Source organism: Oncorhynchus masou, chromosome 28 (assembly GCF_036934945.1).
Source record: "Oncorhynchus masou masou isolate Uvic2021 chromosome 28, UVic_Omas_1.1, whole genome shotgun sequence".
Taxonomy (NCBI): Eukaryota; Metazoa; Chordata; class Actinopteri; order Salmoniformes; family Salmonidae; genus Oncorhynchus; species Oncorhynchus masou.
Window position 1 is genome coordinate 30,287,242 of NC_088239.1, and position 110,851 is coordinate 30,398,092.

The 110,851-nt window shown below is 42.8% G+C and overlaps 2 protein-coding genes across 5 annotated transcripts; both read left to right on the forward strand.

The window, feature by feature from the left end:
• The first annotated feature begins 208 nt into the window (after nt 1–208).
• Nucleotides 209–46,243, forward strand: ube3c (ubiquitin protein ligase E3C). Its single transcript, XM_064941882.1, has 24 exons — nt 209–327; nt 884–1,032; nt 1,325–1,378; nt 1,513–1,587; nt 1,782–1,928; nt 2,041–2,156; nt 3,257–3,414; nt 3,623–3,788; nt 6,143–6,363; nt 6,828–6,979; nt 7,530–7,720; nt 13,176–13,262; nt 13,561–13,724; nt 14,853–15,079; nt 17,510–17,614; nt 18,138–18,225; nt 19,718–19,815; nt 20,451–20,583; nt 26,104–26,351; nt 36,362–36,574; nt 38,402–38,590; nt 38,764–38,830; nt 39,344–39,474; nt 45,054–46,243. The coding sequence occupies exons 2-24, from the start codon at nt 964–966 to the stop codon at nt 45,222–45,224; spliced, it is 3,270 nt and encodes a 1,089-aa protein (XP_064797954.1). The 5' UTR covers nt 209–327; nt 884–963; the 3' UTR covers nt 45,225–46,243.
• Nucleotides 46,244–54,041: 7,798 nt separating this feature from the next.
• dnajb6b (DnaJ heat shock protein family (Hsp40) member B6b) lies at nt 54,042–88,394 on the forward strand. 4 transcript variants are annotated; one of them, XM_064941888.1, is made up of 8 exons: nt 54,042–54,243; nt 72,850–72,965; nt 78,619–78,728; nt 80,582–80,644; nt 81,033–81,143; nt 86,259–86,405; nt 86,760–86,901; nt 87,123–88,394. In XM_064941888.1, the coding sequence occupies exons 2-8, from the start codon at nt 72,901–72,903 to the stop codon at nt 87,226–87,228; spliced, it is 744 nt and encodes a 247-aa protein (XP_064797960.1). In that variant the 5' UTR covers nt 54,042–54,243; nt 72,850–72,900; the 3' UTR covers nt 87,229–88,394. The 4 variants fall into 4 exon arrangements, with proteins under 4 accessions (XP_064797960.1, XP_064797961.1, XP_064797958.1 ...); XM_064941889.1 differs by having other exon boundaries at nt 54,043–54,243; nt 86,256–86,384; XM_064941886.1 differs by having other exon boundaries at nt 54,045–54,243; nt 86,256–86,405.
• Nucleotides 88,395–110,851: the final 22,457 nt, after the last annotated feature.

Here is a 110,851-nt window from a genome sequence, read left to right on the forward strand (position 1 = left end):
TTGAATTCGTAGCAAATCCATTGAAAATCCACTCTGCTTCCTGTTGCTCCCGGGACCAAGGCACAATTGCACGAGCTGAAGAGGATCCAATGAGAGGATCAAGAATGCCAAACGGAGTTTTGTTGACATTGCATTCAGCTAATAGCATTTGAGCATTGAAATGAGCGTCCAATCGGATTTCATTATTCTGAAGAGGCGGATGTATTCGTTTATGTTGTGTTTCTGGAAAGAAGGGGAGAAGGAGAAAACAATACATGTTTGTTTAAGTTAGTATCGCACAAAAGGCTTATGTACTTTTTAATGTGTTGGTCATTTCATAAATCAAAGGTAATCAACATACAGTTTCTGCATTTTTTTTGTCCAAACTATGTATTGTGTTATAACAAAGATGTCTAAAGAGGATAGACATGATTAGCTAGATAGCTAACGTTAGTAGCTAGAAAGGCGACCTTCCCCCGTAAAGTTAGCCAGCTAACGTTTGCTAACTGGCTAGCTATAATGTCAAAAGAGTCATGTACATGTACGCACAAATAAAGTAACTTGGGTCTGTATGTCTGGTGTGATTGAATTTCTGAAGCAGTGGCAGACAGACCACCAACAGCGACGTAGACACAAGCTGCTGACTCATTAACGTTAGCTAACCTATCTAGCTAAGTTAGCTATTTTGGGGAATTGTAGCTACAGTAGCTAGGCAGTTCCACAACCAGTGAAAAGTATAAATTTTTTCACGTCTCTTCCACTAATATTGTCGATGTGGGAAGTGTAGCTAACAATTTCACGTGTCTAACTACACGTTGATAATTTAGCTAGTTAGTTCTGTATGGCGTCAAATTGTCAGACCGCCAGCCAGCAAATTAATGGCATGTTTTACATTCTTTTTCAGATTGCTGTAATACCCACTTTGTAAAGTCCTGAATTGAACCAAGTCAAGGATCTTTCATTGATGGTTCGAAAAATCTAACCATGAGCTTCAGCTTTGAGGGAGATTTCAAAACAAGACCCAAGGTGTCTCTTGGGGGAGCGAGTAAAAAGGTAAGACCACTATGAGATTGACCTTACCTTCTGTATAGAAATGGCTACTGTGCTATTTCTATAGCTAGCTCGCTTCTTCACTTAATTTTTCTACTAGTCGTGTCAAGCACAGGAGGTTGGTGGCACCTTAATTGGGGAGAATGGGTTTGTGGTAAAGACTGGAGCGGAATCAGTGGAATCGTATCAAACGCATTAGTGTCCAGGTATTTGATGCCATTCCATTTGCTCCGTTCCGCCCATTATTAGCAGCCTCCACTGGTGTCAAGCTATGTTAATATACTTTGGCTTTCAGGAGGAAAAAGCATCTCTCTTACACCGGACACAAGAGGAAAGGCGAAAAAGAGAGGTAGTCCTTTGTGTGAAACACACTTGTGATGTAAAATCGTCCTACATGAACTTTAAATACAAAGTTGGATTGTAAACCAAACATGATTTAATTTCACTGTGTATTTATTTACTCTGTTTTTCAACTTCAATAAGGATGAAAGACGAAGATTGAAGAACGCTATTGTCATTCAGTCCTATATACGAGGATACCATGACCGAAAACAGCAAGTATGTCTACTAACATGAACTAGCTCATTCTTGGGTGTCTATGCCTTACCCTACCACTCTCACTTATCTTGCCAGCAATCCCATTTCCACAGCCTCGTATTGCTGATGGCAATGTGGATAGATACTTCATTGTGTACACTATCAAGTGATCATCCCTATAACTGTCAATGAACTTTGACCCTGCTTTTTTCCAGTATGCCATCCAGAGGGGCAACTTTGACCGCTGTGTCTGCCAGGCACAGTCAGAAGGTGGACCGCCAATGTCCGACGCTGCCAGTCTCAGTCTCCTAACGAGGCAACTCCTTTTTTTCTACAGACAGAGTGAGGATTCACGGAGATTGGTGAGGACCAACATTTTTTGGAAGTGTTGTTACAACTAATTCAAAACTTGTGTAAAATGTGATGTCTTGCGTGTGGGAACCTGACGCAACATCTCTGTCTGTGTCTCTGTAGATATGGATTTGTCAGAACCTAGTGAAACACAATGGGCAGTTTTTGAAGCTGCTGGCAGGGCCCGAGAGACAGACGTGTGTGTTTCAGATCAAGAGGGTCCTGGGCTCCTGCTGCAGGTAATGGGGCTTACACCTATTCTTCAGGAATGCGTTCTGGGGGGAAGTTTCCCCTAGGTATAGATCTTGAATCAACTTCCCCTCCTCCAATGCTAACCTTAACCATTAGTGGGGAAGAAATGTTAAACTGACCCAATATCCAAGTATGGTATGGCTGTTGAACAAGTTGAGGGGACTAAATGACTTGGTGTTACCTTAGATTGTGAACTGTCATGGTCAAAACACATAGATTCAATGGTTGCAAGGATGCTGAGATATCTGTCCGTAATAAAGAGATGCGCCGCTTTTTTGACACCCCACTCCACAAAGCAAGTTCTGCAGTCTCTAGATTTATCTTATCTTGATTATTGTCCAGTCATATGGTCAAGCGCTGCAAAAGAAAGACCTAGTTAAGCTGCAGGTGACCCAGAATAGAGCGGCACGTCTTGCTCTTCATTGTAATCAGAGGGCTCATATTAATACTATAAATGACAGTCTTTCTTGGCTAAGAGCTGAGGAAAGACTGACTGCGTCACTTCTTGTTTTTATAAGAAACATGAATGTTACAGGAAATACCAAATGGTTTGCATATTCAAATTACAGACAGCACTGACCCACACTCTTACCCCACCAGACATGCCACCTGGGGTCTTTTCGAGTCCCCAGGTCCAGAACAAATTCAAGGAAATGTACAGTATTATACAGAGCCTAGAGTGCATGGAACTCCGTTCCATCTTATATATCGCAAGGGACCAGCAAACCTGCTTTCAAAAAACAAATAAAGCAACCCCTCATGGCACAACGCCTCTCCCCCATGTGACCTATTTGTTGTGTGTATGTACTGACATGTATGTGTATTTGATAGATGCGCACACACACACACTACATGTATTAGTTTTATGTATGCAAATTATAAAGTCTTATGTCTGTAATGTCTTTTTCATTATGTGTCAGACCCCAGTAAGACTAGCTGTTGCCATTGGCGTCGGCTGATGGGGATACTAATTAATCTAATCAAGATCAGCTTCTATGGGCAACTTCACCCTACCGCCATGAATGCATTGAACAATGAAATATGGGGTTATTACACCCCTATAACAGTGTTTCTCCATCTTTCCTAGACTTCTGCAGACCTGTAAGGATGACAGTTTGAATGTTGCCGTCCCCATGAGGATGCTGGAGATCTTTTCTTCAGAGAGAACATATCTTCCTGTCCTTGAAGACATGAATTGTGTAGCGTCGTTAATCGAGCAGATTTTGCACTATATGGTACAGAAAGGTAAGTGTCCTGATGGTTTCACTGCTGTTACAGTGCAAAATAAGTTTTTTGTTTGTTGTTAATGCTCACTTTCAAGCCCCATTGAATTTGACCTCTTGCATCTCTCTCTCTCTCTCTCTCTCTCTCTCTCTCTCTCTCAATCTCTCACTCACTCACTCACTCACTCACTCACTCACTCACTCACTCACTCACTCACTCACTCACACAGGATACTACAGGTCACTTTATATTCTAGTGAATCACAAGCTCCCTTCCAGTCTGGAGTACAGCGATGCTCCCTATGGTGCACACGCTATCCCCTTGGCAAGCACACTGCTGGAGCACACGCTGAAGCCCCTGCACTTTACCTACTCCTCCTGCAATACAGGCGCAAGGTATGTTGAGGTCTCCCCTAGGTACAGATCTAGGATCAGCTTCCCCTCTTCCAATCAATCCTAACCGTAATCATTAAGGCACGGACAGACCAGTAGGATTGCCGAGTGTCTCCCTACCGAGAGTACTTACCTCTGAACAGAGTACCGTCCCTGTACACTTTCAAACCGATTCTACATGTAGAAATGGGCGAAATTGACAGCTGTCAGTTGTCCACCGGCGGGTGGTCCCTGTAGCACACTGCGCCGAAGGCAAGCAGGAAAACAGCGAATGTGCGGCCCCTGACTACAGAACGACAATCGGTCTGGTGAGTTTTCTCTTTTATTGCGAAAAATGCTAAACTGACCCAAGATCAGCGTCTTTGGGTAACTTTACCCTACTCCAAGTATAACAGCAGGAGTAGCGTCTGTAAAACCACAACAGTCACACCAGAACAGTCAAACGCACACACAAATGAACTGAAGCTGAAGTTAACTAGAACACACACACACACACACACACACACACACACACACACACACACACACACACACACACACACACACACACACACACACACACACACACACACACACACACACACACACACACACACACAGAGTGTCCTGAAGTCTGACCCTCTCAAAGTTGAACCTTCAACATATGAAATCCCCCTCGCACACAAAGCATCCCTGCATCAGCGACTACTGAGCACGTGGGAAAGAGCAGAGCGAGGGGCTAGGAGCGGAATGCCTTTGTCTGTGGCGTATGCTGTTAAAATTGTCCAGTAAACCGATAATGTAAACTTGGGGCATTTGTTTGTCCTTCGAGTCGGCGGGGACACTGTAATTGATTCACCAACCTGTTTACAACGAGCAATAAAACTGACCCAGAGTCTGAGTACAGAATATCGACTATTTGCTCTCAATTATAAACATTCTTAATGACAAACGAGGGGGGAGGGCATTCTTTTCTTTTTGAAGAATAGCAGGGGACAGGGTGTGAGAAACTTGGGTACACACTCACTCCAACAGCTAATTATCTGACTGGGACCACCAGATGTGAGAGTTACTCGGGTCAAAACAGCTCTGTTTGACAAGACAATATTGGGGCACTCAGAGCTGAAACGAGACACCCACTCTATCAGTCAAACTCTATTGTCCTTGTTTGGGTAGCCTAATGAGTTTAAAGGATCACCTTTCTTTACAAACTGACTTTTGGCTCTGTACTGAAAGTGCTCAATCTTCAAGTTGACTGCTGACATTTGTATGGGATTGTATAAACAGTGTGAACATAATTTTCTGTTGTAAATACATTTTCATATTTTTGATATCTGACCTAGTATTTGAACACTGTGTTGTTGAGGAAGAGCTTGTAGATAATCATTTCGCTGTTGTGTCCTGTATACGGCTCATTCCATGAAATGAGTCCCTTTTGTGGCCATTTGATATTTTAAGTAGAAATGGAAAATTCAATACATTTTAAAAAAAGAAATAAAATAAAGACTTGTTAAAGTGCTCACCTTCTGTGACTTCTAGGAACCTACTTATCTTTCTGAAGATTGTTATTAATTCCATGTGATTAGTGATTCATTTTAAGGTAAAAAAAACAAACAACCTGTCTCATTTTAAGGTCAACCCTGTTACTTAAACTGAACCCTCGTTTTAAGATGATGAAACTATTCCTTCAAATTATTATATATATATATTTTTTTAAATCTTAAGAAATATTGAACATCTAATAGTCAAGTCATAGTGTTAGCAGTTGAGCTCGTTCTACTATTAATGGAAATGTTCTGGTCCTGAGCGAGTTGAGCGTAACACGACAACTCTGTTACTAATAGATAGACAGGCTAGAAATGTTTGAACAATTTAAACGTTTTTGTGAAGCTTGCATTCAATTGCTCCTTCCTGTTGCACACGATAAGCTTCCATTCCCCCCGTCACGAGAGGATTCATGGCTAATTTAAGGTGATATCGTCAACCCTGTTATGGTCAACCCTTTTCAACCCTTTCCATGTTCCGTGTGCTCTTTACACCAGAATGTTCAGTCTGCTCTTTACGACAGAACATTCAATCTGCTCTTTACAGCAGAATGTTCCAGGTGCTCTTTACGACAGAATGCTCCATGTGCTCTTTACGACAGAATGTAAAAATTAGGAGAAAATAAATAATCTAGACAGTTCATGTTTATTTATTTATTTATTAACATATTTGTAAATATTGATTTGTGATCAATTGGCTTAATCTAATGTCATTATCATGAGGTGAACATTTAAAACCAACTTTCCCATTCTACAATGTGGGGAATGTACACAGCTCTACTCCAGGCATTTGTGTAGTGACATTTCTCTCCCTCTCTCTCTTTGGTTCCACAGGCAGTTTGTGTTTGCGGCCTTCACTGAGGAGTTCACCTCTGTGCCTTTCACGGAGCAGATCTTTCATTTCTTTATTCCGGCGCTGTCCGATCCGCGCCTCCACTTCCCCTTCGAGGCCTTCCTGGGCTCCCTGCAGGCCACCGTAGTCTCCTCCGCAGCGGCACTGAAACGTGCGCCATGGCTCTTCTACTTTGTCCTCTCGGTCGGGGAGACCTGCCTGGGTAAGTGTCTGCGTCCAAAACGGTACTTCTATTCCCATAGGGCTCTGGTGAAATGTACTGCACTATGTAGATGTATATTTTTTTATTTAACCTTTATTTAACTAGGCAAGTCAGTTAAGAACAAATTCTTATTTACAATGACGGTCAAACCCGGACGACGCTGGGCCAGTTGTGTGCCGCCCTATGGGACTCCCAATCACGGCCGGATGTGATATAGCCCGGATTCGAACCAGGGACTGTGGTGACACCTCTTGCACTGAGATGCAGTGGCCTTAGACCGCTGTGCTACTCGGGAGCAACAATAGGGTGCCATTTGGGACACAAGCTTATTGTCCAGCATGTGAGGAATTGTACTCTCGTGTGCCAGCAGGCACATTGACACGTGGAGTTGGAGGGAATGGCCCTGAAAAAAAAAAAATCTATAGAGATAGGGAGAGGGGTTGTAATGTTGTCTGTGTGCGCAGGTTCATTGTCAGAGGAGGGCCTCCAGCTGTACCTGCGAGCTCTGCAGGCCCTCCTGCCTCTCCTCCCCGTGTCAGAGAGCACCAGCAGGCCGGAGGTCATCAGTGACTCTGAGGACGAGGAGGACACCAACACCCAGGCTCCGTCCACACAGGTTGCTAGCTCACACACACACACACACACACACACACACACACACACACACACACACACACACACACACACACACACACACACACACACACACACACACACACACACACACACACACACACACACACACACACACACACCACTAATGTGTTAATACAGGTAACACCAAAATTCAGGAATGGCACACTGCAGGTCACAGGTAATGCGTATCGTTCAGAATGCCCAGTTAATTTACAGGCAACGTTTTCCAATGAAAATGGCTTACATCTGACCACAGGTATTGCACACACTACAAGCAGACCATAGCCCTATCGACACTACCCCTAGGCACTTCACGATAAACACCCTGGGCCGTATTCATAAAGCGTGTAAGCGTAGGCGTGCTGATCTGGGATTAGGTCTGCCACTGGCCATACAATCTTATTAATTGATTGATTGAAATGGGAAAACTGATCCCAGATCCCGCTGACGCTTTATGAATTCAGGCCCAGCTATAGCCTACTTACTGCAACAACTCCCTCACCTATTGCGTGTGAACTCGATGGTTGCAGGACGACAGCTATCGGATATCGGTGCAGCTGATCACGGAGGAGTGCGTCCACAAGCTGGACACAAAGCAGCAGACGAACGCGCTGCTCAACCTGGTGTGGAGGGACTCGGCCAGCGAGGAGGTCTTCACCATGATGGCCTCCATCTGCCACACACTCATGGTGCAGCACCGCATGATGGTGCCCAAAGTCAGGTCCGTGTTCTACATCGGATCCAGTTACGTTATTTTTTGTCCCAAATGGTACCCTATTCCCTATCTAGTGCAAAATTATTGCACCATAAGGGGAATAGGGTGCCATTTGGGATTCACACACCTAAAGGTTGTTACATGTCTTTTCAGTGCTAGAATATCCGCTTATGTTTTGTTTGAATCCTACCCTGAAGTCGTTTTGAGAACCGTCCTCTCGCTGCGATTGTAGTGAATTTTTCCAATATTTTGTCTTTGTATATATTATTCCCCCGTTTTAATTGTCATTTTTAACTTCATCATGAAACTGGTGATGAATCAGCGTTTCCGTGTTGTTAGCAACTAATGTGAATAACGATGAAGAAGCTCAGCCGTTATTGGCGTATACAACCGGCGGAGGAAGCACTCGGGAGGTCAGGTAGGCTCTGAAGCTGTCACTCCTCGATTAGGGTAATGACTCCTGGGATGGCTGATTTTGGGTTGATTGCATTCGGGCAGGATGTGGATGTGAGAGGGGGAGATGGTCACTGTTGTGGCTGAACGAGGGGGCCACCTTCCTGGGCTTTACGGCACACCCTGCGTGGTCTCTCAACCCTTCTGGTTAATGATTAGTAGAGCCAATGGAAGACACTACCTGTCTGTAATGTGTGGGGATGAGAGAGTGAATGTGTATCCCAGCGTATTGTCATTACTGACGCGTTGCTTTCACCTTTACAGGGTGTTTAGGGCAAGAGAGTGCTATCTGGGTCGTATCAACTAGAAACCAAACGGAAGCAAACAGGCCAGAACGAGGAGGGACTATCTGAATTTGTCCAGTGAGAAAACCCAAGTTTTCGTTGCAAAACGTTCTAAATTACTAAAAAGGAATAGGACCCTGTCCGATCTCATGCGAAACCTGATTCAGACATCTTTCAAACTCGCACAAAACACAAAATCCCCCCCAAAACTCTACCAGAGAAGATGTGTTGATTTGCTTACCAAATCATTTCGTGGAATAGGCATAGAATCCTCCTCCCTAAGTATTTTCTATAATTTTTACAGCTTCCTTTGGTCCAAACGCTTTTACCATAAATCCTGCCTCTCGTCCTCCATCATTATCGGATATCTGTGCAAAATAATTAGCTCACTGAGGAAGATTAATTAGTGACCAAGTAGACGGGATAGCTTTACAAGAGGCTTAGGGGAGCAAATTGCATCCCAGGGCTGATTTACTGCGTTTGAAAAAGAGCTAGTCTGCCTAGCCGGCCCTCCTGCCTCCCGCCCGACGGCCAGCCCAGCGCAATGCCTCGAATAAATGTGTATCTTGTCAAAATGCTCTTACCTCCTTTCTTGCTTTCTTCTGTTCATAAGAGCTCGATTCAGGCCCTGTATGTTCTGTAAGATTTGAGATATAATCTTAAATTTAAGGCTTTTCAATTCAGGCCTGAATGTTCTGTAAGATTTTTAAAGAAAAAAAAAGATGTAACTTTTTTTTTTAGATTAGGTTTGTTTTTTGTTGCTATAATCTTTGTCTTTATGGTTGGTAGGCGAAATGGGTGTATTTTCACTTTTCACTGTTTAGTGTTAGGTATTTGGTGTAATTTTACTTTGATTGTTGTTTAGCCCCTGTGGTGGCACTCTGTCACTAACTGATGGTCCCTGCAACTGTAAGTGTTAGCAAGCCTCTGTCCTTCATTTGTTTTTGTGCGCTTGCTGTGATTGTGGAGTTTACATGAGATATTGACACTCGGGCAATGAGAACAAAGTCTTTCTGCCACTGGCACTGACTCACAGGCCCTTATGAATTAGGCCTAAGCTAGTTTTACATAAATAAAGCAGAATTTGAAGCAAATTACTACTTTAGCTCGATTCAATCCGTACTGTAGCGTGATTCGCTTAATTTCAGATTGGGCTGACATACAGTGCCTTGCGAAAGTATTCGGCCCCCTTGAACTTTGCGACCTTTTGCCACATTTCAGGCTTCAAACATAAAGATATAAAACTGTATTTTTTTGTGAAGAATCAACAACAAGTGGGACACAATCATGAAGTGGAACGACATTTATTGGATATTTCAAACATTTTTAACAAATCAAAAACTGAAAAATTGGGCGTGCAAAATTATTCAGCGCCTTTACTTTCAGTGCAGCAAACTCTCTCCAGACGTTCAGTGAGGATCTCTGAATGATCCAATGTTGACGTAAATGACTAATGATGATAAATACAATCCACCTGTGTGTAATCAAGTCTCCGTATAAATGCACTATGATAGTCTCAGAGGTCTGTTAAAAGCGCAGAGAGCATCATGAAGAACAAGGAACACACCAGGCAGGTCCGAGATACTGTTGTGAAGAAGTTTAAAGCCGGATTTGGATACAAAAAGATTTCCCAAGCTTTAAACATCCCAAGGAGCACTGTGCAAGCGATAATATTGAAATGGAAGGAGTATCAGACCACTGCAAATCTACCAAGACCTGGTCGTCCCTCTAAACTTTCAGCTCATACAAGGAGAAGACTGATCAGAAATGCAGCCAAGAGGCCCATGATCACTCTGGATGAACTGCAGAGATCTACAGCTGAGGTGGGAGACTCTGTCCATAGGACAACAATCAGTCGTATATTGCACAAATCTGGCCTTTATGGAAGAGTGTCAAGAAGAAAGCCATTTCTTAAAGATATCCATAAAAAGTGTCGTTTAAAGTTTGCCACAAGCCACCTGGGAGACACACCAAACATGTGGAAGAAGGTGCTCTGGTCAGATGAAACCAAAATTGAACTTTTTGGCAACAATGCAAAACGTTATGTTTGGCGTAAAAGCAACATAGCGCATCACCCTGAACACACCATACCCACTGTCAAATATGGTGGTGGCAGCATCATGGTTTGGGCCTGCTTTTCTTCAGCAGGGACAGGGAAGGTGGTTAAAATTGATGGGAAGATGGATGGAGCCAAATACAGGACCATTCTGGAAGAAAACCTGATGGAGTCTGCAAAAGACCTGAGACTGGGACGGAGATTTGTCTTCCAACAAGACAATGATCCAAAACATAAAGCAAAATCTACAATGGAATGGTTCAAAAATAAACATATCCAGGTGTTAGAATGGCCAAGTCAAAGTCCAGACCTGAATCCAATTGAGGATCTGTGGAAAGAACTGAAAACTGCTGTTCACAAATGCTCTCCATCCAATCTCACAGAGCTCGAGCTGTTTTGCAAGGAGGAATGGGAAAAAATTTCAGTCTCTCGATGTGCAAAACTGATAAGAGACATACCCCAAGCGACTAACAGCTGTAATCGCAGCAAAAGGTGGCGCTACAAAGTATTAACTTAAGGGGGCTGAATAATTTTGCACGCCCAATTTTTCAGTTTTTGATTTGTTAAAAATGTTTGAAATATCGAATAAATGTTGTTCCACTTCATGATTGTGTCCCACTTGTTGTTGATTCTTCACAAAAAAATACAGTTTTATATCTTTATGTTTGAAGCCTGAAATGTGGCAAAAGGTCACAAAGTTCAAGGGGGCCGAATACTTTCGCAAGGCACTGTATGTAGCGTTTGCCGTGAATGCATTCTCCACCAACGTGGGAACATTGCCTTAAAATGTATATTGCGCTGTAGCGCAGCTCTTCAGCTCTACGGATTGAATCGAGCCCTTCCTCTTTTGTTTTTCCTAGTTTTGTCTTTTTCTGCGAACATACGTACATTCTTGCATTATGTCAAAATAAAATAATCTGTGTTTTGTCCATCAAGGTCATTTCTATGGACACACACACACACACACACACACACACATGACCCCTTTTGATGCCTGTGACTTTGTGTATTAGTGCCTTCATTCCGTGATTGAAATGGAGCCCTGGTTTCTAGCAGGCTGTATATCAGGCTGTCAGTCAGCATTTTAGTGCTTTGTTTCCCATTTCAATCAAACACCCGGCCGCGCACTGTAAAGGCCCAGAGCACTATGCTATACCCGGCTCCCCTCCTCTCTTGTACTGACAGATGGGAGGGGCACGGCAGAAACTATTTCTCAAACATAGTAAGAGGTGTCACTCACCCCCCCCCCCACTCTGAAGGCTCATTTTAATTTTCAGATATCCTCCACTGCGCAATGGTGGCCGAGGTAATGTTTGTCCCAAATGGCACCCTATTCCCTTTGTAGTGCTCTACTTTTGACCAGAGCCCATAGGGAATAGGGTGACATTTGGGACGCACATTGAGAGATTGGAGGCCGACATCAACGTGTTTTCACGTGAGATTCCATCCACCTCCCGGTCTCCCTCTCTCTGTTCTGTCAATCCTTTACCTTTCATAATGTGAATAGAAGGCAATAGCTTGTTAAATGGCAGGCATCCTTATAGGTGACAATACCTTTGCCCCTTAGATAGAAGCCCATTATATGCAAGGAGCATTTATTTAGTTTTCAGCTTAATTACCGCATTAATGTTACCTGACATTAACGCTCGGTGTGAAGGACACACAATCTAGCCGGAGCGATTTAAAGGAGGGTACACACACTTTGAACAAAGAGCAGCTTCACACCCAGGTGCCGTAAGCCGTTTTAGTTCGACCGGCCGGCCGGGGTGTCGGGATGAGGGCCCAGTGGCTGCGTCTCAAATGGCACCCTGTTCCCTACATAGTGCACAACGTTTGACCAGGGCCCATCGGAGGCCGACAGGAGGGAATCGGTTGCCATTGGGACGCAGCCAGTGGCTCATTCCCTCTCTCCTTCCCTCCTCAGTGTTATCATGTAATTCAGGGGGGCGGCAGGGTAGCCTAGTGGTTAGAGCGTTGGACTAGTAACCAGAAGGTTGCGAGTTCAAACCCCCGAGCTGACAAGGTACAAATCTGTCGTTCTGCACTTGAACAGGCAGTTAACCCACTGTTCCCAGGCCGTCATTGAAAATAAGAATTTGTTCTTAACTGACTTGGTTAAATAAAGGTAAAAAAAAAAAGGGAGAGTATGGAACCATGCTTGCACTCTGGGGTCATTGTGAGGGCCATGCCCCCCCTTCTATTGTGTCCCCCCGTGGCCATTAAGTTAAATGGGGCTCCTCCAGGAAGCCAGAGGGCCTGTTTATGACCCTGGGCCGATCTCCTCCTTGCCAGCAACTAGTTTACTAATGGAAGGTGCCTCGCCTAAATAAAGCTTAATGGGTCGTTTAATCTTTTTTTCGTTACTGAGAAGGGAGAGACGGGAATAAAGAGGGAGAGGAAGGGCCAAGAAAGAAAATTCCTGCGGGATACGCTATGCTGCTGTTCAACGGCTTTTATTTGATATTTTTCCCTCTTTATGTGCGTCCTCTGGTTACTTGGGCAATGTTAACGATATCTGACTTAGAGGGCATCGAGGCAGAGAGCAATGTATATGTTCAGACGTACAAATTGTGTCAACTCTTTTGTCCCATGACTTTGAGACATGCATCTTTATAGATATTTTGTAAATGTTTGTTTACTTTCTGTCTTTCTATTTTGTCCCCTCCAGGCTTCTGTACAGTTTAGCGTTTAATGCACGTTTCCTGAGACATCTCTGGCACCTGATACAGTCCATGACCACCAAAATGATCACGGGGTGAGTTGATTTGAATGTCGGTCAGGGGCCCTATGTATCAAGCATCTCAGAGCAGGAGTGCTGATCTTTGATCAGGTCTCCTCCCCCTGTCCATGTAATCTTATTCAATGTGGTCTAAAAGGGCAAACTGATCCTAAATCAGAACTCCTGCTTTGAGACACTTGATATAAATATGCGACCCTGAACAAAGTGACGGTCCTCGAATGGTTCTCGGCGTCTGTAAGTCACCTCAACGTGCTTTTTTGACATAAATAAACAGGTCAATATAGTGAGTCTCTCTCTTCTTCTCTCCTCCCAGGTCCATGGTTCCGCTGTTGCAGGTCATTTCGCGGGGGTCTCCCATGTCCTTGGAAGACTCCAATCGCATCATTCCCCTCTTCTATCTCTTCAGTTCCCTCTTCAGCCACTCGCTCATCTCCGTGCACGACAGCGAGTTCTTTGGCTACCCTATGGAGGGCCATGGTAGGCCACTCCCTCAGTGTTTCCTCTAGGACTTTTTTGGGCCGTGGTGGCAAAGTTAGCGTGGTTGGGGGGCGAATGTGGGTCCAACAGCACCGTCTCCAACGTAATATTTTAGAGGCTCTCATCTTGGCCACAGAGACAACATTTTTCTGTTTTAAAGAGTTTTCTGTTATTCTACACATAGGGCAGAGTGAAAAACTTCAGCAATTCTACACATTTTGCCATGGCTTATGCCATGTTTTTATGCTATCTCAGTGACTCAAACATTATAACAAAATCAATGGGGGCCCTATGCTATGAATTATTTAAAATGTATTCTCCTGACTGTCTACTTTTTATTCTGGTGATTGTTTGGCCAGTTCTCAAAGATTATCTTGTTAAAAAATTTAATAAAAAGCTCCATTATCTTTGCTACATACTTTATATCTGGTTTTAATCGTTTAGGGTTTACTCTGAAAACATTTAAAAATCCCCCAAAATTATCATATTTTTGGAAGTGGCGGCAACAATTTACCAGTGGCGCCGCGCCGCTGCTAAATGAATATGGAGGAAACACTGCTTCCTACAAACTCTGGTCTCCAAGGTGGCATCCCAAATGGCAACGGATTCCCTATGCACTACTTCTGACCAGGGAATGTAGGGTGCCATTAAGGACGCAAGACCAAGTCTCAAAATCACCTGCCTCTTGTTTTGAATCGGTGTGATGCTGACATTTTGTTTTACTTTGAATTGAAATGTATCCAGATGAATAGTTTCACACATTCTTTACACTACACTGCACAACATCCTTCACCTTGCTTGATATTCAGTGGGTAAGATATGGAGGGCGATATTTTCTCCTTGCAAAGACAGCTATGCTGGCAACCTTCTGAATAACGGGAGCTCTGATACAGTACCTCACGATTGCGTTGCGTGTGGCGTGTGTATCACGTTGTTTACTAAATCCCTGGTTTAACTAGAGATCTTCCTCACGGAAATTGTCAAAGAAAAGTGTAAATTGCGCTGCAAAATGATCATTCCGCTTACAGTGCAGGTGTCTTGGCGATAGGAAAATGTTGCCTTGTACTGTGTTCAATGGCTGAGTAACAGTGAACAACCGTCCATTCCTTCTGTCCACCCCCTTCTCAGGCCACAGCAATACCACCATGATGCCGTTCACATTGTCCGAGCTGGTGAACCTGTCTCAGTTGCTGAGGGACGCGTGTCTGGGCATCATCAAGCTGGCCTACCCCGAGACCAAGACGGAGCACCGCGAGGAGTACATGGCCGCCTTCCGCAGCGTGGGGGTCAAAACCAACACAGAGGTGCAGCAGCGCATCCAGGCCGAGCAGAAACGCTGGGTTCAGCTCTTCAAGGTGATTACACCCCCCCAGCACCTATCGCCCTAGCATGATAATGGCCTCAAATCTGATTCAAAGCATGTAGAAACTGTGAGTGTAGCTTTAGTGTGTAACACCGGCACAACTCTTGTCTGCATGTTGTCCCCTGCCAAAGTCCGGAGTTCTGCCTCTCCTCCCTTCTCAGTCTCCCCTTACATATATTCAACTGTCTAAATATATACCAAATAAGGAAAATGGGATTTCATTCTAAAAAACAAAATGCTTCCCGAGTCCCAACTGGCGTCTGTCCTCACTCTGAGGCACCTGTAGCAGATTTTGAAAATGGTTGCATGTTGAATGTATCTTTTAAAGGGTCTTCTTTGACTTCTGTTGCTCTCATAGCAAACATAATTGTAAATAACAAAAATGTGTTTATCAGCAACCGTTGAAACTCAAATTGGGCCAGTTAGGAGAAACCGAGTATGCGTGGCTAGACTTGGCTGAGTGAGGACGTTCATTGGCTGTTTACTGAAAGGAAATGAGGCAGATGACAACATTAGGTTAATTATTTCTCTCTCCCTCGCTCACTCACTCTCACTCTCGTCCTTACCCCCCCCCCCTTCTATCCTTCTCCTCTCCCACTTACTTTCCCTGCAACAGTAATTAAGCAACTCTGGCTGCGAGTCTTTGAGAGAGGGACTCGAAAGTGAGCAACACTTTCTTTCAGCAGAGGTGGTGGCGGGGTACGAATGCGGCAAGAATTTCATAACAGTTCAAGGCGAGCAAACACCTCCGTCAGCTAAAATGACCCATTAAAGAAGTGGGAGAGCAGTGGAAATGCATTTTCCAAATTGAACGGGGGGGGTTGGGGGGCTGGATTTACAGTCACTTTAACGCCCGCTGACCCCGTAACACGCTAATGTTTGGTTCGAGTCATCAGCCGTCCTTCGCCCATCTTTTATCACCCCCATTGTCGAGCTATCTATTTAATTGAAAGAAGTTAATTGAATGAAAATGATCAACTAAGCTTATATTAATATTGCTAATGGAACTTCTCTTCTTGGCCATGTTTGGAGAGAGATGTCACCGCAGAGTTTGGGAAAGCCCATTAAGTCGTGCACTTAACCCGGTGTGCTAATTAAGGAATGCTTATTCATTCCTCCGAGTCGGGGGTAAGTCTCTCTCCTAACCCATCGCCGGCGGCGCGAACAGCGTTTTGCACTCCCCGTTATTACCGAGAATACCGACTCTGGTCGTCGCTGATGACGGCCCGAGATTGATTGCGTCCTGTATGGAAAAACGCTGTGCGTTTTTAAAAATAACACTTCCATTCAAACTATGTTGCCTGGTTATTGTATTGAAGATTGTTTCAGGGTAATTATGTGTCTGAATACTCCCAGCTAGTGCCGGTAATGACTGTGGAGTAGGATTTTGGAAATGATCAATATAGATGTGACAAGTTCAGTCGCTACAGTGGAGTCTTCTCTCCGCTAATCATCTGAAGTTGTGAACTCCACAAATATGACCTACACAGCTGACAAAAGTGATGATCAACTTCTATCTAACATTCCTATCCAAAGGCTGCACAGAGTAAGACATGGGATGGGATGCAAAATGGCATGTTTTCCACTGGACCGGACTGGACGGTACAAAAAAATGATTAGGACAGTACAAGACAGACCATATTTTTGTTATTAACAAGGACAGGAATGAATATTCACTCTTGTTTCACCCTCTACTGCACAGTAAGACAATGGCTATCGCAACAAGTCTCAACCCTGACCCTATCTCACAGAACAACGCGGAGTTACACTGGTCGTTACCACAGTTTATCTTTTGCCCTCAGTCCCGCGGCTGATGTCAGCAGACTGGACAGACTAGCCCATAATTAACCCCGGTGCTGGATGTGGAGGGACGACCCCCCCCCACCATTTCTCTTTTATACTATCGTTAAATACCACACTAATGGCTCAGCTCGCAAATTGCTTTTTTAAGAGAAAGCATCTTATTGTCGAGCCTCCACCCAAATAAATTTGTTTGTTAACAAATTAAAGGATGTATGCTTTAAAATGACGTCCGTATATCACGCATCGTTAACTTTTTGTACTTTTACGTCATTTAAGCAGACGCTCTTATCCAGAACGACATAAAGTAGCGAGTGCATACATTTTTCGTACTGCTCCCCCATGGGGAATCAAACCCACAACCCTGGCGTTGCAAGTACCATGCTTCACTGACCGAGCCCCACAGGACCTGAAAATGACAAAATGGTGCAAATGACATCTTTATCACTTGTGTGACGTTTGGTGTCATGCAATTTGTTTGACTTACGTATTACAGCCGAAACCGTTTAAGCCATTTAAAAAAATGTGTTTTTATATTCTACGAAGAGAGTGAGTGGCATGTTCTCTTAAGAGTCCAGTGTGTGACTTTTATTTGGATTGTTTATTGTTCTGCGTTTCACAGGTGATCACTAACTTGGTGAAGATGGTGAAGGCTCGTGACATCAGACGTCCCTTCTGTCCGGCAGGTCATTGGCTCTCTGAAGAGGTCAACATCAGAGCAGATAAGGTAACCGTGCTCTCAGCCCTTAGATTGTTACCCTTAATGAGGTTATCAGGCAAATCATTCATCTGGTTTACTCAATAACGCTTCACTAACACTTCCTTTTATCAATCCACCGTTATGACTGCATACAGTGGTCAGGAACACAACTTCGAGCTCTTGGCATTACATGTAATTAGAGTTGATAAACAACTTTGTGACATCTACGGCGGCGATGCACGCTATGTTTTCACGAACTGTGCCACTGACCTGCCTTTTGAGGAGTATCTGCATAAATGTACATGGATACATTACGATCACTTTATTGTTCCGTGTACATGGGGCATTCAGTTTGTGAGGCCAGCATACAAAATACACTACAACAATACACCGTAATACATGCAATGCACACTGTAAATACTGGAAAGTGAGCATTAAACATAGTCCCTGTGGCATACTGTTAGGCCATTGTGTTAGACCCACGTTATTTCCTATGTAGGATGTTGTTAGCACAGTCACGCTGACTGGAGCCCTGCTCTTCCCTCTCCAGGTGACCCAGCTGTACGTCCCCTCGGCCAGACACGTGTGGAGGACGCGGAGGATGGGACGCATCGGGCCCCTGCAGTCCACACTGGATGGTACGACACAATATAGATCCCACAAGAAAAAGTAGTCCCAGTTAGGTTTGTTCACGATACCAGTATCACGATAACACAATTTTCCATGTAAAAAAAAAGGAAACAGGAAGCAGACTTAACTCTATGATAATTGGAACTAGTGAGACAACCCTAGTTCCTTCTATACGTGAACCGACCACTTACTGTCGTCACAGATTTTAGAAGTGCAATGGAACACCCTAGTTGCCGCACCATAATTGGGGTACAGGGAACACTGTGCCATCTCTGGTAAATTAAGCTCTTAGGTCAGCTCAGGTGTAATCTCAGGTATGTTATTTTCCTTCGATTCACTCCCGATGCCTTAGCAGCGAGACAACCAAGATCATATGTTGTTTAATTTAGAGCTGCATCAAAGGGCCTCCGGCAGCGGGCAGGTGTGAAAACAAACGGATAACAATGCGTGTATGATCTGCCTAATGCCACTCCAGCCAGCCCCGATACAGGATCAATTAAATTAGCCTGAGAGTCCTGATGAGCTCAGACACATCTGGCTGTATGTTTGTCTTCCCTTTTTTCATTTCCTTAAATGGACAGGCCCTCGGGTGATGAATGGCTAACGTATTGACCACCCCCGGGCCATATTTCTCCTCACCGATGGAAACCTGATGGCCGAAATGCAGATAGGATTGACTAATTGAGCAGAATAATTGCGCTCGAACAGGGACAATGAAGGGGAAGGGGGTGGTGGGGTGGTGGTGGTTTAACTCTGCTGTTGTGGCAGTTTTAGGTTCTAAACGGTTACGAACGCTGAGTTGAATACAAAACAAACGTCTGCTTAATGGAAACGGCCAGTCAGGTGGACGGGCAGCTCACCGTTGAGTTAATTAAAAGTGTGTGTTAGTGAGAGAGGGGTTGAGGCAGGATTGAGCACTCTGACGGGCTGCCTGTAAACAGTCAGCTGGGTGGGGAGAGGGCCTAGTGGGTTAGCAGTTGGGGAGGGAGTAAGGTAGCAGGCAGGTAGGATGGGGGGGCTAACTGTGGAAAAATGGGGTCTGGGTGTTATCTGGGTTTAACCTCTTCCATAAAGAAGTGTCTGGGTTTTCTGGGAGACTGCAGGGAAGGAGTTTGGGTTTAGGTTCTGGTAAAGGAACCCCTGGGCTCCGTGCAGGCTGGTTAAACATTTACCACACGGTGCTGTCTCAGCATCTATCCACACACTGTGTCGTCATGGAAACGCTTCATGGCGCTGCATTGGGCATTTATAGATTGATGGATGGATGAATTAGAGCCGGATGGATAGATACCTAGATGGAGGATCAGATCGATGAATGTTAGGATAGTGTGGTTAGATGGGTTAATTGATGGAGGGATGGATAAATTAATAGATAAATAGATTAATGGGTAGAAGACAGACAGATTGACTGTTGTAGAGCAGTTTAAGCATTGTTGTTGTACTGTATTTCTGTTGAAGAAGTTCCCTTACAGGACAAACACAGGTTCTATTCTATTCTAGTGGGGATGGAGCCTCCACAGCTGTCTGTGTCTGAGGAGAGACACTTGGCCATTCTAACCGAGCTGCCCTTCGTCGTGCCCTTTGAGGAACGAGTCAAGGTACTCTACATCTCATCTCGGCATATTGCTCCATACAGATGCGTTCAAATATATTGGCACCCTTGCATGATTCACACTTTCTTCTAAAATAAGTTGAAATGGAAAGAGCTTTTGGTGTTTTCACATGTATTTGTTTGATTTACAACTGCAAAGGACCAAGAAGAATAACAAATAAATAATTAAATGGATAAAAAAAAGAAAAAAAATGGCCTGGACTAATGTATTCAAAATCCGAATGAATTTGGTCGGAGGCGAAGATTCTCTTTACTGTGTAATTTCTCACCTGTGGTAAGTTGCCGGTGCCTTCAGGGTAAAAATAGCATTCAATCATTTTTTAGAAGAAAAAACAGAACATTCTGCTCCATTGCACTCCATTATAAAGTGCAAGGGTGCCAATATATTTGAAAGCGTATGTATGCTTGTAAGAAAACCAAAACCCTTGTGTAATATGTATGACTGAATATTTATTTTCACCTCAGTTAAATTAGTTTCAAATAAAATTGCCTTTTATGGTTGACTACATCCATTAGAAATAGTCCATGTAGTCAATAGAGGTCCTTTAAAACCTGGCTGGCTGTAGGTAGTCTGTCTTAAAACTGCTTGGCATATTATCTCTGTCTGTCCCTGTGGCAAAGATCTTCCAGAGATTGATCTACGCGGACAAGCGGGACGTACAGGGAGATGGGCCGTTTCTGGACGGGATCATCGTCACCATCAGACGGAACTACATCTACGAGGACGCCTACGACAAGCTCTCCCCAGATAACGGTACGTGGTTAGGCTGAGGAGGGATACGGCTCGATGAGGAGGGATACAGTGCCTTCGGAAAGTATTCAGACCCCTTGACTTTTTCCACATTTTGTTAGGTTACAGCCTTATTCTAAAATTGATTCTAGTTTTTTCCCCCCTTATCAGTCTACACACAATGCCCCATAATAATAAAGCAAAAACAGGTTTTTAGAAATGTTTGCTAATTTATTAAAAATCCAAAATGTAAATATCACATTTGCGTAAGCATTCAGACCCTTTACTCAGTACTTTGTTGAAGTAACTTTGGCAGCAATTACAGCCTCAAGTCTTCTGGATATGACACTACAAGCTTGGCACACCTATATTTGGGGAGTTTCTTCCATTCTTCTCTGCAGATCCTCTCAAGCTCTGTCAAGTTGGATGGGAGCGTTGCTGCACAGCTTTTATCAGGTCTCTCCAGAGATGTTAGATCGGGTTCAAGTCTGGGCTCTGGCTGAGCCACTCAAGGACATTCAGAGACTTGTCCGGAAGCCACTGCTGCGTTGTCTTGGCTGTGTGCTTAGGGTCGTTGTCCTGTTGGAAGTTGAACCTTCGCCCCAGTATGAGGTCCTGAGCTCTCTGGAGCAGGTTTTCATCAAGGATCTCTCTGCATCTTTGCCTCGATTCTGACTAGTCTCGCAGTCCCTGCCGCTGAAAAACATCTCCACAGCATGGTGCTGCCACCACCATGCTTCACCGAAGGGTTGGTGCAAGGTTTCCTCCAGATGTGACTCTTGGCATTCAGGCCAAAGAGTTGAATCTTCATTTCATCAGACCATAACATCTTGTTTCTCATGGTCAGAGTCTTTAGGAGCCTTTTGGCAAACTCCCAAGTGAGCTGTCATGTGCCTTTTACAGAGAAGTGGCTTCCGTCTGGCCACTCTACCATAAAGGCCTGATTGGTGGAGTGCTGCAGAGATGGTTGTCCTTCTGGAAGGTGCTCCCATCTCCACAGAGGAACTCTAGAGCTCTGTCAGAGTGACCATCAGGATCTTGGTCACCTCCCTGACCAAGGCCCTTCTCCCCCGATTACTCAGTTTGGCCGGGCGGACAGCTCTAGGAAGCGTCTTGGTGGTTCATAACTTCTTCCATTTAAGATTGATGGAGGCCACTGTGTTCTTGAGGTCCTTATTTGCTGCAGAAATGTTTTAGTACCCTTCCCCAGATCTGTGCCTCAACACAATCCTGTCTTGGGAACTCTACGGACAATTCCTTTGACCTCATGGCTTGGTTTTTGCTATGACAGGAACTGTCAACTTGGGGACATTATATAGACAAGTGTGTGTCCTTCCAAATCATGACCAATCAATTGAATGTGGACTCCAAGTTGTAGAAACATCTCAAGGATGATCAATGGAAACAGGATGTACCTGAGCTCAATTTCAAGTCTCATAGCAAAGGGTTTGAATACTTATGTAAATAAGGTGTTTTTTTATTTGTATTAAATTTTAATAATTGTTTTAAAAAAGCTATTTTTGCTTTGTCATTATGGGTTATTGTGTGTAGATTGCTGAGGATTATATTTATTTAATACATTTTAGAATAAGGCCGTAACGTAACAAAATGTGGAAAAAGCTAGGGTTTTGAATACTTTCCTCCGTAGGCGCTGTACGTATCGGGAGGCATCCTAATAATCTCTCCTTTCTCCTAAAGTGTGCACTTGTTCACTTCTCTTCACGGGTTTGGATGGAATTGACTGGTATAATAAATATGGTGTGTAGTCCCACAAGCCCATACCTCCACCAATCCAATGCTTTTAGATTTGTGGGAAGTAGTGAACGAGTGCACACTAGAAAGGAGATATTATTGAGACGCAGCCCAAGACGGTATTTGTCTTCTGTTTGCGGTCCATAAAAATCCAGATATTCTAGCCGAGGTTGCAGATCCCATTAGAAATGAAGGTTAGCTTTCCCATCGGTCTCTGAAGTATTGGATTTCACTAAAGCATAATTGTGATCGTGGTTATTCTAATGGCTCGCATAAAAGCGTGGAAATCAATTATTTTAAGTCACCTCTTTTTGTGTTTGAATTTCGAAGAGCACTTTTGTTGGGTCACGTGATTAAAAACTGTAGTAGTAGGTGGCCCTGCCTTCGAGGGGCTGGAAAGGTGAGCTATATCATTCATGTGTCTTTATAAGTTATAGCTGCTCTGATTTATCACCGTACATTCATTATTCTGAAATGTGACCTCTTTCATACGGTTTGATTTGATTATTCCTCAGGTCAAAGAAATCATGCCTCTTGACATGTGGAAATGGGGAGAAATATAAACTCTAAAATAGATACACTATATATACAAAAGTATGTGGACACCCCTTCAATAGAGTGGATTTGGCTATTTCAGCCACACCCGTTGCTGAAGGTGTATAAAATCGAGCACACAGCCATTAAATCTCCATTGACAAACATTGGCTTTCAACGTGCAGTCCAACGGACAAATCTGGGTTTGGTACCCCAATGCATAGTGCCAACAGTAAAGTTTGTTGGAGGTAGAATAATGGTCTGGGGCTGTTTTTCATGGTTCGGCCTAGGCCCCTTAGTTCCATTGATGGGAAATCTTACCGCTACAGCATACAATGTCATTCTAGACAATTCTGTGCTTCCAACTTTGTGGCAACAGTTTGGGGAAGGCCCTTTCCTGTTTCAGCATGACAATACCTGTAACGGTTGTCGTTGGTGGAAGAAGGAGAGGACCAAGGTGCAGCGTGGTACGTGTTCATGATCTTTTAATTACACTGAACACTAGAACAAAAATAACAAAACGGAACAAACGAAACAGTCCTGTCTGGTACAGAGACAGAGACAGAAAACAAAGTATGGTTCTCAATCAGAGACAACAATTGACAGCTGCCTCTGATTGGGAACCATACCATACCAGGCCAAACAAATAGAAATACAAACATAGAACAAAACAGAATGCCCACCCCAACTCACGCCTTGACCAACTTAAGATAGAGACCTAAAAAAGGAACTACGGTCAGGACGTGACGGTACCGCCCCAAAGTTGCGGAATCCGGCCGCAAAACCTCAACCCATAGGGAAGGGTCTGGGTGGGCATCTGTCCGCGGTGGCGGCTCTGGCGCGGGACGTAGACCCCACTCCACCTTCGTCTGGGCCCACTTAGGTGGCTCGTTTTGGCGGCTCCTGACTGACGGGCGGCTCTGGCGGCTCCTGACTGACGGGCGGCTCTGGCGGCTCCTGACTGACGGGCGGCTCTGGCGGCTCCTGACTGGCGGGAGAACCTGGAGGGAGGAGACGGAGAGACAGCCTGGTCCTCGGAGGAGGCACAGGATAGACCGGGCCGTGGACTGGAGGTCTCGAACTAAGGGCCTGCACAACCCATCCTGGCTGGATGGCGACTTTGTCCCTGCACGTGTGGGGCGCAGGCACAGGACGCACTGGGCTGTGCAGATGCACTGGAGACACAGTGCGCAGAGCTGGCGCAGCATAACCCGGGCTGAGGAGACGCACCGGAGACCAGATGCGCTGAGCCGGCTTCATCCCTCGATGCCCACTCTAGCCCGGCTGATTCGAGGAGCTAGGAAGTAATGTACCGGGCTGTGAACGTGCACTGGAGACACCGTGCGCTCCACCGCATAACCCGGTGCCTGACCAGTACGATGCCCCACCCGGTAAGCACGGGGAGTTGGCTCAGGTCTCCTACCTGAATCCGCCAAACTCCCCGTGTGCCACCCCCCAAGAAAGGGCTGCCTCTCGGGTTTCCTTGCCAGCCGTGTTCACTCAAATCGCTGGCTCCCTTTTCCTGCTGCCTCCACTCTCCTGGCTGCCTCCACCTGTTCCCATGGGAGGCGATCCCTTCCAGCCAGGATCTCCTCCCATGTGTAGGATCTCTTGCCGTCCAGAATGTCCTCCCATGTTCATTCCTCCTTATAGCTCTGCTCCTCCTTACCACGCTGCTTGGTCCTTTGGTGGCGGGTAGGTATGTAACGGTTGTCGTTGGTGGAAGAAGGAGAGGACCAAGGTGCAGCATGGTACGTGTTCATGATCTTTTAATTACACTGAACACTAGAACAAAATAACAAAACGGAACAAACGAAACAGTCCTGTCTGGTACAGAGACAGAAAACAACTCAAGGGCGAAACCAGGCTGCCTGGTATGGTTCTCAATCAGAGACAACGATTGACATCTGCCTCTGATTGGGAACCATAACCAGGCCAAACACATAGAAATACAAACATAGAACAAAACCCCAACTCAATGACAATACCCCTGTGCACAAAGTGAGGTCCATACAGAAATGGTTTGTCAAGACAATTGGTAGTTACATTCTTTTCCTACTATGGACCAATTGGTAGTTACATTCTTGTGCTCCTTAAACCGTAAGCCAGCCGCACCGTTGTGTTGGAGGAAACACCGTCCAGCTGTCAACCAAAGTCAACTTACAGGTGCTAGAGTGCGATGGGACAAGGGAATCCCGGCCGGGCCAAACCCTCCCCTAACCCAGACGACGGGAGACCCATGTGTGCCACCTCATGGATTTCCCGATCACTGCCGGTTGTGACACAGCATGGGATTGAACCCAGGTCTGTAGTGACGCCTCAAGCACTGCGATGCAGTGCTTTAGAAAGCTGCGCCACTCGGGAGGCCCTCTGTGCCCTAGGTGTGGAAGATCTTTACTGACCTGCACAGAGCCTCAGCCCCTGACCTCAACCCCTTCCAACACCCTTTGGATGAATTTGAACGTCGATTGCAAGCCGGGCCTAATCGTCCCAACATCAATGCCTGACCTAACTAGAGTGGAGAAGAGTGGAGGCTGTTATAGCAGCAAAGTGGTGACCAACTCCATATTAATTGCCATGATTTTGGAATGAGATGTTCGACTAGCAGGTGTTCACATACTTTTGGTAATGTCGTGTATTTTCCCTATTCCTACACATAATGTAGATTTTTTTAATTGTAAATTACATTTTAATTATTACATGCATGTACACTGAGTGTACAAAACATTAAGAACACCTTCCTAATATTGAGTTGCACCCCTTTTGATCTCAGAATAGCCTAAATTCGTTGGGGCATTGACTCTACAAGGTGTTAAGCGTTCCACAGCGATGCTGGTCCTTGTTGAATCCAGTGCTTCCCACAGTTGTCAAGTTGTCTGGATGTCCTTTGGGTGGTGGACCATTCTGGATACACACGGGAAACTGTTGAGCGTGAAAAGCAGCTTTGCAGTTCTTGACATACTCAAACCGGTGCGCATGGCACCTACTACCATTCCCTGTTCAAAGGCACTTAAATCTTTTGTCTTGCCCATTCACCCTTTGAATGGCACACACACATAATCCATGTCTAGATTGGCTCAAGGCTTAAAAATCATTTAATCGGTCTCCTCCCCTTCACCTACAATAATTGTAGTGGATTTAATAGAGGTCATCAATAAGGGATCATAACTTTCACCTGGGCTGTCTTCGTCTTGTTTTATACACTTAGTGTATATTTTCTCTACTAACTTGATTTCCCTTCGTGTCCCGTGTATCCAGAGCCGGACCTGAAGAAACGTGTCCGGGTGCACCTACTCAACGCCCACGGTCTGGACGAGGCGGGTATCGACGGCGGGGGCATCTTCCGCGAGTTCCTCAACGAGCTGCTGAAGTCGGGCTTCAACCCCAACCAGGGCTTTTTCAAGACCACCAACGAGGGCCTGCTTTATCCTAGCCCCACCGCCCAGATGCTAGTGGGGGACTCCTTTGCCAGACATTACTACTTCCTGGGACGGATACTGGGGAAGGTAAAGTTTTAAATAGAAACATTTTATTGTGCATTTTTATATAATAGAGGAGAGACGACAGAGGAAAGATAGATATATAGTGTGTCACAAAGGCAGTGGGTTGGATTCAAACCCATAGCGACACGGGAAAACGTGCGGTAGCCGGGCGCCACTGACCACTGGACCATCCAGGCCCACGGGAAAGCTGTCTTAGCTGACAGACAGACCGCTCTCATTCCAGGTCTCTGTTAAAGTCAACAGAAATCAATGTGTGTGATCAGTGTTCTTGTGTAGCCAATACAGTGTAGAGTGGGGACCATGTCAATTAGAGGTCGACCGATTAATCGGAATGGCCGATTATTAAGGGGCAGAAATCAGTATTTTTGGACACCGATTTTGCCGATTAAAAAAGAATGGTTTTAATTTTTATATATATATATTTTTTACACACCTTTATTTAACTAGGCAAGTCAGTTAAGAACACATTCTTATTTTCAATGACGGCCTAGAAACGGTGGGTTAACTGCCTTGTTCAGGGGCAGAACGACAGATTTTTCCTTGTCAGCTCGGGGGATTCAATCTTGCAACCTTACAGTTAGTCCAATGCTCTAACCACCTGCCTCTCATTGCACTCCACGAGGAGCCTGCGTGTTACACGAATGCAGTAGAAGCCAAGGTAAGTTGCTAGCTGGCATTAAACTTATAAAAAACAATAAATCAATCATAATCACTAATTAACTACACATGGTTGATGATATTACCAGTTTATCTAGCGTGTCCTGCGTTGCATATAATCGATGCAACGCAGGGGGATGATTTAACAAAAGCGCATTTGCGAAAAAAGCACAATCGTTGCACGACTGTACCTAACCATAAACACCAATGCTTTCTTAAAATCAATACACAGAAGTATATATTTTTAAACCTGCATATTTAGCTAAAAGAAATCCAGGTTAGCAGGCAATATTAACCAGGTGAAATTGTGGTCACTTCTCTTGCGTTCATTTCACACAGAGTCAGGGTATATGCAACAGTTTGGGCAGCCTGGCTCATTGCAAACTAATTTGCCAGAATTTTACATAATTGTTACATAACATTGAAGGTTGTACAATGTAACAGGAATATTTAGACTTAGGGATGCCACCCGTTAGATAAAATACCGAACGGTTCCGTATTTCACTGAAATAATAAACATTTTGTTTTTAGAACTGATAGTTTCCGGATTCAACCATATTAATGACCAAAGGCTCGTATTTATGTGTGTTATTATGTTATAACTAAGTCTATGATTTGATAGAGCAGTCTGACTGAGCGATGGTAGGCAGCAGCAGGCTCTTAAGCATTCATTCAAACAGCACTTTTGTGCGTTTTGCCAGCAGTTCTTCGCAAGCACATCGCTGTTTATGGTTTCAAGCCTGTCAGCCTAATGATTGGTTATAACCGATATGAAATTGCTAGCTAGTTAGCGGGGTGCGCGCTAATAGCGTTTCAAACGTCACTCGCTCTGAGACTTGGAGTAGTTATTCCCCTTGCTCTGCATGGGTAATGCTGCTTCAAGTGTGGCTGTTGTAGATGTGTTCCTGGTTCGAGTGCAGGTAGGAGCGAGGAGAGGGACGAAAGCTATACTGTTACACTGGCAATGCTAAAGTGTCTATAAGAACATCCAGTAGTCAAAGCTATATGAAAAACAAATGGTTTCGAGAGAAATAGTCCTATAATTACTATATTAACTACAACCTAAAACCTCTTACCTTGGAATATTGAAGTCTCGTGTTAAAAGGAACCACCAACTTTCATATGTTCTCATGTTTGGTGCAAGGAACTCAAACGTTAGCTTTTTTACACGGCACATATTGCACTTTTACTTTCTTCTCCAACACTTTGTTTTTGCATTATTTAAACCAAATTGAACATGTTTAATTATTTATTTTAGGCTAAATAGATTTTATTCATGTATAATATTAAGTTAAAGTAAGTGTTCATTCAGTATTGTTGTAATTATCATTATTACAAATAAAAAAATAAAAAAATTGGCCGATTTAATCGGTGTCGACCTTTTTTAGACCTCTAATAATCGGTATCTGCGTTGAAAAATCATCATAGACAATGGAAGAATGGGATGTGTTGCTAAAAAACTTGCAGCAGGAACTGACCAATTGAAAGCTGCAGTATGTAACTTTTTGGGGCGACCTGACCAAATTCACATAGAAATGTGTGTTATGGAACTGTCATTCTCATTGAAAGCATTTACTAAGAAGCGGTAGATCTGTTCTTTGTGCGCTATTTCTAAGCTTCCCGTTCTTGGGTTCCGATTTTTGCATCTTTTGGTTTTGTACACCAGCTTCAAACAGCTAAAAATACAATATTTTTGGTTATGGTAAAGATATTCCACAGCTGTTTGGATGGTAGAATGATTCTCTACATTATACTTGCATGTTTTGTCACATAAACTGAAATTAAGCAAACTATTTGAATTTTAGCATCCAGGAAATGGCGGAGTGATTTCTGCATAGTGCACCTTTTTTAAATAGTTAACAAGCACCCAAGGGTGAAGTTATTAAGCAATACAAGGTGTTTGTGTGCATATCTGTATGTTGGCTCCAAATGATCACCAGGTGTCTTCAAGCATTAACTGAAACAACAAGCACCTCCTAATGTGGTAATTAGATGGAAAACCAACCAATGTGTGATGAACGTCTAATCAGTTAATGAGATGTGAAATGTAGTCAGCAGCAGTGTGCTCCGCTAACTCTTGCAGGGGGGTTTGCCATGCCCCCTTGTGTTCCCTCTGAGGGTCACACTGTGCCTCAGACACCAGCAGGTCATCTGGGAGTCAACCCACCCTATGTCATTGAATAATAGAGGTACAGTAAAGAGATAAGGCTGATTCATTATAAGATCTAATGGCTGCTAGTATTTTAACTTGACTGCATATCAAACAACTGTGTTCATTGTCCTTGATTTTGTGTTCGATGTCCAAGAAAGTGACAATTTTGAATGAAATAAGACAGAACTTGGACCCGATTCTTGTACAAAGCATAGTTTGGTTCATTAGTCCTATGCGTAATCTGTTGAAGGCATTGTTTTCCCTGCCCCCTCCTCCCCCTTTGACTGCACTATTTATTATAGCCGAATGTTTTTAAATCTTATTTAATGCATGTGCCGGCAGATTGTTTATCGAGATGCTGTGGGAGTGTGTGTGTGTGTGTGTGTGTGTGTCTGGGAGGGGTCATCTCATTCTCAACGGGAGAAGAATTACCTCATGACAACCAACCGCCTCTCAATTAGGCATTCCATTAGCCTATGATTCCTGCCTCGTTGTTTGTGTAGCGATTGCATTTGCCCGGGCGCTAAATCAGTGCTAGCCCCCCGCCGACATGGACATAAATAAGCGGTCAAAGAATGTGGTAATAGCATTTTGATCTGTTTTACAGTCCGGAGCGTCTAAAGTCCTCTCTCTCTCTCTCTCTCTCTCTCTCTCTCTCGCTATGCTCTTGCTCTCTCTCTCTCTTTGCATGACGGTCCAGTCCACTCATCAGGGCACCATAACTCCTCCTGGGCGTTGTCCCAAATGGCACCTTATTCCCTATATATCGTGCACTACTTGTTAAAAGTAGTGCACCACAGAGGGAATTAGGGTACCATTTGGGACGCGACCCCTGGTGTCTCCACGTTTTCCATCCCCACGGTGAGAAATGGCTAGTCAGCTGATAGAAACGCGCTCTGCTCCCCCTTCCCCGATCACTACAGCTAATGGCTCAGGCAATTAAGGCAGGGGAAATTAATTTGAATTTGACTTTCAATTAACCCTACCTTAAGTTCCCTTTTTTTCTTCTCCATAAATACGACGTGTGAGTGCTCGTTTGAGTGGTGTATTGATATTTGTTTAGTGCCGTTATTACCTGCGCCCGGGTGGGGGGTGGGGCGTTATAGATTAGGATTGCATCACTGCTGCGTGGAGAGTGCGTGGAGAGATGCGCGGTACACACACTAAGACCTATGGGACACAGGAGATTAATATAGTTCAATAATGACCTCCCGGCCTGCCATTGTCGTAGAGGTAATGTATTAACATCAGGAGTGGGCCAGTCTGGGGTACTCACTGAAATGGGATTGGACATCACAATATGGGACGCCGATCATCCCTCTTCCTCACTTGTCCTCCCAACTGACACGTATAAGATTTGACGCCACAAACGGAAACCACTTAACAACACGTGTGTATGATTTACATTTTTTACAGACCTCATTGGTATACAATTCCACTGAGCATAAAAGCATATTGAATTCTCAAGTCTTCAGTATTATTATCTGTGCTCTCAAGCATCTAGAGTCCAAGGTTGCTGGTGTCTCTCACTGTTCTTACTAGTTTCTACAAGCCATTGGAGGCGTCGGGCAGTGCTTGACTTGGACAGGCGCTCTGCTGAGCCGAGTACTGGCACCTCAAATGTTCTACTGCTTGTGCTCCAGTTCCTCTTGTGGAATATTAGCTCAAAAGTGTTGTGGAGCTCCTGCATCTGAATATAAACAGTCCGTTCACCTATTTCAGTCCAAGTCAAGCACTGATTTGGGGCAAATGTGTAATGTAATTTTTTAATTTTTAAATCACCTCAAGTTAACTTCAAACCAAATAATTGTATTGATTTGATTGTGAAATAAAAAAATGCACGGTTGCTAAAGTTAGGCTAGCTGTAGTTTGTAGTGACTGTTTAAAGAAAACTAAATGGATTCCAGTTTCTTCTGCCCCATAGACTACTTTCAGGGCGAGGAACTGACGAACATCAAGTTGTAAAATACGGAACTTCCCCTTTTAAGCTGTTTTCGGTGCCTCTCTTCTTCCGGACAATTTTGTCGGGGTAGTAAAGAGAGAGGTCTCCTGATGCCAGTCTCACTGCCCCACATCACTGTCACCGTCCAGCCAAGATCCAGTAAACTTCAGTAGGACATGTGGAGCAACCCCCCCACCCCTCCTCGCTATGCCTCACCCATCTGGAACACCCACAGCATGCCTCTTCATGATAGTACAAAGCCCGGCATTAGCCCTGGCATAGCCTCCAAACTCTTTCAGCAGGTGGCTGAAGTTTTGTGTGTGTTTGTACCATCCACCCTCCCTCCCACTTCCCCAGTGCCTTTCCTCATTAATCTCCCCGGTCGGACTAAAAGTTCCCCTTTAGAGGTGCGTTGGGTTGCACCCCTGATTGATAGCGATGCGTTTGAAAGGCATTATATTTTTATTGATTCTTAATGTTGTAAATTAAGGAATTTATTTGGCAGCTAACAGAAGGCAACCTGCGATGTTGTTGGGCGTTTATTCTCCCTGATGGCGCTGCGATCTGCTTTAATTGCGTTGCCACTGCACTCACTTATATTAAAAGGGGCTGGGCCATAATTAATCCGTTTTATCCCGAGTCATTTTGGCACAATTTCTGGCAATAAACACCCATAAATAAAGTGGCTGTTAAAAAAAAAAAAGAAAGAAAATGCCACAGGTTTTTTTTCCTTCTCCCTCCATATACTTAGTGCCACCTCTTCCCGGCACTGTGTTATTGTTATTGATAGGTTTCAAGTGGGTATGCAGCGCATATGGTCAAGGAATTCAGAAGGAGCCACCTGAGAAATGCTAAGTGGATTAATTTGCATTAAAAAAATCGAATGTGTTTAAAGTTGCGCAATTAACCTGTGTTTAGAAAATAGACCCTGATTTATACCTGCCTGTATGTTTAAGATGCATGCATTATGGAAATGGCCTAGATTTATAATCCATTTAGCTGATGTGGTCAGGGTTTTTAGTGCAATCATTTATAAGGACCTCTATATTTTAATGCCTGGAACGGGCTCTTTTTTTTAGGACTATTCCAGTACATTAGCTCCCGGTTTTATGAGTCACCTGCTCGGCCAAGGTTCTTAATGGCAGCCCAGGTCAAGGTGAGAATTGACATTTATAAAGTTTGAGGCAGGCGGATTTTAAGGCCGGTGTGTTTTAGACAGATTGTGTTCTTGTTTTGTGCTCTTGCACCGATGTGAACTGATTTACTGTCTTATCGCATCTTTATCTGATGTTCCGGTCAGTCTTTTAACCTCAGTTTATAATTGCAAACAGCAAAGATGGCTCTCTCACCGATATCCATTGTTGTTATTGATTGATTATTCTGTTCACTGTTCTGTTGAGGTTTTTATGCTAGTCTGATTTGTATGACTTTATCATTACCTAATTTTTATCATAACACATAATATATAAACTCAGCAAAAAAAGAAACGCCCCTTTTTCAGGACCCTGTCTTTCAAAGATAATTAGTAAAAATCCAAATAACTTCACAGACCTTCATTGTAAAGGGTTTCACATGCTTGTGCAATGAACCATAAACAATTAATGAACATGCACCTGTGGAAGGGTCGTTAAGACACTAACAGCTTACAGACGGTAGGCAATTATGGTCACAGTTATGAAAACTTAGGACACGAAAGAGGCCTTTCTACTGACTCTGAAAAACACCAAAAGAAAGATGCCCAGGGTCCCTGCTCATCTGCGTGAACGTGCCTTAGGCATGCTGCAAGGAGGCACGAGGACTGCAGATGTGGCCAGGGAAATAAATTGCAATGTCCATACTGTGAGACGACTAAGACAGCGCTACAGGGAGACAGGAAGGACAGCTGATTGTCCTCGCAGTGGCAGACCACGTGTAACAACACCTGCGGGACATGTACAGGATGGCAAAAACAACTGCCTGAGTTACACCAGGAACGCACAATCCCTGCATCAGTGCTCAGACTGTCCGCAATAGGCTGACAGAGGCTGGACTGAGGTAGGCTGGACTGAGGTAGGCAACAACGTCGTCTATGGGCACAAACCCACCGTCGCTGGACCAGACAGGACTGGCAAAAAGTAATCTTCACTGATGAGTCGCGTTTTTGTCTCACCAGGGGTGATGGTCGGATTTGCGTTTCTCATCGAAGGAATGAGCGTTACATCGAGGCCTGTACTCTGAAGCGGGATCGATTTGGAGGTGGAGGTTCCGTCATGGTCTGGTGCGGTGTGACACAGCATCATCGGACTGAGCTTGTTGTCATTGCAGGCAATGCTGTGCATTACAGGGAAGACATCCTCCTCCCTCATGTGGTACCTTTCCTGCAGGCTCATCCTGACATGACCCTCCAGCATGACAATGCCACCAGCCACACTGCTCGTCCTGTGCGTGATTTCCTGCAAGACAGGAATGTCAGTGTTCTGCCATGGCCAGCGAAGAGCCCAGATCTCAATCCCATTGAGCACGTCTGGGACCTGTTGGATCGGAGGGTGAGGGCTAGGGCCATTCCCCCCCAGAAATGTTTGGGAATTTGCAGGTGCCTTGGTGGAAGAGTGGGGTAACATCGCACAGCAAGAACTGGCAAATCTGGTGCAGTCCATGAGGAGGAGATACACTGCAATACTTAATGCAGCTGGTGGCCACAACTGATACTGACTGTTACATTTGATTTGTAACCCCCCCCCCCCTTTGTTCAGGGACACATTTCAATTTCTGATAGTCACATGTCTGTGGAACTTGTTCAGCTTATGTCTCAGTTGAATCTTGTTATGTTCATACAAATATTTGCAAGTTCACAAATATTTACAAGTTTAAGTTTGCTGAAAATAAAAACAGTTGACAGTGAGAGGGCATCTCTTTTTTTGCTGAGTTTATATTTATATATAGACTACTGTTCAAAAGTTTGGGGTCACTTAGAAATGTCCTTGTTTTTGAAAGAAAAGCACATTTTTTGTCCATTAAAATAACATCAAATTGATCAGAAATACAGTGTAGACATTGTTAATGTTGTAAATGACTATTGTAGCTGGAAATTTTGAATGATGATTTTGAATGGAATATCTACATAAGCGTACAGAGGCCCATTATCACCAACCAGCACTCCTGTGTTCCAATGGCTGTGTTAGCTAATCCAAGGTTATCATTTTAAAAGGCGAATTGATCATTAGAAAACCCTTTTGCAATTATGTTAGCACAGCTGAAAACTGTTGTGCTGATTAAATAACCAATAAAACTGGCCTTTAGACTAGTTGATTATCTGGCGCATCAGCATTTGTGGGTTCGATTACAGGCTCAAAATGGCCAAAAACAAAGAACTTGTTCTGAGAAATTAAGGCTATTCGATGTGAGAAATTTCCAAGAAACTGAAGATCTCGTACAACGCTGTGTACTACTCCCTTCACAGAACAGCACAAACTGGCTCTAACAAGAATAGAAAGAGGAGTGTGATGCACCGGTGCACAACTGACCAAGAGGACAAGTACATTAAATCGCCATTAAAAAAAGCCAGACTGCACATGGGGACAAAGATTGTACTTTTTGGAGAAATTTCTGCTCTCTGGTCTGATGAAACAAAAATAGAACTGTTTGACCATAATGACCATCGTTATTTTGGAGGAAAAAGAGGGAGGCTTGCAAGCCGAAGAACACCATCCCAACCGTGAAGCACGGGGGTGGCAGCATCATGTTGTGGGGGTGCTTTGCTGCAGAAGGGACTGGTGCACTTCACAAAATAGATCACAAGGGAGGAAAAGTATGGGGATATATTGAAACAACATGTCAAGACATCAGTCAGGAAATTAAGGCTTGGTCGCAAATGGGTCTTCAAATGGAAAATGACCCCAAGCATACTTCCAAAGTTGTGGCAAAATGGCTTAAGGACAACAAAGTCAAATTATTGGAGTGGCCATCACAAAGCTCTGACCTCAATCCTATAGAAAATCTGTGGGCAGAACTGAAAAAGCGTGTGCGAGCAAGGAGGCCAACAAACCTGACTCAATTACACCAGCTCTGTCAGGAGGAATGGGCCACAATTCACACAACTTATTTTGGGAAGCTTGTGGGAGGCTACCTGAAATGTTTGACCCAAGTTAACCAATTTAAAGGCAATGCTACCAAATACTAATTGAGTGTATGTAAACTTCTGACCCACTGGGAATGTGATGAAATAAATAAAAGCTGAAATAAATCACTTTCTACTATTATTCTGACATTTCACATTCTTAAAATAAAGTGGTGATCCTAACTGACCGAAGACAGGGAATTTTTACTCGGATTCAATGTCATGAATTGTGAAAAACTTTGTTTAAATGTATTTGGCTAAGATGAATGTAAACTTCCGACTTCAACTGTATATGTGTGGACACCCCTTCAACAAATTAGTGGATTTGGCTATTTTAGCCACATCCGTGTATAAAATTGAGGACACAGCCATGCATTCTCCGTACACCAACATTGGCAGTAGGATGGCCTTACTGAAGAGCTCAGTGACTTTCAACGTGGCACCGAATGACACCTTTCCAACAAGTCAGTTCGTCAAATGTATGCCCTGTTAGAGCTGGCCCTGTCAATTGTAAGTGCTGTTATTGTGGAATGAAAACATCTAGGGCCAACAACAGCTCCAACTTTGTGGAAACAGTTTGGGGAAGGCCTTTTCCTGTTTCAGCATGACAATGCCCCGTGCCAAAGCTAGGTCCGTACAGAAATGGTTTGTCGAGATCAGTGTGGAAGAACTTGCCTTGCCTGCACAGAGCCCTGATCTCAACCCGATAGAACACCTTTGGGATGAATTGGAACGCCGACTGCGAACCAGGCCTAAATGCCCAACAGTGCCCAACCTCACTAATGATCTTGTGGCTAAATGGAAGCAAGTCTCTGCTACAATGTTCCAACATTTAGTGGAAAGCCTTCCCAGAAGAGTGGAGGCTGTTATAGCAGCAAAGGGGGGACCTACTCCATATTAATGCCCATAATTTTGGAATGAGATGTTCGATGAGCAGATGTCCACGTACCTTTGGTCATGCCATTTAGCAGATGCTTTTATCCAAAGTAACTTACAATCATGCGTGCATACATTTTCGTATGTGCAACCCCAGCGGGAATCGAACCCACGATCCCGGCACTGAAAGCTCCAAGCTCTAAAAACTGAGCCACACAGGATCATGTTATCGTGACCTTTGACCTGAGTGCATCTATGATGACCTATGACCTTTTTATTTCTCCCTATAGGCCCTGTATGAGAACATGCTGGTGGAGCTGCCGTTTGCCAGCTTTTTCCTGTCCAAGCTGCTGGGCACCAGTGCTGATGTGGACATCCACCACCTGGCCTCGCTGGACCCCGAGATGTACCGCAACCTGCTCTTCCTCAAGAGCTACGAGGACGACGTGGAGGACCTGGGACTCAACTTCACCATCGTCAACAATGACCTGGGAGAGGCACAGGTGGGTGGGGCTTGTGTGTGTGTGTGTGTCGATGGAGGGACGTAGGGGTTATCACAGCATCGCCGCCTTTGATTGCCTGTGACTCCATCCCTCTTTCCTGCCTGTGTCTCTGGCCTTGTCATTCTGTCCCTCTCGCCATTCCCTTTTCCCTCCCTGCAGTGTTAATAATTAATTTCCCTCACGTTGTCTGTATTGAGAGGCACTGAGAGAGATAAAGCACGTCGTCAGCTCTCGCCCTGAGTGGTGCCGTGCCGCGGGGAATAGGAGGCTCTCTGTTGACCATTCTAACAAGCCGGCCATCAAGCAATTTTCTCAGAACACGCCTGAGAGGCATGACTTTTACTTCTTTGGCACGTCCAACATGTCTGAGCCTGTTTTTTTAGACAGAGAGGGGTCTATTCACTGCCCTCTAGTCACCCTTACCAGTCACCCCGGGCTGGGCTAAGCACTCTACCCGCTCTCCCTGTTTGCTCAGGGCCTTACCTTCTCTTATTAGCTCCTCTTTAAACAGGCTTGAACAGTCGCGCTACAGTGTAGCCCGCAGTCGCAAATAGGGCATCCCAAACACGATTCGGAAAACAATTTGCGGGAGATAAGGCACACACTCGGAGGCAGACTGGCCCGTATATGCCCTCGGAAGATAGCCAAAGCAAGCAAGATAAAGACAATCATTCTCAGACATTAGCACATAATCAGAAACACAAAATGAAACTCAGATAGTGGGCCTGCTGGCTACTAACCCTTATGTGGTTAGCTACTTAATGTACATTTTAATCGATTTTGTCGGGTGACTGGCTACCCCCTGACTGGCTACTTTTTTCATGAAGGTGGCTACTTCAGATTTTTGGGAACATATTGATCTTAAGAGTATTAGAAAAGTTCCTTAGTGATCTGGATTATTTTACTGTGATTATGTGGTATGTGTCCTTACTCCTCCAAGACCATTCAACCAAAATGCAAAACCCTCCAGGAAGGAGATAGATCAGGTTTTGTGACCCAAAACCCAACACTATAGCCGATCATAGAAAACAACTCAAGTAAAAGTGAAAGTCACCCAGTAAAATACTACTTGAGTAAAATTCTAAAAGTGTTTTTAATTATACTTCAGTGTCAAAAGTAAATGTAATTTCTAAAATATACTTAAGTACAAAAGTCAAATTATAAATCATTTCAAATTCCCAAACCAGACAACACCATTTTCTTTGTTTGTTTTTTAATTTACGTATAGCCTGCGGCACACTCCAAAACTCAGACATCATTTAATAAAACTAAGCATGTGTGTTTAGTGAGTCCGCCAGATCAGAGGCAGTAGGGATGACCAGGGATGTTGTCTTGAGAAGTGTGGGAATTGGACCATTTTCCTGTCCTGCTAAGCATTCAAAATGTAACGAGTACTTTTAGTAAAAAGGACATGATTTTCTTAAGGAATGTAGTGAAGTATAAGTTGTCCAAAATTATAATTAGTTAAGATAGCCCCAGAAAACTACACAAGTCGTACTTGAAAGTATTTTACACCACTGCCCCTGGGCCCCTTGATCAGTGACTTCTCCCTTTGCTCCACTGGTAACTTCAATCACGCTCTCTGGGTTGACACACCCTAAAAAGCTTATCTTGACGCAATAATATTACATGCTCCACTATGAAATGTATATTTTACATGGAGTGACACTTTCTGGTGAACACATTTCTTGACTTTTGAAGTTTCGAGCATTGAGAAAGTAATACCCGAAGTAAAGTGTGAGGGTGACATATGGTGGTTTTTGCCTGGTTGCCCTCTACGTGGATTTGAGATAAATGCCTGTATGTCTGACAGGGCCTTTCTTCCAGGTGGTTGAGCTGAAGCCTGGAGGGAAGGACATCCCTGTGTCCACGGCCAACAGGATAGCGTATATCCATTTAGTGGCAGATTACCGACTCAACAAACAGATCAGGCCCCACTGCCTGGCCTTCAGACAGGGCCTGGCCAACGTTGTCAACCTGGAGTGGCTGCGTATGTTTGACCAGCAGGAGATCCAGGTAACGTCAAGGATATTCACTAGGTTTGCAAAATCCAGAGGATTTCTGGAAAACGTCTAATTTTGGGAAAGTTACCAGAATGTTGCAAGTCGATTCACATTACTTTTACAAACATGCACACGTAAATATACACTTCAACATTTTCTTCATCGATCTTTGCTTTCCCACTACAGGTGTTGATATCTGGAGCTCATGTACCCATTTGTCTTGACGACCTGAAGACGTTTACAAACTACTCAGGTATGATCACATTAATGGATGGTTTGTACAATTTTATTTAAAGAAACAAAACTACTCGGGTATGATCACATTATGGATGGTTTGTATTAGTTTCTTTTAAGAAACAAAATTATTTAGGCTCTGCCATAATGGTGAAAATGATATTGAAGTTGTACTCATTAATACTCTGTGATAGTCCGTTTCTAGTAGTAGTGATTACTTTGACCATTTTAATGTGCTGTAAAGTCAGGAGGATTTCCATAGAGCTAACTGTCAAGCTCTCCTGCCAACTTCATGGGACAGGTGGCCTAGTCACGGCATACGGTTGCGCTCTGGAGTAATGTGTTTGCTGAATGGGGGGTAGTCGAGATGGCATGGCTGCATCATGAGTCTTAAACAACACAAACAATGTGACAGCTACGTCTGTCAGACAGTGGATTCACTCGGTTTACAGGTGTTTTTTTTGTGTGTTTTTTTATTTTAAGACTAAAAACCCAAGTGTGTCAGATTATCATGTCTCTCTCTCTTCACCAGGTGGTTACACTGCCACTCACCCTGTCATTACCATCTTCTGGGAGGTGGTGGAAAGCTTCACCGATGAAGAGAAACGCAAGCTGCTCAAGTTTGTCACCAGTTGCTCGCGGCCTCCCCTCCTGGGCTTCAAGGTGAGGGTTGACCGAAAGTTCATTACGTCTGCTTTTTTTTCTTTCCTGCCCCTCTTTTCTACCCTCCGTCTGGTATTATAGACTGTGTTGATTGTAGCCGGCGCCATCAGGAGTTCAACCAAAGACTGAGAGTCCAAATTACACCCTATATTTTTTACTAAAAGTGGTGCACTATATATTATAGGTAATAGGGTGCCATTTAGGACGCAACCCAAGACTAAATCCAGCGCTAGGGAGTGTTCACTGTTGTAATGGGCATGTAATGAAAATGCCTGGCCTGATAACTCCCTCCGATGATCCTTTTCAAATTAGGCTCGGTGATAAGACTCATAATGCTCCTGAGCTCGTGCTTATCTCCTATACCTGCTCACTGCGGTTCACAACCCTCCTCTGGATTATAAGTCAATTTGAGCCCTTTGCCCGACCGTTTGGGCGTGAGCTCGGTTGGCAGGTATCACCCGCCGGACAAATATTGACGTTGGTGTCAGACTAAGCCGGCGGCACGGTGAACGTTTGCACTGTTGGCTCCTGTTTGACCTCGATGAGAAATGGGGAGACGTTAGTTTCACACACAAAATAAAGGCATACAGTGCATTCAGAAAGTATTCAGAAACCTTGACTTTTTCCACATTTTGTTATGTTGCAGCCTTATTCTAAAATTGATTTTAAAAGAAAAAATGCTTCTCATCAATCTACACACAATACCCCATAATGACAAAGCAAAAACAGATTTTTATACGTTTTTGTAAATGTATTAATATTGAAAACCATATACCTTATTTACATAAGTATACAGACCCTTTGCTATGAGACTCCAAATTGAGCTCAGTTGCATCCTGTTTCCATTGATTTTCCTTGAGATGTTTCTAAAACTTGATTGGAGTCCACCTGTAAATTCAATTGGTTGGACATAATTTGAAAAGACCTGTCTATACCTGTCTATATAAGGTCAAATCAAATCAAATTTTATTGGTCACATACACATATTTAGCAGATGTTATTGCGGGTGTAGCTAAATGCTTGTGTTTCTAGCTCCGACAGTACAGTAATATCTAACAAGTAATATCTAACAATTTCATAACAATACACACATCTAAGTAAAGGAATGGAATTAGGAATATATAAATATATGGACGCGCAATGTCAGAGCGGCATAGACTAAGATACAGTAGAATAGAATACAGTTTATACATATGAGATGAGTAATGCAAAATATGTAAACATTATTAAAGACTAGTGATCCATTTATTAAAGTGGCCAGTGATTTCAAGTCTATGTATATAGGCAGCAGCCTCTAATGTGCTAGTGATGACTATTTAACAGTCTGATGGCCTTGAGATAGAAGCTGTTTTTCAGTCTCTCGGTCCCAGCTTTAATGCACCTGTACTGATCTCGCCTTCTGGATGATAGCGGGGTGAACAGACAGTGGCTTGGGTGGTTGATGTCCTTGATGATCATTTTGGCCTTCAAGTGACATCGGGTGCTGTAGGTGTCCTGGAGGGCATGTCAGAGCATAAACCAAGCCATGAGGTCGATGGAATTGTCCATACAGCTCCGAGGCACAGATCTGGGGAAGGGTACCAAAACAATTCTGCAACATTGAAGGTCTCCAAGAACACAGTGGCCTCCATCATTCTTAAATGGAAGAATTTTGGAACCATCAAGACTGAACAATCAGTGGAAAGTGTTCAGCCTTGGTCATGGAGGTGACCATGAACAAGATGGTCACTCTGACAGAGCTCCCGAGTTCCTCTGTGGAGATGGGAGATCCTTCCAGAAGAACAAGCATCTCTGCAGCACTCTACCAATCAGGCCTTTATGGTAGAGTGCTCCTCAGTAAAAGGCACATGATGGCCCACTTGGAGTTTGCCAAAAGGCACCTAAAGGACCCAGACCATGAGAAACAAGATTCTCTGGTCTGATGAAACCAATATTGAACTCTTTAGCCTGAATGCCAAGTGTCACGTCTGGAGGAAACCTGGCACCATCCTGGTGACAGCATCAGTGCTGTCACACCCTCCACCCTCCAACAGGACAATGACCCTAAGCACACAGCCAAGATAACACAGGAGACACTCTGGGGAAAAGTCTCCAGCCAGAGCCCAGACTTGAACCCGATCTAACATCTCTGGAGAGACCTGAAAATAGCTGTGCAGCGACGCTCCGCATCCAACCTGACAGAGCTTGAGAGGATCTGCAGAGATGAATGGGAGAAACTCCCCAAATACAGGTTGGCCATGCTTGTAGCGTCATGCCCAAGAATACTCGAGGCTGTATTCGCAGCCAAATGTGCTTCAGCAAAGTACTGAGTAAAGGGTCTGAATACTTATTTAAATGTTATATTTCTATTTTTTATTCTTAATAAATTTGCAAAATGTCATAAAATCCTGTTTTTGCTTTGTCATTAGGTATTGTGGGTAAATTAAGGAGGGGAAAAAACGATTTAATCGATTTTAGAGTAATGCTGTAATGTAACAAAATGTGAATAAAGTCAAGAGGTCTGAATACTTTCCTGAGGCACTGTATATTTTATGTTGTTAGATGTCTTTATTTGTGCAAAGGGTATAACCTCAGAAGCATATACTTGTTTTGAATCACTACCCCCCAAAAACTAGCACCAAAACATTGCTGCAACATCATCGAAAGCTGTTTGTTTCCAAAATGACTTCAGCCAAGAGCTGAAACTTGTGCTGAAATGGTGGAATTGTGTTTACCGGAATTACCATTGCTGTGTCATCAGCTGATGATTCCTCCAATCGAGAGCCGTTTCACTTTCCTAATGTCTTGATTTAGAGAGACACTAAAACAGTTGGAAATAGAAAGGAGAAGAGCGCTGCTGAAATCCATTAGAATTTTTTATACGCCTTACTTAGGATTACCAGAAGCTGTAATTGTCATATGATTGGTTTTATTACTGTTTATTGCCATCGTTAGTTAAGAATACTTAAGTGCTCCCACAGCGGGGTGAGGAGGGTACAGTTGGGAACGCTCCTAAAAATCTCCCTCGGTGGCTCAGGCTGGAGAGTCCCCCGCCCCAGTTTAATGAATTTGACTTTGGGGAGTGTGTGGATGTGCCGTCCCCTCCCGGTCTCCTTCCCCCCACCCTGTCTCCTCCCCAGGCCAGAGGGGGAGGGGGGGGGTTCATGGTGATTGGTGGAGCGGAGAGCGGCCCCTGACCCTAACCCTGCGCCCGTGCTAGCCCAGCCTTAATTAGCTGCCGTAAATGTCCAAGGATTCATTAGCTGAGAAATAGCTCTGTCAGGAGAAGCCATTTAAAAAAGATGATGGAGAGCCTTTTTTCCAGAATGATCGTTCCCGTAATGACACTTTCTCAATAAGCAACGATAGTTTAATACAGTAATTGTCCGAAAAATTGGGTCGTTACCGCAGAGCCCCCCAGAACCATTTAACCGGGCTGGTACAGGCGCTGAACCCCACACGCCACACTCCTAATCTTTAAATAGCCTGACAAATGAATTGCTGTAGAGCGGCGGGACGTTAGAAACAGAGAGGATGTTTCCTGTGGATTCTGATGGAAAACGTCAGTGGTTGCGCTCCAAATGGCACCCTATTCCCTATATAGTGCACTACTTTTGACCAGGGACCATAGGGAAACACATAGGGCCCTCTTCAAAAGTAGTGCACTATATAGGGAATAGCGTTCCATTTGGGACACAGGCAGTGTCTTGGCCTTGATGATGTGGGTGGAGATGAGGTGACCTGGCCTCATCACCAGAAAGCATAATTTGAAAAGTGCCAGATAGACAACATGAAGTGACCATTCGCTGCTCTTGCTCAGTACCCAATCCAAAAGGCTACCAGTGGGGAAGTGTCTCCTTCAAACATCGACAGCCTATTTTTAATTTATATCCACGCTGAATTAGCTAAACACTTAACGTCACGTCCTATCACATTTATTCCCTGATGTCGCTCGACATTTACGGCTTAATTAGAATTGCCCGGGATATGATGATCATCATCGGTGACATCAGATGATCCATGTCTTTCTGTCTGGTTGGGCCGGGACGATACCAGTAACGCGATACTCGTTAGTATCGTGGCAAGGAAACGAAACAAGAAGCTGATTTGAACTTCTTTAGGAAAACAAAACCGTCCGGAAACAAACATCGTTACGTTGTCGTCTAGAGTCGCATGTGTTTATTTTCCCAAGCAATAGCAACACAATAATTGACATGCAGTGTTTGGTCTGCTTCGTGGTTTCGTTTTTGCCATGGACAAAATATCACAGGGAGAAAATATATATCTCGATGCTGGTATCGCACTGTTGGTCTTCAATTATCCTTATGTACCTCTGTTAAGCTTGTTGTATTTCAGTCTGTCTTTCTGTAACTGAATGATTGTCACGCCTTGGTCTTAGTATTTTGTGTTTTAGTTAATTAGTTGGTCAGGCCAGGGTGTGACATGGGTTTATGTTATTGTGTTGTCGTATTGGGGTTTTTGTAGGCATTGGGATTGTGGTTGATTAGGGGTGTGTTTAGTTTAGGTTTGGCTGCCTGAGGCGGTTCTCAATCAGAGTCAGGTGATTCTTGTTGTCTCTGATAGGGAACCGTATTTAGGTAGCCTGGGTTTCACTGTGTATTTCTTGGGTGATTGTTCCTGTCTCTGTGTAGTGTTCACCAGATAGGCTGTAATAGGTTTCACGTTCCGTTTGTTGTTTTTGTATTTATTAGTTATTTCATGTATCGTTCCGTTTTTCTTCATTAAAGACATGAGTAACCACCACGCTGCATTTCGGTCCGACTCTCATTCAACAAACGAAGAATGCCGTTACAATGATGCTGTCATTCTTTGGGGTGCCCCGTACACACTTAGGTTCTACAACTAAAACAATGGTTGTAATACAACAGATATTTTTGATAACAGCAAGTCTGTCGGCATTAAAAGTGTCCACAACTGTTGTAATTATTTTTGTCAAGAAAAACTCTTGTTATATAAGAAGTGTTGTGCCAAATGTGTTGTTCGTCAATTGGATAAACTGAATGTATCGTGAGCTTTCGTGGCACAGATAGAACAATGAGACCGTTGTTTCACCGGATGTATGAATCTAAAACATCCGGTTAGCATTTCCACTCGCCACCAAAAATGGTGATGAGAGGAGCCCCAGTGGCTGGCGGTGGGAGATGGTGGAGCGAGATGGATTTTGGCCGACATTCTGCTAATTCTGTAATGGATGAAACATTTGATCTCAATACAGTTTTCTGTTCCCCAAACTAGAACCTTGTTATGAATAGCCGGTACTAAGTTTTGTAGACGTATCCCTTTGCCAAAGTTTCTAAACTGCGTGTTGTTTAGGAGTACAAGGGTGAATTGAGTTATTGCACACGCGCACTTCAACGAGTAGGCGTTCCCTAACGGAAATATGCAAATACATGCTAGAACACTCTAATTGAATCTCGTTAGCTTGTGCTTGACTCTGCTCAACTCCTTGTTCTGCCTTCTATAATTAATTTGCTTCCATTGGAAACGATAGGCCGCGGCCTATCTTAGGTTATTCATAAAAACTTTGTCCGTGACCCTCTGAATCTCATTTGACAAGGTTCTCCCCACTGTGTTTCCAGGAGCTGTACCCAGCCTTCTGCATCCATAATGGGGGGAACGACCTGGAGCGCCTGCCCACGGCCTCCACCTGTATGAACCTGCTCAAGCTGCCCGAGTTCTGCGACCAGCACCTGATGAGGAACAAGTTGCTTTACGCCATCGAGTCCTCCGCAGGCTTCGAGCTCAGTTGAGGGGGGGGGGTCTGTCTCTGAGTCCCTGAAAACCACTGACTCAATGGACATGGATGGGCCAGAGAAGACTGTCTGTTGAGAGTGCGTGAAACAAATACTTAGGGGAAAGATGTATTGGTATCTCTCTGACTGGGTGGAAAACAAACAGGGGTGAAAGGATTGTCTCCCAAATCGGATGAGGAAGAGGGGGACGAGGGACGAATGGAGGGGAAGGGAAAAGTGCAGTGATTTTGTTTTTGTTTTAATATAACTTAAATGCAAAAAAGAGCAGCAACAATAGAATCTCGAGGCTGTTTTATTTGAAAGACTTTGTGCAAAAGTAAACGAACAGACGAGATCTACTGTGAGTGTGTCCATGGCGATACATTTGACCCTTAAGCACAGCGAGTTGTGAAATTATCAACAGAAATAAACATCAACAACAACGGAGTGTTCACCAAAGATTGATCCGTGCTGTGTTGTTGGAAAATGGGTAGAAGAGAGGCACAGGAAATAAGAGGACAGAGGTGGGAGATGGGGTGACATACAGGACTGCAACACTCCTAACACCCCTGTGTCAAGGGTTTTAAGAGGGTCTAATAGCGCCTGTTCCAAATGGCACCCTATTCCCTATATCGTTCACTACTTTTGACCTGATCCCTATGGGCCCTGGTTAAAAGTAGTGCACTATTACGGGAATAGGGTGCCATTAGGGACATTTTCAACTATAGGTCATGTTTTGTGATTACTGTAATGGTTATTATCGTTTTCAGAACATAAAAATGCTAATTGTTTGGGCAGGCTACTGTGTTGGTTTTTCAAGGCAAAGACTAGTATTGTTGATAAGAGATTGGACAAAACTATTGAGTATGATGATCATGGAATATTTGTTAATATGTATATGTGTTTACACCACTCTTGTACAATTCCTTCACTCATTATTTGTACAGGCTGCTTTTCTCTGTTTCTTTTTCCTTGTGTGTTTCGAATGAAGGCCTGGTGTTCTCACACACAGATTAAAGTGAACAATCTATTCTACAGTACTTGCCCTGGCTGTAATGCGTATCCACCAGAGCATGTGAGCAGAGTTGAGCGGTTGGAAAATCCCGCACATCGTTCCAGCACTCCATGTCCTTTCCTGCAGTTCCGCTAGAACCTATCCGCACTCAAAGGGGGGGAAAACTGTCACTCCAAATTCACTCCATTCATGTAAATGACAATTTAACCAGCACCCATCTGTTTTTGTGACTGCCTGGACCTACCGTTTTGTTTGAAGTATTTAAACCAAGCCATATGGATTTGAATGAACATGAAAAGGTGAATGTAAGAAGCGAATCATTTCAAATAGACTACATGTCATATTAAACAGCATATAAATACTCTAAATAGAATCAGGAGCCAGACAGAGCCTAAGAAGGAACGAACATTTCTGAATTATTTCAAGGCTATAGCCTACAAAAAAATACATTGTGAAGCATTTGCGAGTGAGACACAATAGGCTGGTATGGACATTAAGCGCTTAAAGCATTTAAACAACATATTGTATGAAACCATTATAGTCTAAAATGAGCATATAGGCTGTGACTTAGAATTAAATACAAATTAAATGAAAAAAAAATCTTATTAGTGCCTTTTTAATTCCTTTTTAGAAACACGAGTTTGGCCAGTCTGTGGCTTCAGGCTTATGCGATGGTGTCTGGGGAGCAGGTCAGCAGCGGAGAGTATCCTCTCCACACTTACAGAGCCACTGGGGATGTTAAACACCCTTTTGACAACTCCTACAGGCTGGGCAGAGATGCAGAGGTTTTTTTTCTTCTTTCTTTCTATAAATAGGCCTAAATGTTTCTAGCCAAAATACCCCAATCGTAACGGAAAGCTCAATGAACGTGGGAATATGTCCACTGAGGGCCAAAATCAATTATGGCCTATTGTGTAGATAATAGAATGAAAATGAACAAAAAGTTTAAGAGATTGAATGTTTAGTTGATAAATGCTTTGCTACAATCTACCCATCTCTTTCCTTTTTCTTTTTAGCATGTGCACGTAGTAGAAGTACGCCATCGTGCTTTTGGGATACGTATCTTTTCAGATTCCACAATGATTCACCTCACTACCTCGCATGCTCTTGGTCCTTATCTTTTTGCAAGTCACCCCGATTTAGCACCTGTGTGTTTTAGCAGTTTCTTTATGAAAATATTTAGCGAACTCCATGACAGTAGCTAAATCAAGGGGCTATAGCAGCACACAAGTAGATTACAAATGCATGCCGGGGCGGGCATGCCCTGAGCTCATGAAGTGAGCGCCACTGGAGCCAAGTTGGAACGGCTGATGAGCCCTAGGCACCAGCCTTTGGGAATCTCGCTCCACGCTCCAGTCAAATTAGGTACATTCCGCTCACACACTCTGATATCCACCTTATGGAGCAGCAACTGTGATTTTGTCTGAAATGTCACCCTATTCCCTATATAGTGTACTACTTTTGACCAGAGCCCTATAGGCCCTGGTCGTAAGTTGTGCACTACCTAGGGAATAGGGTGCCATTTACTAATGAGAATGTTAAGTTGATAAGGCTCGTGAAACCTGACTATCCATGTATCAAAAGGGTGGTGAAAAGTGTCTGAATATGATTAAATACGATTTTTATTTTTATTGAAGTGTATTTTTTGTTGCCGGGTAATTTAGAGTAAAGGACTCGGGCATAAAACAAGGTGCTTTGTGGGATATCTCCTCTGGAGTTGTATTGCCCTCTGACATATAATGAAAGAAACATCCAGTTAAGAAACACGGAGCAGAAACTATTCTGGCCTTGAGATGCATTATCGTCCCGGGCACAAATTAAGATTGTGGGGCTTTGTCATAAATCTACCTGAGCCCTATGCAGTTGGGCTGAGGGGATTTTTGTATCCCTCTTTGAACCGTTTCCATCCATCCCTCCTCTCCTGGGGATGTATCCTAAATAGCACCATATTCCCTATATAGTGCTCTACTTTTGACCCTTAGAGCTCTGATAGTAGTGCCATTTGGGACGTAGCCATGGAATAGCCAAGCAGTCTCCCCTGGTCCCGAACAGAAATCACATGCATCCTACAGGCCAGGGGGGAACTCAAAGTGGTAATTGGGTCTTAAAAAGCTGACTTGTCGAGCTGAAATTAGGGATTCATCTCAATTACGTAAAGATTTATTTAGGCCTATTACCTTTGTGATGGATTATAACTGACAAACTTAATGCTAGTGGCCATGAATCATTTCATATTGCAAGATATACTTAAGATTACTCAAACCCTTTTAAAAGGGTCATTTAAGTTTTTGAAGTAGTTCATTTTATGCAAAAATCATTCATTTAGAAGGGATCTCCTTTCTAGGGAGTTTTTCCTAACCACCGTGCTTCTACACCTGCATTGCGTGCTGTTTGGGTTTTAGGCTGGGTTTCTGTACAGCACTTTGAGATATCAGCTGATGTACGAAGGGCTATATAAATAAATTTGATTTGATTTGATTTGGATGTTATTCACCAAAAGGCCTTAATTAGAAAATGTAGCCTTAGTTTAGCCAAATGTCTGAACATGATTGTTAGGTTACAGGTTAAAAGTGCGCGGAATTAAAAATAACAACGTAATGTGTATCTCTATGATCAGGTTACTCCATAATTGAAATCTATGATGAACAAAAACGTAAACGCAACATGCAACAATTTCAAAGATTTTACTGAGTTAGTTCATATAAGGCAGTCAGTAAATTGAAATACATTCAGTAGGCCCTAATCTATGGATTTCACATCACTGGGAATAAAGATCTGAATAAAAAGTGTTGGTCACAAACCTTTCAAAAAAAAGGTAGGGGTGTGGATCAGAAAACCGGTCAGTATCTGGTGTGACCACCATTTGCTGCATGCAGTGCAACACATCTCCGTTGCAGAGTTGATCAGGCTGTTGATTGTGTCCTGTGGAATGTTGTCCCACTCCTCTTCAATGGATGTGTGAACTTGCTGGATATTGGCAGGAACTGGAACACGCTGTTGTACACATTGATCCAGAGCATCCCAAACTTGCTCAGTGGCTGACATGTCTGGTGAGTATGCGGGCCATGGAAGAACTGGGACATTTTCAGCTTCCAGGAATTGTGTACAGACCCTTGCGTCATGGGGTCGTGCATTATCATGCTGAAACATGAGGTGATGGCGGCGGATGTATGGCACGGCAATGGGCCTCAGGATCACGTCACGGTATGTCGCATTCAAATTGCCATCGATAAAATGCAATTGTGTTCATTGTCTGTAGCTTATGCCTGCCCATACCATAACCTCATTGCCACTGTGGGGCACTATGTCGACATCAGCAAACCGCTCGCCCACACAATGCCATACACGTGGTCTGCGGTTGTGAGGCCAGTTGGATGTACTGCCTAATTCTCTAAAATGATATTAAAGGGGGCTCATGGTAGAGAAATGAACATTACATTATCTGGCAACAGCTCTAGTGGACATTCCTCCAGTCAGCATGCCAATTGCACACTCCCTCAAAACTTGAAACATCTGTGGCATTGTGTTGTGTGACAAAACTGCAGATTTTAGAGTGGCCTTTTATTGTCCCCAGCACAAGTTGCACCTGTATAATGATAATTCTGTTTAATCAGCTTCTTGATATGCCACACCTGTCCGGTGGCTGGGTTATCTTGGCAAAGCTGAAATGCTCACTAACAGGTATGTAAACAAATGTGTGCAACAAAAATTGAAATGTTTCTAGGATATTTTATTTCAGCTCATGAAACATGGACCAACACTTTACATGTTGCGTTTATATTTTTGTTCAGTGTAATATGGAAAACTTGAAGTACTGACATTTCATTGCTTCATGTATCTTCTTTTTGTACATTGATAGCTGATTTCAAGTAGTCAAATGTCAAGATGAAATTACATCCCACAACACTGGTTGTGTAGATCCAGCTATATGCCTCCACCCCAAATGAATGGAAAAGATAAGCACTGAATAAAACCAGGAGATTAAATGGTACTTATCTTTTCAATTTATTTAAGATGGAAGCATACACAGTACCAGTCAAAAGTTTGGACACACCTACTCATTCAAGTGGTTTTCTTTATTTGTACTATTTTCTACATTGTAGAATAATAGTGAAGACACCAAAACTATGAAATAACACACATGGAATCATGTAGTAACCAAAAAAGTGTTAAACAAATCCAAATATAATGTATATTTGAGATTCTTCAAAGTAGCCACCCTTTGCCTTGATGACATCTTTGCACACTCTTGGCATTCTCTCAACCAGCTTTATTAGGTAGTTATCCGTATTGCATTTCAATTAACAGGTGTGCCTTGTTAAAAGTTAATTTGTGGATTTTCGTTCCTTCTTAATGCTTTTGAGCCAATCAGTTGTGTTGTGACAAGGTAGGGGTGGTATTCAGAAGATAACCCTATTTGGTAAAAGACCAAGTCCATATTATGGCAAGAACAGCTCAAATAAGCAAATAGGAATGACAGTCAATCATTACTTTAAGACATGAAGGTCAGTCAATGCAGAACATTTCAAGAACTTTGAAAGTTTCAAGTGCAGTTGCAAAAACCATTAAGCGCAATGTTAAAACTGGCTCTCATGAGGACTGTCACAGGAAAGGAAGACCCAGAAGACCCTTAGCTGCAGAGGATAAGTTCATTAGAGTTAACTGCACTTCAGGTTGCAGCCCAAATAAATGCTTCACATAGTTCAAGTAACAGACACATCTCAACATCAACTGTTCAGAGGAGACTGCGTGAATCAGGCTTTCATGGTTGAATTGCTGCAAAGAAACCACTACTAAAGGACACCAATAATAAGAAGAGAGTTGCTATGGCCAAGAAACATGAGCAATGGACATTAGACTGGTGGAAATCTGTCATTTGGTTTGATGAGTCCAAATTTGAGATTTTTGGTTCCAAGCGCTGTGTCTTTGTGAGACGCAGAGTAGGTGAACGGATGAACTCTGCATGTGTGGTTCCCACAATGAAGCATGGAGGAGGTGTGATGGTGTGTGGGTGCTTTGCTGGTGACAGAATTCAAGGCACACTTAACCAGCATGGCTACCACAGCATTCTGCAGCGATAGGCCATCCCATCTGGTTTGTGCTTAGTGGGATTATCATTTGTTTTTCAACAAGACAATGACCCAACACACCTCCAGGCTGTGTAAGGGCTATTTGACCAAGAAGGAGAGTGATGGAGTGCTGCACAATCACCCGACCTCAACCCAATTGAGGTGATTTGGGATGAATTGGACCACAGAGTGAAAGAAAAACAGCCAACAAGTTCTCAGCATATGTGGGAACTCCTTCAAGACTGTTGGAAAAGCATTCCTCATGAAGCTGGTTGAGAGAATGCCAAGAGTGTGCAAAGCTGTCATCAAGGCAAAGGGTGGCTACTTTGAAGAATATAAAATATAAAATGCATATTGATTTGTTTAACACTTTTTTGGTTATTACATGATTCCATATGTGTTATTTCATAGTTTTGATGTCTTCACTATTATTCTACAATGTAGAAAAAGTTTTTTTTTAAATAAACTTGAATGAGTAGATGTGTCCAAACTTTTGACTGGTACTGTTGCTGGATCTACACAACCACAACACGTGGGACGTGGTTTCATTTTGACATTATACTACTTTTGTGGTCTGAAAACATCGGACAAACTTTCATTTAAGAGTGACATGTCCCTTTGAGCTCAGATCTCTCTCAGGCCAATATTTTTCTCCTCAGCAAAAATGCACATAAATAAAACGCCTCTGGAGGCTTTGTGGTTTATTGAACACGAGCTCCATCGTGTGGCCAATTTATGGACCTGAAGGAAAAGAGATGAGCACACCGATTGATAGGTTGTCCTAGTTTACACTGAATTTGACACTGAAAAGAAAAATGCTTACAAGTAACTGCAATACAATTATCACTATTTCCTTCTTTTTAAATGCTTAAAAGTAACTCCAATACAATTCACTATTTCTCTCTGATTATAAATAAATAGTGATGTTTTATCAAATTAAAGTAATATCTTATCAATGACAGAGTCACCATATTTGCATAAAAGTTTACCATAATGCTCTGTTTCTGACGTGATGTTGCGTCATGGTTAAGCTAGCCCAGGCACGACTGGGGGAGTGTCACATACCTTGGCTTTGAACTGTGTACATTTCCATTTAACTCACACAAGTTCTTGAGTCACTTCCACGTTTTTACTGTCAGTGGTTTTAAGCAGCTACGATTAGCAGGCCTATATGGTTATTCATTTGTTTAGGCAAATTGTTCCAGGTTGTGATGCTCAAATGTCTATTTAAGCAATTACACGGTTAATATACCACGGCTCAGGGCTGTTTTAATGCAAGAAGCAAAGCGGAGTGCCTGGATTCAGCCCATATACCACAAACCCCCGCGGTGCCTTATTGCTATTATAAACTGGTTACAAACTTAATAAGAACAGCAAAATAAATGTTTTGTCATGCCCGTGGTATATGGTCTGATATACAAAGGCTGTCAACCAATCAGCATTCAGGGCTCAACCACCCAGTTTATAATATCGTTGCGTCTTACATTAGAACAGCCCTTGGCCATGGTATATTGGCCATATACCACAACCCTTGGGGCCTTATTGCTTAATAGACAATTGAGCATCAAAACCTAGAACAATTTGCCGAAACAAATGAGTAACCATATAGGCCTGATAATCATAACTGCTTAAAACCCCTGACAGTATAAGCGTGGAAGTGACTCAATAACTTGTATGGGTTAAATGGAAATTAACAGCCTTTAGCAATGGTATATTGGCCAAACACCACCCTCGGGCCTTATTGCTTAAGAATAACATTATTAAACATAATAGGGCGTTTTCGTACACAGATGAATCTTAGTCCTATAAAACGCAATTTCAAATGAGATTCTCCATTGAGCATGCTTTTTTTTCGGCCAAAACATAAAACTGTGTCCGGGAAACCGGTTCATAGACATGCACTAAAGTCCTATAATCTCTCCCTCTCATGAGAAAATATAATATTGCGCCATAAACGTCCACCCTCATTATCTATTGCGCTCCATATTCTGATCCTATTTTCCTTATAGGCCATGTTCACGAAGCTAATTAGATATTGACCGCCACAATGTCCGTAATTAATAGACTATCTATCACTTTCATTGAGACTGCGTCCCTGGCACCTGCAGACGGCCTTGACCGCTTCAGTGTCGTTGTGGGTAATCGTAATCTCGAGCTGGTACAATTACAGTTGAACAGTCGGTGAAATCGAAGCAGGCTTGGCTGCTCCGTTTTGGGGTCAATTTCATAAAAATTCAGGAATAGACTAAATTGAATCATTCTAGATTTACTATTAGGGGTATTGTAATTTCAATTGGGTTATTTGCCTATTCACTGGATCAAAATAAGGTTTAGGCTACGCATGACCTTTAGATCTATCCAAATAGCACAGGAATTTTTCAATTCTTGCCCATGTAGTTTAGAAAATTCCATTACTTATTCTATGCCATTGAATGAGATTATAATAACACAATTTGCAGACTACATCAGGCTACGTTTGCTCAGCAGATGGCGTGAATTTCCATGATAGAATTGAACCTTTCCAATACTTTCGCATTCCTTCATACACCTCTAGCATTGAAACGCAAACCGGTGTTGAGTAATGTCAATGACCCTTAGAGCAAATTGGCCATTTCCAGAACATTAACAAATTCCAGCGTCACCATTCACAACGGTTCCCAACCCCCCTCTATCTAATGCAGGAAGTGACAGTTGTTCACATGTGCGCAGAGCGCATCAATTGCACAGCTCCTATTGGCATACGGGTGTTTACAGTCACGAGACTATCCATGTATATATGACATCTGAGAAAGCGTTGCTCTGTTCAAACACTGATTAGGTACCACGAGCAGAATATCCGGAGACGCACAGTTTCCAACCATAGACGGATCGCTAAAAACAAAACCTAGTTCATTGGAATTCACATAGGTCAGTAAACGAAGGCACGGACAAAGCTCTTCAGCTGGGGTGGAAGGTGAGCGCATTTTTTCTCAAATATTTGTACGTTAATGTTGTCGCTGGTGATGGTTAATTTGGGTTCTCAGGGGCGGGGGGCGGCGAGGTCAACTCACGACCTCGGTGATCTTCAGGTCGGGAAAGTCGAGCTCTAGAAAGATACCAGAGATCGGATTTTGAAATCTGAGTTGGATGACCATTAAAAAAAAATCTGTCGGATCTCGTGTTTTTTTTCGAGTTCCAATTTGCCGTGAGCACAGTAATTGTGTCAGTGTTAAAATCCACTGTAGCGTCTCGCTCCTGTCAGCGTCGCGAGCCCACGTATGCCAGTGTTTCCAATTCCGGTCCTCGAGTACCCCAAACAGCACACATTTCTGTTGTCCCAGACAAAAACACCTGATTCAACAGGTCATTGGCTTGATGACAAGTACATTCAGGTGTCCTTGTCCGGGGCCACACAAAAAAAATATGTGCTTGGGGTACCCGAGGACTGGAGTTGGGAAACACTGACCTAAGTGATTCGACCGGAGTTGGGAGCCGCTGTCACTTGACTATATTCTGTTGCAGCTGCGTATTTGAAACCCTTCAGTCAGCTCAAACGAACTTCATCATATGTATAGAATATTGTTTCAATGGGTGTAATATTAGTTATTGCTTTTGATCTATGTATAGGTAGGTACCGAGCCCTTGATAATGAATCTGTGCCATTACATTACACATACGAGTCATTGGACGAAGACTTCTTCAGTAAGGGGGAGTTTTGATAAGAGCTCTGATAACAGCATCACGTAGTTCATCGACGCACAATTGGCCCAGCGTCGTTAGGGTAGGGTTTGACCGGGGTAGGCGTCATAGTTAAGAACAAAAACTATTATTTGACAAACTTGCATAGTTAAAGTTTAAATAAATATGGGTTTGGAAGCATAAAGACCTTATCTTTCATATCAGTGAGGAATAAAAGGTTAAATTGATACACACCTTTTGTAGGGTTAGTGTTCCCATATGGCCATATCTCCATGTTACAGTGCGTGTTTAGCATAACAAAGACAGAGGGACCACCAGTGTTAGTTAGCTATTTAGCATATCAACAGAAGGCCGCCAGAAACCTGTTGTCACTGAAAAATAATATCAGCTGAAAACTCTGAAGCGGGTTAAAACAGTCTACAGTGTATATTTAGCATTTGCGACATTATTTGAATGTGATATGAAAGTAAAGGGCTTCATGTTTCTAGAACCGTATCGCAATTGAGAAATCTATTCACGTTTAGATGGAGTATTTAGCTCCCAGAGACAGTCTCCCTCTGAAAATAAGGAGTAATGGTAGGCTCCTTAAGAGTACATCTTGGGCTAATAGGTACCATGCATTTATGCAGAAGGACAGGGCAATGTTTCCCTAACTTAGTTCAATGTTTTCAACCAGACCGTTCCTATGGTATTTGTTTTTGTCAGTGCAACATTGGCATCAGTAGTATACAATATGCCAATGACACACCTTTGCTATAACATTTCAAGGAGATAGTTTAGACTTATTATCAAATCCAGAATGACAAAAACACTATCTTCAATATTTACAGTTGGAGTCGGAAGGTTACAGACACCTTAGCCAAAAACATTTAAACTCAGTTTTTCACTATTCCTGACATTTAATCATAGTAAAAATGCCCTGTCTTAGATGAATGAGGATCACCACTTTATTTTAAGAATGTGAAATGTCAGAATAATAGCAGAGAGAATTATTTATTTCAGCTTTTATTTCTTTCATCACATTCCCAGTGGGTCAGAAGTTTACATACCCTCAATTAGTATTTGATAGCGTTGCCTTTAAATTGTTTAACTTGGGTCAAACATTTTGGGTAGCCTTCCACAAGCTTCCCACAATAAGTTGGTGCATTTTGATCCATTCCTCCTGACACAGCTGGTGTTACTGAGTCAGGTTTGTAGGCCTCCTTGCTCGCACACACTTTTTCAGTTCTGCTCACAGAGGTCAGGGCTTTGTGATGGCCACTCCAATACCTTGACTTTGTTGTCCTTAAGCCATTTTGCCACAACGTTGGAAGTATGCTTGGGGTCATTGTCCATTTGGAAGACCCATTTGCGACCAAGCTTTAACTTCCTGACTGATGTCTTGAGATGTTGCTTCAATATAGCCACAATTTCCCCCTCATGATGCCATCTATTTTGTGAAGTGCATCAGTCCCTCCTGCAGCTAAGCAGCCCCACAACATGATGCTGCCACCCCCATTCTTCACAGTTGGGATGGCGTTCTTCGGCTTGCAAGCCTCCCCCTTTTTCCTCCAAACATAACGATGATCATTATGGCCAAACAGTTCTATTTTTGTTTCATCAGACCAGAAGACATTTCTCCAAAAAGTATGATCCTGTCCCCATGTGCAGTTGCAAACCGTAGTCTGGCTTTTTTATGGCGGTTTTGGTGCAGTAGCTTCTTCCTCGCTGAACGGCCTTTCAGGTTATGTCGATATAGGACTTGTTTTACTGTGGATATAGATACATTCGTACCTGCTTCCTCCAGCATCTTCACAAGGTCCTTTGCTGTTCTGGGATTGATTTGCACTTTTCGCACCAAAGCACGTTCATTTGTAGGAGATCGGACACATCTCCTTCCTGAGTGGTAGGACGGCTGCGTGGTCCCATGGTGTTTATACTTCCGTACTATTGATTGTACAGATGAACGTGGTACCTTCAGGCATTTGCAAATTGCTCCCAATTATGAACCAGACTTGTGATGGTCTACAAAAAAACATTTCTGAGGTCTTGGCTGATTTCTTTTGATTTTCCCATGATGTCCAGCAAAGAGACACTGAGTTTGAAGGTAGGCCTTGAAATACAACCACAGGTACACCTCCAATAGGCTAATTGACATCATTTGAGTCAATCAGAAGCTTCTAAAGCCATGACATAATTTTCTGTAATTTTCCAAGCTATTTAAAGGCACAGTCATCTTAGTGTATGTAAACTTCTGACCCACTGGAATTGTGATACACTGAAATAATCTGTTCGTAAACAATTGTTGGAAAAATTACTTGTCATGCACAAGGTAGATGTCCTAACTGACTTGCCAAAACTATAGTGTGTTAACAGGAAATTTGTGGAGTGGTTGAAAAACAAGTTTTAATGACTCCAACCGAAGTCTACGTAAACTTCCACTTCAACTGTATCAATTGCCATTCTTTGCCACTAAGCATATTCCAAAATAATTAAGCATAAAGTATTTTCCAGTAAGTAATGAGGCATAGGTGATGCTTTCTCCATAAAGAGAGCACAGTAACTATTAATTATGTCATTGAATTACCACCTCAACTGCCACAAGATAGGGCCAACTCTGTTTAGCAGAGGACAGGAGTCCATTAAGATGCCTGAATTCCAGTGGGCTCACAATGACTTTACAGCATGGTGCCACTAATCTGGGGATTGAATGCACATTGTGTTGTTCCCGATGTCACAGAAACCACGTTCTCACTAGATGCCAGTTATGAAAACGAGTTAAATTTCATGTAGCCTACATACAGAAGTTATGCATGAATTAACTTGAATGTCTGATACTGTTTGTAGTTCTATGCATCCCCCTAACAACTCGACCCCATTCTTACCATCAGACAAATGTGAATCTAAAACAAGTTCGCTAGCCTTTTCCCCAAAGGTAGACAGAGTTCTTATGAAGAGTTAATGATAGCCACTAGAATTAGGGAGAAGTACTGTCTCATTTTCCCCCCTTATCCCTGGCTGTAACTTTTTCACTAGTTGGCAAAGAAGTGAGTCATCATATTTTAGAACCTGCCCTGGGCGATAGGAACCTCTGTTAGAGTAGCCTACTTCTACTGACTATCTTTCCTTTACACAGGCATTATTGATGAGGTTTGACTTCTTCGTACTGGCCTGTACACACTCTGGTTGCGTAACACATTTGACACAATAGCTATGATACAACTGATATTCTTGTGACGCAACAGAGTTTGTGGAGACAATATTTTGGTGCAGACGAGCTGTGTAAACATTTTTGTTCAGACAAATGCTCAATTCGATCACAACAGTTTTGTAAAATACATTCTACATCAGTTGTACAATATGGGTGTGTATGGAGGCGTTAATACTATGGACTCTAGATAGTAGTCTGTAGTTGATCCAGTCAAATAGATTTAGAAGTGTACAATAGTTATAAACTGCCTGGAAAAGTTGAGGCGCATACCATCGTTAGACATGAGATATTACGCTGGCCCCATGGGTATATTTCCAAACTCAAACAATTTTTTTGTCTGATTTTACCACAGTTGGTTTTGGCAATTGAATCAAACTGTCTGGGAAGATTTAACATCTTGGCACCCTTGTGTGCTCACTTGTTTTTCTCGTTTTCATGAATCCCCATGAAAGATCTTTTAATTGCTTTCATCAAATATTGTATTCAGAAGCTTCCACCTTGTAATGTATTTTGGCAAAGCACTAAAGTATAATGCTTAACAAACTGAAAATGTTTGTTTTAGTCTCGGCAACCCAGGATCAAATCTCGCAAGATTGGGCCAAATCGGCTAATCGGCCAAAATTGTGATTCGCCAGAAATAATGAGTGACTCAAAAAAACAAAACAAAAACAGTCTACCGGTAGAAATGTTTCTCATAATCCATATCGCTCAGCCTACCAACAGATGTAACCTAACATTTGAATGTTTTGTCTTTCATGAGAGACTATAGCCTAACAAACTGAACGTGTTTTGTGTGAACTTCGTCTGCTTGGGTTACACACTGAGAACAAACGTCCTTCAGTGTGCGTCTCTCTCCACTTCTAACCGGGTAGGCTCTGGGGCTAGGTACCTTTGTTTGCGTCTGTTCACACTAATAACCCCCCTCAACCTAACCTCTGTACCTCAGCTGTCACTCACACAACTCAGTTACCCTAGCAACCAGCTGAAATAAGAATGCAAGAGTACATTTCCTGCACCATTTGCATGTGCCTTTAAAGTGGAACATACAGCGGTTTAGCAACATGAAATCTTGTTAAAATCTGTTCATATACTTTTTCAGCTTGTAGTTCGCTATCAAAATTGAACTGTTAAACGATGGGGAATAGTAGCCTGTTCGCCCCTTCTGCAGTTTGCCTGCCAACCTGGTCTTGGAGAATTTCGTATTATTCTGTATGTAAATCATACTCCATTTAGTATGATATGTTACGTTTCGTATTGTATGGACATCAACAAATTAATACATCATTCATTTCATATATGTTAACAATTATAATTTGTATTTGTTACAAATTTGAAAAAGATACAGTATGTTACCAACCACCCTAGGCCTTAATTAACTATGATGGAAAATTTGTTGTGGAAATTCAGCACCAGGGACACCTGAGGTCAATATTAAATGAATCGTCCTTTATTATCAGTGTGCTGGAGAGGTTGCAGCCAACTCAATGCACCATGTACACATGTCGGTCAGGAGCTCCCCCGGGGCAGTCCCGTTAGTTCTCTTATATACTGCTTACACAGACAAGTTATAGTTGCATGATTTACATTATTTAATTATTCATCATTAATACATCATTAACTTTAGTTCCTGCATGTGACTGACCAATACCTCACGAGGCTTCTTCGCTCCAAAGCTGGGACCTTGAAAATGAGACGCCTTTTGGTTCTCAAAACGATATTCTGGGTGAAATTGCTTATAGTGAGGATTCCTCCCAGGCACATTCAATCAGTCACTTGCATGAACACAGACATTGGTTATTAGAAAAGCACAAACATTTTCCATCACATTCCCTCTTATCACTCACTCTGATAATGATCATGACATTTTATTAATTTGGTTATTACTTAAACTATCGAAGTAGTAAACAATCCACGCATAAAACCACATACACATTCAAACCCTTCATTCTGGGTTGTACAATCCAATTTGTAAAACCATGGCTTAAGACCTTTGCTTCAAACAGTTACACATGTTTCATTACACAATTTCATTTATGGATTCTGGCAATGACATTTCAGCCGTAGCTTTTGTCACGAGTGGCATGTTGATGACGGATCGGTATCTCAATGCATTTTTTGTCTAAATTACTATACATTTTGCAGTGTGCAGACCTCCACAATCAACCTGATACCACAAATGAACTATTTTAAACAAGCCTATATCAATTATGGACACGGTTGACCACCCCCTCCCTCCCGGCACTTGTTCTTCTGCCACCTCTTTATTTTCTTCAGATAATGATAGTGTTAGAATTAAATATTATTGGATGTAATGTATTTGTATTGTTTTAATGAGTATTTGTATAGTGGCTGTGTAAATGCCATTTCGACATTTTCCGTATGGTTAGTGAGAAAGTCCATATTGCAAATGTACCGTCCCTTACTAGACGTCCGAAAACATTTTTAAAATTCGGGGACGGCGTCGGGCCGAGCGGCAGGGCCAGACCTAACGGGAAGTCATCAAATGAACTTTGTCGGACATTCGGTTTTCGTTTTATAAAATAATCAAATTTTGGTCATTTTCCCGCTATGCCGGAAAATCCCACAAGTGGGCATAAGCAATCATACTGCAATTTGACAAAACATCACGAATCACGACGGGCCATATCTCGAAAACTGAAAATATTTCGAAGCCGAAACTTGGTGAGCATAGGTTTGGCATAATGGGCAGTTGGCCCCGAACAAGATGGCGTCTATGCCTCAATGGTTTTTGAGTTATGGCCATTTTTCCGGGATTAAAGGTCCAAAATGAAAATAGAGAAATTATTTTGTTACTTCACGTCAAAGTCAAGGAGCCTCCGGTGTCAATTAAAAAAAAATCAGCCATTTATCTATCGTCATTTAAGAGAAATTGTACGATGACAGATTTGTGATGTTCAAATATAGTTTTTTTTTCCAACAGTTATAGATCCAGTTGCAGGGTGTTCATACGAATATTTTTAAAGTGTGCTGCGGAGCTCTGCGAGATTTCTGAGATTTTCTATGATTTTTCTGAAATAAAACACACTCACTAAACCCTAAATAACTCAGTTCTTAACGTAAAGACTTAAAACTCAGGATTCTGTAAAAGCATAGACCAATGAGGATCTGTGTGTTGAGTTATAGCTTCCTGTGTCAACCGGAAGTGCCATAATTGGTGTCTCAGGGGCTGTTTGGAAGGGTTAAAAAAATCAGATCTGTCCAAAACTTCATATGTGTGATTAGACAACACCCATGAACTGTAAATCAGTCATTTTTCCCATAAAAATTCAAAGGAAAACTAAATCACACAGATACACAACTTGGATGGAGGGACGTATTGGGGTGTGTAGAGACTGACACTGCCTCCAATAGTTAGCTTTGTTCGAGCTAAAAAAGAACCGTCAGACCTAGAGTTCCGAAACTTTAGAAACCTGTTCTAGACCTCAGGTCGATGGTGAGTTAGGTGGCTCTAGAAGGTTCTCGGACCGAGAAACAGCCTCGTACATTTGCAATGACTTCAATTCATTTTGACCATTACTAAAATGGCGACATTTAGAAAAGTCTCAGACACAAGACTAGGTGCATTGAAACCGGCTCGGCCCATAGACACGGACCCCAACACTTCTGTCCGATAGCTCATTCAAGGACCCCATAGCAAGGCATGGAAAAAAGTGGATTTTCAGCACCAATTAGGGTTTTTTGGTGTCAGTTTGTATCAGTTTGGTGTCAGAATGATATCAAATTGACTGATGGACGGTGACTTGCAGGTGACTCTTGTCCATTTGCAATATGTTTAAGCGGTGAGGTACCATCACCAAAAGTGACATTCTGAAATCAACCCTAACGAGCGATGGAGAGGTCCCAGAATCACTGCCCAGCCATCCCGAGTTCATCGGGCCAGTCAATTTGGCATTCCTGCACGATTTTTATAGCATGACAAATTCGGGATGGTGAATGCACAGTTAACCAAATTGCAAATGCACAGTGACTTTGCAAAAGTGAGAAAACATAAACAAATGGACATGATGAAATCAACACCACGAGTGATTGAAAGGAACAACAATCACTGCCCGGCCATCCCGAGTTCATCAGGCCAGTCAATTTTGCATTTCTGCAGGATTTTTGAGCATGTCAAATTTCTTATGACATTTGGCCCCCACAAAACATATGCCTTATGCACAAGTAAAAAAAATAAAATATATATGATAATAAAATATGACTAAAGTATGTTGATACAGTTCTTATACGTGTGTAATTGACACAAAATTCTAAAGAATTTCAAAAAACGGTCCAGAAAGCACTTATTTAAGGGGTGATAAGTTTTTGACAAATTCATTTTTTCAAAATTTGGCTTTTGGATGTTGACTTGGGGTCCATTTGCTATATGAAAAACCAAGGTGGAGCGCACACGCCACCTGTTGGATTTTTGAAGTGTTACAACTGGCAATTGCCATATGGCATTTGCAAAACATTTTGCATGAATCAACGCCGATTTGGGTGGTGTTGTCCATTGTGTACATGGTTTGTACTATGCCAATGGTTTCCCATTCATTTTTGTCCATTTGAGGGGGGAATTCCCTTACCTGCCCAGGGGCTACGGGTGCAAATTATCTTTTGGCTAACTGCTCGGAAATTTACAGTTGAAGTTGGAAGTTTACATACACTTAGGTTGGAGTCATGAACTCATTTTTGAACCACTCCACAAATTTCTGGTTAACAAACTATAGTTTTCGCAAGTCTGTTAGGATATCTACTTTGTGCATGACTCAAGTAATTTTTCCAACAGTTGTTTACAGAATATTTCACTTTATTATTCACTATCACAATTCCAGTGGGTCAGAAGTTTACATACACGAAGTTGACTGTGCCTTTAAACAGCTTGGAAAATTCCAGACAATTATGTCATGGCTTTAGAAGCTTCTGATTGACTCAAATGATGTCAATGATGACATCATCTGAGTCAATTGGAGGTGTACCTGTGGATATATTTCAAACTCTGTGGCTCTTTGCTTGACATCATGGGAAAATCTAAATAAATCAGCCAAGACTTCAGAAAAAAATGTAGACCTCCACAAGTCTGGTTCATCCTTGTGAGCAATTTCCAAATGCCTGAAGGTACCATGTTCATCTGTACAAACAATAGTACACAAGTATAAACACCATGGGACCACGCAACCGTCATACCACTCAGGAAGGAGACGTGTTCGGTCTCCTAGAGATGAACATACTTTGGTGCGAAACGTGCAAATCAATTCCAGAACAACAGCAAAGGACCTTGTGAAGATGCTGGAGGAAATGGGTACAAAAGTATCTATATCCACAGTAAAATGTGTCCTATATTGACATAACTGAAAGGCCACTCGGCAAGGAGGAAGCCACTGCTCTAAAACTGCTATTAAAAAGCAAGACTACGGTTTGCATCTGCACATGGGGACAAAGATCGTAATTTTAGTAGAAATGTCCTCTGGTCTGATGAAACACAATTAGAACTGTTTGGCTATAATGACCATAACTATGTTTGGAGGAAAAAGGGGGAGGCTTGCAAGTCAAAGAACACCATCCCAACCATGAAGCACGGGGATGGCAGCATCATGTTGTGGGGGTGCTTTGCTGCAGGTGGGACTGATGCACTTCACAAAATAGATAGCATCATGAGGTAGGAAAATGATGTGGATATATTGAAGCAATATCTGAAGACATCAGTCAGAAAGTTAAAGCTTGGTTGCAAATGGGTCTTCCAAATGGACAATTATCCCAAGCATACTTCCAAAGTTGTGGCAAAATGACTTAAGGACAACAAAGTCAAGGTATTGGAGTGGCCATCACAAAGCCCTGAACTCAAACCCATAGACAATTTGTGGGCAGAACTGAAAAAGAATGTGCAAGCAAGGAGGCCTACAAACCTAACTCCGTAACACCAGCTCTGTCCGGAGGAATGGGACAAAATTTACCCAACTTGATTGTGGGAAGCTTGTGGAAGGCTACCCAAAATGTTTGACCCACGTTAAGCAATTTAAAGGCAATACACTCAATTAGTATTTGGTAGCATGTAAACTTCTGACCCACTGGGTATATGATATAGCTGTGATAAAGCTGAAATGTATAATTCTCTCTCCTATTATCATAACATTTCACATTCTTAAAATAAAGTGGTGATCCTAAGACAGGGAATTTTTACTAGGATTAAATGTTAGGAATTGTGAAAAACTGGACTGTACATTGATGTTGCATTGTCCCCAATAAATCAATCAATAAATTAACAACCACTTTCTATGTTCATGCAAGTGACAATGTGCCTGGGAGGAATCCTCACTATCAGTATCTGCAATTTGGCAGTACACCCAGAACATTGTTTAGAGAACGGAAGGTGATATCTCAGTTTCAAGGTCTCTGCTCGGAGAGAAGAAGCCTTGTGAGGTATTGGTCGGTCACATGCATGAACCAAACGTTAGTGATATATTAACTGTGAATAATGAATAAGAAAAATCATGCAAATATGACTTGTCTGTGTAAGCAGTATATAGGAGATCGAACTGGACAAACCCGAGGGAGCTCACTTCAGACCGGTACTTTATGCATCTAAGTTTGACTGTGACCTCTCCAGCTTGCTGTTAATAAGGAATGATTCATTTCAATATTAACTTTGAGTGTCCCTGTGTCGAATTTCCACGACATAACCATCTGTCTTATGTAACCATACCAAACGTAACATATTTGGGTGTCCCGGATTACTATGTTACGTCTCGTCTGAGACCAGGCTGTGCCTGCTAATGCATTATTGTCCCAATTCACGTTTTGACAGCTGAATGGGAACTTGCCTGCCTGCCCGCCCATTTGATCGACGCCAAATGCATTTGACTGACCACTAGGAAAAGGGGATACCTGGTCAGTTGCACAACTGAAATCGGTCTTCTGCATTTAACCCAAACTCTCTGAATCAAAACTAAGAGATATGCTAACTGTAACAGTGGTTCAGCATAGCTAGCTAGCAAAGAGATTGACATTTCTTGCTTGCTCACCAAATGACACCTGCATACGGTATCTAACTGTAGTCACACAAAAAAAAACGGTATGGCGGGATAAAGTCGGCCACTCGTCCAATGACAACATCCTCCCAGCAGCTAGCTAGCTAGCTAACGTTAGGCTCCGTGTATTTAGCTTGCTACATAAATTCAAACTGAAACAGTGCATCCCGAATGGGTGGAGGATCCAAGCAATGTTCCAGGCCAGCTGTGTTTTTTTTTGTTTTTTTTTGGGACTACCAAGACATGTTGGTGAATTATATTAATCGTGCATTGAACTGCATCGATCTATTCTGCCAACAATGCCTTACTCTACATCAGAGGTTCCCAAACTAAGGGTTGCGACCCCATGTGAGGTCACCTGACGTGAAAATGGTGTCGCGGGAGAATTGACAAAATCCTGAGAACAATGTATACCTTTTATTTGGATACATGCATACAGTCAAAAGTTAAACACCTTCTCATTCAAGGGTTTCTTTATTTTTATTATTTTCTACATTGTAGAATAATAGTGAAGACATCAACTATGAAATAACACATATGGAATCATGTAGTAACCAAAAAAGTGTTAAACAAATCAAAATACATTTTATATTTGAGATTCTTCAAAGTAGCCACCATTTTCTTTGACAACTTTGCACACCAATTTCACGAGGTAGTCACCTGGAATGCATTTCAATTAACAGGTGTGCCTTAAGTTCATTTGTGGAATTTCTTTCCTTTAATGCTTTTGAGCCAATCAGTTGTTGTCACATGGTAGGGGTGGTATACAGAAGATATCCCTATTTTGAAAAAGACCAAGTCCATATTATGTCAAGAACAGCTCAAATAAGCAAAGAAAAATTAGTCCATTACTTTCAGACATGAAGGTCAGTCAATCTGGAACATTTCAAGAACTTTGAAAGTTACTTCAAATGCAGTCACAAAAGACATCAAGCGCTATGATGCAACTGGCTCTCATGAGGACCGCCATAGGAAAGGAACACCCAGAGTTATCTCCGCTGCAGAGGATAAGTTTGAGTTACCAGCCGCAGAAATTGCAGCCCAAATAAATGCTTCAGAGTTTAAGTAAGACATATCTCAACATCCGCTGTTCAGAAGAGACTGCGTGAATCAGGCTTTCATGGTCAAATTATTGCGGGAAGAAAACTACTATAGGACACAAGAAGACTTGCTTGGGCCAAGAAACACAAGCAATTGACATTAGACTGGTATAAATCTGTCCTTTTGGTCTGATGAGTCCAAATATGATGATCTCCGCATGTGTGGTTCCCACTGGGAAGCATGGAGGTGTGATGCTGTGGGGGTGCTTTGCTGGTGACTGTCAGTGATTTGATTTAAAATTCAAGGCACACTTAACCAGCATGACTATCCACAGCATTCTGCAGCGATACACCATCCCATCTGGTTTGCGCTTAGTGGGACTATCATTTGTTTTTCAACAGGAAAATTACCCATCAAACCTCCATGCTGTGTAAGGGATATTTGACGAAGGAGAGTGATGCAGCACTCCATCAGATGACCTGGCCTCCACAATTACCTGACCTCAACCCAATTGGGATGAGTTGGACCACAGAGTGAAGGAAAAGCAGCCAACAAGTGCTCAGCATATGTGGGAACTCCTTCAAGACTGTTGGAAAAGCATTCCAGGTGAAGCTGGTTGAGAATGTGTGCAAAGCTGTCATCAAGGGAAAGGGTGGCTACTTTGAAGAATCTAAAATATATTTAGATTTTTTTGCTTACTACATAATTCCATGTGTTATTTCATAGATTTGTCTTTACTATTATTCTACAATGTAGAAAATGGTAAAAATAAAGAAACCCTTGAATGAGTAGGTGTCCCAACTTTTGACTGTGTGTATCTCATTATTCTTGAAGAATGTCATTCATTAATGCCTCATGAGCTTTTTTCAACTGTCCTACCCCAACAGCACCCAAAATATAAGCTGTCTTCATCCCCGTTGTTTGTAAACGATGTAATTATAAACAAATACTGTATAGCCTCAACACCACTCTGTATAGCTGGGATAATTGATATTGTGAATAGACGGTACCACAGACTGATGCATTAAACCTAAACTCGGCAACCAAGAACCACTTGGACATCGTCAATTTTTACAATGCTGTGCGATGATCCTCAGCTTGGCAACAAAAATAATAGCAATGGTGGTGGGGCGGCCTGTGGCGCTGTTTCCCCCGTACTGCTGATTCTGTCTTTATTGTAGGATTGTTGCATTAGACTAAGGTAATGTCTAGGGCATCACTTTATGAACTTGTGACATTATTATAACTCAACTGTTTGGCCATTCATCTAATAACATGGCACATTTGTTTTGCCCTCTCTAACAATGCCAAGCTAATTGGTCGTGATGACTTGCATTTCCTGTCCATTAGTCAGCAGTCTAGCTCTATGCCTGGCCACTGTAACAGTTCAATACTGTCAAACGAATGGCATCGATCATTGCATTGAGTAGGGATCTGATGCACTGAGGCATTGGGATTGATTGACCCACATTCAGAGCTCAGACGTGCACTTGCATAGGGGCACAGATAGCTGTCAAACACTGACAGTATTCACGACGCCAGGACAGCGGAGTCAATTCACCTTAGCTTCAAGGAGGATGGACATGTAAAGTGGAGACTGATGTCAGAAGTACATGTGCCTTGACTTAAATGTAAAGTCAAGACATTGAGATTGTTGAGAAAGAGTCATGAGATGGGTCAGTGGTCAGGGCAATATCAGAGTAGAAGTGCTGCTCTAGAATCAGTTCTTCTGTCCATGATATCTTATTCACAATGGTCTAAAAGACAAGACTAATCCTAGATCAGCAGTTAAAATGTTTCAGAATTTATGAATATAGGTCCTGTGCTCATCTGTATGTCTATTGAGCATGACTCCTATTCATGATCTAGTTCTATTGGAAGGGTGCGGGGGGGGGAACGAGGGAAAGGACCGAGCAAGCGAAGGAAAATGATAAACGAGAGGGAAAGAGTTTAGGATGAAGAGAGGAGTGTATCCCCTGCTCTGGGACAGCAACACTAACCAGGCCTGCTAGAAGTTTACCATCACTGTGCCAACCAGGAGGTGCATGAGGCATCATCTGCCCCTCCCCCCAAAAAACCACACGCTCACATACACTAACAGAGCAGAAAAGGGCACAGAGGTTATTAATAGCAAACAAACAAACAGGATACAACTGGACTCCCAGTGGAACTGGTAACTGATTGCTCTACAAAGTTGATTTCATTGTTTACTAGTTTGTTTGTTTGGTTAAGAACATATTACTTGACTAATATCCTTCATGTATCAGTTTGTTTTAAACCTGGGCTTGGGGTCATATGTTTATGCCGTATTTCTATCTTTGGTAGGTATTGTTTGATATAGTAGACATGGCTATTAGCTTTGAACATGTCTACGACTTTCGTTGGTCGTGTTTTCTCCGTCGATCTTTGAAGAACTTGGGCTGCTCTACGGTTTCAGGTTTAGTTGAGGACCAGGCTGATTTGACCCATAAGTAGTGTGCTGTGGAGTAATGGTGTTAGCTTACAGTAGATACACAAACCAGGTAAACAATGTCAGTTAGTGTAAGACAAGTGAAGTTTGTGTTTTTAAGGTCATTTGAAGGCCATTGTAAACAGCAGAGAGATTCTCCCACTGTCGATTAATATGTAAACAGATCTGTCTCTCTGGCTGCGTTTACACAGCCAGGCCAATTTTGATATGTTTACCACTATTTGGTCTTTTGACAAATCGCATTATCTTTTCACATCAGATCTTTTTCAGAGCTGATCTGATCTGAAGTCAAAAGACCAATTAGAGAAAATAATATAATAAACTGGCTGCCTGTGTACATGCAGCGTGTGTTTCTCACTCTTTCAGCCAGGATTTGACACTTGGCAGGTTCATAGCTTTTGGAATAACATTTTATGGTTTAGTATGGATCGTATGACCGTGACTACAGTGTAGTAATTATTTATTTTTGATATGCGACAACAGACTAACTGCTACAGTAAGGTACTCAAGGCTAAGTCCTAAATGGCATCCTATTCCCTATATAGTGCACTACGTTCGCCAGAGCCCATGGTTAAAAGTAGTGCACTATATAGGGAATAGGATGCCATTTAGGACATACACTTGAGAGCATAGCGCTTTACTTAAGTTCTGTCCTCACTGCTCTGGCCGTCTACAATTGAGATCTGCTGTCTCGGGGACTTCCATTGGGCTACATAGAAATAGAAACCCTTACAAAAGATCCACCGTTGAAAAGTTGCCTCTCTGTTAGCCACGTGGCCGTTCAGCAGATACAATGTACTATTGGGAGGTATGCACCTTGAGCTATGCACTTTTTACCTGGTAATCTTGCTCAATAGGGCATGTCCTGTTTTGATGACTGGAGTATTGGATCTCTCTCAACTTTCTTTGTTTCACAATGCTCCATTTGTACTCTTTTAAACATCTGATGTGATTTCCAAATAAACCGGGAATACCAGGCCTCGGGCAGAGACCTAGTCGCGTCATGGATGTTTCATTAAGTGTTGAACAGTGTGAGGCCACAGTAAGGAAATCATGCAGATTTTCTCCCGGTGTTGTGTGAAGGATCTCCTGTTAGACCAGGGGCCATATGCATCAAGCATTTCAGAGTAGGAGTGCGGATCTAGAATCAGGCCCCTCCCTGTGTAGGTCATCTTAATCTTTGATCTGAAGGCAACGCTGAGACACTCGATAAACACAGCTTTTGCTCTCTATAGGTTTCAATTCCTATACCCCCTGTAGCACCCACTAGGTGCCCTATATACACCCACTAGGTATACTTTGTATGCTCTATACATTCTAGGAAATCTCATCTGATGCTACACTAAAAAAAAGTCTAAATACAACATGTAAAGTGTTGGTTTCATGAGCTGAAATAAAATATCCCAGAAATGTTCCATTCGCACAAAGCTTATTTCTCTCAATGTTGTGCACAGATTTGTATACATCCCTGTTAGTGAGAATTTCTCCATTGCCAAGATAATCCATCCACCTCACAGGTGTGGCATATCAAGAAGCTGATTTAAGCAGCATGATCATTACACGGGTGCATCTTGGGCTGGGGACAACAAAACGGCACTCTAAAATCTGCCGTTTTGTCACACAACACAATACCACAGATATCAAATTTTGAGGGAGTGTGCAATTGGCATGCTGACTGCAAGAATGTCTACCAGAGCTGTTACCAGATTATTTAATGTTAATTTCTCTACCATAAGCCGCCACCAACGTCATTTTGGAGAATTTGGCAGTACGTACAACTGGACTCAAAACTACAGACCACGCGTAACCGTGCCAGCCAAGGCCCTCCACATCCAGCTTCTTCGCCTTCATTAGAAACCGTCTCGGGGAAGCTCATCTGTGTGCTATTTGTCCTCACCAGGGTCATGACCTGACTGCAGTTTAGCGTCGTAACCGACTTCAGTGGGCAAATGCTTTGATGACCACTAACGTTGCTGGAGAAGTGTGTTCTTCATGGACGAATCCCAGTTTCAACTGTACCGCTTGATCAAATCCTATGTGAAGATGTGTCGCGCTGCTTGAGGCAAATCGTGGTCACACCAGATACTGACTGATTTTCTGATCCACATCCCTACTTAAATTTTAAAAAAATGCATCTGTGACCAACAGATTTTACCTGTATTCCCAGTCATGTGAAATCCACAGATTAGAGCCTAATGAATTTATTTTAATTGACTGATTTTCCTTTTTATGAACTGTAACTCAATAAAATCTTTTAAATTGTTGCAGTTTGCATGTTAAAAGTGAATTTCTAAATATGAAGGCTACATTGAAGCATTCGGGTGTGGGAGGAATAGCAGCTAGGATTGGAGAGGAGGCAGAGCGCAAGTTAAGCTTTCCTGAATAACTGGGCCTGCCTGGAGCATATGTGACCACATCCTCATGATTATTATTTTTATAGGACGCCTTGGGAGAATAATGATCTGCAACAGACAGCAAGTCTTTGTATTAAAAGTTTTAAAAAATACAGCCAGACTGGCCTGCTAAGGTGTCTTTCTAGACCTTTATAAACTGTCGACTAGACCCACAACCGACCCAAATGAAATATTAAAATCACAGGAATTTTGTGCCGCTAGTGAAAATGACATTTTCACTGCAGCTGGGAGTAGAATTTTTGTACTCACTTGAAAACAATAATGCAATTATTCATTGTGTTGTAGGCTAGTCAGGATAATTTGTATTGTCCCTAAACAAGATCAATAGGGGAGTTTTTTGAGCTGCGTCTCTTGTCTTCACTATTATTTCATGCGCAATGAGGGACCTGGCCTCTCTGCTGCCAATCAGCTATTCCTATTTATTGTAGTGGATTCATATTAAAAATAGATGCAGCTTTGAATGTGTTTTATATGTGGTATTATGCTAGTTAGCCTATTGCAGATCTGGACAAATGATCCACCTTTGCTGGATATACTGTTACACAGGTAGATTATACTGACCTGTGGTATAGTAAAAGTTAGCACACAGAAAAGCATAAGGGAAGTACCAAAACATATAAGGGGACGTACATGCAAGCACATGAGGAAATGTGGCTAGTATGGAAGAAATTCTATAATAAAATCTCAGAGAATGTAAACCATGAGGGGAAATACACTACCCTCCCCTGTGCCTAATTTAAAAAAATAACCACACAAAAAGCCAGCACAAAAAAAAGGATGGGACTTCCCCTATTTTGGACCCCCCCCCTCCTCCAGTAAATTTTGATCTGTCCCTAATGTTACAACTCTCACATGTCTGGAAAGTGGTCAGACACACACACACACACTCACACTTTTGCATGAAATCAACCTGTTTTAAAGAGGATTTTAGGAATTTTCCCCATGACAATAGTTGATGTCAGTGATAGATACTGTATGTTAATTGAGTTGTAATTAGAGCGTTAATATGTGAAATGAATAAAGGGTGTACAGTGTGACTGGGGTGTCAGTGGGGGTTGAACGTGTGGTACGGGAGTGTCAACACTGTCTGGTGGATCATGCAGATGACTACTGGGGCTGTAAATTGACAGGGGAAGACGACGTCCCATAGACATCCACTTTGGAGTTTATTCTTTTCAAAGCTGCCTCCCATTGGCCACATTAAGTAGCGAGGAAATGGAAGAGTTGTATGGGATGGAAGCACTGTATATCTGGGCATGTTTCGCCTGGTACTCCAGGCCGCCTATGATATCAGTAAAGAAATGCTTATGAAAAGGGGGTCACTTGGGCGTTTTGGCTGTGGCTTCAGATCTTCATTCGTCCATATGCAATCGTAAATCACACTTTCATTCTTACTTATATTGGCAGGCCAGGGTATCCACTCTACCCCATCATGTAACGTTAGAGCTAATGTTAGCTTAAGTCTTGTCCCCAGTTCGCTCTCCTTTCTCTTGCGCTCGCTCGCTCGCTCTCAAGAGGGCTCTATTTTAAGGGCAGTTGATTACATTGTTTAGTTGTGCCACCCTGTGAAACCCTGCCCCCTCCCCCCGTCTATCCTCACCCCACTGGGCCTGGAGGGAGGGAGGTTTCTTAGCTGTCACACATGGCTGCCTCTGTCACTGCCCCACTTTGTTGTGCTTTTCCCCTCATTGAGTTCCTCCACATTGTGTTTTTTTTAAACGGCGCTTTGCTCCCTCTGCAGAGCGACGGCTGAAGACGGCTGTCTAGAAGAAGGAACCAGAGAAAAACAGCCATGACAGAATACTACCAGATCTTAGGGGTCCAGAGAAACGCTTCGGCCGAGGACATTAAAAAAGCGTGAGTACCCGTGTTCGGCATGGCCTCTGCTTTGTTTTTACACGCATGTCGACTTTAGTCGTGTGGGACACTCTCTTTAGGATGTAGTAGACTAATTAATTATAGAAACGGAGAGAGCGCTAACGCTTTAGAAAGTTTCCACTCTTCTCACTCCGCTTCCTGTAACCTGGCTGAGTACCGCTGTCGCAAACCTTCCTGCATGCTCACACACCGGCAGACACACTGAGCAGCCCTGCTCACGCACGGTGACCAAGGTTTCCTATTGTCTTTTGTGAACCGTCACGCGTGTCGTTTTGCCAGTAATGTGTTGTGAATGACGGACACGCGCACCACTCTTTTTAAAACCGCGGTATGATTGTGAGATGATGATCTGCCCTTTTGTGCTGCTAGGCTTGGGAATCTACGGTATGCTTTTTTAAATGTATTTTTAGGGTTTAAGTTAGTACCGACTCCACTGTGAAGGGAGTTTTTTTTCCCCTCTCTTTTCGTTTTTCAGTTTAAGTGTTGAATACAATGGTAACAACCGTCTAAGTCACGAAATTAACCGAGAAGTGGTCTTTTAAACACAAGCGAACGTTTTTTTTCACTTTCAGTTTCAACGCTGACTAGGTCAATTGTGTAACCCCATCTCTCTGATACACTGGGCTACCCACTTCTAACCCTGCCAATTTGAACTGCATTACCTCAATCTTGGAACCTCTTCGCACTTAATAGACTTCCTGTAAAAATATAGTCTGTTACACATATTACTCAAATGTAAATTTGTGCAAAATTTACTACATCTCGACCTCTACCTCCGGAGGTAGTTCATGACACTCGCCAGACAGTTGTTCCCCTTGAAGCAGGGCAGTGTAAACAGAGTTGTCTCGTTAAGCGAACACACCTACGGTGTATATGGTAATGGAAGAGCATTGTTTTTGAAAAGGCTGTAGCAACTTAACAGACTTTTTCCTAATATTTGAATCATGTTTTAAGTTTTAACTTGAAATTGCAGTAACAGCCTGCTACATTTGATTTTGGATTAAAAAGGCCGAGGTAGCCTAGCCACCCGACTTGTGATTATCAACCACATTCACATTTTCTCCGAACACAATTTAAAAAAAAAAAAAGATTTTTGTATTGTTGGTTTGGCAATGCCACTGTCAGCCAGGGAAATATGCTGGGAAGGATTATCACCACAATAAGCAATGTACTTTGAGTCAAACACAGGCCTGGATGAGATCTTTCAGGTCAGGCCACTCCGCAAGGCTCACAAAATCCCCTCGTACCCGGACTTTGAACTACTCCCCTCTGGGTGCAGGTATAGGGCACCCCTTGGCATGAAAAAAGAACTAGACAATAATTTGTGCCAGGTGTGATATCCCTCCTAAATAGCTACGGCTAATGTTCCTATCGACGCAATAAGGCCAACAGGCTAGTCTCTTTTTATTGGTGTGTAACTGTTATGACAGTTGTATTGTCAATTTGTTTTGTATTTAAACCTCACTTTAAATGTGTACATGACACTGCAACAACATTTCCCCATGGGGACAAAGTAAAGTAACAAGAAACCCCCTGTTTACACCTCTCTGTGACAGTTCGTTACAGGATGAAGTAGTTTGCAGACAGAAGCTCTTCTGAAAAATGCACAGGAAAAGCACTTAAGTATTTGTAGCTGTATTCTCTCATGCAGGCCCGGTCCTGGCTGCTCTGCCGCCCACTGATTATCATGCCAATTTAGCCCACGGGTCGAAACCAATGTTGTATGCTATATACTCAAATGTATGTGGACACCCCTTCAAATGAGTGGTTTTGGCTATTTCAGCCACACCCGTTGCTGACAGGTGTATAAAATCGAGCACATAGCCATGCAATCTCCATAGACCAACATTGCCAGTAGAATGGCCTTACTGAAGAGCTCAGTGACTTTCAACATGCCACTATCATAGGATGCCACCTTTCCAACAAGCCAGTAAGTCAAATTTCTGCCCAGCTAGAGCTACCCCGGTCAACTGTCAGTGCTGTTATTGTGAAGTGGAGAGGTCTTGAAGCAAAAACGGCTCGGCTGCAAAGTGATAGGCCACACAAACCCACAGAACCGGATCTCTGAGTGCTGAAGTGCATAGCGCGTAGAAATCGCCCGTCCTCGGTTGCAACACTCACTACCCATTTCCAAACGGCCTCTGGAAGCAACGTCAGGGAGTGTCATGATATGGATTTCCATGTCCCAGCAGCCAAACACAAGCCTAAGATCAGTGGAAGCGCATCTCTGTCGTGATGAATCACTCTTCACCATCTGGCAGTCCAAAGGACAAATCTGGGTTTGGCAGGTGCCAGGAGAGCACTAGCTGCCGGGCTGCATAGTGCCCAACTGTACAGTTTGGTGGAGGAGGAATAATAGTCGGGGGCTGTTTTTCATGGTTCAGGCTAGGCCCCTTATTTCCAGTGAAGGGAAATCTTAACACTATAGCATACAATGACATTCTAGACGATTCTGTGCTTCCAACTTTGTGGCAACAGTTTGGGGAAGGCCCGTTCCTGTTTCAGCATGACAATGCCCCGTGCAAAAAGCGAGGTCCGTACAGAAATGGTTTGTCGAGATCGGTGTGGAAGAACTTGACAGAGCCCTGACCTCAACCCCATTGAACTCCTTTGGGATGAATTGGAACACCGACTGCGAGCCAGGTCTAATTGCCCAACGTCAGTGCCCGATCTCACTAATGCTCTCGTGGCTGAATGGAAGCAAGTCCCCGCAGCAATGTTCCAACATCTAGTGGAAAGCTTTCCCAGAAGAGTGGAGGGTGTTGTAGCAGCAAAGGGGGGTCCAACTCCATATTAATGCCTGTGATTTTGGAATGAGCATATGTCCACATATTTCTGGTCATTTACTGTATATAGAAAGCATTCAACCCCTTTACCTTTTCCACATTTTGTTGTTTCAGCCTGAATTTAAAATGGATAAAATCTCAATATTATGTTTTTTGCATTTTTCACAAATGTATTAAAAGCTGAAAGGTCTTCAGTCAATAAGTATTCAACCACTTTATAACACATACTGTCCACATACTTTTGTTCATGTAGTGTATATAAACCCTGGATGACTGGCAGGGCGCGCTGTATTAAAGCCATCGCTCAGCCGTCTTGGTACTCCACCATTGTAAAAAAGATTTTGGAAGCTTTACAAATGCATTTATTAATGTCTACGTTAGTTTTTGACACTTGTTAATGCATAGGGCTTACTTTAAAATTATTATTTTAGCTAAACATACAAATAAAAACACTAAGGAAAATGATATATATCATTTTCCTTAGTGTTTTGTCTTTTGAAACATTTTAATTGAAATACTGTATCATTCCAATACCACTGCTCTTACTGGGGAGTATTTTCCTTAGTGTTTTTGTCTTTTGAAACATTTGGTTACTAAGACTACCAATGCTCTTACTAGATAGCAATCCAGGCTTTATATACATCATTGGTTGAAATTCCTGGACAGCAGTTGTGAGGAGCCTGATTTTTCCATTCCAGATATTGTCCATTTAACTTGGACCTTTCCTGTTTTTAGCGTTGTTTGTTAACATGTCATTCACATCGAAGCACATTTTTATTTGATTGGGACACCATTTTAGGTTAGCTATTTGATCGGAGAAACATGCATGATGTACAAAATATCTGTCTCATGACATCGTTCAAAATATATCTCCGGCCTGTAGGCTACAGAAAACTGCACTTTTTTTGTACCGTAGGCTACAGGCTACATGATTTATGGTCCTTTTTTTTTTTTTTTTTTGGAACATTGTGGTGCGACGCAGCGGTGCGCCTCTCTCCAACAACACCGTCCAGAGGCACGCTGGGCATGAATAATAATTTGCTCCCCTGCCCTTTGACAAAGTGGTTAGGCCTACTGCTTATCATGGGGCGGCATCAGCGCTCACCTAAGTAACCCATATGCCACTGACTGAGAGAAATTTACATTGTTTTGGGGCAGAATTCTTTAAGGTATGTGTGTTGTTGCAAGTCTTGGTCAGTTTAGCTCGGGAAATGCCGCCCCACGCCAATCTGCCGCCCCCGGCAGCCGACTAATCATTCCTATTTGGCTGGCCTGCCCTGGTCTTAAGGCAGCAGTCTCACCTGAAGGCAATCTGTGGTTTACCTCGGGCCTGAAGCACCCCACCAGTGCTCTTGTTTTCCTTTTTTGTTTTTGTCTTTCACCTGTAGGTGAGTTTGGACACCCTTTTTACAGGGACCGTATGTAATCCAGCGTCTGAGAAGTGCTGCTCTAAAATCAGTTTAGCCTTTTTAGATCACCATTTTAATAAGATTACATGGACAGCGAAGACCTCGTCCTAGATCAGCACTCCTCCACAGAGACGCTTGACTCCTATGGCCCGAGGTCTGCATGGAGTCCTGGGTCTTAATGTGCTCCTTCTCAGAAGAATATATTGTCATAAAAGGATACATCCCTACTCTGTGGTCTCTGCAGCCTTATGGAGGAGCTCTGAGTCAGGCCCATCCTCCATAGTGTCTGTGCCTGTGTCTGTAACGGCACCCTAGTTTCTATTTAGTGTGGGTCAAAAGTGGTGCACCCGCTCCTCCCGTCACATTCTGTTCAAGGTCCCCAAAGCGCACACATCCCTGGGTCGCTCCTCTTTTCACTTCGCTGCAGCTAGCGACTGGAACGAGCTGCAACAAACACTTAAACTGGACCGTTTTTGTCTCCATCTCTTCAAAGACTCAATCATGGACACTCTTACTGACAGTTGTGGTTGCTTCGTGTGATGCATTGTCGTCTCTACCTTGCCCTTTGCTGTTGTCTGTGCCCAATAATGTGTGTACTATGTTTTTGCGCTGCTACCAATGTTGTGTTGCTGCCATGCTATGTTGTCTTAGGTCTCTGTATGTGGTGTTGATGGTGTCTCTTGTCGTGATGCATGTTTTGACCTATTTATATTTTTTTACATTCTTCATCCCAGGCCCCCATCCCCTCAGGAGGCCATTTGCCTTTTGGTAGGCCGTCATTGTAAATAAGAATTTGTTCTGAACTGACTTGCCTAGTTAAATAAAGGTTTACATTTTATTTTATATAGGGATGCATTTGGGACGAGAGAACTGCTGAATCAGTACAATCCGCTGTCCTGGACTGCAGAGTCATGGAGTTTACCCTGCCTCCCTTTTTAAATATATATATTTTTTTAATGTATTTATTTTTGCTGGGTGGGTTAGAATTGAGCTAGCAGCCTTAAACACCTTGCTGCTCTGCCTGCACTTGTGGTTGTTTTTTTTGTCTTCCAATTAAGTGTCACGACACAGATGGTTGTGTAATTTGAATGACGAAATCGGACTACTGAATCTTTTTTTTTACATCCTCTGTTTGCAATTCAGCAAACAGTTTGAGCAATTTATCTGTTAAATTGATAATTGCACTCTCCTGGTCAGCCCTCAGTCGTCAACCCACAATTCTATCAGCGAATGATAAAAGAACGCCTCAATTGAATTACTACTCATGGAACAATGTGGCATATTGACAGTTATACGTAGTTGGTATTTGTTATGAAATGAATGGTGAGATTACCAATCTCCTTAGATGAGAACTGACGGTGGTATCTTTGGGCTTTACATGTCTGTGCATGCGAGTCTATTTCTGTGTAGTAAAATATGTCATCTGCCATACTGTAGGTACAGAAAGCTAGCACTAAAGTGGCATCCAGACAAGAACCCAGACAACAAGGAAGACGCAGAGAGGAAGTTCAAAGAGCTTTCAGAAGCCTATGAGGTCCTGTCAGACGGTAAGATCCCCCCTCCACCTAAGACTCCTCATTATGCTAATGCACATGTCACGAATCCCGGATCTCATTACCACATCCGGTTGTAAAAAAAAAAAAAAAAAATATATGCGTGAAACTACAGCGTTGCAGTTCTTGAACCAAACCGTTGCACCTACTACCATACCCTGTTCAAAGGCACTTAAATCTTTTCTCTTGCTTATTTACCCTCTAAATGGCACACAAAAAAAAAACAATCCATGTCTGAGGCTTAAAATCCTTCTTTAACCTCCCCTTCATCTACTCTGATTTTTAGGTGGATTTAACAAGTGACCTCAATAATGGATCATAGCTTTCACCTGGTCAGTGTACATTTTCGAAACGTTACAAGAACCCGTTACGCTAAAATGTGTAACATGATACGACTGCCACCTGTAAAATTGTACGATGTGGTGGACAGACGGCTAGCTACATAGCATGCACACATGAGGTCTAGGCCTTCTTGATTAGTGATATCTGTCTGCTGTACAGATTACATGACTGCTTAAAACCCCCCCAAAAAGGTACATTAGCCTATCACCCTAGGTGTCTTTATGATGTTTTCACCTCTTTGTTTCCAACCAAACATATGACCAGTCATGTGTTGCTGCCAGATGGTGAACACACCATAACTATTGTCTTTGTCCACATTGAAAATAACCCTTTGTCTGTCTGTTACAGGACTAAAATTATCTATGTACTTGACAGTGCTGAGATGTCAGCTGTGTCCTAAACGGCACCCTATTCCCTATGCAGTGCACTACTTTTCACGGGCCCTGGTCAAGAGTAGTGCACTACATAGGGAATATGTTTGGGACGCATTGTAGGCCTGCGAGCACAACTGAGAACTGTACTGTCTCGATTTATTTGTCCCCGTTATGTCCTGCTCTCCCAGCAACAGCAGCTATCAACAGGCCAGTAATTGTTTCCCTTCAAAGCACACGTCAGGACCGTTTGTGCTGTGGAGTATACACACTTGAACATCGACTTTCCTCTTTTGGTTCTCGTATAAGCCTTTAAGTAGTCGCTCTTTTTGTCGTTTCACTTTTTTTCCGCCTATCAAGTTATGGGGTGGTCATTTATGACTTTCATGAAAATAGGCATAAACGGCCACGCTCTCGCCCAGTTGTCCAATGGTTTGTCTGCATCGTACACTCAGGTTTCTGACTGGGCCTTTTCCCAGCATTCACCTCCGAGACAGAATTGTAACCTATCGGTGAAAGAAGAGCACAGGTGGAAGACTGAGAGGTCTACGAGGAAGGATGTTAAGACTTAGGAGAAAGTAGTTTAAGACCGGTTGAGAAGGCATGATTTCAACCAGTTTTGCCATTAAAATGATGTATTCTTCTCACTGGGTAGAAGAAAGGGTCTTAAGACTGAGATTGCGCTTGATGTTTTATTAACTCTTTGAATGTGAACTCTAAAACATTGAGTGTAATTTGGAAGCAAGCATCAAGTCAATAGATTTGTGTATACATTATAACTAAGCAGGTAGTATTAAGGAGCCACTAAGGCCATTTCACATGTACCTCGTGTATCAAGTTATGAGAATGAGGCAGGATCTGTTTCATATCCAGGAAGCTATTATTATCCAAAGGTCGCAGCGCTCTCTCATTTAAATGGAGAACAGAAACGACACTTTGTCAAGTTCAAAGTGCCCCAAATGGCACCCTATTCCATAGTGTTCTACTTTTGACTGAGGTCAGACCATGGCCCATAGAGCTCTGGTCAAAAGTAGTGTGCCCCATAGGGAATAGGTTGCCATTTGGGACACATCCACTGTGACCATTGCCTGACAATTTCAGATCTCTAATCCCTCCTTTTCTTCGTATCCCTAGCAAACAAGAAGAACCAGTATGACCGGTATGGTAAAGAAGGCTTGGCTGGAAATGGAGGCAGAGGTATACATTACTCTTCATGTTTTGATATGTAGAGCCTCTCTAGGAAATCTGGAGGTTAAACATGTATGTTATATGATACAGCATAATGACACAATGTCTGAAATGACACACAAAGCTAGCGAGCATGCCTCTACCAATGTACAGCTCTATGGGGTCAACTTCAGTGTGTTTACCATAAACCTGACCGGGCAATATACCAACCTCGCTCTTTTTTTTCTGAGGACTCAAAACCATTAGCTGTCAACTAAGCCTCGTAGTGCCATGCTACCCTCATAGTTCCCTCGAGTAATTGAACTATGTTCAGATCGCCACGTACTGCAGGACCAGGAATATGTTTCTATCGCTCAGTAACTCTCATGGTATGTTCTTATTCTCTTGTTTCTTCCAGGAGGGCATTATCACAACGGTGATCACTTCAGTGGTGGGTTCACATTCCGTAACCCCGAAGATGTCTTCAGGGAATTCTTCGGAGGTCGAGATCCATTTGCCGATTTCTTCGGTAAGTCTTTTCCTCCCACTGAGGCCAGAGAATGCCCAGAGAGAGCCTAGCTCCCGGAGACACCAATGGTAATTGCCCTTATTCTATAGAGTGGAAAGAGAGTGATTGAGGATGGAGCCATACTTTGGTACGCTCTGTCTCTGACTACTTTTATTATGTACAATTCATCCAAGTTTACTCAATTTTGGATGTGATGTAACCGCTTATCCCTGTGTAGATAATATTCAATAGGAATCTATCGCTATACTGTTGATTATAACCCATACGGCTTTGATCACCAGGAATTGCGATTACGTTATTCAACGTTGCCTTGAGTGAGATCTGCGCTTTTTAATTCCTTGAACAGTCCCTAACTTTTCACTGTCGATTATACCCACAACTAGATTCACGTTCTTAACCCCCCTGTGCACATGCTACTAATTGTGTGCCGATCTGGGTCAACCTTGCTGCCTGGATGAGAGCGTCTGGGCTGTTTGCTGGCCTGCCTGACAGTAGTGTTTATGTAGCTATTACAGAGAGTTGTACAGAACTGGCTACAATGCAGACTGATTACGGGTAAGTGAGGTAGCCAGGGTGGGAAATTAACACCATCCACCAGCGACTTGCTGTCTGTTCTTACCAGCCACGTTGGCGGGGGTCACACAGAGCATTTGGGAGCAGTTTATTGTTTGATACAAAGCCCACATGTAATAAAAAATAAAAATAATTAAAACTACAACTCTTTGAGAGTGTGTCAGCTCCGGAAGAGAGCATCTCAATGCTACAGTTGTGAAAGTGGGGTGGGGGTACAGCATAGGTTCAATATCTGGTTCAAACGATATTGAGAGCGATGGAGACCTTGCCTGCTGGAACAGGTCTGGCTGTCTGTCTGTTCTTTGAAATCAATTTGAAAATGTTCAATATATGCTATTCTATGCGTTTTCTGTGATTTATCAAAAAATGTGGCTTGTAAACAAATTGAGTATCTGGTCAATTTGGGCAACCATTGCAGCTAGTGGACTATAAAGTAAAATCCCTCCCTGGAGGCAGCCAGGACTGTGCTCAGGGTCCTGTCTAGCCTAACTGTCGTAGCCTGGGTGTGACTCAGGACTTTAGCAGTCAGTTAAACCCTCGTGTGTTTTACTAGTCTTCGCAGGACCCCAAGCTGCTGCTGTGTCTAGTGACTGACTGACAGACTGACTGACAAACCATCAGCACCAGCTGACATAATGACAGCCAGCTATACAATCACCATGCCTCTGGCTAGAGGGGCGGGTGGGTACTGTATTACCCATAGAACTGGCTTTCGAGAAGAAGACAAAAAAACAGCCATTGCATCATTTAGTCTCTTCCAACCACAGACTGGATAGCCTAGATGGTCTGGGTTAAAATGTAAAGTTTACGAGCAAACAGGGACGCCTATTAAGCCAGGAACATAGTGTGGTGCTCCATGCCATCAGCCTCGCAGGTACTATCCTCTTACCGGCTGCATTGAGGACATGCTGTCTGATGCTGCTGCTGGACACTGCCAACATGGGAGTAAACAGCAACAGCTGTCCTCTGCACTCTGTGGATGCGTCCCAACTGGCACCTTATTCCCTATATAGTGAGGGAGTAGGCAGTGTTGGGGAGTAACTGACTACATGATTACAAAAAACAAACTAATCAAAACAAACTTTATTTGTGTGAACTTTACCGTAAAATGCTTACTTACAAGCCCTTAACCAACAGTACAGTTCAAGAAGTTATATGTAATCTGATTTGAAAAATAATCATGTAAAACATCCGTTTTTTACGTTACCAGCAAAAATATTGTAATTGGATTATGCTAAAATGCGTAACGTATTATGCGAAAGCAACCTGTAAAATGTATCAACCTCGGAGCTTCCTGCATACTCCTACACCACACACATTCATCAAGTATTATTGTAACCCCTCCCCTGTTTCACATGTGTTTCCACACACAGACACATGCGTCTGACGCTATTACAACTGGTCTTATTTTAATACAGAAGCTATTTTTGAAAGCATTCCAGCTGAATGATGTAGGCTCTCATATCCGTCCACTGTCTGAGGCTCGCCTCCATATTTAGAGCTCTGTGGGTGAACCGTGGATGCCTCACTCTCATTCGCTGAGCAGATGCCGGCTTTCACACCACTGACTGAGCCAATAGGCTCCCTACTACAACACGTCTCCCATTGGTCAAAACAACACCTTCCGTAACCGCAAGTCACTGAACATTGGCTGAGTTTAGTAATAGTTTAGCAATAGCTTTCAAAGGCCATTTTCAAGTCCATTATATTATAAATAACCCTGCTACATTAAATCCTCGCCTAACGACATAACTAAATAAGTCACATCAAGGGACACCGAGATAAACAAGAAGGGTTTTAATTCTAGATCATAAATGATATTATGACCAGCCTCGTTAGAAACATCTTCCATGCTCCTCTGCATCCCAAATGGCACCCTTCTCCTTACTTGGTGCACTCCTTTTGACTAGGGGCCCATAGTCATGAGCTCTGGTCAAAAGTAATGCACTATATGGGGAATAGGGTGCCATTTAGGACTCAGCCCCAGTTCCAGTAGTGGTGGAGACCTCCTGTGGTGGGGGGGTCACCACATTGTGGTGGGGGTCAGTCCATTTGAGATGCACAATGGAATACAGAGAGGATTAGAGGGCGGCTTTATGGAGAGGTTGCTGCTGGGTTTAATACGGACCTTTTCTAAGGGGAGAGGGAGTGTGACTGAGTCCTCAGGGTCCTCATGCATAAACGATCCAATTAATAAATGAATTCTGACATTGTGTGGTGGATTGGAGAGCGGAAGCAGCAGGGGATTTTTCTTTCTAACGGGGAGGGCAGCTATTTTTCTCAGCACAATCACGTCTGTCTCTATGGGAGGGGAGGGTCTCCCATGTGACTACTGCAGTCATTTATGGTTAAGAATAACACAAACCTCTGAATGATGATGTGATACTGTAAATGATTGAACTCCTTAATTTGTTTATATCCTGGTGAAAACAAAACCCCTCATATTATTTGATATATCAGACATTTCCTTCCAAAAAGTCTGTAGGTTAATGCACTTTACCCTTTGGGGAATGGGGACACAACATCAGTGAATGAGCCAGCTCAATTTATAGATATGTATTTATTCTCAACAACAAAAATAAACACGACATGTAAAGTATTGGTCCCATGTTTTATGAACTGAAATAAAAATCCCAGAAATGTTCCATAAGCACAAAAAGCTTATTTCTCTCAAATTGTCTCCTTTGCCAAGATAATCCATCCACCTGACAGGTGTGGCATATCAAGAAGCTGATTAAACCGCATGATCATTATACAGTTGCACTTTGCTGGGGACAATAAAACAACACTCTAAAATCTGCAGTTTTGTCACACAAAATGAAACAAATGTCTCAAGTTTTGAGGGAGTGTGCAATATGCATGCAGACTGCAGGAAGGTCCGCTAGAGCTGTTACTGATAATTTAATGTTAATTTTTCTACCTTAAGCTGCCTCCAACATCGTTAGAGAATTTGGCAGTACATCCAGCCGCCCTCACAACCACAGACCACGTGTAACCCAGCCCAGGACCTCCACATCCGGCTTCTTCACCTGCGGGATCGTCAGACCAGCCACCTGCGGAGCTGACACAACTCTGGGTTTGCACAACCAAAGAATTTCTGCACGAACTGTCAGAAACCGTCTCGGGGAATCTCGTCTGCGTGCTCATCGTCCTCACCATGGCCTTGACCTGACTGCAGTTTGGTGTTGTAACCAACTTCAGTAGGTAAATTCTCACCTTCGATGGCTACTGGCACGCTGGAGAAGTGTGCTCTTCACGGATGAATCCCGGTTTCGACTGTACTGGGCAGATGGCAGACAGCGTGTATGACGTCGTGTGGGAGAGCGGTTTCTGATGTCATCATTGTGAACAGAGGGCCCCAAGTGGCGTTGGGGTTATGGTATGGGCAGGCATAAGCTACGGACAATGAACAACACAATTGCATTTTATCTAAGCAATTTGAATGCGCAGAGATAACTTGACAAGATACTGAGGCCCTTTGTCGTGCCATTCATCTGCTGACATCCTCATGTTTCAGCATGATAATATACAGCCCCATGTTGCAAGGATCTGTAGACCATTCCTGGAAGCTGAACATGTCCCAGTTCTTCCATGGCCTGCATACTCCCCAGACATGTCACCCATTGAGCATGTTTGGGATGCTCTGGATTGGTGTTGACAACAGCGTGTTCCAGTTCCTGCCGATATCCAGCAACTTCGTACAGCCATTGAAGATGAGTGGGACAACATTCCACAGACAACATTCAGCAGTCTGATCAACACTATGCGAAGGAGATGTGTCGCGCTACATTCCGACTGGTTTTCTGATCCACGCCTTTAAAAAACAAAAAATTAAGGTATCTGTGACCAACATATACATATCTGTATTCCCAGTCATGTGAAATCCATAGATAATGGCCTAATACATTTATTTAAATTGACTGGTATCCTTGTATGAACTGTAACTCAGTAAAATCTTTGAAATTGTTGCATGTAGCATTTATTTTTGTTCAGTGTAGATGGGCCTATGCCATTTTCAGTGGTGTAAAAATACTTTAAAGTAGGTTGTGGTGTCTGTGCTGTACTCTTTATATTTCTGACTACTTTTACTAAATTACATTCCTAAGTAAAATAATGTACTTTTTACTCCATTCATTTTCCCTTACACCCAAAAGTACTCCTTACATTTATATAATATTTAGCAGGACAGGAAAATGGTCCCAATTCACGCACTTATCAAGAGAATATACCTGGTCATTCCTACAGCCTCTGATCTCTGGCGGATTAACGGACTCACAAAATACAAATGCGTTGTTTGTAAATGACGTTGGAATGTTCCCCTGGCTAACTGTAAATGTAAAAAGATTTTTACTTTTGATACTAAAGTATATTTCAAACCAAATACTTTTAGACTTTTACTCAAGTAGTATTTTACTTGTTGACTTTTACTGGAGTCATTTTCTATTAAGATTTCTTAACATTTACTGAAGTATGACAATTGGGTACTGCTATGTGGGTGAAAGTGAACTTGAGTAATGTGTTGTCATGGTCTCTCCCCAGCAGACGATGACTTCTTCGGTGGGGGACACAGGCAGCGGGTGGTGAACCAAAGTAGGACCGGAGGATCCTTCTTCCACGGATTTGGTGGCTTCCCCCCCTTCGGGGCGGGCTTCCCAGGGTTTGGTTCAGGTGCGCTTCCCCTGCAGCACGGTAATACTTCAAATATGTGTGTACTAAAACTCTGGTTAAACTAAAACTTCTTCTCACAGAAGTTGTTTACAATTTAAATCATATCATAATTCAATCCCATCTGTTACTATGCCTTTCACTCAAGGGTGTGTTTGTAAGACAAATGTCACCCAGAGAGCTGAAACATTATTTGATGTTACTTTCCTTTAATGAGATCTATCCTGATGTTATCCTATGATAAGTTTCACGCAGTTCTTAGCTACAGTCTCAATTGAGATGTAAATGTCAAAAGGAGAAATGGTGAGATTTGGAGTGGGTATATGAGTGTGACCAGTAAAATGAAATGCTTACTCGTAAGCTCTGTGTCCCTCCTAGGTTTCACCTCCCTGGGACATATGGGTGGAGGAGGCTTCGCCTCGTTTTCCTCTTCATCTTTCGGAGGTGGAGGAGGAATGTGCTCCCGCTCGGTGTCTACCTCCACCAAGTTCATTAACGGCAGACAAATTACCACAAAACGGTACAGCTCAACACAGCTAGTCAGTCAATGACGTCTATGCTTCACTGACTTGTCCTCACCCTGTGTTTAAAGGGATAGTTTCCTCAAAATAGAAACACAGGACTTTCCTAGGATGTCATTGATTCATCAAGAAAGTTGGGAATAGAGAAAAACAGAGTAACGTATAACAAGGTTATGATTTAAAATAATATCTGTTCTAAGTCTGTTTTTATCTCTTGCAGGATTGTGGAGAACGGCCAGGAGAGGGTGGAGGTGGAGGAAGACGGTCAGTTAAAGTCTCTAACCGTCAACGGTAAGGAGCAGCTCCTAAGACTGGATAACAAGTGATGACCTCTGCACAACGTTTGAAATACTCACACCTGACCTGGAAACAAACTAAACTAACTCAGCTTGACGATGCTGCTCAGGGTCGCGACCTTACGGTAGTTGGTTTCTCTCCTCTCCCTCCCTGTTGACATTTGTAGTTAACATTCCTCATGGCGAGGAAATGTGTTCTCAACTGAGTTTAGCCACAGGAGCGAGGAACGTTCAGATACGGTTGTATTTATTCCCGTTTCACCTTTTTTTGTTCTGGGACCTTTCTCTTACTAGGACCACTGTTTATTACTGATTTGTACTATTCATTTATTTTTCTGTATTGCAGTTTTTTCATGAGTAGACTTCTTGTCCTTTTAGTTCTAGAAGCCAAGGGCACAAGCTGTACTGCGTTGCTTTTGTTCTTTTGAACTATCTCAGCTTTAACCCTTTGTCTCTCTAACCTTTTTTAAAACCATTTTCACACTCCTTCGTTTCAGATGAACACATCTAGAGGATTAGTGCATTGATACAGTATTCCTATGCATTTTGCTTTCTGTTGGTTTGTTTGCTTGTTTTGGAATATGAGTGTTTCTTTCATCTCTGCATGATTTGCCAATGACGAGGCTGTTCATGTTCCTGACTAACTGTTTCATCAACTCATCATAAATAGAGACTATATAGCGTACCGGTCAGAAGTTTGGACACACCTACTCATTCAAGGGTTTTTCCTTTTTTTTTTACTCTGTTCTACATTGTAGAATAACAGCGACGACGTCAAAACTATGAAATGACACGTATAGAATCATGTAGTAACCCCCCCAAAAAATGTTAAATAAATAAAAATATATTTTGTATTTGAGATTCTTAAAAGTAGCCACCCTTTGCCTTGATGACAGCTTTGCACACTCTTGACATTCACTCAACCAGCTTCACCTGGAATGCTTTAAGTCTTGAAGGAGTTTCCACATATGTTGAGCACTTGTTTGCTGCTTTTCCTTCACTCTGCGGTCCAACTCATCCCAAACCATCTCAATTGGGTTGAGGTCGGGTGATTATGGTGTGTCCAAACATTTGACTGGTACTGTGTATATCTATCTAGAAATAGGGGATTTTGTGTACTTTGTAAAACAACTAAAAAAGATACATTGGTCAATAAATCTCAGCTTGAACCCTCTTAGGGGCCGTTGCATTCACAATGAGTGTGTGTGTGATTCTGTTTTGCTTGAGTGACACCCACCCACTCCCTCAATGTGTGTGTGTGCTTACTTGATGACCCCTGCTTCACACAAACACACAGGGAAAAGGAAACCGCCCTCACTGGTTTTCCAATAAAACTCACTCATCACGTCACTCTCACGTGTTCATTTGAACCTACTAATGAAATAGTTTTACCGCTAAGCTAATCGTTTACGCCTGCATTTTTATAGTGGTGCATCATATCAAATTCATTCAGTGATAGCAGTTACTTCGTGGACTATCAGTATAGAATGATTAGCTCGCGTCAACATAAGATGCACTGTGGCAGTAATTAGTTGCCTTTGGTCAAGAATGTCCATTTCAACAAAAGGTACGTATTCCTACACTCACACATCCCTCTTGAATCCATTAAGCTGTGTCCCTTGCCCTCCTAGTATCAGTAAATGTGATGCTGTTTGCTTAGAGACTGGGAGTTATACACATCCTCACCTCAGCGTTTCCCCAACTGTCACAGCACAGTGTTTGCATCCCAATTGCACCCTATTCCCTATATAGTGCACTAATTAGGAAACCGTGCCATTTGGGATGCAGACGGTGTCTGTTTTTGTCCTTCATCTATAGCAACATGTAAGCTGTTTATCAGATGTGATTACCAGTGTTTTGTTTATAAACCATTAGGTTTTAAACAAACCGGCACTGCTTTGATGTTCATTGCAATGTCTTATAATGGAGACTGGGCTGCTTCAACTGGTACCCTGTTACCTACATAGGGCTCTGGTCAAAAGTAGTGCACTATATTGGGAATAGGGTGCCATTTGAGACGTAGCCCGGGTTGTATTCTCCGTCAGCAATGGGCGGTTTTGTTCAGATGCTGTCCAACCGTGCCACTGTCTGACACTGGCTGTGGGTACAGGTGGTGGCAGATTGGCAGCAGTTGGCACAAGGGGTTACAGCTGTTTATCTTGCCCTGGCCTGCGGTAGAAGGGAAGTGTGTTTTTGAGGGTGTATATTTGTGTGTGTGTGTAGAACAGATCAGTCGTGCACAGCAGTTCTGAGGAATGTGCTAAAAGGGGTCCGTTTATTTACACAAGCTTCAGTGCATTTTTGTGAGGCGTTTAAATGAGGGGAGAAAGCTGTCACTGTGGAGCAACGAGAACAGAGCGAACAGGTCTCTCCACGTAGTTTACCGTCCCATTTTTGTTTTGTGTAAGAACCACCATCCTCTCATGGGAAACGTCTAAAATAAAGCTGCAACAGGCACATTGTAATACGTCTTCTGTTTGGTTGTCTAGTCAGTACGATCCTGTATTTCACAATGTTGGCGTACAGCTCTATTTGTCCTTCAAATTCCTTCAGCTGTGGCAGCCATTTTTCCATCACTCTGCTGCTCTGTTGGTTTTAATTCTCACCTGAAGGTTGATGGAAGATGTGGCTGCGTTGCTAGGTGACATTGTGGCCCTGTCCTTGTGGCTGCCTGGCTCAGGTTACCTGTGTGTGTGTGGGGAGATGTGCTGATGAGTGGAGGAGATTATTGTACCCTCCACTGTGGTAGAGTTGACATTGTAAGGAGAGTCAAGGTCCCTGGATAAATCCCGGGACTAGCACTGCTGTTAAATGTTAACAATTCCTGTTAAGGCCTTGCATTCAATTGAATTACAACACACTTTGCCCTCAGTGGGAGACAAATATTTTAAGGGTCATAAAAGCGGCTTGAATTAGTCTTCCCACTTGCTTTTTAATAACTGTTTGAGCCAGGGGCAAGATTACGGCTTTGATTATGAAAACAAACATAATTAAAATGAATGTAGGGCTTGAATATATTGATTTCCTCAATTGTAATGAAATTACGGTCAAAGTATTTTTCCACGGTGCAATAGCTCCTCCTGTTGACTGAAAACCGCCATTGCATTTCTTTGTTAACGCAATAGAACACAACAGTATTTTGTAATGATTTAAATAATTGAATTTGCATTTATTACAAACAAGTTAGGTGTTGTACACAACAAATTATGAGATGTAGGCCTGAAGACAACCCGGAAGACAGTGTAGTTCTCTCTCTCTCCCTGTGTTGTAGAGTATGTTCCTGGCACTAGGTTGCGCTGTCTCTACATTAACAGGAGAGGATGACATCACCCTATTCTACAAGTAACTGCCAAAATAATAGAAAAACTTGAGAAAATGAGGGACACAAAGTATATTAAAAGCAGGTGCTTCCACACAAGTGTGGTTCCTGAAGTAATTAAGCAATTAACATCGTATCATGCTTAGGGTCATGTATAAAAATGCTGGGCAGGTCTTTTTTTTTTTTTTTTTTTTTTTACATAAATATTATACTGTACCAAATTGAATCCTAATTCTCAGGTAGAAATGTTTGTTCTAAAAACAGCTTGTATTTGGTTAGTGCAATGTAAAATGCCTTCCAGCTTAGTGAAATACATTTTGATTTTGTTTTTCGATATCTTGGACCAAAGTCACATTCACACAGAATTTTTGCATATGCTGCAAAACCAAAAAATATTCTGCTACACTGCATACCTGTAACCTAAACGTCTGACATTGCAAATGTGTGTATATATTATTTCCTCATATTTGAAGTGGATGCGCACACATTATTAATGTGGACTCGCACAGTGGAAGGTAGGTACTCGCGTGCCTGCCAAATGACACCCAATTTCCTATATAGTGTGCTACCTTTTGACCAGACTCCGTAAGGGCTATGGCCAAAAGTAGTGGCCTATGTAGGGAATAGTGTTTTATGTCTCAAATGGCAGAGTTGAGCTGTCTTCCCCTGTCTGTAGTTGTCAGCCACACAATGTAATTAAACTGTCGTTCATCTCTATGATGTACTGAAAGTCTGTCTGTTGCTTCTGTAGCTCACTTTCTTCAGTGGCTGAACCACTGGGCCTTCTGTCAGCCTGTCAATCTCTTTACATACGTCTAGCTTTGTTGTGACTAGCCCTGCTAGTTTAGCTACGATAACAAGGTGGAATGAGCGACGACACGATACTACTATCCATGTCTCAAGCCGCTTTATGGTCAAGTTGCCCGCATCTCCGTGAGCACAGGAGGATTCCATTGTTCATGCAGTTGCTAGAGGCAACAATATGACAAATGAACACCGGTAAGCTTTTATGATTGAAAACCGAAAGGCTGGATCTCATGCTCATTCATCACTAATGACAGATCATGTTATGATTTCCTGTCCCGGGGCCACAAAATGGCTTCCTGGTCGCAGCAGGCAGCATCCTGTTCGAATTGCATTCTATGCAACGGTCATCGCTTGGAGTAGCAGGGCCATCTCTGGCCACCATCAACGCCAGGGTTGTCGGCTGCCTTATGAAAGATGGAGGAGATGGTGGCGAACACCGGGACAAACCCAGCTGTTGCCTGACCACGTTTGAACATGGGCACAAAATTACATCCTCTTCTCTGTTATAGTGCAAAACGTTTGACCAGGGACCATAAGGCTCTGGTCAAAAGTAGTGCACTATATAGGGGATAGGGTACCCTTGACAACGTAGTCATTATCGGTGTGCTCAGCAGTGGTGTCGCCTCAGCAGACTTCTGCGGCTGCTGCTGGGCACCCGGCCAGGAATGTCAGTCGATTACGTTGATAGGCGTTGGATGTTCAAGCCAAACCAACAGTGTGTGGCCTTCTTCAACGCAGTCAAATCCAGTAGACCTACATAAGGTTTGGCCAACATGATTAAGGTGTGTGAGTGTCAGGTGTCTGGATGTAGACTCATACACACTGGACTGAAACAAAACAAATGATAGGCACCCTTCAGACAATGGATCTAAATGTATGCATGGAGAAGCGGGAACGTCTGTTCTGTAGTCAAATTAAGTCTTTGATCCAGAAAATAAAAGGCTGCCTTATGACTATTAAAATATCTCATTATCATCAATGCAGTTTGATATTGTTTTGTTTAAATTAATTAAATGATAATGGATTACACAGCTCTGTGGGGCGGGGGAGTCTTATCGCCCAGGTAACGACCTCCTAATACAAACAAATATTGATCCGCAGAGAAGGGACATGTTGACAATACGGCCCTGGATTCTCACAAGGTAAAATGCAATTACTCTCCATTTCTCCAGTGCAAAACTGATTTAGATATTCAGGCAGTCTGCAGAAGGGAATATGCACTTGGATTAGTTGTCTTTCAGAGCTAGAAGCAGACCGGAGCCAGGGGAATACCTGAGCCGTAAACCACCAATTGTGTGTTACTCCGCCGAGGGGATTATCACTCTGTGGTGTCAATCCTCCATTTGGGATGTGGACTTTGGAGACTGATTTGTTTGGCATCTTTATAAAAGACTATTGCGCCCGCTCGCCTCTCGCAACATAGACTGCCGATTTGCCAGGGTCTCGATTGCTGACCTCACGGTAATAAGTCTATTCATCCAGTGAGTTGAAAGTTGCGTCCCAAATGTGCCCTATGCCCAATGTAGTGCTCTACCTTTTGACCAAGGCCCATAGGGATTTGGTCAATAGTACTGCACTATATAGGGAGCCATTTGGGACATTGCTTGGGACGTGCTTTTTCCTTTGTCTCAGACGAGGTTTATTACAGCCTGAATGAGGACCGGCTTATCCAATTGTCCGCTACCTTCCAGCATCCTTCCCACCAGTTTTTACTTTCTCTGCCATGTCTGCAGATAGGACAGGTGATAGATATTTATATTTGTTATGGATCCCCTGCCCTGCAGCAGCTACTCTTCCTTTGGTCCAGCAAAATTAAGCCAGTTTATACCATTTAAAAAAAAAACAACATTACAATACATTCACAGATTTCGCAACACACTGTGTGCCCTCAGGCCCCTACTCCACCACTACCACATATCTACAGTACTAAATCCATGTGTGTGTCGTGCATTTGTTATCGTGTGTGTATGCATGTGTCTGTGCCTATGCCTATGTATGTGTTGCCTCACAATCCCCGCTGTTCCATAAGTTTTTTTTTTTTCCTTATCGTGGGACATACTTCTCCCCATCTGAGCTACTGTTGTATCAATATGTTTTGACCATGACAGTTTACAATCCAGGGTTACTCCAAGCAGTTTAGTCACCTCAACTTGCTCAATTTAGGGTTTAGTGAATGATTTGTCCCAAATACAATGCTTTAATTTTAGAATCATTTACGACTTATTCCTTGCCACCCACTCTGAAACTAATTGCAGATCTTTGTTAAGTGTTGCAGTCATTTCAGTCGCTGTAGTAGCTGACATGTATAGTATTGAGTCATGGGCATACATAGACACTGGCTTTCCTCAAAGCCAGTGGCAATTCATGATGTGATTTGGAGCTTGATGACTATGAAAATGGAGTTTCAACAACTACGTAGATGAAATAATTAGTGGCTGAGGAAAGGGTCACACATCCAGAAATGAGAGAGAGACGTTTGTTACCTTGGTGGCTTGTGCCAGTCAGGACAAAATGGCACAAACACACACACACATGCACACACACACACAGGACCTAAACTGCTGAGCGAGAGAAAATACAGTAAGAGACTTGAGGCATACAACGCTTTACTTTTGAAGTCGTTAATAGATCTCGCCCGACTCAGAAAATGTGCAAAATACTAAATACTTGTGTATAATTGTATGTTACAAAAGTTCATCCTTGTGTATACCTTGTAAAGCCCAGAATACAACGCAGTGTCCTCCAAGGCTATTTTTTCAATGCAGTTTACATGCAGTGCATTACTTAGGTTTACTCTTATTCCAAGCAGATTGGCCAGTGTCCCTAAACACATCCCCTGGTTTGATATGTCACTCTAATGGCATGTGATGTGTTAAAGGCTTGACTGTTGGAAATGACGGAGGGATGATGGAGGGGGTTTGAAAGTTGTAGACCTTTCTCTAAATGAAAACCAGTTCGGCACGAGGGAGCATCTGGCTCCATTCTTGCCCTCTATTCCCCCCCCCCCCCTTAATTACAAAACACAATGGCGGTGAAATCTGCCTGTGTAATCTGAGCATAATAAATCTCCCTTTATGCGCTGCGACTAATTCAATATAAATGTAAATTACCGAGAGAAAATAACAATCTCTATTTACATGGCTAATCACAATAACAGCGCGGCCACATGAATTATGACTGAACTTTATGGTTGCAATATGAAAGCAACTGGTTGCTGCAGCCAGAGGGGAAGTTTGAAGATCTTTGCGTTTCATCCTTTTGGTTTTCCTGGTATGGCTACACAGGTTTGAATCGCACTTGTCTTCTTTTATAGGCTACATATAATCGGAGAAGCTTCTCGTTCTCACCTGGATTGTGTTCCTCGGGACAAGGATGTCACGTTGTACTTGAGCAGGGCTTGTTCGGAATCCAGGCCCAGGGTAACCTCTTAGCGACGCTATGTGGGTCCTTGTGGCACTGCCTTTGACCATGGGGGAGTTGGTCGATAAAGGTAGATTTACATCTACCAGAGGCGGGGTGACTTAGTGCCGTCTTCGTCTGATCGCGACTGATGCCTTTTTATATCAGATTCTCCCGGAGAATCATATCGCCCTTCATCACTTAGCATTAGCATGCGCTGCCGGTGACCATCAATTGCACCGGTATAAACTGTGTTCACACTCTGCGGTGTTGAAGCTGGGACTGTCCTTCCCCCCCCCTATCTCCGCAAAGTAAATCTAGTTTATATTTACAGATGTGTGTTCTGCTCGCAGGTCCTTGCTAACTACTCTGACCACCCCTACAGGTCTGGAAGATGACAACCGGCAGCAGAACACCCTCCTTGGTCTCCCCTCCCACCAACGCTTCCTGAGGAATAGCCCACAGAACCCCCCAGAGGAAGACGAAGAGCGCGGCCAGCAGAGCCTGGGACTCGCCAGAGGTGTGTCCCCCCAACTTAGTGTTCTGTCCTGAGGTGAAAAGCTCTAAGGCGTGGAGGTTGTACAGAGAGACCCAGGAACAGGCCTGCTGTGTCAACAAGATGTCAGTGTCCCTTTTGAAATTCAACTTATTATGGATAAACTTCTTTCTTTACACATTAAATCCACATGGCTACTGGGTTAATTCCGTGCTGTTGAGGGTTAAAACAGAAACGACTTTACTGTTAACAGTTTAGGCCTTCAGTCTGAATGGTTAAGGTTAGGGCTATGGTTTGGGGAAAGCTTAAAACAACATCATAAAAAAACAATGTGCTGTTTCCATCAACTATCACGAAGTATTCTCTTGGCTTGCTAGAGTATTGTGAATTGTGGTGGCGCAGTGGTCTAAGCTGCATGCTCTACCTCAAGCATTGCGAGTTTGCACCCAGTTCTGGGTGAGCTAATTTTATTGGGGGAGCAAAGAGATAGACATATGTCCAATGTTCTGGGGACATTTTTTTTAAACATCCAAAATCGAAGTGACCAGGCTGGTTCTAGAGTAAACTGTAAAGCACTTTGTGACGACTGCCGACGTAAAAGGGGCTTATAAAATACATTTTCTAAACGGAAGGTGCGTAAGGACTTCTGTCGAGACTGAAAGGGACACATAATTCCATTGAATTCCAAATTCAATTTGTTGCGTTCCTAAACCTTTACGTTGTAAATGAGGTTGTTGATTGTACACTGCACTTAATGTGGTGTTTGTTTCAGATGGATCAATCAATGGCCTCCAGGCTAAGCTTTGTTCAAAGACTGGAGCTAACACCTTAATAACGACAGCTAATTGGTTGTTGTTGTAACGGGTGGCTAAACAAAAGGCCAGTGACAGAGGCAGACATGTTTGACTGGTAGAGGTCAACATTGAGGGGAATGAAAGGACTGAAGTGTTCATTAAAGGGCTCTGTTGATCTGCAGTGTAATGACTCTGGGTCAAACACAAGCCATGCAATTATCTTACACACACTCAGAAATAGTTCACTCGGGCCGATATACCGTTGAAAAAAAGGTCTACTTCATGGAGAGAGTCTCCCATAGACACCAATGCAAAAGCAGCTGGGTCTGGATTGTTGTCCACAAACTCAGAACAGCAAGCTGTCAAGCTACTTCTATTCCTCTTTTTGGATTGGAATCCTTTCTTTGAATATTTGAGGGGTGTAAATTATTTGAGGGGTGTTATCAACCGCCTGAATTTTTTTTTTTTACACCTTTATTTAACTAGGCGAGTCCGTTAAGAACAAATTCTTATTTTCAATGACGGCCTCGGAACAGTGGGTTAACTGCTTGATCAGGGGCAGAACGACAGATTTGTACATTGTCAGCTCGGGATTTGAATTTGCAACCTTCCGGTTACTAGTCCAACGCTCTAACCACAAGGCTACCCTGCCGCCCCGTTCTATATTTCAAATTCATCGGCCTCATGAATATGCATAGACTGTCTTGGATTTAAACAGGGATAACTCTGATATAAAGTGTTTGTTTTTTTTCTTAAAGTTTCCAGGATGTCACGTGGATCACACTTATATCAGAAAAAAAATCCTCACTTGCTTAATAATTAATGATCTGCTGAAGGGGTACCGTTTTTTTGGTGGAGAAAACCCTCTCGTTGACAGTTAGACTAAAACATTAACATGCTTTGCAAGAAGAACGAGTTCCCTAAATACTTCCAGTTTACATGGACACAATTGAAATCGGGCTACCTGTTGGCATTCTGACCGTGTCATTTTTGGGAAGCATATTTTACTCAAAGTTCGGACAGACTGTATAGCATTTGTGTGTGAGAACTATTTCTAAGATGCATACATTGATGTTCTGAACTCGCGCTAAAAGACTGCAGACGTACTTACTTCGATTATGACCTTTTAAGATGACATCAGTTTAATACTGAATTTATTAGTGTACGTTTGAACGTACTCGCTGACACACAGGGGTCCTCCTGGTTATAATGAGGCCTCAATTTGCTAAATTGTAATTACTTCGCTACTATGGCCTATTTATTGCTTTACCACCTCACGCCATTTGCACACACAGTATATAGACTTCTTTTTTTCTTCTATTGTGTTATTGACTGTACGCTTATTCCATGTGTAACTCTGTTTGGCGCACTGCTTTGCTTTATCTTGGCCAGGTGTATGTGTGTGTGTGTATATATATATATATATATAACCCCAGTCCATCCCCAACATAATAATAAAAAAATAAAAAATTATATATAATTTAAAAAAAAGTTTTTATTATGTTGGGGATGGACTGGGGTTAGATATTTTTTTTTTTACACTTTTTTTTACCAGAACATTGTGTAAGTTTATGCCTGATAAGTTATAATGTCAATAATGAAGTATTGAGGAATATAGAAGTCTAGATCTGGTACACATTCTGCCAACGTTAGGAGCATGTAATTGTCTGTTTGATGGCCATTTCTCTGTAGGACACATGGACACCAAGAGGAAGAAATATCCTTGGAGGCAGGAGGCGGAGCTCAAAAAGAAGAGAACACCTCGATTGGCTCCTCGAATCGGTGCCTGGTTCTAAAGCACCACCATGGCTCCGCCCTTCCCTGTACGTGTCATCCGGAGGGAAAGAACATCAGTAGATTAAAACAACTCAGCCGTAGGGTTGCCAAATTCAGGTTACTCTTCCAAAGATTCCAGATTTTGTAGAAATCCCAGTTGGACGATTCCCGGAATCAAGAGGGAATAAGCAGGATATCCGGATCCTCCAACCACAGGTTTTCTGGGAATTTTGGGAAAGTTACAGGAATTTTTCAAACCATGCCAGCCCATCACTGTGCCAGGTCTCCCCTGGTCTATCAACTTCTCAGTGCAAACAGCAAATCTCATTAGCCATCTTCTATGCAAGACATTAGACTTTGTCAAGGTCTGTTTTCTATCCTCATGGCTCTGCTGTGTTCTCTACAGTTCAACTTTCATTACCAGTAGAACTGCCAGTAGAGGCCATAGTTTATTTATTTTTGAAGATGTCAGTAGAGAGGAGCTATTCTGTTTTTTCTGGATTTTGCATTCCTCACAAATGGTAGGACCGGAGGACCTTAGCATGAGCATGTGCACATTCGGTCATAATTTGTCTCCTCTGAATGGAATTACACATTTTTCCTCAAACGTACCTTCTGAAATATTTCTAGTTTGTTTTTTAAAGGGGCAATCAGCAGTAGCTACATCCATTTCTGCTCTTATAAATGAATGATATGTCCACATTGATTCTTGAAGAATATAACTTATAAATGCCTCATGAGCTTAGGTTAGTTCAACTGTTGTACCCCATCAGAAGCGAAAGTATATGGGCTCTATTCAATCTACATCGTGGAAGTTGAGCTTCACAGCGTGATTTGACATTTTAAAGGCAATGTTCCCGCTTTCGCAGAGACTGCATTCACGGTAAACGCTGCACATGTCGGCTCAATCGGAAATGACCTTTTACATTTCTATCGCGGAATCTGTAACACTTCAGCTTTACAGATTGAATAGCGCCCTAAGCTTGTTTCACTCCAATGTTTGTAAACAAAGTAAATGTAAACAAACACTACATAGCCTCAAAACATGGTTAAAAATAGTGTTGATATCAAGGCTGTTCAGCCTATGAATTTGAGTGGTTACATTTCTCCAGCCCCATCCATCAGCGTTTTACCAAAACAGGTGCGGGTAGTGGCTTTGTTATTGTTTCTACTGCTAATTGCCACTTTTTAAATGGATGTGATGTAGCAGAGTAAATGTAATGGATGTGAATGGTCTGGAAGAGCCTGTAACAGGAATCTCAGTGATGATGCCAGAGACTCTGAAGGAAATAAAGGTATAGGGAGTCTTTTAAACCTTAAAGGGATAGTTCATCCAAGTGATTTGGGTGAACTATCCCTTTAAAGACCCATTTGAGGAACTGTCCAGAGACCAGAGAACTTGGCTTATCTTAAAGGCAAAAGAGCAAAAAAAATAAAGAATTGCTGATCAAAAACACACTTGTAAAAAAGGGCTTAAAATATTTTTTGATTTTTGATGTAGAAATCATACAACAATATACTGTTGGTTTTGTTTGCACTGAGTGAAATATTGTCACTGTCTGCACCAAAGAGAACAGTAACACCAAAGTAGCCCTCCCCCTCTCGTTCTCCTTCTCTCTTCTCTCCGTTCCCCCTCTCGTTCTCCCCCCTCTCGTTCTTTCTCCCCCCCCTCTCACGTTCTCTCCCCCCCTCTCAAGTTCTCTTCCCCCTCTCACGTTCTCTTCCCCCTCTCACGTTCTCTCTTCTCCCCTCTCACGTTCTCTTCCCCCTCTCACGTTCTCTCCCCCTCTCACGTTCTCTTCCCCCTCTCACGTTCTCTTTCCCCCTTCTCACTTTCTCTTTCCCCCTCTCTCACGTTCTCTTTCCCCCCCTCTCACGTTCTCTTTCCCCCTCTCACGTTCTCTTTCCCCCTCTCACGTTCTCTTTCCCCCTTCTCCGTTCTCTTTTCGTTCTTTCCCCCTCTCACGTTCTCTTTCCCCCTCTCACGTTCTCTTTTCCCCCCTCTCACGTTCTCTTCCCCCTCTCGTTCTCTTCCCCCCTCTCACGTTCTCTTCCCCCTCTCACGTTCTCTTCCCCCCTCTCACGTTCTCTTCCCCCTCTCACGTTCTCTTCCCCCTTCTCTCGTTCTCTTCCCCCCTCTTCTCTTCCCCCTCCCCCTCCCCCCTCTCACGTTCTCTTTCTCACGTTCTCTTTCCCCCTCCCCTCTCTCACGTTCTCTTCTTCCACCCCCTCTCACGTTCTCTTCCCCCCCTCTCACGTTCTCTTCCTCCCCCTCTCACGTTCTCTTCCTCTCCCCCTCTCACGTTCTCTTCCACGTTCTCTCCCCCCCCCCTCTCACGTTCTCTTCCCCCCTCTCACGTTCTCTTCCCCCTCCACGTTCTCTTCCACCCCCCTCTCACGTTCTCTTCCACCCCCTCTCACGTTCTCTTCCACCCCCTCTCACGTTCTTCTTCCTCCCCCCTCTCACGTTCTCTTCCGTTCTCCCCCTCTCACGTTCTCTTCCACCCCCCTCTCACGTTCTCTTCTCTTCCACCCCCTCTCACGTTCTCTTCCACCCCCCCTCTCACGTTCTCTTCCACGTTCTCTTCCCCCCCTCTCCGTTCGTTCTCTTCCCCCTCTCACGTTCCCCCCCCCTTCTCCGTTCTCTTCACGTTCTCTTCCTCTCACGTTCTCTTCCCCCTCTCACGTTCTCTTCCCCTCTCACGTTCTCTTTCCCCCCTCTCACGTTCTCTTCCCCCCCCCTCTCACGTTCTCTTCCACCCCCCTCTCACGTTCTCTTCCACGTTCTCTTCTCTCTCACGTTCTCTTCCCCCCCCCCTCTCACGTTCTCTTCCACCCCCCTCTCACGTTCTCTTCTTCCCCCCCCTCTCACGTTCTCTTCCCCTCTCACGTTCCCCCCCCCCCTCTCACGTTCTCTTCCCCCCCTCTCTCTTCTTCCCCCCCCCTCTCAAAAAGGTTTGTCACTCAGTTTTTACACTGCTTTGGTTGGGATGGAAACCTGGTATGGAAGTTCCTGTGTTGAACATGTTTAACTCTTTACAGAACTTTCTTTTTTTTAAATCTTTTTTTTTAAATATTCTTTGATTGGTTTAGTTTATTGTCAATTTGCTTTTATTCATGCCCAATGCCAGGGGAGATGGAATGCATGCGAGTTTCCTTCTCTATAAACACCCACCAATAAAGCTTCATGTCAACCAGATATGTGATGGTTATATAGTCACATTGTTGCTGAGGGACATGTATCACATTATCTTTCAATAAAGACAGAACGTATTAGGTTCCCAAGGTAGTGAAATAATGGATGTAATCTATTGAATACCTTTACTCTCATTATGAGCCTTTTGATGGCATCTGAAATGTTGCTTTCAATATGATGCATGGCCTTGTATTCATTGTGACACATGCATGCTGTAGCTGTGTAATTATGAATTGTAGGCATTAAATAGTGACACGGTCCAAGTGAAAAACATTTCAGGCGTCACTTGCTTTTCCTGAACATTTGCAATTTTAAACGTATTGAATGCATTTCTTCCCAGTCATTGGTCGAAAAAAAAGCATTCAACGTCAGTTCTATGTTCAGCAACTTTCAGAACTCAATGAACATGCACCTCTGGACTTCAAATATGACTTTTTTATTTTTTTGTTGAAAGTTTATTCTTCCAGATTATTTCAAAGTCTGTATTCTAGGTTGCTTGAAAAAAAAAAGTATCGGAATTGGGCAGCATAAACAAAGCAGAATAGACCAGTGTCCCAAATGGCACTCCCTGTATAGTGCACTTCTTTTGACTAGGGCTCTATGGGGAATATGGTGTAGGGGATAGTGTGCCGTTTGGGATGTTACTCTCTTTTAAAACTGCACTCCTTCCTTAATTGAAAAGACCTCTTCAGAACAGCCCTGGATTAGGCTGTTACTGGCAGGGCTGTGAAGGCAGCGACATTCTCTGTGTGAATGTCGACAGTGTGTTGTATTATTCATGGGCGAAAAAACATGCACACGACCTACAGAGTAATTTGGCCCTTGTTCCTAGGAACCAGTCTCTAAGGGTTTAATTAATGTCTTTGGAGGCAGTGGCCCATCTCCCTCCATTAAATGAAAGGCAAACACTCTTTGCATCACAAAGTGCACCCTATTCCCTATATAGTGCACTACTTTTGACGGGCTCTGGTCAAAAGTAGTGCACTACCCTTTCGTTTAAACACAGCCATCCTCCCTGAGTTGTCTGTCCTCCCGACTTAGGAAGACAGTGAAGTGTAGTGCCCATTCAAAAAAGACAAACATGATTATTTTTGTCTGTAAGAGAAAAATGAACATGGCTCTGAATTTGGAAGTCAACAACGGGTACTGTAAATGTATGGTGATAGAAAGAAACTATTTTCGTGCTAAAACCAACCATTTTGTTATTGTTTAGATTGATAGACATAAATTTGGTGTTACATGCATCATGTATATGGTGTCCATATTAGGACAGCCTCTGAAGCTGGTCACGTCAGCCAATCACGTCGTTGCCGATTCGAGTTTGGAGAACGAGTTAATGACTGATGGTCATCATAAACTCCTGAATCAAACTTTCATGTGCTGCTGTGGTGTTTGTTTCAACATTTTCCAATAACCCCCACCCCCCTCTCTCTCTCTCACACACACACACACACACACACAGCTTAGTTTGTTGAATAAGACCTTTGGTGTTATATAGTTGACTCAGCAGCACACTGCTCTGTGGCTCAATAGCAGCGGGAGACATGATTTATGAAGGGATTTAATGGAGCAATTAGGCCATACAAGTCTCCAATGGGAGGACATCTACTAATGAGTCAACCTAAAGAGGTAATGAACAGCTACCTGCCTCTGCACTCTTTTAAAAGGGCAATATGGAATTCAAACAACCACAAAGCCGTCTCCCTGACACTTTTTTGTTGTTGTTTTTTGTGTGTTTTTTTTGGAGAAATGCAGCTTCTCAAATTGAAAGACTGAGCTATGGATGCAAGGACTGACCATCCGTGATTAAGACCCATTGGACTAAGCTCATGAGGCATTTCGAAGTTATATTCTTCAAGAATAAACGTGTGTAATCTATTTTAAAGTCCACAAATGGATCTACCAATCCCAGATTGCACCTTTAATGGCTGTTGATGTCTTGGTTGCGTGGGGAGTGTGGATATAGGGTTTGTTTGGAGACTGGACTCAGCAGATTCAGTTAACTCTGAGACCACGGCAGGGGCCTCATTTTATAAAATGTTGTTAGATTTTATACTACAATCATTTCTTAAATAGGAAAACATTTGGCAATTTTAAAATCTACATCCATGTACAAAGTGGTGTCAGTCACGTATAACCATATTTCGTTTGTAAATCACAATGTCACGCAGAATCTATTCACTTTGCATATTTTCATGTCAAATTCGAGATTCATAAATCTGTGGCACCATTTCGTTATATGCACAAATCTGTGCAACACAATCTCACCCTCAATTCATGCAAACATGTACAAAAAGTATTTGTGCATTTTTTTTTGTGTGGCAATTCATGTGAAAATACACATTTTTGTGTGACTTCGTTCATAGGATAATACGTTTTGGGTGGGGCAAATTTCGGGAACAACCTTTTGAAAGTTAGCAGAACAATGCACACCTACTCATTCAAGAGTTTCTTTATTTTTACTGTTTTCTACATTTGTAGAAAACTATGAAATAACACAATCATGTAGTAACCAATAAAGTGTCAAATAAGTCAAAATATATTTAATATTTTAAATTCTTGAAAGTAGCCACCCTTTGCCTTGATGACAGCTTTGTACACTCTTGGCATTCTCTCAACCAGTTTCACCTGGAATGCTTTTTCCAACCGTATTGAAGGAGTTCCCACATATGCTGAGCACTTGTTGGCTGCTTTTCCTTCACTCTGCAGTCCAACTCATCCCAAACCATCTCAATTGGGTTGAGGTCAGGTAATTGATGGAGTGCTGGCCTCCAATCTCCTTCTTGGTCAAATAGCCCTTACACAGCCTGGAGGGGTGTTGGGTCATTGTTCTGTTGAAAAACAAATGATAGTCCCACTAAGCGCAAACCAGATGGGATGGTGTATCGCTGCAGAATGCTGTGTTAGCCATGCTGGTTAAGTGTGTCTTGAATCCAAAACGAATCAGTGTCATCAGCAAAGCACCATCACACCTCCTCCATGCTTCACGGTGGAAACCACACATGCGGAGATCCTCCGTTCAGCTACTCTGCATCTCACAAAGACAAAAAAAACAAAAATCTCAGATTTGAACTCATCAGACCAAAGGACAGATTTCCACCGGTCTAATGTCCTTTGCTCATGTTTCTTGGCCCAAGAACGTCTCTTCTTCTTATTGGTGTCCTTTAGTAGTGGTTTCTTTGCAGCAATTCAACCATGACCATGTCTTAAAGTAATGATGGATTGTTGTTTCTCTTTGCTTATTTGAGCTGTTTTTGCCATAATATTGACTTACCCCTATTTGGTAAAAGACTATATTTTGTATACCACCTCGACCTTGTCACAACACAACTCATTGGCTCAAATGCATTAAGAAGGAAAGAAATCCCACAAATGAGCTTTTAACAAGGCACACCTGTTAATTGAAGTGCATTCCAGGTGACTACCTCATGAAAATGACTCCCAAGTGGTGCAGCGGTCTAAGGCACTGCATCTCAGTGTAAGAGGTGTCACTACAGTCCCTGGTTTGATTCCAGGCTGTATCACATCTGGCCATGATTGGGAGTCCCAAAGGGCGGCACCCAGCTTTCTGGGTGCCGAGTGCGCTGAGAGTTGGGGAGCAAGTACAGGGAGTGAGTGTTTTAAATAAATAAACAAAACAATAAACACGAAACACAACGCACCGACATGAAACAGAGTCAATAACACCCGATGAAAAAACCAAGGGGATTGACAGATAGGGAAGATAATCAAGGAAGTGATGGAGTCCAGGTGAGTGAAATGAGGCGCAGGTGTGCTTGATGATAGTGACAGGTGTGCGAGATAATCAGCAGCCTGAGGAGAGGCTGGAGAGGGAGTATACGGGACAGTACCTCTGCTTGATTTAGCTTTTGGTATACAGTTGAAGTCAGAAGTTTACATACACCTTAGCAAAAAACATTTAAACTGTTTTTCACAATTCCTGACATTTAATCCTAGTAAGAATTCCCTGTCTTAGGTCAGTTAGGCTCACCACTTTATTTTAAGAATGTGAAATGTCAGAATAAATGTAGAGTGATTTATTTCAGCTTTTATTTCTTTCATCACATTCCCAGTGGGTCAGAAGTTTACATACACTCAATTAGTATTTGGTAGCATTGCCTTTAAATTGTTGAACTTTTGTCAAACATTTCGGGTGGCCTTCCACAAGCTTCCCACAATAAGTTGGGTGAATTTTGGCCCATTCCTCCTGACAGAGCTGGTGTAACCGGGTCAGGTTTGTTGGCCTCCTTGCTCGAACACGCTTTTTCAGTTCTGCCCACATCTTTTCTATAGGATTAAGGTCAGGGCTTTGTGATGGCCACTCCAAGACCTTGACTTCATTGTCCTTAAGTCATTTTGCCACAACTTCAGAAGTATGCTTGGGGTCATTGTCCATTTGGAAGACCCATTTGCGACCAAGCTTTAACTTCCTGACTGATGTCTTGAGATGTTGCTTCAAAAAATCCACATAATTATCCTACCTCATGATGCCATCTATTTTGAGAAGTGCACCAGTCCCTCCTGCAGCAAAGCAACCCCACAACATGATGATGCCACCCCCGTGCTTCACGGTTGGGATGGTGTTCTTAGGCTTGCAAGCCTCCCCCTTTTTCCTCCAAACATAACAATGGTCATTATGGCCAAACAGTTCTATTTTTGTTTCATCAGACCAGAGGATTTTTCTCCAAAAAGTACAATCTTTGTCCCCATGTGCAGTTGCAAACCGTAGTCTGGCTTTTTTTATGGCGGTTTTGGAGCAGTGGCTTCTTCCTTGCTGAGCAGCCTTTCAGGTTATGTTGATATAGGACTCGTTTTACTGTGTATATGGATCCTTTGTACCGGTTTCCTCCAGCATCTTAATAAGGGCCTTTGCTGTTGTTCTGGGATTGATTTCCACTTTTTGCACCAAAGTACGTTCATCTCTAGGAGACAGAATGTGTATGACGGCTGCGTGGTCCTATGGTGTTTATACTTGTGTACTATTGTTTGTACAGATGAACGTGGTACCTTCAGGCATTTGGAAATTGCTCCCAAGAATGAACTAGACTTGTGGAGGTCTGAAATTATTTATCTGAGGTCTTGGCTGATTTCTTTTGATTTTCCCATCATGTCAAGCAAATAGGCACTGAGTTTGAAGGTAAGCCTTGAAATACATCCACAGGTACACCTCCAATTGACTCAAATTATGTCAATTAGCCTAGAAGCTTTTAAAGCCATGACATAAGTTCAATGCCAGCAGCAATTTCCAGTGAGAAATACTCAGTCTGAAGCCATTTGGCTGTGGGTTTCACAGCCCTATAATAATGATAATAGCTATATCACCTTAAAAAGTGTTTATTTACAATGTCTGGGGTATAACATGTTGGGCAAAGTAGTATAGGAGGGTCTGATATACAGTATATAACCCCTAACTTCAGTTCAGTCTTCCTTAATGAGAACCAAGAGTGCCCTAGCTTCGTCCTTCAATGACTGGGAAAGGCCTAAATTCTAGGCTGTAGAAAATCCTACATCCATCTCATTAGATCAGAAAAGGATGGATCAACAGTGATTCATATTACTGGTTTGCTTCCTAAAAAAAACGGATGGTAGTGTTTTGCTGGACAGCACGCTTACATTATTTGTCTACCCATATGGGGCGGGAGGTTGCCTAGTGGTTAGAGCGTTGGACTCGTAACCGAAGGGTTGCAAGATTGAATCCCCGAGCTGACAAGGCAAAAAAATCTGTCGCTCTGCCCCCGATCAAGGCAGTAAACCCACTGTTCCTAGGCCGTCATTGAAAATAAGAATTTGTTCTTAACTGACTTGCCTAGTTACACAAAGGTGAAATAACAATGTTTGTCTAACCATATGATGTGGATCATTGTCAGGCTATTTTATATATAAGCTCCAGTAACAAAAGAACACCATGGTTATAATAACACTGTCAACAGGCTGTTTGTAAATGTGTAGAATGTGTTTGTTTTGGTTTCACACTGGTAAGTTTACTTATGTAAATTTGACCGCCACAGAGGATTTTCTTCTGAATAACTGGTCAGGGTTTTAGCACTTTCCATTCAGCTTCAGGCAACTTTTGTATAAGGCTGGATCACACCTGTAGTGACTACTTCTATCCGTCACACCCATTTATGCTTCTCCATTGTTCACTAGATGCAGCAATGTAATTACACCCAACGCAATGTTGAAAAACGCAATGTTTTCATACCACATAACTAGACTGGACGGGATCCCTACACTGCCACCAATGTAGAGGAAGAAAGTGAAAGCTGCAACAGGGACTCTAACCAGGGCTCATACGCGGCGAAGGGAGCTCTAATAGGCCGTAGACATGAAAGCCGAGTAGGCATCTGGGCTGAGGCAGTAGGATTACAATGCTGGCAATATGCCTTGTTACAATAGCCTATTGTAACAAGGCACGCAGCATGATTGTAACGTGATGTAACATGATTGACACTACCGTAATAATCAACCTGAAACGGCCTGTTAAACTACATTGACACTGCTTAATTGATTATAGTCCAGAATCGTTAGAGTTGCAAATATCATGCTGTTGCATCAGTGGAATTACTTTTTTTTTGCAGGTCTTCTCTTTCCCCACATTTATTGATGAATTGTTTTCCCATCATGAAAATGTATCCCCATTACCCCAATCAAATACCTTCATCGATACCACAAAAGAAAACTCCAATCTGGCAACCCTCATAAAATCCGACATAGCACCAGTATCCAAAGTATTAAGTGAAAACAAGCATAGAAAACAGCATTGGCATTAATACAAAAAAAATGTAAGGCTACTATTATATTGTAATTATTTCGTTGACAACCTGGTTGATTAATAATATTGGGTTCTTAACACTTTTTTATATTTAAATTAATGTGGGACACACAAAAAAAAAACACCATTGCCCAAAAGAACACCATTGCCCAAAATGCATTGCTCCAATTTCTTTCAAAGGATTGTTTCACGAAGTTAACTCCCCAAAATGTATTTTCCTATGAATGAAGTCGCACAAAAATGTGTGTCTTTTCACATGAATTAAGCCACACAAAACCACACAAAATCTGCTGAAATACTTTTTTGTACATGTTTGCACTAATTGAGTGTGAGGTTTTGTTGATCTGTGCATACATACTACAAAATAAATGATGCCGCCTGGATTTCTGCTGTTTCTCACAATGATGTGAAATGTAATAGTGTACAGTAGCTGTGTCCCTGAGTGACGCACGTGCCAGATGGATTCCATTAAATTACACAAAAAAATATTTGGAGTGTTGCTAAACTTTGGACATTTCAGTCAGTTACTAAATCATCAGTTGATTTCAAATTGTGGATTTATTTTCAAATCTTTCCCCTTCAAAATGTCAACACCCCTGATCAATTTCAACACTCACTAATCATGGAACTACATGACAACGGTCCAGTCGTCGTGAACCAGGAGCAGAATCCAGCGCGTACGTTTAACTCGGGACGGAATCGACCCCTTTGGGAGCTCGGTGTATCTCCACATGTGCTGTTGAATCCCTAACCCTATTCCCTACATTACTTTTGACCAAACTGACTAGACTTTTGACTGGTGAAAAGTAGTGCACTAGGGAATAGGGTGCCATTTGGGATGCTGGCTCAGAGTGAGAATAACAAGTAAGTACTAAAAAGAAAATATCAAGGATGATCAACATGATGGGACTTATGAGGTAGGCATTTTCATTCATGTTAAAGTCCATAGGCATATTTTGTGATTGACTGAATATACAGATGTAGGATCTTAATTTGAGCCCGTTTGTTACAGCAGGAAAATAATCCTGCAGCAACAGTAAATGTGTGTGAATTATTATGTGGATTATAATTAATGGACATTTTTTGTAGGGCTTGATACATTTTTCATTAGGGGCAAATCAAGTCTGACATTTTAAATTGGAAAATTCTCAACAACAAAAGAGTGAGCAAATTAAGATCCTACATCTGTACTGTATGTTCTTTGTCCTTCGAGGAAATAGACATATACTCTAGCGATGAATCTAATGATCCTCCTCTTCTTATGTATATTTTCTATCAGTCAGACAGGAAGTCCCTGACAGAAATAGAATCCCTAGAACGGGCACAGAACCTATGATGGTACACTCTAATTGGCAACCAGTCCACCCAATTACAGTGCATTCGGAAAGTATTCACACCCCTTGACTGTTTCCACAATTTCTTACGTTACAGCCTTATTCTAAAATTGATGAAAGATTTTTTTCCTCCTCATAAATCAACAAAACAAAACTCCATAATGACAAAGCGAAAACAGGTTTTTAGACATTTCTCCAAATGTATTAAGACTAAAAACAGAAATACTGTTACGTTCCCCAGTTTCTGTGTTGTTGTGGGTTTGTATGTGTGTGTATTTCAAGAAATGGCTTCCGGGACTCCTAAAGCAGCTGATTGGTCGGCCCCATCGCTGATTGGCGCTCTGACCCCTCCATCTCGTCAGGGGATACAGCTGTCTCTTCAATTACCAACTCCTTCTCCAGCTTGATAAAAGTCAGTGTTCCTCCCTCAGAGGGGAGAGCTTCTTTTTTTGTATGGCCTGTGTTGGTTGTTATGGCGGTCAGTGAAAGTTGTTTTGATATTATTTTGTAGCAGCTCCTTCAGGGGTATGTGTATGACAATAGGACTTCGTGTTTGTGGTTATTGAAGTTTCACACCTAGTATTGGTAAATTATTCTGTTTCATTTGTTCCCAGGGGGGAAGGGGGACGCACCGAGAGTGTTTAGGCAAGAGGCCTGTGGGCATACATAACCCGTAGTATTTAATCTGTCTGCACACTAGGTAAGACCTGGGTGGACAACCCCCTGTATTTTTGTTAGCGTTCCAGGTGGTGCTAAAGGTTTGGTTAGAAGTGGGAAGGCAGTTAAGGTAGGAGAGGGGACTCTTTCACTTTATTTGGTTCTGTCCAGCCCCCTTTCCCCACATTACTGTGTTTAGGAATAATAAATTCCCTGTAAACTGTATTATTCTGTGCCTCTGTCCTTCCCCTCACCTACAATCACATACATTTTTCACCCTAAGGGGAGTTGAGATGTAGAGGGGTGTTGTGTTCCCTCCAAGAGGCGTCTGTAACAAATGACTTATTTACATAAGTATCCTTTGCTATGAGACTCAAATTGACCTCTGGTGCATCCTGTTTCTATTGTTCATCCTTGTGTTTCTAAAACCTGATTGGAGTCCACCTGTGGTAAATTCAATTGATTGGACATGATTTGGAAAGGCACACACTTGTCTATATAAGGTCCCACAGTTGACAGTGCATGTCAGAGCAAAAACCAAGCCATGAGATCAAATTAATTGTCTGTAGAGTGCCGAGACAGGATTGTGTCTAGGACACAGATCTGGGGAAGGGAACCAAAAAATGTCTGCAGCATTGAAGGTCCCCAAAAACACAGTGGCCTCCATAAATCTTAAATGGAAGGAGTTTGGAACCACCAAGACTCTTCCTAGAGCTGGCTGCCGGGCCAAACTGAGCAATCGGGGGAGAAGGGTCAAGGTCCGGAAGGTGACCAAGAACCCGATGGTCACTCTGACAGAGCTCTAGAGTTCCTCTGAGGAGATGGGAAAACCATCTCTGCAGCACTCCACAAATCAGGCCTTTATGGTAGAGTGGCCAGACGGAAGCCACACCTCAGTAAACGGCACATGACAGCAAACTTGGAGTTTGCCAAAAGGCACCTAAAGACTCTCAGACCATGAAAAACAAGATCCTCTTGTCTGATGAAACCAAGACTGAACTCTTTAGCCTGAATGCCAAGCTTCGCATCTGGGGGAAACCTGGCACCATCCCTACGGTGAAGCATGGTGGTGGCAGCATCATGCTGTGGGGATGTTTTTCAGC

Bases quoted from the DNA above. Each gene is read 5' to 3' on its own strand.
- ube3c (XM_064941882.1), top strand. From the start codon at position 964: ATGAGCTTCAGCTTTGAGGGAGATTTCAAAACAAGACCCAAGGTGTCT. The intron at 15,080-17,509 runs GTGATTACACCC...TGCGTTTCACAG, and splicing joins GCTGGGTTCAGCTCTTCAAG to GTGATCACTAACTTGGTGAA. The intron at 20,584-26,103 runs GTACGTGGTTAG...CCGTGTATCCAG, and splicing joins CAAGCTCTCCCCAGATAACG to AGCCGGACCTGAAGAAACGT.
- dnajb6b (XM_064941886.1), top strand. From the start codon at position 72,901: ATGACAGAATACTACCAGATCTTAGGGGTCCAGAGAAACGCTTCGGCC. The intron at 81,144-86,255 runs GTAAGTCTTTTC...GTCTCTCCCCAG, and splicing joins TCCATTTGCCGATTTCTTCG to CAGACGATGACTTCTTCGGT. The intron at 86,406-86,759 runs GTAATACTTCAA...TGTCCCTCCTAG, and splicing joins TGCGCTTCCCCTGCAGCACG to GTTTCACCTCCCTGGGACAT.